Raw genomic sequence first — 144179 nt, 5'->3', positions numbered from 1 at the left:
GACCATGAACAATATCAGAAATGATGTTGTCTAGCTCGTGACTGAGGTCCAGCACAGGAAAAATCAGCAGCATGGGAGAAAAAAAGGCTGTGAGATGCTTCTAACATCTAATCCTCAAAAGGCAATCTAAAGTTCACTTTTACTCAGATTAGAAATCTATCTTTTATCTGTCAAATAGGGTCCATTGCTAGGTTCTTCAAGAATGATAGGGTCCATTTGAAGATAGATAATATTCAGTTAGCGTATTTAAGAGCGTCTCAACAAATAAGGCTGACTCAGATACAAGAGATATTGTTATAGCAAAGTTTAATAATGTATGTAGTATATCATAAAGGGTCTGAGAGTTGATAAAAATAAAAAGCTTCTCTTGTACTTGGATGTCAGCAGATGATTGCTGCATGTACTTGCACATGTACTCAAAGAAAACACGAAAGCCCCCTTGGGACAGAACATTAGATCATTCTGTCTGACACCATCAGATGCTGGGAATATTATAAAAATAATCAAAAAGGATATTTATGGCATTTCTTGATCACTATCCTGATCCACGGTACAGTGGAATAGCTTTTCTGTTTGTTGAATTTCCCCCATAAAGACAAATATATGCAAGAAGTAAATATAAAAAAAACATTTTGGTTGGCTTATTGCTACATTGTTTGAGTATGGAGTTGGTGAAAATGTCCCTTAATGCTTCCTTGTCCAGATCTCACTCTTCCATTCTTTGCCATATGTCCTGAGAGTTCATTAAAAAGTTGGATAGCCCTTACATGCTTGAAAAGGTACAACTCCTTTCCCAAAGTGGAAGTTCTTTGCAGTTAGCTTTAAACGTGAAATCTCTCTCAGTTGAAGTAAGAGTTTGTTCTACAGCTGATAACACTGACTGACTTCAGTTACTTATTTACAGATGTTTGTAGACATGATCTGATAACACGCTGTGACTCATTAGGTACTTATGGCAGAATAATCTTTGTGACAGCACAGAACAACCTCATCTATGGCTGGAGCTTAACTTTAAGACCGAGAATAGACATCTACTTTAAACTTAGTAGTTGTGCTTTTCAGAGAGAGAGGTAGCTTGCAGACTCCAGAGAAGCAAAGTCCTTCTGCGGCTCCATGCACTGATGGGAGTCCAGCAGGAGTTGTGCAGCCCATGGCTACCTCCTGTTCCTACTGATTGCATAGACAGAAAGCGTCAGGGAAGAGTACCCTTTGGTGGGAGCATGGAGGTTGTTGTATATCACTTCCTTATTAGCTTTGAACTGTTGATAATTGTCAAATTGAATCATAATCACTTACATGAAAATGAAAATGCAGTGATGGAAATTAATAACAGTGAGTTTTTTTGTATAACATAAAAATTTCAACATCAAAGCTGAAATTCAGTTTAGTTCCTCTGTGTATTTTGTTTCAAGAATAAATAGGAAACTGCTGTTTGTGAGAACTTGTGTGAATAAATGACACGTTGGCTTGCCTTTTAAAATAGCAGCAAAAAGGCAGTTATTAATTTGTAGTCAATAGCAATGTTTAAAATCCATCCTACAGGGAAACACACAAATTTGTCTAAGCCAGCAAGTAAGAGAAAAACTTCACAATACATAATCCAACACTACAAAGTAAGCTTTTAAGTTATGTATTTACAAATGTAATTTCAGTTAGTTTACAAACTAGTTATAGCTTTGAAATTATTTGCTGAAGAAATTTTGCCCAAAACATGAGCCAGCTTGTTCTGTTGGGTACACAAATGAGCAAGGAGGAGCAGGAGAGGGTGAACAAGCTGCTGGGCTGTTGTAAGTCAGTTATGAAAACACAGTCTGCAGGACATGGGAGCATATGTGGGTAGTGGTAGAAACAATAGATAATTGAATGAATTGTTGCAAAATATGAACTATTTTAAATACTGCTTTATGATTTTGTTTCTTATGTGTACCATGGGATAACTTGATCGTGATATAGTGGCTTTAAATAAGATCTGTTTTGATCCAGTCTTCCAGCAAGATAGCATACAACAATGAGAGGTCAAGACAACTTCAGAATATACTGCAATAATAAACACCTAAAGCACATGTATTTCCCTGAGAAACTCACTTCATAGACTCGTAGAATCATAGAATGGCTCAGGTTGGAAGGGATCACCAAATTCCAACCTCTCTGCTGAAGGCAGGGCTGCCAGCCACTAGGTCATACTCTAGATCAGGTTGCCCAGGGCCCTATCCAACCTGACTGCACACCTCCAAAAATGGGGCATTCACAACCTCTCTGGGCAACCTGTTCCAGCACTTCACTACTCAGTGAAAAACTTCCCCCTGACATCTAATCTAAATCTTCCCTTCTTTAGTTTAAAATCATTCCCCCTTGTCCTGTCACTATCTACCTATGTATAAAGTTGCTTTGTCTCCTGTTTATAATGTCCTTTTAAATATCAGAAGGCCACAAGGATGTCTCCCCACAGCATTCTCTTCTCCACACTGAACACATCCAGCTCCTTAAGCCTGTTTTCATAGAAGAGGTGCTCCAGCCCTTGAATCATCTTCATGGCCCTCCTCTGGACAAACAACTTGTTGTAAGATTTCTGTTTTTCACTGGACCTGTGTGCAGAAAACACAATAAAAGAGCTTTATAAGAGTGTTTGGAGAGAATGCTGTAAAATATTATTTATTATATTTTTATCATATATATTATATATATAAATATATACATATATTATAATATATATATATTTATTGTATATTTATTATGCCCTCGTTCAAGCAGAGTAATGCCATTTATCTTCACCTATCTGTGAACTTCTCTGAAACACCTATCTGTGAACATAGTTAGCTAATGGCTGTTCTGATAGGAAAAAAATCATGCAGTAAGAACTAGAGCATTAATTATTTGTTGCTTCCTATTTACCAGTCAGCTTTCTTCAGGTTTAAAACACAACCATGTTTTAGAAGAGGAGACAGTCTGTTGAGTCTGTGAACTTAAAAGTGCTGTAAAATCTGTCCATTGACATCTCTTACTTGCAATATTTGCTACCATCCATAGCTATCAGCAAAGCAGTCAAATGAATAAAACTGTAAAAAGCATAGTGTAGCTGCAAACAGCTCATATAGAGCAATAAGCTTTGAGTCTACCACAGTTCATATTCAGATGGTTAAATGCACCCTCAACAAGCTTGCTGATGATAAAAAGCTGGAAGGAGTGGCTGACGCATCAGGAGGTTGTGCTGCCATTCAGACTGCCATTCAGACTGGACAAGATGGAGAGTTTGTTAGCGAGGTTCAACAAAGGCAAGCTCAGAATGCTACACCTGGGGAGGAATAACTGCTTGCACCAATAGAGGTTAGGAGCTGATCTGCTGTAGAGGAGCTCTGTGGAGAAGGACCTGGATGTTTTGGCTGGCCATAAGCCAGCAGTGTGCCCTCATGGCCAAGGCCAATGATATTAAACAGACTGCAACCAGCAAGGCAAGAAAGGTCATTCTCCTCCTTGTTCTTCCCTGGTAAGGCCACAGCTGGAGTACTGTGTCCAGTTCTGGGCTCTTCAGTTCAAGAACGACAGGTAACTGCTAGAGAGAGTCCAGCAGAAGAAAACAAAGATGATCAGGAGCATGTCCCATATGAGGAAGGACTGAGAGATGTGGGGCTGTTCAGCCTGGAGGGGGCTGAGAGGGGATCTCATCACTGTTTATAAATATCTAATATGTGGGAATCAAGTGGATGGGGCCAGACTCTTCTCAGTGATGTGCACTGTGTGTGTTAGAACAAGGGGCAATGGGCACAAAGTGGAACACAGGAAGTTCCATCAGAACATGAGGAAAAACTTCTTTAGCACTGATTTACAGAGAATGGAACAAGTTGCCCAGAGAGGTTGTGGAGTTTTCTTCTCTGGAAATATTCCAAATCCAGTTAGACAGTGCAACCTACTGTAGGGAACCTGCTTTTGCAGAGGAGTTGAATGAGATGATCTACAGAGGTCCCTTCTAACCCCTAATATTCTATGATGCTGTGATTCTGTGTAGTGGTTTGACAAACTCTGTAATTGTGCAAGCTGAAAAGATTGAAGTCTTATCAACCATGGTACCTTGGGAAAAAGGGAAGATGAACAGGTGTTACCAAATGGAAGCAGAGCCAAGCAGTGGGCCCTTGGATGCTGTAGCCTAACTACACTGGTATTTCATGACGAACGTGCTCAAGGAGGTTTATGTTTTGTGACTAAATAAACGACTTTGCCTGACACTCTCATCTGATCTAAAGGATGAATTTCCTGTGGCAGGTTTCTGATAATTCACAGCATTTGTAGTAATCTTCTAATGATGTCTACCAAGCAAAGGACCCACAGAAGACTGCTGGTGAGAGTTAGGGTAGATAGGAAGATTTGTAATGTGCCTTAGATCTGGGCTTCAAATGATTTGAGGGCATTTACTTCAAAATCTGCACCAAAACCTGGTATAGTCAATGGAAGATTTGTATTGACTCCAGAGCTTTTTGGAGCAGGCTCCAAATGATTAATTCCTCATAAACAAAGGAAAAAGTAGATTCCAAAGAGTCAGGCCTGGAAGAACAACAGAATTTCGTCCTATAACTGTCATACACATTATAAACTGAGTTATGTGGTTATATAGCCCTTAATTATCTTGTAATCTTCAGTGCATACAAAAGCTGTGTGAATATTAATATTTACATACCATCTGGACATGTAGTATGATTGCCGTGTGCTATAGTTCTGTGAGTACTTGCCCTTCCAAGAAATGCCTGTTCAAGTGTTGAAGAAAAAACTTACATGAGAGAATAAAGTTTAGCCTTTAGCAGCAACTTCCAAGTGCATTGCTGAAATGCCAGAGTTGAGTATGATATAAACTGTGAAAATGCTGACTGGGAGGGAAGGAGGAAGACAAAATATGACATAGAAAATGAAGATGAGAGTGGAGAAGAGAGGGGTGAATATCTTGAGTTCAAATAGGTGCATCTGCAGCTCTCAACTGAATATTTTTAATAATCAGTCCAATTCTGTACTTTTAAAACAATGAGAGCATGGCCAGACAGAAGAAAGTTCAATAGATAGGTAATTTGACAAGAATAAGAGGGTATATATGTGTCTGCTCCCAACTTTGTTTGTATTATATGCTATACAATTGATGTAGCCTTAATTCAGCTTCTTTGTGCATTGATATCAGCTCTGTGACCTAGAAAAGGAAGCAAAGTTGCTCCCTTTCACTAACCGCTGATGAACAAGAGGTTGTTCATCAATCTCAGAAGCAATCTCATGTCTGCCTGGGAGACAAAGGCATTCAGCTGGGAGAGGCTCTGCCCCCCATTCTGCAAAGGTTGTAGAACCATAGACTACCCATGCAATATATATCAAGTACATCTTGTCTGTGTGTTTAAAGGACAGTTGTAGCTGTGTGCAGCAGAACAATAGGACTGAACTTAGCCTGAAGAATGCTCCTTTATAATTTGGATTATTGTGTGCAGCTCAAAGATAGGTAAGAGCAACTCTTCTCTGCTTTCAGCCTCTCATTGAAGAGGGGCTGTGTCACTTCAGAAAGAAGCTGAAGTAAAGTCCTTAAACTGCCACCATCTACCTGAATCTCCCAGAGATCATCGCTGTTTTTCCATTAAGAAGCAGGTGTCTTTCAATTGTGATGAGGAGGAAACATAACACCTTGTATAGGCATAGCATCTAGAGGAAGGAGCAAAGAAAGGAGCTGCATAGATGGCTCTGCAGCTAGGGCAGTAGGACATGAACTATGTAATATGGAAAGCCTTTTGTGGAAATCAGGGAGCATTTCATTTTAGGACAGAGTTTCTCTGTCTGCAGTATTTCAGCAATGTTAGAGTCCCACAGTCCTTCATGAGTAGCCTGCAAAGGACTTTCAGCTGAGGTTATTTCTGATGGAACCAACAAATCTTTACTTTCACAGTCTCTTCCAGTCTTCCTGGGAATGGAGCCAAGTACAGCTTCAACTGACCAGCCAGCTTGGAGCTGTCAGCCAGCTGAGGCTCAGCAGTGTGCTATACTATATATACATATACAACTTAACATATTTCCAAGAAATTAAAAATTTCTTGTTCTGAAAGTCCAAGGCTGACCTCTTTGCCTGAGTATCCTTTACATGGAATATTCAGAAATCCTGATGCAGAGACTTGGGCAGAACAAGCGTATATCTAAGGTGGAAAGAAATCCTCACATATTAAAAATATTTTTTTTTTGGCCTATCAGGATAAAAAAGTGCCGAATAACCAATCTTAAAAAGATAAAGTCCTTTTGTACTTCATACTTTCATACTACATTCCTCAGGATGGAGTACAAGTGAAGTAGAGCTAACATGGCATTTTTACATGCCATCCAGAGGAAGACAGTGACACCTGTCAAAGGTATTTCCTATCAGCTTTATGATGTACTGACTAATGCAAACTTATTCATGTGTTTTCTTGAGGTTTCTCTTCATAGTTATTCATGCTTCTGACCAATGGATCAGGACTATGTCTTATCATCAACTGTTTCCACCCTGGTGTTAACAAATATAATAGTTGAGACAGTCCAGGAATATCCTAAACAGAGGCAACTTTTCTATAGCAGCAGTCAATGGAAAATGCCTGGAAGCTGGAAAATTTTGCTTCCTACTTGTCCATCCAAAGGCAGTGAATATTGTAGTGACTAAAACTATTGGCTTAGATCTTCCAGCTTTTAAGTTAGACCTTCTCATCTGTGACACGTGAACTCATATGAGTACTTTGTCTCACAGCTAAACAGGACTCGGTCACTTTTGTTGCTTTTTGATTTGGAACTGAATTGGGCTTATTGTTTACACAGTTGTTATTTCATTGGTCCCAAGACCAACCCTTGGGGAGCACTGCTTGTGACCGGTCTCTACCCTGACACAGAACCACTGATCACAATCCTTTGGCTGCAACCAGCCAATCAGTTCTTAACTCATCAAACAGTCCATCTTTCAAATCCATACTTTTCAATTTAGAGAGAAGGATTGGTGAGGGACCATGTCAAAGGCCTTGCAGAAGTCCAGGTAGATGACATCTATTGCCCTTCCCCTGTTCACTGATGCCATCACTCCATCATAGAAGGCCACCAGATTGGTCAGACAAGATGTGCCCTTGCTGAAGCCATGTCTTGGATCACCTCTTTATCTCATATATGCCTTAATGTGGTAAAGAGGAGGATCTGCTCCATGATCTTCCCAGGGTCATCCTTTCTCCCCTTCTTTAAAATGGGAGTAATGTTTTCCTTCTTCCAGTCACTGTGGACTTCAATAGACAGCCATGATTTTTCAAATACGATGAAGAGTGGCTCGGCAACCATATCAGTCATCTTCTCAGAACCTGGGATGCATCTCATCTGGTCCCATTGACTTATATACTTTCAGTTTCATGAGGAGGTCTCAAACTTGTTCCACTGTTACAGTGGGATGGAATCTGCTCCTCTCACGCACACCTAGAGCTTCAGGGGTGAGAGGACTAGATTCTGTCCCACTGTAAATGAAGTTTTTGGCCCTAAAAATTTCCAGTTGCAAACTTGAATGTCTCCAATATCCATCCTCCTACATTTTTTGAGCAGTATGGAAACATCTGTAGTAAAACTATTCATTCACATTCACTGCTGTGCTAAGTCTCCTAAAGTCTTACTTGTTGTAGACAAAACTCCAAGGCAGAAGGGGATGGGGAGAAAAATCTCTGTAGACAAGAGACCTCAGCCTATAGGTGGTTGTGGGGTGATTTTTGAAATTTAGTGGAGGAATATCAGTATTCTGGTTCCAAAAACTGTACTGCTGTTTTCTGTCACTGGTCATGTGAGATTCATTTTTACTTTAGATGGTGGGCTGCCATTATTTTAATTGTAACAGTTCAGATGCTACACAGTTTTATTTTTAGCATATGTTCCCTGAAACATCAATCTGAATGAATTATTCTCCTTTAAAACATCATTTGACCTGGTACCGGATACTTCTTTTTATACTAGTTGTTTGGAAATGTTAACACTCAAATGATCACGACTATCCTTTGAAGCATACATTGAACTGGAGATTAATTGCTGAAATTAGCACCTTGGTTGTTATTGCTTTAGTCTGTCTGTTTGAGGTCTCTGCAGGACAGGAGTTGATGGTTTTACAGCTTTAAGGTTATCTTTGACATCAGAAGGGGCAAATCACTTCATTTTCTCCTCTTTCTTCCCAGCTGGGGCTTGGAAGATCGGGGATTCTCAATCTTGAGAATCTCAAGAATTTCCCTATTTGACAGTTCTGAGTATAGAAATTTTAATTCATACATCTGTATGAATTAAATACATAGGTATTTTGGGCTTAGATAGGAAATGAAACAGCAAAGTATACAAAACATCAGGTTTATAAGTTATTTGCCACACAGTAACACCAGTGAGTTTCTCTGGAAATCTGGTGAGCCTGAAAGCCTCTAAAAGATATGGACTAACATGAGGCACCGGCAAGGCTGCTATTTCAGACAACACCTTAAGCCCTGGAAATCAGACCTCTTTATGGAGTCTCAAGGCACCTACAGTAATCAGTCACTTTAAAAAAATCCTGACTCTTGTTTAGACAAGGCTTAAAGGATACTGCAGGGTTATTTTCTTTCTTGCTCCCTGCTCTCAGAATAGAATATGTTCCTGCGGTGCTTAATCGTATGGAAAAGCAAGGTGCTTGCTGGGTTGCAGACTGTTGTTCAGATAATTCATACAAACCTTCTCAGGAAGCCAAGAAGGAATTTTACCTCCTACAAATATTTTTCCCCTTCTGCTAAGAATATTTGTTAATCATGCCTATGTTTGCATGAGGAAAGACAAGATACACATGCCTTACTGTGAAATAGACATGAAGGAGCTTGGGTGTGATTTTTTTCCTGGACATGTAACACATTATTCCACAAATTGTGCCTATTGTCTTATGCTCTGAGATGATAGCAACCTGTGCACATCAGAAAGATTAATCAATAAACCTTTATTTGGAATACATCAGGGGACTTGTAGCAGTAGCTTTGTGAATGTATCAGATAAAAACAAATTTGCAGGAAGTTAAAGATATTTCCCCAGAATTACAGTGATGAAACCCTTCCAAGACATAAATGACTGCATTCTTTAGGATATGCCTATGCTCCTTGAAATAACATGAATATGTGTCTAATTTTTTTTTGTGAGTAAGCAGCATAATAAAGCCACCAGATATACTCCTGCAGTACTCTTAGAGTTTTTAACTTTCTGCTAAATCTTCTGGAGATTATTGGTATTGCCAACAACCACTTTAGTTTTTTCTATGATTGTGATGTATTGTGTCCTTAGCAACAGTAAAGGAAAAAAGATTCATGACTCACTTGTGAGCTGTTGTGAAGGTCTTTTTTAGAGGAAAAGACTTCCTACCATGCAATGACCCTGGGATTTTTGGAAGGCAGTTGTGCAGATCTGCTTAGCTTCTCCAATTCCTGGGCTTAATGTTTAGTGAACAGGGAAGAGCCTTTTGCACTCAGTGCCTCTTGTCACCATTGGAAACAAGATGTGAGCAGAGTCATTAACAGAAGCAAAACCTTCCTCCATATGTTGCATTGCTGTTTTTATATGTAGGTCATATAAGATACAGTGGTGGTTTGGTTTTGTTATACAAAAGTTTTGCACAAGACCTGGCTAGCAAAGACTGGACTGAAACCTCCTAAATCTTTATTATAGAAGTCAAAAAAAAAAAAAAAAAAAAAAAGAGTGAGGGGTGGGGGAGGAACGATTCTCAAGTTTCAGTCTTTCTGAGTTGTTCTTTGATACTTAATTGATTTTGGTGGGACTTGAACTAGGCAAATACTCAAAAATTTTGCTGAATAATGGTCTGAGGAATGTTAAACTACCAGCTGGTTCTGATTTGAATTATTGTCTTAATTAGTCATTCAATTAATTTTGGCATATCTAAAGTATGTTCTCTTTCCATGTAGCTTTCTTTTTATTCTGACCGGCCTCTGTTTCTCAGTCCTCCTCCTCAACTTAATGTTTTTAAAACGGTAGTATTAGCACATGAGTGTAGAATTCTCTGCCCTTGTCAAGACTGAGCCCTGTATAATTTTCCTCCCTTCCTGAATCACCTGTTAGAAGGATGAGAACATAAAAAATTATTTTAAAAATATTATCTCTGAGATGGAAAATGGCATCTTTGAGTGGGTAACCCATTCAAAAAATACATTCTGCTGGTAAATTTTTAAGCCTCTCGTTACATTTTAATCGTGACTTCGTGATATAGGTGTCAATACACTTTAAGTTTAATGTCATATATGGTTTAGAGCTAGATAAGTAGCTGACATTTCAATGGTCATGTGTAACTGTTCTGGAAGAATAAATCTCCAATATTTCATTCTGCCACTGCAAGATTACAATGTAACTTCTAAGTCCTCTTCCCCAAAGCTCTGCTTGTATCTATTATTCATAGGCCTGGCACAGGAAAGACACATTTTTTCATATGCAAGAGTCTGTCTTGTTCTCTTAATACCCTGGTGAAAATCCTGTGTGATTCTTTCTCAGTCAGATTTAATTTTTTGCATCTTGTGAGTTTTGTTATGTCCCTGAAAGGTTCAAAAGTCTATGGCCTAGAAGAGAGGTTCTGGAGTTAGATAAAGCTACTCGGAGGACAAAGTATAAGAGAGAAGAAGCCAGACTCTATTGTTTTACTGAACTGTTTGTGTCTTAAAATCATGGTATGCCATGGATCCGTGATTGTTAATAAGGTAACAGTGTCCATGTGTGAACTGCCTAGCACAAGTCGCAGAGTTTGCTTAATCACCTTTTGTCTTAAACATGCAGTTTATTTTTCAACTTATGTATATCCACCTGAAGGAGAACTTCAGTGAGAGAGAATTCACATACAAATATTCCTGCAGAAGTTGTTTGTGTGGGTAACTATAACTGCTGCTTTGACTAAATGTCCATAGTCAATTCTGAGGCTAGATTTTTGTACTATTACGCACATGTGAACATTAGGCTGAAGAGACCACTCATGAATTACCAATACTGTATGGCCTTTCCTATGGTGCCTGACTCTATAGACTGTTTTGAAGCTGCCTTTTTGGTTTCACTCAGTAAATCCGCCGTGTGAAAAATGTGGTTACAATTCATTATTAGGCTGACTTCAGACAAGTAAATGGAACTGCAGTATGAATAAATTTTACCCATTGTTTAGCTTTTGAAAACTTACTCCTCTTTTGACTGAACACAAAGTTAGCAAGATTGCAGCAGCTCCAGAAAGAGCTGAGCCTGAGATTCCTTATGTTGTCAAGTGCCATGGATCCTGCAGTTGGGAGACAGCTTAGTAATATATACGTTTTGCAGAAATCCATTTGTTAACTCGTTTATCATCAGTTGATCTCTACTCCAATTTAACTCATGAGTCTTAACTGAAATTCTCTCCTTATGTTGTCTTATCTCCATCAACTTTGTCCTTTTAGCCTATGTGGCCAAACTTAAACAGAGATGCTTGAAAGGAAAATAGTTTAGTTAGTAGTTTAAGTTAACATTCTGGTTGTGGAGGAAACTGTCATTTTATTTCTTACTTTTAATTTATAGCTATATTAAAACCTAGGTTTCACCAATAAACTCATCTGAGGTACATTTTCAAGCAGGTAAAAAAGAATGTGAGGCTTTGATGGCACACATGTCCTAGTAGTCAGGCAACAGATGGGAAGTTACTTTTTTTTTTCCTACCATAAAATTTCTAAGATGAGAGTTTTAAACAAAAGAAAACAAAAAAACAATATTCAAAGTGTTCATCTTTACAAATGAATTGAATTTCTACTGTGATCTGTGGTCCCAAAAGCCAAAAGAACAGTCAGAATATAAATCATTTTAAATCCACTTTTCCCTCCAGTCATACTGACAGCATAATTTCCACAAAGTCACCTCCAAATGCTCTATATAAATTAAAGCTGTGTTCACCAGATATGTAGGTACTGGGAGTTGGGAGTTGCCCTATGGAATTTCAAGCACATTACGGTCCCATTTTTACTGGTAACTTTATTGCTGTTATTTACTTAAACAACAACAACAATATGCTTTATCCTGGGATAAGATGATTTTTACTGATGTAGATGGTATCCACATTGAAAGACAAGAAGTTTAGTGAATTCAGGTCTTATTTCTTTTGTCTTTTTTACTCCAGTGGATTTTAATTGACCTAGGTCTGTACTGCTTGCTGATGGATTTTTAATGCAAAAAGTGTTTTTAGGAAGACATGGTATTTCTCTTTGGATTATTATTGATGCTTGATAGTTAACACTTCCTATGCCCCTGGCACAGCTCCATGCCATTCCCTAGGGCCCTGTAGCTGTCACAGAGATGGGCCAAGGTAAACTGTATGAGTTTCAGTAGGGCCAAGTGTTGGATCCTGCATTTTGGCTACAACAACACCAGGCAACCCTATGGGCTCAGGGAGGAGTGGCTGGAAAGCTGCCTGACGGAAAGGGACCTTGGTGTATTGATGGGCAGTCGGCTGAATATGAGCCATCAGTTTGCCCAGGTGGCCAAGAAGGCCAATGGCATCCTGGCTTGTAACAGGAATGGTGTGGTGAGCAGGACTAGGGAAGCCATCCTGCCCCTGTACTCAGCATTGGTGAGGCCTCACTTCAAGTACTGTGTTCAGTTTTGGACACCTCAGTACAGAAAGGACATTGAGGTGCCGGAGCAGGTCCAAAGAAGGGCAACAAGGCTTGTGAAGGCTTGGAGAATATGCCCTATGAGGAGAGACTGAAGAAACTGGGGCTGTTTAGTCTGGGGAAGAGGAGGCTGAGGGGCCACAAAGGTAATCAGGTGGCTGGAGCACCTCTCCTACGAAGTCAGGCTGAGGGATCTGGGCTTGTTCAGCCTGGAGAAAAGAAGGCTGCGGGGTGACCTCATTGCAGCCTTTCAGTAGCTAAAGGGAGCCTACAAACAGGTGGGGAATCAACTCTTTGAAAGGGTAGATAACAGCAAGACAAAGGGAAATGCTTTTAAGTTGAGGGAGGGAAGATTTAGGTTGGATGTCAGGGGGAAATTCTTTACAGAGAGAATGGTGAGGTGCTGGAACAGGCTGCCCAGAGAGGTTGTGGATGCCCCGTCCCTGGAGGTATTCAAGGCTAGATTGAATGGGGTCCTGGGCAGCCTGGTCTAGTATTAAATGGGGAGGTTGGTGAGCCTGCATGTGGGAAGGTATTGGAGATTCATGATCCTTGAGGTCCCTTCCAACCCTGGCCATTCTGTGATTCTGTGATTCTGTGAGGGGAGACCTTATTGTCCTCTTCAAATACCTGAAAGTTGATTGCATCAGGAGTGGGGTTGATCTCTTCTCGTTGGTGACAGGTGACAGGATGAGGGGAAATGGCCTCAAGTTGCATCAGGGTAAGTTTAGGTTGGATAACAGGAAAAACTTCTTTACAGAAAGGGTTGTTAAGCACTGGAATAGCTCCCCAGGGAGGTGGTTGAGTCACCATTCCTGGATGTGCTTAAAAACCATTTGGATGTGGTGGTCAGGGACATGATTTAGTGAAGGGTTATTAGGTAGTGTAGTATGACCAGGTTGTATTTGGACTTGATGATCTTTGAGGTCTTTTCCAACCTGAGCAATTCTGTGATTCTATGATTCTATGATTCCCTTCCAGTCTCTTCGCCGTCTTTGTAGCCCTCCTTTGGACACTCTCTAATAATTGTGTCCTTATATTGTGGCACCCAAACCTGTACTCAGTGCTGGAGATGAGGCTGCAAGCATAGAGGGGACAATATCTCCCCTCTCCTGGTGGCAGTGCTGGGCCTGAGGCACCTATGGCCGGCCTTGGCTAACAGCCAAAGGACTGGCTGAAGGAAATGACAGTGCCTTTACCTTGTCCTTTGTGCAAATGTAAAAGGTTGCCTCTGCATTTACTAAGAGAAAAATGAGGCCAAGTATTGTTTAAAATGGAGAAAGGTATTCAAAAAGTCAGAATCTTCAAATAATGAAACCTGAAGAGAAATGTGTGTCAAAAATGGTTACCTCTGTGCTTTCAGCTCTTCTAAGCTCTACGAAGTAGAATTTGCTTTTTATGGACACTGAGTTTAATGAAGGTTTCCCTTTAACAGGTGCTCTGAGTTAGGGATACCTTGGGAAGAACTATCATTAAAATCTCAGTATCACGCTGAAAAGACCCAGAAATAATTTCGTAACATCTGATAGCAGCTACCTGATCTCCTGTTAGGGAGATGACCTTATCAGTTGTCCTCACTGAGACAGTTTTTATCATTGCCATCTATAGCGTTTCTTGTCAAGACTGAATATTTTGCAGGCTGCATCAAACAGCAAGTAGTTTAAAAGCAAATACCTGATGTTGCATAAAAGGCACAATCTCTTTCAAGTCTCTGCAGTCTCTACTTGTACTCAAATAAATTTGACTGTTAGGCATATTGCTGCAAGTACATGGACATTTGTGGACAGGATGCTTAACAAAAATGTGTTTGTCAAGTAATTTTGTCTTCTCTTTTGTTTTAGTTACAAGAAAGCTGTTTTTTTGCTTTTTTTTTTTTTTTTTTTTTTTTTTTAATCCAAAAAACTGAACAAAACAACATGAAAAGTCACCCTTTGTAACATCTGCTTGTCTAGATATAAACATCTTGGTGAGTCAGGCTGCTTTTGCCCTGTCTGCTGAGCCTCTGCTGCCACCCACTGTGGGTTACGATAGACAAGCTCCCAGCACTGGAAGTCTTGCATCTGTTATCCAGGCAGATTTCAAAATGAATCACCAAATGATGTGATTTACTCAGTATGCACAATTTTGCAGAGGGAGAGTTTTTCTTCATACAATTAAATCTTCAAATCTTTTAAAGGACTTTTTGCATTCAGTGGGGCTGCTGGATAATGCTGCTTATATCCTCTACAAACAGAATATGAGACCTCCTCAACTAGTTCTGAGTGATGATTTCTGGAAATACCAACAAACTGAGGCCAGTTTTTTCTTACAGTAGTTTCTGAGATAGCATGGATGTATTCGAAAACATTATCCTGTGGTAAACTCCCATCAGTTGTCTCTGCTTCATAAAGAGCTGATGTGAGTCACCACTCTGCTGTGATATAACATCAAGCTTTTCACTTCAGAACGTCAAGTTTCATGGTAATTACTGAAAACCATTAATGTACGATAGTACTTGAGCAATTATGTTGGTGTTCAAATTAGTAACCCTGTACTTGATCCCAGCCTGTTCCTCAGAACTCACACCTCATTTGTCACTAGCAGGCTGCCTACTCCCTGCGCCCAACAGAGGCAGATGGCAGTTTTCACCCTGCCTGTGGTGAGGCTCTGTGGTGAGGCTCTGTGGCTGCTGAGGCCTTGACGGCTCCTGCACGGCTCTGTGGACACCGCACTTGTGATCAGGTCTCTTCAGAGTTATTCCCACGGCAGCTTTCCCAAGCAGTAAATTCCTCTGACATAAAACAGCGCTGTGCAAATTTTATTATCTTGTGTCACCAGTACATGCCAAAGCAGTGTTAGTGATGAATTGGTTAACAAAATCCTTCACTCCTCCTGTCCCATCTTCCACATAATGTTTGGGTATATGGGCTTTTTAAAGGCTCCGGTGATAACTTGCATGAGCGTAGACTTGCGCACAGCCTTAGATACGTGTGGGCAAAAGAAGGTCATTGATGTGCTGGGAAAATCTGCTCTCTCTTCACAGAGGACAGTCCAAAAATAGTATCCTAACTGGTCTGTATTAACTCTTTAATATCGTTATCTCTTCTGATGTGTACGTGCTCAGACTGCCTAGTTCAAGTAAGTAGATACCGCCTTTTCCCTTTGAAGATTTTGCAAGTGTGTGTTCTGTTGCCTCTTGAATTTAGCATGTTTAGTTGTGCACTGGAGTGCAACACTTGATAAAGAGCCATCACAGGTGTTACTGTCAGAAGATGGACAATGAAATATTCATACTTGGAATTCAAATATCTCCATCACAATAACTGGTCAGAGTCCACTAGTGTCCAGAAATAGCACACGAGTAGAGCCGAGCACCCCTTCCTAGGTTAAGGACCTGCACTTTTGAGCAATCACTCTTGCTTTCCTAATGGCTTGCACATCCGTAGCTGGGAGAGAGGAACACACAACTGCACACCAGTAAGGTCTGGCTGGGAGGTGACCATATTCAGCAAACATCCTGTTGAGGTTGGCACAGTTTCACTGCTTGACTGGAGTTCACCTTAGGCAAACGTGGCCCTGGTGTCAGAGAAAGGCTCTCTGCCAGACTGCACAGGGCAGGAGTGTCACATTACATGTGTTTCTTGGGACAAGGCACCAGCTTGTGCTTGGTTCCACCTCCACATAGCCTTGCTGGGCTGTTCTGCAAATGGTAAGTGGTGTCTCTGAGTGTTAGTCCTGGCCCATACAAATGAAATGGACCCAATCTATACCCAACAGCTGTGATACATGCAGTTGATAGCTCATGCTTCTGGAACTGTAGATGAGCCATATTTATGGCTAGACTGTTTCATTCTCAGAGTGAAATACTTTTCCATCAAAGACACCTTCAGCAGCACCTGCTTTCAACTGATACCATTTGAAGAAAGCAGAACTTTGTTATCCAGGCTGCATTGAGGATGCTTTGAGAAACGCCCAGTTCCTCTATGAGTTACATCATTTCAGATGTAATGTTGGATTTCTGACTGCTTCTCCTTCCCAATTGCTTCCATTTGGCATTAGAATGGTCTGCGAGGTCAGGGAGGGCAAAATTTCCTCATCATCTGTAGCTGAAGGAAGTAGCAAACCTGAAGTACTGTAAGCTAAAATTAATATAAAATATTATTTTTTAAAAAATGTAAATTGGAAAGATTACCATAATCCTAGTTCTATTTTATGATTTCATCCCATTTAGCATCTGCAGAACAAAACAGCCATAAGGATGTAATCATTTCTCAGATGGCAGCTAACAACAACTCTGTTAAACAATAGATACCTCTTGCAGCACAAGCCAGTATGGTGCATGCTGAACTGAGAGAATGAAGGTCACTTATGTAAAATATGCACTGTAATGCATACTTATTGATAAGTTGCAGAGAACCACACAGAGCAGTGAAAAGCTTTATGTGCTACTAGCATAAAACAGAGTTTTCAATCCAGTGACAGCATTAATTCTTTTGAAACCCCTCAGGGTCAATCCTGTAAATGTGCCCTCATATGCCCAGGATTCATGCATTTGTCTCTCCACCAGATTCTTCACCAAAAACAGTTTTATATTGTAAGATTGATAGCAGTGCATATATTTCCACGGGTGTAGAACTGAGTATAGGGACTTCAAAATGAACTTAGTAAAGTTTTGAGTGCGAATAGGTGCTGTTTATCTTGCTCCACAGCTGCTGCTCTGAATAGTTTTTCTTGTGTTCTTGTAAACAGGTGACCAGAAATCATCTAAAAATAAGAATTTTAAAGGAATGTGGGAAAGAAATTTGGGCAAAGCAGAAAATACATGGAACACAGATAAATTTATAAATGTTTTGAGGATCCAACATTAAAGAAGTATGGAGAGAGTTAAAATTGCCTCCTTAAAAATGATGCAGAGTGTAAAAGCAAATGCTTGTAGTTTACAAGTTCTAGATAGATAAAGGGGAGAAGAGAAGTGATTTATCTAGGATTGGCAATTAGCTCTGATCATTGAAAATGGGCTACTACTTATCATTTAAAAAGCTGGATGGACTTTTGGGTATGCTAACCTAGAGACTGGACTCCATATCAACAGTGAGTGTCACAGAGTTAACTAGATCGATCTATGCCTGTGACAGGAGGGCAGTAGGACCCTGGGCGCTCCTGACCCCACATAATGGGAAGGAAAAGGGAAAAGTGATAGGGAGATGGGAGCTGGGCTCAAGGAAAAAAAAAACAGAACAGCGGCAGTGATCCAAGGAGGAAAACTTACTTTACTATGATATCGGAATACAAGATAACACAATATAATACAATCTAATTGAAATTGAGACTAATAAATCAAATAAAATATGAGAGAGTGAGTTTCTGAGACCGAGTCAAACCTGAAAAGCTTGGTACTGCAAGGAAAGCACCCTCCAACACCCCCTGCAAGGCAGTAAGAGACCGCATAACCAGAAAGGGCCAGATTCCATGACTTCTGCAACATACAGGGGCAGGTACCTGGAATTGGAGTATTAACACTTTAAATCCCAGTGCTCTACATGATGTTATGATGTGGAATACAGAAAATCAAAAATCACAAAACCATGACAGTGAGTGACTGTTGATTTTCTTTCTAGTGTATGTGACATAGTCTTTCATTGCCTTTTAACCTTTGGTGCACTGGAACAGTGAACTCTGGATTAAAGTGTTTCTCAGACCTTAGTGAAGCAAACTTGTATTATGCCAGTTTGAGAGCATGCCAGACTGCACTGGATTGCAGGTCTAAAAGAAAGAGCTTAAGGACAGCTTGAGACAGCAGGAAATGGAAAGAGTTGCTGAATGCCAGGGGGTTCTGTGATATGCTGGTCTAATATACCTGGGGAGAACTTAGATCACAAACTCACAGAATTGCAAGGGTTAGAAGAGATCATTGAGTCTGTGGCCACCTGATGGAGATCCTTGTCTTTCTTGAACTGGGAAACCCAGAACTGTATACAGTATTCTCACTAGGGCAGAGTAGAGGGAGAAAATCACCTCCTTTGACTTGCTGGCCATGCTCTTTTTAATGCACTCCAGATATATCTCTGCTGTATGATGTACAAATACACGGATACAGGATTCTGAGCTCAGGCTTTTAAAAGAAAAATCTTTTTGTCTCACTGAGAAAGCACCCAAATTTTGTCCAAGAGCCTTTTCTGTCCTGGCTGGGAGTTTTAACATGTGAATATGCAGAATCATGTGCTGTCTTACTTGTGGATGGGCAGAGCTGGTTTTTTGGACAGGGATGAGCAGACAGTGAAGAGCAGGGGATGTGGGCTTTGATGTGATGGAAAAGAAGGGCACTAGAACTGTCCTCTGGGAATAAGATCATCACGAATCTGAGAAAGAGCTTTTCAGACAGTTGGGTTGTTGATGATAGTTAATAGGATAATAGTTGAGTGTGCTTTAGATTTCACCTCTTTCTATAGCTATCTGGTTTTAATGAAGGGAAAACCAACGGTGCATATTAATTGGGATTCCTTGTGTGCAGATCTGACTTTGAATTTGGAATTTCTCGGCATTTGGGTAATAGCTAGTTATTGGTATAGCAGGCATGTCATTCATTTATTTGTCTTTTTCTAATTTTAGAACATCTGTTCTAAAACGCTACTTAAAACACACATGTAACAAAAAGGACAACCAGAGAGCTGCCCAGAACTGTTTTACACCCAGTCCATCTTGAAGGTACCTCTGAGCCCCTAAACTCCAGAAACTCCACTTTGTTCAAGAGTCTTTTACTAGATAATGACTTATCAGATTTAATTTCATCTTGTAATGGAATTCTTGACCAGGAAATGGCATTTGCCTTTCATGTGGGAGCAACACACAGCTGTGGTCCTCTGTCAGCCCTTTGGTGCCTGCCTGCCCAGATGTTAAAGAGCTGCTTGCTGCAGTTGTATTGCACTCTTTTAGAGAAGTCTCTTTTCTTTAAAAGAGGGCATATTCCTGTCCTACAAAGAAATGGTGATACCTAGTTGTGCACAGTGCCTTCAAGGTGCCATGGAAATGGACCCTTGTGTTTGTTCATCCTGGGGGTAATTAACAAATCCTTTTTGACTTTTTAGCAGTGGTGCTTGGGCTCTCATTGCCTCCCACTTGATTACAGCAATTCTCAGCTGAGTACAGTATCAGATTGCAGCGGGGTTAGCATGTGGCAGCAAGAATGATGTTGGGGGCCCTGAAGAAGGGAGGACATTGCTCTAATTTTAAATCACTGATCTGGCAGCTTCATCTTGGATCAGCTTACCCAGTCTCAAAGGATATCAGTATGATCTATTTAACTGAAATTAACCTCTACTGATACGAGGCAATTACATTCCAAAATCAGTGGCGAATTTCTGCTAATCAGTCCCCATTTGACATTGTCCCTAGGTTTAAAATCATTACTTTCAAGTTGTGAGAACAGATTTTTAAAACCAGCTTTAGGGCTGTCCGAGTCGCAGCCAATTTGTATGCAGCTGTGTTTGATGGGTAGTTTTTAATTGAATATATTCTACAATGAAGTAGTTTTGCAGAACACTCTGAGCCTGGACTGTGACTGAGCTCACCTGATTCCTGAAAACTGTCCTCAGGAGTGGGGAACAAGGTAAGAAACTTCCTCATGTGACCTCTTCCTGCATGTGGCAAGATCACCCCAACTGCACTACCCTATGTAGTACTAACGCTAGAATGGCATTCAAAGTCCTGCTTTAAAAGAAGGCAGGAAGAGACTGGATGAGGCCAGGACTGGGAACACCTACTTCTGGAAAAGGGTTCTATCAGTCATCAAGTCAATTCATGTTTATGGGTCATGAAAGAGGACATGGAATTAGGAATTAGGAAGCCACCTCATCGAACAATGACGTATAGACACAGCAGAGGAAATTGTTATTGAATTTCAGCAGCAGATGCCAAGTCAGAGTATACCACTATCTGAATAGATGAAACCCATTGGTTATCTTAAAAGGATAGTAGATTGTATTAGACAAAAATATGAAAGAGGAGAATAAACAGGTCTGCTTCTCTCCTGACATCCTTATCCACCAGCTGCTGTAAAGAGAACTTCCTAAAAGAGTAACATTTGGACATGAGGAGGTCTGATCACCCTAGAATCCTGTGGGTTTGAAGAATCTGCCAGATCTTTATCACTCTGATAGTGATAGGGCAACAGTTTTAGACTAAGAGAGGAGAGATTTAGATTAGATTTTAGGAGGAAATTCTTCACTCAGAGGGTGGTGAGGCACTGGAACATGTTACCTTGGGAATGTGTGGATGCTCCATATTGGGTTCAAAGTCAGGTTGGATGTGGCATTGGGCAGCATGATCTATCTAGTGGAAGGCAACCCTTCCTAAGCCAAATCCTAAGGGGATTTGGAATCATATGTTCTTTAAGGCCCTTCCCAATCCAAGACATTCTATAATTCCATGATGCTATGTTCAGCTAGACCTACCTGTCTAGAAGTACCCAATTTAGTCATTCATCAAAATGAGTCATGACCAATATATTAGTGTCTGCAGGACCTCTTATATTATAGAAATGGTTCTTCCTGGCAAAACTTCTTTATTAATGATTACATTATTGCATTTTTTTTTTTTCCTTTTTAAATTATCCTGGGATGATATACAAACTTGTAGACATTCTTTAACTGGTCTTAGAGTCTATGAAAGATTTCTTATTGCATCCTATTTTCTTAGACCATCAGTGGTATTTGTTGAGAGCTTAGAGCAACAAACTCTACTGTACCTTCAAGTAATAACCCTACATGACTGTAAAGGAATATAAATGAGGGGAGAAGATAAAAATTGGCTATTTGAACTGGCAAAATGCAGATGACTTACTAAGCCAATTCCATCTCATCTCCATGCCCAACACCTTCACTGTCACCATCAGATCTCACTGGTACTATGATCACTGTTTGGTGGCCAGTACTTCACAGGATTCTTTGGGCTGCTTCAAAGCACTTGCTCTTTTTTTCTGAAGTTCACAGTGGAGTGATTCTACAATGCATAGCTGAATAATTCTGCTCCTATTTGTGTCATTTTTTGTCCAGAGCTCAAACTGTGTCCACAAGAAGCTCAGCATTTTGCACACTCCTGCCCATATATAGAGGAAAGCAGCTTACTGAAGTCAAGACCAGTGTTTTTCTATTGAAATAGAAATGATGTGGGAAAAGATCAGGCTTTGTTTATTCAGGGCAGAGAAAAGATCCTGTTATGGCTGAGACATAAGGCAGCAGGATATATACATCTAAATGTAATGCTACTAAGGTGCTTGTAGAAGCTCAGAGCTGCCAAGCATCCTGATTGCATTCTAGTGCCTAAACCAAACAGAGTGGAAAAGTGCCTCTGTGCTTTAGTGACCTTTCCTGGGGTCACATTCTAGTCCCATTCATTTTGGGATTGAATCCTTTTTTTTTTTTCCTTTCTCCCTTCAGCGAATGTTTAAATGTTAAAGTTCACCGTAAGTCTTGGATGAATTTCTATGCCCTTCCCAAAGTTCTTTGCAGAACTCCCACCTCTCTGTTCCCTGTCTGCTGACATTGACTTGTGACATATCTTAATTTGTATGAGGTCTCAAACAGTGCCTGCTTTGGGCGGCCTGCTGTGTTCATAAAAAAAAAAAAGGTCTCAATAGTCACGAGAGCCTGAATAAATATAGTGGAATTATTGCTCTTGTAGGATGGGACTCCTGTTTTCTCAGCCTAGTTTCCTTATTGACTCATTGGGTGACCTTGGAAAAAGTGTACTGGAACAGGGATTGACTTCATCAGGCTAGTGACTAACTCATCTCAGCCTTGTACTTGTAAAAGAAGGGCTTCTGTGTCAAAGAGATACAACTCCCCCCCCACCTCCCCGGTCCTATTCAGCTGTTTTCACTGCTCATTGGACTTTACTCTGAGTTTTCTTTGAAGGAAACAATGTCCTGTTTTATAGATGAGAGGAACAGAATTTTCAGAACAGAGTGATGTAAGAAAGACTGTTCCATCTGCCAAAGATTCAGTCCAACATTGATGGGAAGATTTAAATAAGCTCCTCCAAATATTACTGATTCATGTTGTGATATTATTTGAAACCAGAAATATCTGCATGTTCATCTTGGTGTATGTTCATAAAAGACTGTGCCGAAAGGCTCATATCTCTTGCCCTTGATTATAAAAGAAGTATCTAGTAGCTCTTTTCTGTGCTATATTTTGATAGTGAGCTTGGAGAGTGTTTGCATTGGAAAAATGCCCAGAGAACATTTTATTGGTCACATTCAATTTTAAATGGTTTATGTCTCCCAAAACCCTAGGTTTACAGTATTTAATATTACTAATGGGATGGTACGATCTCCAAGCATTTATCAGCATAGAGATATCAGAATGGAAATAGTAAAATGACACATTAATCTCTGAAATCTCAATATGTCCCCACAGAAACACCCACTGCCCATTATCCAGTTGTTATGAAAATTCCAAGTTCCTAGTAACAGACACATTGGAAGACAGGTAAAAGTGCTTTGGAAAGAATATTGCAGTTGGCTCAAGCCTTCGTTTTTTTGTCCATCTTCAGTCACGAGCAGTTTGATCTCACAGACAGCGCTGCTTCCCTCTCATGAAGATGGGTCATTGCCAGGCTATATTGAAATGGGGGAGACAAGAGGTAGATTGTATTCTTTTTTTTTTTTTTAAATTTTAATTTTTTTTTTTTCTATAAAGTACTCCTACACAGGGCATTTGGTCTGTAATGACAGCAGAGCTCCCACTGGTTTCAGCTGGCACTAGATGAAACTCTTGGAGACCTGACATTTATACATACTGCTCGATGCTTTAAGGGTGGGCAGAGGACAAAGTCACAGGCTGCCTGTTAGAAGGGCTGTAATTTTGCAGCTAACTCCATGTCTAGGTTTGGCTGTCCCCCTTCACCTCAGATTCTGACAATACCCATAGACTATTCTGTAAGGTATGGAAGTGAAAATGGAGAAACTGCACATTTAAAGTTCCTGGCTGACATCAGCAGCATTTTCACCAGTGCCTGTACGAGCTTAAATGCTCCTGCTTGCTCAAGCTGCTTCTCACAGGCTTTGCTGGGTAAAAAAGAAATAAATTGGTTAACTGTTACCTAATAAGAAAATCTGGAAAAGCTGAATAATACACGTTAATGTCTTTTTACATCTTACTACGAGTAAAGTCAGTTGGCCTCTGTAATAAGCAAATCCAAAGGGAATTTTCTCTTTCATAACTGGAAAAAAAAGATTTGCCTGGCACCAGATTTTTTGAGATATATTGGCTGATAATCTTTCCTTAGAAAGAGGGCCTCTCTGGTACATTTTTTGGCATTCTGGGGAAAAGGCAGTCCAATACGATTGATTAAGTTCAGCTTCTTTTGGCTTTGTTTATTCCTTCAAATTGCTGGCTAGTGAAAGAGAAGAAGCAACTGTTCCCAACTAGGTTCAACCCAGTGCCCTTGCTTGACCAGGAATTGTTCTGGAAAGGAGTACTGCAGCATGCAGGCATATGGCTCTTAGAGCAGCATCTCATCCACATGGCAGTATTTTTCAGGTTTTGTTAGTGAGAACAATGAAGCTGCTGCTTTATTACTTGTCTTCATACAAACGGTGATGATTTTACCTGTGGCATAGAGAATGAGGTAAAATAGGGATTCCCTCTTTTAATCTAAACATCCTCAGAAATAGAGAGCAAAGAGATCTGCACCCAGGTTTTGTCTGCTTTAATACGCAGCCCTGGTTTTTATGAGAAATGTACACATATACCTTCCCCAATGAACAAGGGATTTGATGTTAACTGGTACATATACAAGCTTACAGTTCTTTGGCATGTCTTTCTAATAGCACTACTGGCCCATCTCTTCCAAAATCAGATTCCACATGCAAAAGTGTGTTTAAGTCAAACTTTCTCTGTGAGACACTTATTTTAAGCTCCACAGAGGCTTTGCAGGTGTGTCAGAAATAACCATAGCTCACATAGCTGCAGGAAAAATAAAAAGCTCTGTTTATTCACTTAGTGATCTGGCTGCTTGTGTCATCCACAGTGTCAGACAGAAAGTCAACATCTCTGTTTAACGCATGTTTCCACTTTTCATGGACCTGATGTCCTTAAGTGTGACTGGTACCTGCTGTATATCTTAGAAAGAATCAGACATGTCCAAAAATCACAGCAGCAGTTTTACAAGAGTTTTACATTTGTACTGTGTCTGTGCATTAATGCATTAACTTTACCACTCAGGTTATTCCAGACAAGCGTGATTGAAGATAGTAGATTCTCTAGGTGCATTCTAGGATGGAAAAAAAATCCCTAGTATCAATTTTGTAGATTCTTGGATGTGACTTGCCCAGAGATTTTTTATTCAACGTGGATAAACGTGGTGTCTGGGTCATAACTTAACAACACATACTGCAGGGGAAATCATTAATGCCCACACGAGTTCTTTTGAAACCGTGGCCTAAGAATAAAAAGTCATCTGTGGTGATGCATGTGCACTTTGCAGGGATTAGTCCATTGGTATTCTTCTTCTTTTTTTTTTTTTTTTTCATAAAATACCAGCTTCATGAGTGTCTTAGCACTCGTGATGATTACTGTGTTTTGCATCTGTTAAAATTAATGACACAGGGAATTTCCAAAGCTCAAACACTTTCTTTATTTTCCAAATCTCAAAGCTAGAAGACTTCTGACAAAATTGAATTAGGAAAATTGAATTAGGTTGGGATAGCTAAATAAAAGATATCCCAAAATACTTTTGTGTGTGTCTGTGTGCATGGCTTTTTAAATTATTCATTTATTTTCTAAGAAATGAGATTAAAAGTCCTCCCACAGCCAAACTACGCGTCATAGATGACACACAGTAATAATTCAGAGCTAGATAAATAAGAGGCTTGATTCATACTCTTTTGGATGCACAAGAAGAGTCAATACCTTGTCTTCCCAATGATACAAATAGAGGGTTTTTCTTGTTTGTTAGTTTGTTTTTACACGGAGAATATGTTGCCTCTTCTTCTTTCAGTTGCATTCTGACCTCATGGCCTTGCCTAGAGCTGTCTCCAGTCATGTTCCAGGCTGCTCTCACCATCTTCGCAGTCAGATTGTTTTCCTGACCCGACTGCCTGACAAGCTAAGTGCTGAGTTTGATTGCAACAAAGCATGTACTTTATCAGAAGGCTGATCTAGGAATCATACTGAGGAAGCATGTGATTAGTGTTGCATTCCTGCTCTGTGTTAGCTGTGAGCAGATTGTGTGGAGAACAAATCCAGTCTGAAAGTGTTAAACATCATATGGCTCTGAAAGCAAAGGAATTTTGTTGTGTTGGCAACTGCAAGGTTGCATTAGGGCTGGTTTTTCTGGTAAGAAGAAAGTAACTTCCCCTCCACAGTACCCTACAGCAAACTCTTACTCCATCAGCTGACCATTTCTCTATGATGATAATGGCTAATATGGACTGAAGATCGCAGATTCTGCAGCTGCTGGGCTGCTTCCCAAATCAAATTCTTAGTCCAGAAAATTCCTTAGTCCTAGCCTAATCATAGAGAAGGTTAAAATTCAGGATTGTTCCAGTACTTAAGGGAAGGCAGAGTCCCAGTGAGCTGAGGCTGGACAGGTTCAAAGGAGCACCTTGCACACCTGCACAGAGGAAGTACTGTCAGCCACTGTAATTGCAGTAACATGATTCTCCCTGGTTAATACTGCCTCACAAAGACTCAGCCACAGCTGGATGAAAAGAAATCTTGGCTAAGGATAGCATTTCAAACTTTAGGAACAGCTGTTGAATAAAAGATATCCCAAAATACTTTGTTTTGCTCTAGTGAGTGCAGTGCATTGCTACAGTCATCAGAGGCAACTTCCTGATGTCCTCAACTCCCCCTCATCACTTTCTAGCTCACTTTCGGCTTTCAGCTTTCCTTTCCCTGTCCACATATCAACCTATGACAGCACAAGAAAAACTGCATGTTTGCATCTGGAAAATAGTGGAGCTGCAACAGGAAGTATCTGAAGGTAGAGCCTACTCATTTTGAAAGCAAATATACATTCATACTCCATCCTCTTCTTATATAGAAGTGCAAAGTATGATGTAAGGTGAATGAAGCTTATAAAAAAAAATTAATTGCTCACAGTACTGGCTCTTCTAAAATATAATTCCTAATTAAACAGAATCCTGAAAACTTTTTCTGTGGGGATACAGACTTAGCAAGGTGGATTTTCCACCTAGGTTCAGAAGTACATCCAATGTTACCAGCCACAAAGCTGAGTAAAAACAATTTTCTGGGCTATTTCCTAATGGTGGGAACAAGTTTGCCCTGTATGTGAGCACATTTGAAATGATGTGGGAGACTGTCACAGCGCTTTCATACGCATAAGGAAATGGCTTTTCTGCTTCTCTTGACTGAGGGAATACCTGAAGGATCTTAAGGCAGGAAGAGCAGAGTCTGTGTCTCAAATTCATGTTCCAGGTATTAAAAATGCTATCTTCTCATTGCAGTTTTACTCTGCTCTGGTTGTCAGGAGAACGCCAGTTCTAAAAAATGTCTTACAGAGCAGCTTGGGAAGACAACTAAGACCGAAACAGGACCCTAAAAGGAAATTAACCATGGTTTCTCCAGCCTTACAGGCTTTGCTTCAGAGAATTTTATCTGCATTTCCGAGCTTGTGGCACACATATTTTTAATGGTCTGGGTTGTATTATAGACTTATCTGAAATGCAGAGTGGCGTCTCTGACCGCTTAACGACAGGCAGACATGCCCTGTTCCAGAAGGCACTCAGTGCTGTGTTTGGAGGCGGCCTCTGTATCCCTGCAGGCTGCCTCGGTAGCAGGCTGCCATGTGGGCAGAACAGGTGGTTGTGGGTGGCCGTATCATTTACCCACTGCCATTGGGATGGTGTCAACACACCATACACCGAGCAGTTTTAGTAGCAGGTGTCTGCCCAAGACTATGATCCACACAGGCAAGCGAGTAGAACAGATAGCTGGTCGCAGCCAACATAGGCCAGAAGAAATTGTTACTCACACTAGTAGTACTGTGTTAGGTTTTGCCTTTCTTCTCTAATTTTGAATTCTGTATCATTCACTGAGAACAATGCACATAATGGCAGCAGCCAGCGATCATGAAATTTAAGGGAGGACTCTTAACATATTAACAAATATCTATACTCCCAAGAGGACATAAAAGGGATTTCAGGTCCCGACTAGACTGCTCGACAAACACCTTTAAAAAAAACCAGCAAAACAAAAACAGATGTTTTCCATATAGAATACTTTAAAGTTGGAAGGAAACAAATTAAGTACAACCTTCCTTTAGGATGGAGATCTGATCCGTGTATTTTTTCTATTACAAAAGCAAAGCAGGTAGGTGAGATGCATTCAAGCTTGTGAGCTGCTGTGGGCAGTCATAGAGGTAACCTAAGAAGACAATAGAAAGAGGCAGTGCTGCCTGGTAGCATGGCAGCTCCTTTGTGTGGGCATCAGCACTGTAACTCCAGGAGCACATGCACAGGTATTAGTGAGGCCAAATCTTCTGTTCATTTGATTTCTGAGAAGATTGGGGTTTAGTTAACACTGCCAACTTGTAGATTCATCCTTCCAACTCTAAGAGTGCTGAGGAGCTGAGGACACTCTGAAAGAGATTTGAATCCTGTAAATTTAACCTGTCTTGACAATTACTGAGGAAAGCTATTATTTTGCAATCAGCCTACATGTATTTACTATGAACACGACATGTTACAAGCAGAGGTTGTTGAGCGGCCTGCTTTTCCTCTGCAGAAAACCAATATCAGTATTTCTATATTGGGTCTGCCATGATGTGATTGTTTCATTAGAAACCATGTGACAAAGGAACAAACAGACTCTTTTAACATTTTAAAGAGGATTTAAAGGCTGTCTGTACCCAACCGTGGTATAACTTGAATTATCCTCAAGTCATACAACACATATTTGAGTTCAATTTATAATTTAATCAATTTCCATGATACCTCCAGGAAGAAGCACTTTGACAGGCGAATTCAGCTTTGCTTATTCTATTATTAAAAAGAGATCACAATTTTAAATTGCTTTTCTAATGACCTCCATTTTACAAGGGACCAAGGATCTTTAGCACATTTTTCAGTGATATCTGTCTTTTGACTACAGGTTTCTAGTAAATAGGCAATATCTCACAGAATCAAGCTCAGAATGAATCTTAGCAGAGAACACAGCATATTGGATCCAAATCTGTAATTTAAAAGGATTTTTGCTATTTTCAGAGAACAGAAGGTTGATCAGCACCTTCCAGTACTGAACATTAAAGAAGAGTCTGGACAATCCTGTCAGAAGTGTTTCATTATCACAGTCTTTCTCTAGCAGAGGTTAAGGATACTGAGTAAATTGCAGAACTGTCCCTGAGTGTGGATTTATTTCATAGAGTCTTAAAGGAGATTGGCTATGCTTATCAGCCTTGTTTACTACAAACATTCAGATGAACACTTATCTCAATTCAATTGTTCCTGAAGGTCAGCATACAGCAAGGAACAATACGTCTGTTAATGACATCTCTCAGATATGGTTTCTGCTGTTGACTTTTGTCTCATTTGCATACTGTGCTTTATGTTAATGATGAACCATGAGAGAAAATATTTTCATAAGCAGCAAGTGGCCTACCAGCCTCTCTCATTGCTGTGGGACTGCACAGCTGGTTGTTGGTGCAAAGATCTCCAAAGAGTTTAATGCTACCCATGAATAAATACTCCAGAAACCAAAACAGTGATATACAGGTGGCAAAATCACTTGTCATTCACCTGAGCTTCCATGGCTAGGTTAAAACATTTGAGCTTATTTACTTGTGGCAGGGGGTATGGCTGAGGCTCAGAAAGAAATGCAGAATGAACTCTGGCATTTCAGTGCTGCAGCAGATAATCATCTTTTCCTTCAAACTATAATGGCCTGTGAGCACCCTGCATGTAAGCCATGATGCAATGAAAAACTGTGCGAGCGCTCCTTCACTGAGACATAAAAAGTGTCTTCAAATATGGCACAGGCTTGGTGAGTACACTTGTGCGACTTGCCCCACTTGTTTGGACCAGCCCGTAAGTTCTGGCGCAGGTGAGAAGCAGCTATGCTGCTATCTTAATATTCATGACTTAATAACAGTAGTAATGCATATAATGACCAGAAACCTGTTGGTAATGCCATACTTTGCAAAGGTAGTGCTAAATTTGGAGGCTTTGGAAATACGTGAGAACTTTAGAAATTAAGCACTTCAGGCTCCAAATGCTGTTCTTGCTCTCCATTTACTGTAGGTATGGAGGGCCAGATTCAGAACTGATTTAGCTCTCCTGATTTTATAGATGTGACTGAGATAAACTTTGCCCTTATTACTTGTTTTTCTTTTCAAGCTGTGTTGAAATACTTTGGTCCTATGTGGCTTTTTATTACAAGGAAAACATATTTGCTGTGCACCTCTTTCTATCACCGTTTTGAAATACCAACCCCTTCTTTTCTCTCAGGCAGTCTCTGGACTGCCTGGAAGAGCGTAACAGCTCATTGACTTGCAATGTGATTAATCCTTGGATTAGCCAAAATATGATGCAAACAGATCCTGACCCAGTCCTGAATGTTGTTCTTGCCTGTGCATGCAGTGTTAGGTACCTTACAACTGTCTCAAATTGATCAGGACATCCGGATTTTGTAACCTCATTTTATAACTGTTCCTCTCTCTCTAATTCCATCCTGTGAAGTTCTGAGGATATGTAACAAGAAGCCACCCAGTTACTATTCCTTGCAGCTATCAGCCAGTGTCACCTGCTTCTTTGGCATCATCATGCAAGCATGCACTGTCACACTCCCCACTGGAATCTCAGCTCGCGGGTTGAGATTCACACCATCACTCAGCCTGACAAGAGTGTTGACTCCTGGAGCCCAGAGCTGTGTTTGGGAGCACATAAAAGCGCTGGAGTCCCCTACGTCTTGGCAGGACTTCAAGGACTATCCCAATGAAGAGATCTTGACAGCATAGTTGTAAACTCCACAGGCCCCAAGGGCTCAAACACCATGACATTAATGCTACGGACTGAATTGCCAAGATAGTATCGCTGTTTTGTAGACATCAGTCTCTGGGTAAGAAGCAGCATTTCTTACACCTGTTAATTGGCATTTGCAAAAAATTGGGATTGACTGCAGTGGGCAGCGTGGCTGAGAAAGACAGGGCATGCAGAGGCTTTATCCGGTGTTTTTTCTGTTCTCTCTTCAAAGAGACTTCAGCTGCATGGGTACCACAAATATTTGTGAAAGCCAGTATTAACATACTGCATTATTGACATTTCTGATATATTTAGGACTGCACTTCTACAGTTCTCTCAGTCTTTATTACAGCCTCAATCTGTGCAAAAACAAGCAAATAAATAAATAAATGAAAAAGAAAAAAAAAAATAAATAAATCCAGAGCTCCTGAATTGGAAACAGATTTAGGAAGCAGCTAGAACTACTGTGAAATTATGTGCAGGCTTTCAAATTAAGCATAACCTAGGTAAAATACTTTGCTGAACTTTATCTCCCGTGGTGACACTATCTCTAAGGTAATTTCTCCACAACATTTCACCAGATTGGTCTGATTGAGTTTGTAAGCCCAAGTTTCTTTGTGCCAGAAAGAAGTAAGTAAAGTATTAATGCTGAAGAGGTGAAGCTGGATGATTTTTGGCAGCAGTCCTTCCAGCACTTCAGGCAGTGTGAGGTAAGCAGTGCTGCCATTTCTTCCAAAACAGCCAGCACTGAAATTAATTTATGAAGTCAGGTGTTGACAGCAGATTTTAGAATCAGCCTGTTGAAGGGCAATTAACACCTTTGATAACTAACTTTTAAGTTAATTTGTTGGGAAAATCCCTGAAGAATTTCAGAAGACATCTTCACACTACGCATCTGTGATCTTTGGGATCTTTTCTAGAGAAATGTAAGGGTTGTATTTTAACATTAAAAAAAAAGTTGGATCATGGAGGATGTAGTTCTACAAATGATAAGGTCCTTTTAAAAGTAGAATAACAGGATACACAAAACCCCTCTAATGACTTCTAATTCTGCTTTTCCAGATAAAAGACCCGATTTTCTTTCTGAACAAATTCATTGTAATTTGGAACGATTTCATTTGTTCTGAAGAACTTTTAATTAAAATGCAGTCCATGTTGTTAACGAGAACCTCAACTTGAGAAGTCATCAAGCCTGAAACTATTATGTAAAGTTTCTAAAGCTCTCTCATCTAACAGTCTGCAGCAAGTCATCAACTTATTAGGAAAAAGTCTCTTCCGATGAATGTAAGAAAAATGAGAACAAAGGGTAACTTTATTTAAACAAATTAGAAGTCGCTGAAAACAGACATTCTAAAATATTCCGTGGTCTGCCGTCCCGTGGTAATGCTCCAGCCCTCTCCCGGCGGCAGCAGAACCCTCCCGAACCCGGCGGGACCGCGGCTCCCCCTGGCGACCCGCCGGCCCCACTGCTGGCTGCGCAGCCGGACGGGGCGGCGAGCTGGAGGTGCTGCTCGCCTGCCTGAGCTGTGCGGGCATTGCGGCCGTGTGGTGCTCCTGTTGTGAGCCTGGGTGGGCGAAAAGCTGCTTGCACGTCTCTTTCTGCTTCTTTGGAGTAATGATTTTTAGTTGTCAAACGCATTTCAAATTTCTTCGTTAAGTCCAGTACTTATCCTGTGTTATGTAAGTGGCTTGGAAAAACGTTGGCTGTGGTAGTGGCCAAATGTCTGCCATCAGAATTTGAAATGCAAAAACATTTACATGATGCTAGCCTACTATTTCAGCTGGTGCTATTTTAAACCTACAAATCCCCATTTATTGACGGAATATTCTTGTCACAAAGCACTGGTGTAGATTTTTACAAAGAGAGGAAATGCTGAGAGCCTCTGACCAAAGCTGTGCTCCGTGCAGCCCAAATGCTGAATGCTAGTTTGAGTTTATTAGGTGGCTGATATCTTTAGAAATAACTTCAGGTTTGTGTTCATCCAAACCTGGGTATGTTGAATACTGGAAATAATGGTCACAATCTGGATTTTTACTCCTGATGATATGTTAACATGGGGATTTTCAGCCTTTTCTGGTACATGGGTCCTTTTGATTGTGATGTAAACCCAGACCTGCAACAGACCTGCTTTGCTTAGTAGTCCTTCAGTGAAACACAAGTCTGAACCCTGCCCTGACAGTTGTTGAAATGATCATATTATATAGCCAGGCCTTATTGCTTATCCAAATCATAACCTCGGGAGGGTATGAGTTTTAATATCCTAGCAGTGCAGAGAGCCATTTTTATTTCTTCCAAACAGTTACAAGAGAGCTCTTATTTTCCATTTCTGCTGAAGCTTTATTAGCTCAAAGTGCCCTCTGCACAAGGCTGCAAGCAAGGACCTTGCTGTAGTTATTTGAATTCACCTCAGAGTTGAACATAAAATATTAGAAGGATTCCTTTAGCAGTGTTGAAATAGCATAAGTGGGCATATCTGATGCATGTGATATTCCCAGCAACTGACTGACGTGCCTTCAAAAGATCAAATTCAGCCTTCCTTGCATGGTATAAGATAAAAATCTGGCCTAGGATTTAACTGTACCTGGTAATTAAGTTTAAAGAACAATAATGCCCCACAAACCTCTCCAAAGCTACAGTAAGCATGCTGGAATCTTGGTTGCCATTTCTGCAAACTGTTTACAATTCACATACCTCTGCAAATCCAGTCCTGATCTCAAATTGCTGCTCATAAACAACATAGCAGGGATTTGATGTATGAGGGCATGTTCTGAATTCCCCTTTCCTAGCAGCAGCATAGCTAACTTTTAGCATTGAAAAAACCTCTTATATCTCCTTTTGTTGCAAACAGTAGTGCATTAACTACTTGAATACATCTTGTGGCCAATATTTATATTTTGGCAGAGGTGGCAAGAAGGTAGATATAACATGTTTTATTCTTCTACTGCTGGTTGCTTACAAATTAATATTTGTCACAATTGGAGGCAGGTCAGCCTTTGTTAACCACCCCAGAATTTTTGGGGGATGATCAGAGCCAAATGTTTTTATCATTTGAAATTTTGGTGGTAAACTTCAGGCTACAAAACAGATTCTTCAGGCTGTGCTCTTTATTAATCTTAGTATATCAGTATTTCTTAGTGAACCTCAGCAGTGAAGTGATATTAAAAATAAGATAAACCGATGCTACATGTGCTGTGTTGAGGTGGGGAATTTTAGCACTTGCTCAAATAAAGAATGAAAAAATTGTTTGTCTGATTTTACTTGACTTAAAGAAAATCAAGGGCTCCATCCCCCGATACTAGCAGTTTATTATGGCAGATGAGCATGGTCCCAAGCTTGTTGCTGTTCAGTAAAATGCTTCTTCCTGCATGGTTTAACTCCTATGTTACTCTGTGTGGAGTCAGGAGCTGCTCTCAGTGATCCTGATGGATCTCTTCCAACTTGGGTTGTCCTATGATTCTCTTTTAGGTAACTGAGGAACTCAAGAATTTGTAAAAGTGAAGGTTGAGCTGGTTCTAAAAGGCAGTGCCTTTGAAGAGAGTTTTTGGGGTAGGAGAAGTGGGATATATAAAAGTAAAAGGAGAATTGTGCAAGGTGAGATCTTCCTCCTTCTACCTTGCTCTCATTTCCTATGTTTAACTTGAAATATGACATATGAGGTCACTGAAATCAGGGGAAAAAGTGTTGCTCTGAGCCAGGTTTGTTCCTGACAATCACTGATTTGATGACAAGTTATTTCCAAGAGAAAAAGGCTGGGAGCCTTATAGGGATGAGATATTAGTTAGATCAAACACAGGAATACACATCTTAAACATAGCCTAGATTCAGATTGCCCTCCGCAATGTTCTTGGCCTGTAGGTCTCCCAAGACTGAGTTTTCTTTTGCCTGGGACAGCTATCATGGATTAGGGTAGATATAAAGTATGACAGAACAGAAAGCCCGGAGCAGCTCACTGCAAAATGGCCTGCATTTTCTGGATCACATGAATGATGCTATAAAGGCAGAACTTCTTCATCTTATTGTTTCTCGGGATCATTTAAACTTAGTTTAACTTTTAACTCATCAGATTTTTTAGTGTAATGAAGATGAGGTTTATACTTACATATGTACTTAGGAGGTGGGTAGCTACCCCTTTGTGGATTCTGGACATCTGACATTTGGGAATTATGTTAGCAGGACTCTGTCAGCAAAGGAGCCAAGGATCAAATCTTAATAATTCTCATAGGAAATGTTGATGGAATCTCTGTTAAAAAAATAGGCCAGATGGAAACATAGATGTGCATGCAGAGAAAGACTGAGCTGACTTTACAGGAACAAACTACCACAGAAATGTGCTGGAATTCTTTGAAGAGGTTCGTGTCTATGTAATCTTGTTAAATACCTGCTGATTTCCATAAAACTTTTCACAAGGTTTCTTACAGAAGTCTCCCATAAATCTCTAATCTGTGATAGAATAAAATTAAAGATTCTTCATGAATTAATACCTCACTACATGTAGAAATAAAGAGTAGGAATAAAAACCTTCTTTTTTTTTTCTTTCCAGTTTAGGGAAGTTACCACTGGAGTCCGCTGTGGATTTGTCCCACAGCCTGTGCTTTCTGACCTTATAAATTATATAGAAAAAGGGAATGAGAAGGAGATACGATAATAAATTGTGAAGGGATGCTAAAACAAGAAGCAGCTATGATAGACTATATTCTTTGCAGGAAGATCTCATGATGTTGGTAGGCTGGAGGATATAATGACTAATGAAATCCAATGCTGCCAAACATGCGAATGTGGGGGGAAAAATAAACAAAACAAGTACAATGATACAGACAGTGATGGAATCAATACCAGTTGTTATGTCTCAGGGAAGACATTTGTCAAATGCACACTGACAAATGTGAAAATTTCTGCTCACATTGCAGAGTCAGTTATGCACAGAATATTAAGAATTACAAGGAAAGAACACTATGTAAAACAGGAAATGCTATTATAAATATGACATAAATCTAAGCTTTACCCTGACCACTGTTCCCAATTTAGAATTTTGGTCACTGACAGGACATAGAAGAATGAAAATAAGATATTTCAAAGGGTAGAAAAGATGATGAAAGGTTTGCAAAAGGGTCTGCAGGAGGATGAATGCCACAAACAGGAATTCTGCTGCCTGCAAAAGACAGTATCTTAGAGAAGGAGATGAAGGAGATGACTGTAAAATCATAAGCAATACAGAGAATGTGCATAGGAAGATATAGTCTGAAAGTAATGTTCATCTTAAAGTTGAAAGAATGCAGTTCTTCACGCATTATGAGCTGTGGAAAACATGGGCACAGGTCTGTGAGTGTCAGAAAGTTTTCAAATATATGACTAAATACTTGAATAGAGGAAAATGAAATTTTTACCAAGAGCTGTTTGACACCAAGGTAACATCTCTGCCACAGGTGCTAGAGGCAAGCAAAGTACTCTGGGACGGCCTGTAACTCTTCAAGGGCTGTTGCTGGAGAGTGATACTGAGCTGAGCAGATCCATACTGACCCACTAGAGCTTGCTGACATTCCTATGGCTAAAAGAGGTAATAATGGGAACACAGAGGAGAGGTGAGCTCAGAGGATGGCCGATGCAAGACTCCAGTCACTTGCTGAAGTTGTCCTCTATAGCTTATGCTGGTCTGCTGTATCTTCACCAACATTTTTACCATGTAACAGAAGACAGAATCACTGCAAGATCGTAGTTATCAGAAAGAATACCTCTTTTGATGTTATCTCCTTGGTATAATCTTGTATTAAAGTGTCTGAATATCCATGACAATAGCCTTTTTTTCCACTAGATGTCTCACAAACCCAGTGTTTGTAATCATTCTGGTGAACTTGTACTTCTTTCAGATACGTAGGTTTATTAATTTTTTTTCTAAGATGAAGGATTTGGGTTAGTGACATCCAGTGATAGGACAAGAGGCAATGGGGCAGCACTGAATGCATGAGATAAAAGCTATTGCAATTTATAGTTATCACAGTGCTCTAGAATTCTCTTTATATGTACCCAGGCAGATAAATTTGGAGGCTCCTCTTCTAAATGTTCATAAGCTATATTTGCAGTTAAAAGGTTAGATTTTATTTAAATTTAGTTTTACAATAGTAATGCTTCACTAGAAGTTACTTATAAGTTTTAAAAAAATAAAACAACAAAAAAAAGGAAATGGCCATAAGAACATTTTGTCTGCCCTCTGTGCACCCATTCAGAAGGACCTCTAGAGTTGTTGAGTGGAGTTCGTGTTTGGTCAACATATTTTTATTTCATTCTGATGATTAACCAATATTACTATCTCAAAAGAAAGCTTTATTTTCTGAGTATCTTTGAGGGGTTTTTTGCTTGTTTTTGTTTTTTGGTGGTTTTTTGTTTGTTTGTTTGTTTTTTCATGGAAGAGATGCGAACGGACAGTTTTAGATCTAACGACTTTAGATTTTGCCTCAGTACAGCCAACAAGTGTGAATGATGAAGCCATGTCAAGCTGTCCAGAGAAACTACGGGGCTGACATGAGTTGTTCTCTTGCTTGTTCAGGGCTCTGTAATCCTTGCTGGTGCAGAGTAGCACACAACAAACATGAGATGTGTGGGTGCTTGACTTAGTCTCTATAAAATAAAATCAGCTGACTAGATAGAGCAAGGAATTAATGCCCTAGTTTCTAATTTTAAAGATAAAATAGTGCTCTTCACAGAGTAAAACCTTTTCTTAAATTATAAGGTAGAATATGGCAGTTCATGGTGCAGAAACTGGGAACACTGAGACTGTGTCCATTGGATGTAAGCACAGGATGAGAACTAGAAGCAGTAAGCCCTGGGTTTGGGTGCAGCATGTCAGGGATCATTCTGACAGATTTCTAAACCTAAATGAGAAAAGAAGAATTAAAATCACATTGGACCATATAAATGATCCACTCATTCTTCTGTATATAACTTATCTTCTGTTTGAGTTGTATCATAGTTTCTAGAAAGACACCCTATCTACATTAATAAGTGCAAAACACACTATGATTTTGTGTTCTTCTGATCATCAGTTATCTTCATTATTAAAATGCATTACCTTATCTATATTGAATTTGTCCAGTTTTCTGTAGACTCTAGACCTTATTATGTCTTCCTATCTTAGGTTGCAGACTACTAGAACCAATGTTAAGGCCCAGGAAATAGATTATTGCATTGGTCTACATGACCATCAGCTTTAAGAACCATAAGAGTATCTACATGATAGAAGTTTATAGAATGATGCAGAAAAAAAGGCCTGGAAACCAAATTCATACCAATAGGAAGAGATTTTATATGCAGTTTTGACTCTTGCTTCCTTTGAAATGGTTGAAGTGTCTGCTCAGCTTGAGCTTGAGAAAATAATATGAAAATAATTAAAGTATCATATTTTAAAAATACCGCTGGTGAGAGAGGAAATCTTTGTATTTTCACAGCCCCGCCAGGCAGGGCTTTTGGTGAAGTTCAAGTGAAGAGTGATAGTCATCTGCTCTAAACTAAGTTTATCTGAAATCATAGACTACTTTTTTTTAAAGGCTGATGGTGTCTACGTGAAACCAGATAATCCAAAATAATTGTCCATGAACTTTCATGCATTTCACAGCTTAAAAATAAGATAGACTAAAATTGCTTTTCCTCCTTGTTGTTGGTAAGATTTTCAGTGCTTCTCCTTTTCTTCAAGTCTGTAATAAATTTATCTCCTCTCTGGAGAATGAAAATCCTTTCATAATTTCAGCTTGTTCTCATCAGCCACTGTGAAAATTGGAGTTTTTTGACTTCATATTTCTGCTTCATACTTGCCACATCTCATGTCATGAGATGTCTCTCACATCATGTGTCATTCTAGCAGGCCTGGTGTGGAAAAGGCAATAGAGACTTGGCCAATAAAATGTGCACTGTTGGAAGATTCTGTTGTTCTTTCTACAACTGAGGAAGAGGATTGGATACTGACCTTCAAGTTAGAAAGGAACAGACAGAAGGAAATGTGGAAAACTGTAGGAAGAAAGGAGCTTGAGAAAGATACTTGATGTAGGAATAGAAAGAAGACATTCTTGAATTTGTGAATGTTTGGAATAGACCAGAACAGCAGGAATGCCACAGTACTCTAGGAAGGTGGAACATCTGAAAGGATTTTTGCAGTATGTCCCCCTGTGGCATACCATCTCTCCTAATCCATTTGAGAGCATCTTTGAACTACATAGGTCACTCTGAAAGTAATACCTCATTTATTTCCATGGAAACTACAACAGATACAAAAAGTGCAATCATACTGCTTGATTTCAGCTATAACCCTATTTTTCAATATAGTCACCACCATTAACTGTGCATTTTTCCCAGTGATGAACTAGAGCCAGAATGTTGTGCTTGCAAAAATCTTCATGGCTGTCGAGAATGTGACTTGTCTTTCATGTCTCTGTTGTCACTTCTGAGAAGCACTACCCACCACCTCACTGTGCTCACATCCACTGTTTGGCCTCCATAAATGTTCACAAGCATCAGTGACTGTCAGTGGATGCCATTTTTTCCACATGGAGAAATTCAGTGACACACCTTTGCTTCATATGCACTTCCATGTCAGATGCCATTCTGTCAGACTGCTCCTCTGCTGCCATTTGTCACATGGCAACAACATGGGACAGGGTATTGAAAGAAAAGTTCAACCTCTACTGGTAAACCACCAACATCATGATGGCTTCTGACATCAACGGCCAACATTGTAAAATAGAAAGCACTACTTTTGTTAGATGGGAAACTGAACGTGAATCAGCAGTGTGCTCTCAAAGCCCAGAAAGCCAACCATGTCCTGGACTGCATCAAAAGAAGCATGACCATCAGATCAAGGGAGGTGATCCCACCCCACTGCTCTGTTCTGTTGAGACCTTGCCTGGAGTAGTGCATCCAGATGTGGAGTCCTCAGTATGGGAGAGACATCAACCTGTTGGAGTGTGCTCAAAGAAGGGCCACAAAAATGTTCCAAGGGATGGAATACCTTCCCTATAAGAACAGGCTGAGAGAGATGGGGCTGTTCAGCTTGGAGAAGTTTCCAGGGAGATCTGAGAGTGGCCTACAGGGAGGCCTTAAGAAAGAAGGGGATTGATTCTTTATCAGGGCCTCTTTCAAACGAAAACAGGGAAGATTTAGATCGGACATAAGGAAAAAGTATTTTTCAATGAGGGTAGTGAAACCCTGGAACGGGTTGCCCAGAGTGATGGTGGACATCCTGTCCTTGGATACACTGACAGTTACATTGGGCCATGTGCTGAGTGATGTGATCTAGCTGTAGGTGTCCCTTTTCAATGCAGGAGAGTTTCACTACATTATATTTAAAGGTCCTTTTCAACAGAAACAATTGTGTTGGAATGTATGGAATATATGGAATAGTTACGAGTCTATGAATTCTGGAGCAGCCTTCATACTTTATTCTTGCCCCATTCAGTTATGTTGGAGGGCTTGCTCAGACATTTATTCTTTTGCTGGTTAATAATGTTCTCTTGCGTTTCAAATTAAATTTGCTCAGGCCTTGTTTGCCACAAGTTTTCTCTTATGTTACTGTTGTCTTTTATTAAAAAAAACTTTTTTACCTTCCTCATTTTTATGACAGTAAAATAATCATGTACAGAAGTCATTCTCTTTAATCATTTTCTTCTTCCTTGAATAATTTCCACTTAAATTTACTGAACTCATAAATGTCTGAAAATCAATATTGTTTATCTGTAAAACAAGCATCATACATTTGAGGTTGTATTGTTTCTTTCATTTAAGTGCCTGTAGATATACCAGTAGTGTCAGACAGAAAAATGAGCCTATCCATGTTTTTACAAGGTAGATTTTCAAGTTGAAATAGGTTAGGTTAACGACAGTATTTTTACCATTTTTATTTATTCTTCATTCTGCTTTCAATGCAAGTATTTTGTTTCTAATTTTCTACCATAACAGACTGTATTTGGATGTCTTGAACTTCTTTATTTGGAAAAAAAAGGCTGAATAAAGATACTATGTCAATTAGTACTTCATCTACTACTGCATTTTGCAATTCAGAAGAACCTGATCATTGAATCTTTTCTTTTTTCCCCACAGAGTTTATTTTACAGTTTGAAAACATTATTTTGTGCCAAGTATCTCATGAAATGTCACCAGAGTAAAACATGCTAAGGTAGCATAAAATATCCAGAATTAGAAGAGTTTTTCTGTTTCTTTGATGATTGTTTGCCATTTTGGATGAAAAAAAAAAAAAAAAAAGATGAACATTACTGGTTTAATAAGCACACTCAAGCCTGATGCAATATGCTGTGAAAGCAGAGGAAAGACTTCCATTATCTTTTATGAGCCTGATTTGTCGCCCTTCAAACATTAGCATATCCTCTAGCGCAGCAGTTGATAAACTGCTGCTGACTGAGGCCTCTGAAAATGGTTATGTCAGAGTTTTTACAACTTTGAACAGGATTCTATCAAGTTAATCATTGTCTACCAAGATCCTTTTACAAAGCTAAGCAAAAAAAACGTTTGTTCTATAGCATATTAGTTATGTTTTTTCCCTTGCTGGTAACTCTTTAACTGCGCTCTCCTTTTCCTATATATTATTTATCTTTATAATTATGTTCTTTCAGTATGCATAACCTTCTGGGATATAGTATGAAAGGCACCATAGGAAATAAAGTTTTATAGCATAAAGAATTGTTTCTAAATGTTGGACATATTGGCCATTGATTTCATTTTTATTGCACTCTGAAATCATAAGCCACTTCAACAGCAAATTCTCATATCCTTAACAGCAAATAAGCAAGGAAGAAATGAATAATACATTTTATTTATGTTGCTTCCCGCAAGCTCCATCAAAGCCCATTGGGTGAAGATTTAATTTTCATTGCTCTGTGTAGCTAGCAGTCACACATCCATAATCTACCACAAAGTAAATAAGATATTTGTACTGCTGCATTAAAAAAGGGAAAAGTGAAGAACTGTTCTCCCATTGAATAAGGCCCTTCTTTCTGTTTTTAATATCAGTTTTACTCTATTACGGCCAAGTATGATGTGCTATGCGTTGAAAAAGATATGGAAGAAATCAAACTCTATCTAGGTATCTAAGGAAGTGGTTTAGGATAGTAAGGCTGTTATTAATTTAGGTATACAATTTAACAATTTGAAAAGTAGGATTACATGATGTCTTTGCTAGTAACATGCAAGGAGTGTTAGAACACTCTTAGAACATGTGTTAGGACAGCCTCTCCTTTACTCATATCAATAATTGGAGCATATACCAAAAGAGCCTTAAGAATTCTGTTTGAGTATTTTGCCAGAACTCCCACAGTTGTCCCATGGATCTTAGTAAATTTGGGGTACTATCCTCCAACATACTCCCTTTCCAATTCAGCCTTCTTTTTCATAGCTCATGTCTTCCATTCTTGCTAGCAAAAGGACCCAGGGGTAGTTCAAGCTGCTTTTTTTTTTTTTCTTTCTCATTTTCTTTTTTTTTTTTTTTAATAAATATGGTCTCACCTAGCCTTCATTACCTTTGCTGAAAGGAGAATTTAAGGTTTTACTATCAAAATAGTTATATAGTCAGGTTTAAAGGAGTAGAAAGGGATAAAGAGATATGCATAGGATCATGATAATGGACTGAAGCATAATTTTTAGTGACTTTCCAGTTAGTAGAGAACTTGCACTCAGCTATAACCAGTGAAGAATACAAATTACTTGTATTAACAATTTGCAGTGCCTGTTTTGCTTTGAATCTAGAAACACTAATGATGAGATCTCAATGCAATACAGAACAGATTCAGAAATGGCCTTTGTGATGCATGGAACTGCTCCTCTGGCAAAGAAGTGGAAGAGGGGACATCCAGACAAGACCCGAAATACTGGACTCTACTGAGTAGTTTTGACCCTGTATGGTTTAGCTGCCTCTGAAAGGCCACTTCTCTAGAGCTCAGTTTTTGTCACCAGTTTTGTGGGTGTAACAGTCACACTCTTCCCCGTGAAATAGTTTCATCTCTTCTGACTGTGAGCTAGGAACTGGGGACTGTCAATACTGCAGTGCCACATGATAGTATATCCACCATATTTTAGTGATGTTGCAGGTAAAGACTGCAAATAAAGCAAACCAATGAAAACAGCTGAAGATATTCTCTGACAGCTTAACATCATAACTGATATGAGTAAGTTTTTTATTACAGCTAAATGAAAGAAAACAAAGGCAATTTTAAGAGCAATGTAAGGTGTATAACAAATATCTTCCTTTCAAAAGGATTGACTTGGTGTCTGTCATCTTCAGTGCTGACAAGAGAAAGCTGGATTCTCAGTACCTGTGGAGTTGCTCTCATTGGTGTTATCATGCAGAAGTCTTCTTTTAAGGTTGCCTGCCACATCCAGAGAAAAATAATACAGTAGATTCCTCCCAGTTCTACAAGCCTCTATCCTGAGGAGTCTTGTCCTACAGCGTCCCAGGATGCTATTTTCTGCTGCACTCAGTGGCGTCTAAAATAAAGACTGCCATTAAAATATAAGAATAGCTCAAACACTTCATTACTATTATTTCTGATAATTGTTATCACTTACTGTCAGCTGAATTTGTAAGCTTTCCTTTAGACTGTAGGTTAAGAACTTACTGCTTTTCAGTATAATCTACACTGCTGAGTTAATCTCAGGATTGCAGAACATGAGGCTCTCATTGTGGGACTGAAATTACACTCTCAGAGGACAAAGGAAGATCAGGTGAATTGGTGGAATTTTGAAGGGCAGGGAATTTCAGTGAGTTCTGTTTTGCTATTTTGCTAGTATAATTCCTTCATCTGTGTTCACTCCTTGCTAAGCTTAACCACTCTTCCAAGGGTTCCTTCTAGTTCACCCCAATCAGTACAAACATCTCACTCTCAGTTTGAAATAAATTCCAAGAACTTGCCTTATGACTTCAGCCTTTGTGCTCTCCTGCCTTTCTGTCCCTCAATGACTTCCAGAGCATATTGCTGCAGTCTTTTCCACATCTCTCCCAGGAGACTTATTTCTACACCCGTAGTCAAGTATTGAACTGCACTATAAATGCCTTCTCAGTAATGATGTGAAGTTCACAGAAAAGGAAACAAAACTCTTAATTCTCCTAGACCTTCTGCACTATTTCCTTGAAAGAGGGTTAACTTTCCATTTTCTACAGAGTTCTCTCACTCCCAGCCCTGAAACCTTTGGAGGTTTTGGAGGCCCAGTTCCCTAGCTAAAATATGTATTTCCCTTGAATATTGTACCAGAATTTAGGATACAGCTTTGCCAATCAGGCAGTAATATTGAACAACAATAGCACTACACACGATCAGAATCTTTTTCCAGACAGCAGCTCTCGGTGACACAATGCCCCCTCTCATCAGGCAATGCCTATCGACGTGCAGAACACAAAGTAAGGCTGTGTGCAGGAGCTGTTTAACAGAACAAAAGTATGAGCTTTACCAACTATAGGCGACAGTAGAAAGGGGTGTGGGGCATGGAAAGTCAGGCTGAGAACAGAACTTAGTTCTTAGATACAGAGACCAAATCTTTCAACAGCTGATCTCAGCATGCAGAGATCCATTCAGTGAGAGCAGTGGCCCCAAAAATGCATAGCAGGAAGTGTTCTGACATGAAAAGTATACACATCTATGCTATTTACCACATGATAAATTGGATACAGCACAGCTCTTAGTCCCTCTGCAGTGCAGTAGCCCTGTACCATAGGAGAAAGGAAATAGTGCCTGTACAGAGATGTCTGAGGAATCTGCAGCAGATTGATAGAATATGGAACTGTGTGGAATTGCCTTTCTCAGAAAGGATGATTAATCCAATGTACGTGCAGGGTTGTAATATAATGCACATATTTAATGCATGTGAGATTTTCACACTCATTCCACAGAAATAATTTCTGCTTCTGCACTAAGGCTATACAAATCATAGAATAGTTTGGGTTGGAAGATACCTTGCAGGTCATCTAGTTCCAACCCCTCTGCTGTGGGCTCGTTGCCACCACCCACCCCAATCAGGCTGCCCAGGGCCCCAGCCAACCCGGTCCTGGATGGGGACATCCAGCCAATGCCAGTACCTAGCAGCCCCTGAGTAAAAAATCTCCCCCTGGCATCTAATTTAAATGTTCCCTGTATCATGTGAGAAAGGAGGTGTATTTGGGAGTCTCGTTTTTTCTCTAATCCTGGGCAAGAACCTGTGGCTGAAGACATCAGAGTGATGTCTTTTATCAGAAATGTTCCTGAATTTCTCTTGCTATTTGATGATTCGCTTTCCATCTGAGAACCGTTCCAGTAGGTTATATCAGACTGCAACACAAGCACCCACAGAGACATTTGCTTGTGGGTGACAAAAGGGGTTGTGTGCAGACAAGTCCCAGCAGCAGGGCACTCATCAGCAATCCTGTTTTTGTGCAGTCATGCTACATCTTCTCTCAGCACTCAGCTGCAGCACTAGGGCTTTTCCAGGTGGAGTAAGAAAGTGCCACCTCTCCTGTGTGTCCAAAAGCCCACCATCCCTTCCTGTCTGTGAAAGAAACTTATGTCGACTGGGCTTTGCATGTACTTTTTTCTTTGTTTCTCACTGATACAGTGCAGCAACAGCTGCAGACTGCAACAAATTGAGCCTCCCAGCATCTGTGCACAGGACAGAACCCTTCGGCTGAGGTGCAAAGATGAAGCCCCAGGATCATGCCTCATCTTTAGAGAAGAAGCGGGGAGAGGAGAAAACAGATCCTGCCCCAAGAACTGAAGCTTCTTTTTACATCTTTGTGTCAGGAGTTTCACTACTTGTTAGCTTGGTGCATTTTAACGTCTGGAAATTCAGGCAATATAAGAAAGATGTACCAATGAAAACACTGATCAACATTTGGGTGAGTCAGCTGAAGCCTATACTACTGCTGCAGGAAAGTACTATCATCCTTACTTCATTTTTTTTAACTGTCATGGACTTTTTACATAATGAGAGTGTGTTTATTTGCTTGTTTTACCTTGGCTTGGAGGTAGAATAAAAATAGAAAATTTGAAGGAAAATATTAAACATCTGAAAAACAAGTATTTGTTCAGCAATAGCATTCCACATCTATTTTCTTTGTTCTTTAAACTATAAATATAATTATAGTATCTACAGCTTGCTGGCCCTTTGCACTCAATGAAAAGATTGAGGCTAGAATTCACTGTTTTTGCCTTTATCTCACCTACTCTATGTGGGAATTGAAGAATATAGAATATAAAATACACTGCAATAACAAAAGAAATGACAATCAATGGTATGAGACAGATGAAGTTTGTATAGCATGACTACCTCAGAGCAAGAAAGAAAAGAGTTCATTTCTGGCATATGAAGAGATAAAGCATAATCAGAGCAAGTGCTTAAATGCAACAGATAGACTGATCGTATTCCTCTCATTAATTCTTAATAAGACAACACACATTTTTTCCTAGTAACTGAAATTTAGTCACTACATTAATTGGTTTTCACTGATGAATTCAGAGTTTGATGGATTGAATTTCAGAGGATGGTGGAATCTTCACACCTGGCATCAATTTCTTGGTAAGCTGGGTGATGTTCACACCCTGAACCGAACCACACTGCTAGAGTAAATATGTTAAAGCAACGAATCTGAGGCTGCACCTTGTCTTTATCTACACTGATAGCATGTTTCCTGCTGGCTTTAATCTAAACTTGTGTTTGCCTTTTAGGTTGAAGAAATTACTGTTAACTTATCACTGTGTAGAATAAACGTTAGAAGGGGAAAAGAAATAACAAGGAGACAAATTTTAACATGAAATCTAATAATAACATATTATGGAAACTGTAAGAGATTTTGAACTGTAAAATATCCTTACAGTTCATTTTTAAGGGGATTTCTGCACAACTGAAGATCACGAAAAGACCTTTTCCCTCTGGGAGTCTCCCATTAAGGGAAACAAAGAGAAATTACTATCAGGATTTTTAATCTTTGAAGATTTTCAGGATCTGCAGCAATACCATCACATTTTGGGCTGATGCTGATATATTTGTCCTTTGTAAGATAGACTTTTCCCTCTAGTTGCTACCAATCCTTCTCCAGAAATTCTAATCAGGACGAAAGCATTTGATTTTAAATCGATGTTTCCTCATACAGTGATATTTAAATGGCAGCCCGAGTTAAAAGAGCAATTGCAAACTAAGCACTGACATTTTTAAATGGAGTATTTTGGTTAGTTTCAAAATGTTGTTTTGGAAAATTGAAATATTTTCCCCAAATTGAGGTTTTCCCAAGAGATGGAACTTTTTACATTAACAAATGCATAAACAACACATTAACAAACCTTTCTCCAATACCCATTCATCCACTTGACTTTTGAAAAAGAAGTTGAGGCAGGTCTCTGAAAGAAAATTGAATGGGTAGAAAGAATAAACTTTAGTGTATCTCTCCATCTGCACAATATTTCATATTGCACATTTTCTGCATTTTGCAAAGCTTTTAAGAGCAGGAACAGTAGAAGAGTATACATCTGTGCAGTGTTAAGGGTAAAGATGTCCTGATTTCTGCCACAGAGTAGCAGTGTTTATAAATAAATAAAATAAGAAGCGTTTAGCTCTGTTCACTTCAGCATTTAATGTATCAATGTACAGAGCTTTCATCTATGCCCTGCTGAGGTAACTTAGAACACTTTAGCCTACCATTCTTTTCCTCACGGTTAGCAAAAAAATCCTAGGAGCTTCTCCTTCCCTACAGCATGTTCCAAACTTCTGCAGTTGTAGCTTGGAACACTGATGTCTAATGGGTTTCATGCCTCTCTTCTTGGTCTTCTCATGACTGTCACTTCTCAGAGTGTGATTTTCTGCAGATTTTCTTGAAGTGAAAAGCATTCATGCTCCAAGTGAACTTAGTCTCCTTGTGTTGTGTCCAGAACTGATACTAGGCTCCTTAAGCTGCCCTGCAGCAACTGATGCTGTCTTTTTCTCATATCCTTTATTTTGTTTCTCCCTTACCCTACACATTTAAGCTTAGATCTCTAAAACATTTTATCATCCTGCTCTTTATCTCCTTCATCCCTAAACATCAATGGACTGATATGAAGTGCAGAATCCCTTTTTTCTGAAGGGTGGGTTTCTTACCTGGTATGCAGTAAGCCAAGCATATACACAGAGATGAGATACTGATTTTGCAAAGTTACATGAGTTTGGACACTGGGTGGTCTTCCACAAGGCTAGTTTACCCTAGGATTTTTGTGATGTCTTTCCATGCCTATTTTTTATTTCTTGACCACTACCCTGATATGGCATCTGGCCTACAATTGATTAAAGACACAGCTAATCTCCTAACCTGCAGACTAGCTAGACATGCTAATTAATCGCATGTTTTTTAAGGATGCTCTTATCTTCAAAGGCAAGTTTAATCATTGCACCGTGATTAAGAGTTCCTTGATTTTCTCTCTTAGCTATACGTTTGGCTGGAGGAGGATAGACTGGAAAGCAGCCCCACTGAAAGTGATGTGGGGGTCTTGTCTGACAGCAAGTTGAGCATGTGCCAAGCAGCCAGGGAGGCCAACTGTATCCTGCAGTGCATCCAGCATGGCATTACTAGCTACACTGCCTGCTCTGCTCTGCGCTGTGCGCCTCCAGCACTGGGTGCACATTTGGGCACCACATTATGAAAGGACATAAAACTATCAGAGTGTGTCCAAAGGAGGGCTCCAAAAATTTGAAGGGACTGGAGGGCAAGAGTTGTGAGAAGTAGCTGAGGGCCCTGGGTGTGTTGATCCCAGAGCTGAGGGGAGCCTGGTAGCAGCTGCAGCTCCTCAGAGGGAGCGGAGGGCAGCGCTGAGCTCTGCTCTGTGTGACAGCGACAAGGCCTGAGGAAACAGCATGGAGCTGTGCCAGGGGAGGGCCGGGGGTTGGAGAAAGGCTCTGCACCAGAGGGCGGTGGGCATGGAACAGCCTGCCCAGGGCAGCAGGCACGGCACTGAGCTGCTGGAGCTCAAGAAGTGTCTGTACAGCACTCTCAGACATAAGGTTTAAATTTTAGGATGGTCCTTTGTGGAGCCAAGTGTTGGAAACAATGGTCCTGATGGGCCCTTTCTAACTTGGAATATTCTATGATTTTATGATTCTATAATTCTATGGTTCCACTTAATCACCCTAGCTGTTTGGAGGGTGGTCATCCTGACTTATATCTAAGTACATATTTGCTATTTCTAAGAATATACATATAAAGATTTGTACGAAAGTTTTCTGGGCATCACTGTTCATTATATCTTAGAAGCCAGTATTAACTGTCTGATTTATAGGAGAACTTAAACTTCACCTGGGATCATGTATCTCTTTCCTTTAGGTGTTGTCTTGCAGGCTTTGCCCTGTTACAGCATGAAATCACAAGTCCAGACCTTATTTGTTTTTTTTATTAGTAGCAGCTGATGCTGGTAGTGAAGTAGAAAATAAGATTTTTTATCCTGGAGAACAGTGAGAAGCAGATGGAATTGACAGTTGCTGCAGATACTGTGCAATAATTTTTCTGGCAATGGGAGAAGGCTCAATTTTCAGGACTTTGCTGTCATCTTGCCCTGTGAGTGAAAGCAGAGTGCAGACACGTGCAGCTGGACATATGCCAGACAGATCACTTCAGCTCTCAGGGCTCCATTACACATGTTCAGCATGCCTGTGTAGACTCCCACTTCCTCCCCAGTGCATCACAGACCTACACGCCTGGGGAATTTCCATTGTGGTACCCATTGTCCTCCCTCTGAAAAAAGGGATAATCTCAAGAGTACAAGTTTGTGTGTGGCTGTTGTATTCAAATGATATTTATTGTGCATCTCCTGAGGAACTTGTCACTGACAGCATGCCAAAAAGGCTTTTCAAATACTGGTGGTGCAAAGTAAAGATCATTTCACTCTACGGAATTCTCTAGTACTTTACATGTTTAAGGAAGCTCTGTAGTATTTGTTTCTTTAAACAGTAGTTTAGAACAGGAAAGTCTCTAAACATCTTGAGGAAAGTCAATGGGCAGAAAAAAAAACAAAAAAAAAAAGAAGGGCATTTTTAAAATCTAGAAATATATATTTAAATATATATATAAAAATATAGAAATATATATTTTAAAAATATATATATATATTTAAAATATATATTTAAATAAGGGATACTCTGTTTTTATCTATTTTATGTTTCATTTGCAATCTGAGAAAGATAGTTGTCCAAGGTTACCAGGACAAGAAGCCTGAGACTGATCTTACAGCTAATATTAAAATAAATGTCTTTCTGGCTGTTTTATTTGATCAAATATAAGGAACTTGATATCTTGGTGTACTTTAAGGTATTTCCAGTGTTGAGACCTGCCAATTACACACCCCTCCAGATGGCACTACATATATGTTTTACAAAGCAGAAGATTAGTGAACATTAATAAGAAAGTGGTGTGTCCTGCCAAAAAAATATGTATATCAAAAACCATCATCAACAAAAACAAACAAACGAACATGCAAGCACAAAAAAAAGGAGAAAAGAAAACCAGTCTAAAAACATTGTTTTTAAGGGTGTTATTTATCTAATTGACATTGTGGTCTTTCAGCATATCCCATATTTCTACCAGATTAATTTCTTTACAATATATTTTTTTCTGATTCCAATGTAAAACACCATTAAACTCATTTTCATAGCAACAGGTGAGACTGTTGCAGCCCTTGCTGAGCTGTGAAGAGTTTCTTCTAACTCTCCTGTGTGACTGTTAGCAAAGAGAGGCAGGGAAGGTGGGGAAAAATGAAAGTTCAGACATAATAATACTGGTTTGGAAATCATATAAGAAATATCCCAAATAGTCATTTTGCTCTCCACTGATCTTTGTTTGTTGTTGGATTCCCTAGGACACACACACATATATATATCTATATATGTATTTTCTGCAATTGAAACTATAGCAAATGTTTTTCAGAATGAATTCCTTAATTTTTCATGTATTTGACAACTCCAGGAGCTGGAGCTTTACAGTGCATGTAAACAAGAGGGGTAGGCTGGCAAACACGAGAGTAGACTTCATTTGAAAAAAGCAAAAACTCTTTCATTCTCTCCAGGCCAGGCAAAGGCAGCATGAGGACTCTTGAGCCTTGGGTGAGCAGTTGATCTCTTGGTAGGATGCAGCTGTCTGGTGCTTCCTACCAAAAAAAAAAAAAAAAAGTAAAAAAAAAAAGTTAAATTGAGACTCCAGAAAATGGTACATTAAAAATACTGTTATTAGGTTGTGGCAAAAGAAATGTTAGAAAAGGCTCCCACAAATAATCTGTTGTCTCTCTACTGAGTTTTATTGTGTAGAGTAGCATTGAGCCTTCCACTGTATCAAAACTGCACTAATTTGGGTGGTTAATACTCCCTTTCTCTACCCCAAACAAATCGGTCTCTTTTTTCATCCAGATTGATTTTAGTTGAACATCAGGATGCTGATCTCCTTAGCAAGCTCAAAAAAAGTCACTGCTAACATAATGTTTCATAGAAAATGAGAGAACTACTAATTCACTGCTCTGCATACGTTCTTTTTGTTTGCTAAAATATATATAAATTGAACTCTTTAAGTAACTTTGAAATTCAGTCCTTATGGGTTAAATGTTTCCTTTAAGAATTGAGAGACCCAGAGACCTGTATCTTCTAAAAAGAACTGTAATTCTGAGCTGGTTCCTTTACCCTCATCTTAAATCAAATCATAAAGCACCTTCTTCTTTCTAGCAGTCTCCCTAGCCTTGATCAATGTCCTCTGACCTTAACTTCCTCTTCCTTTTCTCCTTATTCCTTTCCCTTTTTCCCCTTCCCTTCCCCTTTCCTTTTTTCTTTCCATTTCCTTTTCCTCTCTCTCTCTCTCCTTTTCCTTTTCCCTTCTTTATTACTTAGGATAAAAAAGAGATTCTCTCTTTTATAGACTGTGTAGAACTTTCTTGGACTTTTCTCTGAAAAGGATTTTCTGACTCCCTGTGTGATGAATGCTGTATGACCATAATATTATGGTATAAATGCGAGCACTACTTTCTTGCATGCAGCCTCCACTAATATTTATCTTCTTTTCTCCTTGTGATTCATGTTGGCTATGGAATTAGCTTGAGAATGAATTTACCATGTCAATTGTTAATTAAGTGTATTTGCATGCACTATTTAATTGACTAACTTGGTATGCTTGTTCAGTCACTAGAAGTTATCTGTTACAGATCTCCACCAACTGAATTTAAATCAATTTTTAAAAGCAGTAGTAACTGATGTATGTACACTTCCAGTGGATGAAGAATGTCTTTCAACTGAGATACCCTACAAGTGTGGCAAAATTAACATATCAAAATCTAATCAAACACTCTGGGCTGGACAACTTGCAACACTCTGGGCTGGAGGGCAGGAACAAGGGCAGCATCAGCTATACCTGCCAGCTGGTGCCAGACTGTGAGCCAGGGAGAAACTGTAGTCTTCCCATTTAGTTTATGTACACAGGTAGGAGCGAGTGGATGGTTTGTTTATCCCTTTGTTTATCAGAACTGCTTCTGAAAAGGCAAATGTTCCAGTTGCCTGCAGCTAACAAATTGCTAATCATTTATGTGTGCTTTCCTTTTCTATTCTAGTTATTTTCTGGGGTTCACTTCCTCACAGTTTTAAATCGGTTATTATTCTCCAGGGTTTTCCACAACAGACCCTAACTGACTCATCAGCTCCAGGAAAACAGTGCAGACTCACTAGGGCTCTCAAACCTCCACTAACCTGGACAAGAGGAACAGCTTCATTCTGGGTGAAAATCAGTGTGTAGATTTCAGCCTTACTTCCTGCTCCCCCTCCTGTGCCGTGTTCTGGAAAAACCTGTATCTGTATTTTTTCCATGTGCAATCTTTTTCCCTGTCTGTCTTCATCCCTCTGAGGTGGCTGGCTTGCTCAGGAATTAGAGGAAATCTTTTTTTCTCCACTCTCCTCCTGCTGCTTTTCTTGCATAAGTAGGACACAGCTTTTCATCTTATAGAATCATAGAATGGTTTGGGTTGCAAGGGACCTTTAAGATCATCTAGTTCCAACCCCTGCTTATAGGAAGGGACACCTCCCACTAGACAAGATTGCCCAAAGCCCCACCCAGCCCAGCTCCGAATGCTTATCGAAGGATGAAATTATTTTTATTTACTTGGATCTCTGAGTCGTGATGGTGAAAATTTAGTTATTAAGCAGCACATCACAACAGAAAATAAATAAATAGACCCAAACTATCTCCAGCTTTCATGGATCCCTACACCCTAGCGTGATCACTTCTGAGGCTCTGGCTGAAGCTAACTGAAAAGATCTGTTCACAGTTTAATTTCTAATTGCTCTGCATGACATATGAAGTATCTTGCGTACTTAGAACATGAGTAGAGAATTTAAATACTTATAACATGTCTGGGTAGCTTTTAGTGAGAAAGACAATCCATGAGCCCATACTGAACTGCATGATTACATTCTCTGATTCCCTTTTTTTTAATTTGAAATTATTCTTGTTCAACATAAGATGATCGGTCAAAGTTTTACCCCTAAAAAATTTTTGCTTTTTGTTTTCTAGCACTTAGAAACAATGGGTTTGCAAATAGCAAAAGAAGTGGTTACAGCTTGTGATTATAAACATATGCTGAGCATGTCTAGAAGGATTGCCACAGCCATAGTGACACCAAATCTATTGCACTTGAAGGTCAGAGTCCTGCCAATTGGGGACAGATATCAGTGCTGCTGTAACTGCTTTAAAGAACAGCTTACTATCATGTGATTGTGTTTGTGCGGATTTTGGGGTGTGGGTTCTTAGCACTGGCAGCAAGCAGTTCTGCAGGGTGGCTGTGAGTTGCAGCTTGGAGATAAGGGCAGTGCAATGCCAGAGCATCCTTGGGACATCAGAGGAGGCAGGGCACACAGACACCCTGCTGCGGCTTTTTGATTGTGTTGGACAGAGAAAATAGAAGTAAAGTGAGAAGACAAGTCTGCATCAAAATCATTATCAGTTTAATAACAAGTGGAAAGGTGGTAGTATTGGTTTTCAGTAGTAAATACTGATGTAACACCTCTCCAAATTAAGATAAAACCATGTTAGTCTCCCAGTTATGTATCACTTGTGCCACACCTGATAGATGGGGTTAAGCGAGATCTTGAATGGTCAGGATATGGAAGAGAGAGGCATATGCCTCTTGTTGTGCAGAGAGATTAGAACAGTGAGCCTGGCATAACTAGAATTTTATTGCATGTAAAAAGAACAATATTAGACAGATCTATGTTTCTCTCTCAGCAGAAAATAGCATTCCTTACTTACAGGAATAGAAATAAATCAAAGAAAAATGAATCTTCCCGGAAAGCTGCAGAGCAGTTCTTGAGGGTAGAGACCTGAATATACCAGCAAAACAGGGTTCAATACATTTTAAATTGGTTTCATCCAAGAACCAGTGTGATGTCTCACAGATGCAACACAATTGATACGGACCTCCATCTGTTATTTCTGCTAGTAAAGTGCATCTGGGAGCCTGTAAATATTTGACATGATTTTATAGAAATTTCTTTGCTTTGTACTTGTTTCTTCATTATATACACATTAACATAAGTCAAAGAGAGAACAAATATATATCTTCTCCCTGTAAAGTAAAAAAATAAAGTAACACGTAGCGTTAAATATCACAATAGAACACTTTTAGTAATAGAAAGACATGATCATCATTGCCTTTCACCTGGATCAGAAGAGAGAAGCCTTGAGAATCTTGTGGTAAGGCTTGGAAAACGCTAACAACATTCACATGAGAATATTATTACATGTATAGGCTATTCATTTCTATTCCCCACATTGTAGACCAAACCCCTGGCCACTAGAGAAGGCTGTTTCTTCTGAAGCTGTCACAGCATCAACTCTGGATCTGGCTTAACATACTACAAAAGATGGTATGGTTGATGTTACAGAGGGCACATATGGGTGCTGCAGAAGTAATGCTCTGTTTCATTATGATGGCCCACAACATCAGTGGCAAATTTTGATGGGATGGCAGTGGAGTCTGAACTTTCCTACCAATATCCCATCACATTTTGTTACTGTGTGACAGGTGGCAGCAGAGGGGCAGTCTTGACAGAATGGCATCTGACATGAAAGTGCATATGAAGCAAAGGTATGTCACCGAATTCCTCCATGTGGAAAAAATGGCACTCGCTGACATTCATCAACACTTGCCGAATGTTTACGGAGACCAGACAGTGGATGTGAGCACAGTGAGGTGATGGGTGGTGCTTTTCAGCAGTGGTGACAGAGACATGAAAGACAAACCACACTCTGGACAGCCATGCACAACTGTCACACCACAAAATGAGGAGCATCTTGATCAGCTTGTCCATGTGAATCAAAAGATTACTACGAGGGAACTATGTATGGAGCTGAATGACAACCTCAGTGCCTCAGAAACAATGGTGGCAAAGCTGGAATATCACAAAGTTTTTGCCAGGCAGTCCAGTGAGTTCTCACACAGGAACAGAAACAATGCAGTGTGCATGTTTGTCGGGACCTATTGACTCAGTGCAGGGCTGAAGGTGGCAATTTTCTGGATCGCATCATTAGCGGTGATGAGACATGATGTTATCATTATGAGCAGGAATCAAACTGACTGTTTATGAATGGCAACATGGGAATTCCCCATCAAAAGAAAAGTTCAAGACGCAATACTCAGCAGGTAGAGTGAAGTGAACTGTCTTTTAGGATAGGAGAGGGGTGATCCTTCTGGATGTCCTGAAATTTGGACAAAACATCAACATTTTGTGGCTGAGAATTTGCTCTATCAAGGAATGTTACTCGGCTCTGTGTATCCATTGTAGTTTCCATGAAAAAAAAACCCACAGTAGTCATAACTTTCAGTGTAACACTACACTTATATCCTTACTGGCTATCTGTCCATTCAGTAGCAGCAGTGTTGACCTCTTAAATGGTGGATGTAGGATCATGACAGTTGTGGTAACTGCTGCTATTGCAAGTCTAGATAAAGCCACAAGCTGATGAGTTATTTAGCAAAAAATCACTCAGTTATCTCCTCTTTATAACATCCTTGGATTTTCTGCACCCAGCAGCCATGAGATTTGACTCATTTATGTGCAAGGCCCTTTTGTAAAAAAATAGAAACAAATAAAAAATATAAAAAATAAAAAAGGATAAAAAGGCTAATGATGTCATTTAGTAACTACAATACTGGAAAACAGCCTGGTTCTTTGCACTCTGTAGTTATTTTTATGCTCTTTATCACTTCTCTGTCTTGAATCTGATTTTAAACTGAAAAATGGTAGTATAAATCCAGTATAGCTCCATTGATATAGTTAGACATGTACAGATTACTATGAGTACGAACTGCTATATTTTCATTTTTCAAGCAGTGTAAAGGTCAGTACTTACTTCCTTCTCCAAAGAAGGTAATTCATCTAATTTTTGATAGAACTAATCACTTACTAGAAAATAAATATGAAGTAGGTTGTTGTTAGATATAGTTAGGGCAACCATTTGTCTGGATTTTCTTCTGTCTGGAAATTTTGTCTGGGCAGAATTTAAGAACTTTTGCACATTTTCTAGGATTCCTGTGTCTGTGCTTTGGAAAGGAAAATCTGCTTAAAAATGCAATGGTACAAATTATTTATTTATATTATAAAGTTTTGTAAAACAAAATAATTTTAAAAAGATGTGACATTTTAAGGAAGTTTCTCATGAATGTAAAGTTCTCAGGCCTTAGCATATGAAATATTAAAAGGAAAAAAAAAGATATTTTTCCCCTTTAATCATTTATTTTTAGTGTTGCCACCGACTTAGTTAATCCTTAGCTTTACCATCCTTGTTGCATCTGTGCAGATGTTACTACTGTAGAAGAGAGCCTATTAATCTGTAGCACATGCTCCTGATGAATCACAGTCCCACAGAATCATAGGGGTTAAAAGGGACTTCTGGAGATGATCTGGTGCAGCTCCCCTGCTCAAGTAGGTTCCTTACAATGGGTTGCACAGGAAAGCCTCCAGGGAGGTTCTGAATGTCTCTGGAGAAGGAGACCCCACAACCTCTCTGGGCAGCCTGTTCCAGTGCTCTGTCACCCTCAAAGTAAATAGTTTTTTCTCCTCGTGTTCAGATAGAACTTCATATTTCTAGATTGTGCCCATTGCCCCTATTCTGTCTCTGGGCATCATTGAGAAGACCCTGTCCCCATCCACTTGACTCCTGCTCAAATAACCGAACAGAGCAGTCAGTAGGAAGCCCAGTCTTAAACAACTTCTCCCTCTCTTGTCTTCCTCAGCTCAAGCATAATTCATTGCTTTTGAAGTTTGTAGTAGAAAGTAAATCTGACGAGTTCTTCTTATAGTGTTCATGTGAGATTTCTGAACTCACTAAGACCAGCCGTGCTAATTGCTGTGTGAAAAGCAGTGTTGTTCAGAGACATTCATACTGTTAGGTAGCTGAATAGAAAGTTCTGTGCTTGTGCCAATCATAAAATGGGAAGTTTCTCAATTACAGCAGCTGCCCCTTCTGCCTTAGTTCAATGACAATGGAAACAGTGGTCGCAGCTTCTTGTAGCCTCACGCAGAGAATTGCTATAAATTATGACCTAAATCCTTACCATTGATATGACAAATGCAGTATCCTCTGAAGCCACTAGAAGTCTTTCCACAAACTGCGCTGGCTTTGAATCAAGCACAGTAAGGCTATTGCAATAGTAAGGTCTGCAGAAGTATGTGCTCTGAGTTACAGTGTGTCTTATTCATATCAGATCAGCAATAACAAACACCAGATCCAGAGAAAGGTAGAGCTCACATTTAAATTACATTCCATCCGCTTTCTCTGATGGATGAGAAAATGAGCAGGTTCAAGATGAGGAGCTGGAAGTGGGAGCTGCTGGCTTATCATGTCTCAGCTCACATTCTCACTCGGTGAGGAAGTCTCTTGCTGTGCTCTGTGGCGTTGTGATCTGTTTTTGTACAGGATAGGGAGAGAGAGTAGTTTGGTGCTGAGAGGTGACTGCATGTTCTTCTGAAATTTCATGTGTAGCTTTTGGTTCAAAACCACTCCTTCACAGTGACTTTACACCTGCCCTCAGTGTGCCTTGTTTCTCAGAACACAAGCTAAGGGCAGGATCGTCACTGTGGAAACCAGAGTGGTAAGTTTTGTGGAAAATAAGCTCAAGATGCCTAAGTGGGCTGTAGCACACCACCCCACACCATGATTTGAACACTGAGTGGAAATGCATGCCCCAGAACCAATCCTTAGCATTACAAATATGTGCTGGAAGCATCTGGCCTTGTATTTCAAAGATTGAGTCTAAGGAAACTGAGATGCAAAAACAGGCCAGAGGGCAGGACAGCTGACCAACACTTAGGCAGCTTTAAATGCACTAGACTGAACACTGCACATGACATCAGTACAGCTGTCCTGTACATTGATCAACATCAAACTTATTAAGCTGACAGAATGGTACCCTGTTCTTATGGAAATACATCATAGACTGGCAATATTTTCCATGTAGAGTTTTGCAGCAAATTAAAAAAGTTTAAGCTTGAAACATGAATCCACTGAATAGACATTATAAATAAAAGTGAAAATGGATGAGGCACTTACCTTGTCCATATAATCTGCTACTAAAATATTCACTTGTGGTCTTGTGGGAAATAAAAAGTCTCCCAGCTTTGATGTATTAACAGCATCATCAATTCGTGCACCAGTGATGGCCTGCAAACCATCATGTTTAATAACCAAAGATGAACTTGTCACTCAAGAATTTGATGAAATTAGTTTTACCTTGTGTAGATGAAACAAAAGAAAGCTGTTATACTCTGTAAAATATCTTGTAGCCCAAATAGTAAGAATAATTTTAAGATTTTGTGATAAACTCAGCCTATCATTAACTCACTAGTATCACATTTATACGTGAGAGAAAGGGTGGAGGTTGGGAGAATTCTCATGGCAAGAAGATAAAATTATTTCAAGTTAGGTTTATGAAATAAATAATGCAATTTTCTTGTGTTTTCTTGTCCAAATAATAATAAAAATAAATAAATTAAAGATTTCTTATTTTCTTCACCATGCAGTCCTATCTTGATTCTGTCAGTATCTTAATAGCCTATTGATTGGATTTTGCTACTTGCTATGTTTAAAGAACTATTATTACTCTGTTAGGGCGATCACAAAAAAACCTACTTTTAAAGATATTTTTAAAGTTTTATGAGTTTTCAGAAGCTCCACAGAATCTTATCATACTCAAAGATAGCTGGAACTACCTCTACATGGTTCTCTTTGTGTTTCTGAGACACTGAGTTATTTTGTGGCAAATGAACTTTTCAGTGATCTTTGGAAAAAGAGGAGAAGCATTGAGACATCACTGAGGAGAATTACTTGGAGATCTCTTATCTTCTATGTTACTGAAACTTGCAAGACCATGTGATGCCTAGAAGTTTTTTAATGTTCAGTCTCGGGTAAAGTGGAATGTGCTAGTGTTGCATATGAGGTGATATTGTGTTCCGAAACCAAGACTTCAAGAGCATGACTGGGCTCCCACAGTGAATGCAGTGCTCATTCTGCAGCTTTTCTGTGGATCATCTGACTTAGAAAGAAAATTCATCTTCTTCAAAGTTTCTCTATTTCCTCCAGCACTTATAGCTCCTGATGGAAGAAGCAAAAGAGACTGAGTGAGTAAGCTAGAAGAACTTGTGGTCTTCCTCTTCTTGACTGGCCTTAACAGAAGTGTCATTCCTTCTGCAGATCCATCCTTTATGTCTCTTTTCTGCACGTCGAAGAGGTGGACATGAAGTGGAAAATCGGGTAATTGCCTGGGGCGTGGTGTTACTGAACAGGTCCCACAGATGAGCAAGAGAAATGAGGCTTCTTCCTTTGAAGAGAAAGCACAATGCAAAAGGGTTCAAGGGTTGAGATAAGGACATTCGCCAATTACCATTGTGGACAAAACAGGCTCAGCATAGAGAGATTAATGTAATTTACTGCAGTGACAACTAAAAGCAAACTAAAAATGCCTTGCCCCTATCCACCCTCATCTACCTCATCCCTCTGAGAAGCACAAGGGGATGGGGCTGTGATCAGTCCGTAATGCTTCATCTCTGTGGCTCCCCATGGTCACTCTGCCCCTGTTGCACACAGATCACTCCCATAGAATACTGTCCTTCCCCATCTGATTCTCATGGGCTTTCCACATGTGGCAGCTCTCAAAGCACTGCCCCAGCACAGCTCCATACCAAAGGGACCACCCTTCAGGCATGCTCCAGCTCCAGCACTGCTGCTGGTCAGCAGCAGCTCCCCCAGCCTCCTTGCCCCACTGCAGGCTGCTCCGCGTGGGCTGCAGCTCCTACCCAGGACTGCTCCTGCGGGGGCTCTCCATGGCTGTAGCCTCTTTCAGATCTCATCCACTGCTACACCATGGGCTCCTCCATTGGCTGTGTGTAGAGATCCGCTGCTTGTGGTGTCCATGGGCTGCAGGGAGACAGGCTGCTCCACCTTGGTCCTCTCCTAGGCTGCAGGGAACTTCTGCTCCACACCTCTTGCCCTCCTTCTGCACTGACCTTGGTGCCTGAAGGGCTGGCTGATTCTCACACTTCGCCACTCCTTTCTCCCAGCTGCTGTTGCACAGCAGTTTTTCTGCTCTCCCAAAGCACATCCAGTGTGGCTCATGGCTCAGCTCTGGCAGCAGTGAGTCAGAGCAAGCTGACTCTGCTCTGACATGAGGCTGACTGCAGCCTCCTGCTACAAAACTTTGCCACATCAACCAAATAAAGCTGTTATTTGCATCACAGAAATGACATCAGTGTAAAGGTGAAGTGATAAATTGAGAGCGGTATTCTCTCCTTTAATCTTCATTTTTCCCTAATAGAGGTTAATGAAAGTCACAATACTTCTGCAAACGAAATAGAAGTAGACGGTAGCACACTTTTCTCTAGCATGTGGGCACTCCTTCCTGCAGAACAGGAATTAAAGCAAATTTGAAAAAGCTACAATTTGTGGCACTTTTTATGACTTGTTTCTGCAGAACCCATCCCCTCAACTCATTATTAACTGCAAAACAGCCAGCAAGTCCATTGACAGATTTTGATGTAAAATCTGGATAGGTGATCTGTCTTTGATGTCTGGCTTTGTGATCTGTCTCTTCTTTCCTCACTCTGAAATCCTTATCAGGAAATTAGAAGGAATACCCCCAGGAAATTATGTCATAAGCAGGAAAGCAGGAGCTGAGTCTGTGAGACTTACACATGAGAGGAAGAGAAGAGCATATATGTACATTAAATATACATAAAATAGAAAAACAATGAATGTAACTCTTTGAAGTCTTATTTTTTTGAGAGCAGTGTGAAGAAATGGGAAAATAAATATAAAGATGATACTCTGAACTCTCCAAAGTGCTGTGAATCATTCTTTTTTTTTTTTTCCAGTATCATCATCATCATAAAGTGGGAAGAGAGAAAAGCCAACACTGGGCAATGCATCATTCTCCCAACATCTCCCAGTCTTGCAAATACCGAATATGTAATGCTAGTGCCAGCAAGCTTTGTGTCTAAAGCTATGCTTAGGTTTGTAAAATAGCTCATTTGTTCTTTTCATTACATTTATCATAGGTCTCAAGTCTGGCAAGAATTCACTTACTAACAAGAAGAATGTGCTTTGTTAAATCACAAGGAACATAACTTGTAAATAATTGACCTGAGAAGAGTTGGTGAGAGAGATGTATAACATTACACTTAGATCCTTTGGTGATAATTTTTTTAATTTGGATCTTTGTGCTTCTGTTGTTTCTTTGAGAGCTGAATAAATGTCAATATAAAGAGCTTTCCGAACTCAAGACAATGCATTCTCCATCTTACCTAAACAAAACAATAGAAGACAAAAAGAGAAGGAAAGCAAAGTTATTAAAACTGCAAAACCTATAAATCTTTAAACAACTGTAATAGAAAGAATAAGCCAACAACTTTATCATAAACCACAAGCATAAGGTTTGGCTTTTTCAAGCTATTGCTTGTGTTGCTAGCCCTATTGCAATGTGGCTCCCTGTGTTTACAGTTCTGCCTATCCTGAGATTAAGCTTACTCAGGCTGGGAAATCTTTGGAACACATCTTTGGGAATTTTTAGCATAGTGCCATCATAGCCCATGGCTGATGTGATGTAAAATTATTTGCTATACAAATAATTTATATAATATTATTTATGAACATAAATATTAAATGAACTTTTGGGATAGAAAAAATAAATGAGCTTTTGGGATAAAATTTTAGCATTTGAACACATAGACTACAACATCCACTTTGGAGTGCTGGCACAAAAGAGTGATTGTACTCATTGTTCATAACACATTTAGTTTAAATTATGAATGAATTACTAAAGTGGGTCCACAAGTGAAAGGAAGAAGCACTAAATGTTTATCCTGTACAATGCTATTGTTTTAAAAGTATAATGAATACTAATTAATAATTTGAAAAATCGTGCTGATTCTTGACAAAGTGTTATCCTATGACTAATACTCAGGGAAAGAGCCTTGGAGGCTCAATTCAGACCCAGATCTAAAATAAGTAGATGGTGTCAGAAGTTAAGAACCTAATAGGATAAACTCAGCCCTTCAACATTTCAAGTTAGCTGGAATTTACTTTCTTCTCTATGTGATTCCTACTAGTATCCTGAAAAGAAACCCGACTAATTCTGCAGGAAAACAAGCCTTTCCACAACCCTTACTCCTTAAGTTTGTTGGGAAGCTTGAGCTGTTCAACAGGGCCTCTTTTCCATCTAAAAAAAAAAAAAAAAAAAGCAGAATATTGGAGATCCTCTTTGTTTGTGGTGTGGACTTCTCTTGTACCCTGGGCAACAAAATGCTCTTAAATACCGTCTACCATCTTCTGTGCAAAAAATAGGCCTATACAAAACAGTCTATTTGTTAAGCCAGAGGGAAACTGTATGCAGAAAACAACATATTGTATTATGCACTCTATGCACATCTGTGGCATTATGTAAGAGATAAATGAAATAATAAGCATAAACAGCTACTGTATTGCAAGATAAGTAATTACTTATTTGTTTTGTTTTGTTTTGTTTTGTTTTTTACCAGTTAGGCAAGCATTTATTATAATGATTAGTAGAAGCAAGTAATACAAACATTCATGAAGCATTACTGTTTTCTAATTGAACTATAATAACATACAAACCACTGTGATTTGTTGTTTTTGCTATAAACTAAATGTGACTTGTCAAAATAAAGCTTGCTTGTTTTAAGTGATGTTTACATTTATTAGATTTGTATCTGAAAACTGGTAAGCTAATGGTTCTTCTATTTCCATGTATTTATCAAGTTGCTATATTCAACAAATAGATCCCCAGATCTATATAATACTATATGTCAGCACATGCATATGATGATATAACACATATTTAATATTTCATGTTAGAGTTATTATGACGGTGTAATATGTAAATTACCTTAGCACACCTTAAAAGCTCAAAGAGGGAAAATTTGCATTTGAAATTTCTATGCAAATGCCATTAATAAGTTCTGCTTGGATTCTGGTACCCTCAGAGATTTTTACTGGAGAGGTTCCAACACAACTTTCTTCAAATCTAATCAGGATGGAGTAAAAGTAAATATATATAGAGAGAGAGAGAGAGAGAGAATGAGAGAGGGAGAGATAAGCTGCAGGTAGAACTATGAGATAATTGACTAGGTTACCTATAAGCAGAAACTGCAACAATGACACCCAGAATAGCTTGTTTTAGGTTATCCTTCGACATTTCCTATCATTTTTAAAGTCCAAGAATCACAGAATCACAGAATCACTAAGGTTGGAAAAGACCTATAAGATCATCCAGTCCAACCATCCACCTGTCACCAATGGTTCTCATTAAACTATGAGACTATGAATAGATGCTGAATGTTTCCTGCAGTCTCTGAGAGCTTTATGCACTTCTTTTATGCACTGCCTGCTCCAGGTACTGGACAGACCAGTCAAAGGTGAAGCGTTACTGGACCTAATGCTTACCGATGTGGAGGAGACCATGAAAGAGCTCAAGATCAGAGGCAGTTTGGGCTGAGTGACCATGTCCTAGCTGAGTTCATGGTCTCAAAGAATATGGGCCTGGCAAAGAGCAGAGGCAGGATCCTTAACTTCAGGAGAGCAAACTTCAGGTTGTTTAGGAAATTAATGGATGAGATCCACTCAGAAATGATCCTTAGGGACACAGGAGCAGAACAGAGCTGGCAGCTCTTCAAGAATACATTTCTGAGAGTCTCCTTTACTTGATTTCTTATGGTTTGGATTAGAGCTCTCCATCCAAACCATAAGAAATCAAGTAAAGGAGACAAGAAACTAGCATGACTGAGCAAGGATCTGCTGATCAAAAGAAGGGAAAGATGAAATTATACAATTGTACAAACAGCTCAGGAGGTAGAAGCAGGAACAAGCAGCCTTGGAAGAATACAGGGATGCTGTCTGGATATTGAGAAATGTGATCACTAAAGACGAAGTGCAAATGGAACTGAACTTAGTGAAAGGTGTGAAAAATAAAAAGAAGGTACACTGATCAGACAGGCAAAGGAGAGTATACTTCCTTTGATAAATGAGAAGGGAGAACTGCCTTCAACAGTCATGGAGATGGCTGAGGCACTCAACAAGTTCTTTACCTCAGACTTCACCAGCAGTCAGGTTTTCCATGCCTCTCACATCTCTGAATTTCTAGGCTGGAGTTAAGGGAGGCCTATCCATCTCATTATAAAAACAGAACAAATCAGAGTCTAATTTATGAGACAGAATGTGTGCGAGTCCAAGGGGCTTGACTACATGTATCTCAGAGTCCTGAAGGAAGGGCGACTGATGTCATCTACCTGGGCTCCTGCAATGCCTTTATCTCTAAGTTGGAGAGGTATAGATTTTGAGTCTGGACTATTGGGTGAGTAAAGAATTGGTTTGATGATCACAGCTGTAGGGTTGTAGTCAATGACTCCGTGTTCAGATGCAGGCCAGTGATGAGTGGTGTCCCTCAGGGTTCCAGCTTCAGACTGGTGCTTTTCAACATCTTGGTCAATGACACAGATGTTGGAATTGAGTGTACCCGTACAAGTTTGTGGACAGTGCTGAGCTGAGTGGGTGTAGTTGACATAAAAGAAGGAAGAGATGCTATCCAGAGGGAGCTGGACAGACTTGGAAAGTGGGCCCACATGTGAGGTTCAAGAAGACCAAGTAGAAGGTGTTCCACTTCAGATGAGGTGATCTAGATATGTGTACAAACTGAGAGAACTCACTGAGAGCAGCCCTGCAGAAAAGGACTCGGGGATCCTGGTAGATGAAAAACTTAACATGAACCAGCAGTGTGCACTTGCAGCTCAGAAGGCTAACTGCATCTCGGATTGCATCAGCAGAGGTGGCAGTAGGGAGAAGGAGGTGATCATCCCCATTTGCTCTGCCCTTCTGAGGTCCCATGTGGGACCTGCATCCCAGTCTGGAGCCCTCAGCGCAGGAAAGACATGGAGTGGTTGGAGTGGGTCTAGAGTAGGTCACAAAGATGATCAAAATGCTGGAGCACCTCTCCTATGAAGAAAAGTTGAAGGAGCTGGGCTTGTTTACAATGGAGAAGAGAAGGCTCTGCAGAGACTTCATTGTGGCCTTCCAATTCTTGAGGAGAGCTTATAAGACTTTTTGTATGATCTGATAGTGGTAAGGGGGAATGGCTTTAAAGTAAAAGAAGGGAAATTTAGGATAGATGTTAGGAAGAAACTTATTCCTCAGAGGATGAAGAGGCATTGGAACATGTTGCCCAAAGAAATTGTGGATGCCCCATCTCTGGAGACCTTTAAGGCCATGTAGAATGGCATCCTGGGCAGCCTGATATGGTGGGTGGCAACTCTTCCTGGTCGGATGGGTTGGAACCAGGCGATCTTTAACTAAACCAGTCTGTGATTCTATGATTCTGTGAAATCCATGAAAAATACTTAACGAAAATCAATGATGTCTTATGGTTGAATAGACACAATGTCGCATTTTCAGAGTTCATCTTTTCAAAAACTGTAGATTACGAAGAAAAAAAAAAAAAGAATAACAAAAATTTTGAGACTTCATTTGAAGAGAGAAAAATCCATACTTCACAATTATGAAAATGTGCACATACATTATTCTTAAGTTCCTTAACTGAGTCACAGTATCATCATGAAAACATCTAAAAAGGAGTAAAACCTTCTATACCTTCATAGATGCTCCCATTTCTTTATTTTTAGTCCAGAAGACTTCACTGATTTTCTTTTAATCTTATTCTGGACCAAATATTTCCACATATGGAGCTTCCCTGGAAAATGCTATAAATTCACACACTCCTTTTATTGCAAATATCTTTCAAATGAAGACAAGGCCTAGAACAAAGACACGTTTTTTTTCCCCCATGAATCACAATGGAAAAGCCTGCTAACCTCACTTAACTGCCCACAGAGAATGAATTCCATACTTGAACTAAAGAGCCTTTGGGTTGACATCCTGTTTTATCTTTCCTTAACATAAAATTGCTTTCTCAAGGATTTACTGTTAAATCAGATGTTGAAAATAATTGCAGGGTTTTTCTTTATTTATTTTTATTTATGTTATGAATGGATAATTGTGTAGGTCACTGCTAAAAATGTTGTTGTCCTAAGGCTTGATGTGTCAACAGGGAAGTTCACAAAAATAGTGAAATCATGTTACAGGGACCTTCAAAAAATGAAAGGGAAATTATGACCATATTTGAACATTTTCCTTTATGTCCTGGACATATTGCTGATAGAATGAATCTGAGTGTGCAGAAGCATGAGTGTTCCTTCTGCCGTCCCAGGCTCCTTAGAACATCATTCCTTGCATTCCTGTTCCTTTAGGCACAGAGATGGGCCACGTGCTGACTCTTAGAGAAGAGATATGAGAGAAAAACTCTGTGTTCTGTATTGTATCTCTTCGCTTCCTACAGTAAGAAAATATGTGGAGTGAAGCCAGATTCTCTTTCACAGCTCCTGTATGGGAGGATGGATGGAATATCTGATCTGAATACAAGTTTGATGTACCCAAGTTAGTGTCCTGGCTTAGAGTCTTCCCTGGTGGAGGATATTCAGCAGGCAACGAACTGTTCCTATGCCCATCATCAAAAATAAAGGAGAGAGATTAAGGAAGAAGGAATGTAGACATAGTAATGTTTTTGATGCCAAATAATCGCTTGAGCAGTACATACATTACAGACTTCACTTCTGCCTACCCCTTGCCATGACCTCTTTGCCATTTTAACCTATGAGTTAGCAATCACATGAAGCTTTTGTGCAGATGTGGAGTTCTGAGTTCATTTTCTATCGTGTGAAGTGCAAACCAAGTGGGAATTCCTGCCATTGGGTCCTGCACTTTTATACATGCTGTGATTCCTCCAGCTCTGCAGAGGCAGGTTGCTGATAAGAGCATGTGGCATCTCAAATATGCAAGCAGAGATATTCTTCATCTTCAGTCTCTACAATCTTGTGCACTCTCCCTATGGGGATCTTTCCAAAACTTCTGTCAAAGTTGTTCTGACAACTTTGATTTCCCCCTCAAACAACTTCTTGAAGCTCTCATGGAGTTTTTAAAGTATATGTGCTCCAACTCCCTTTCTCTGATGTTTTGTCCAAAAGGGCTTCATCACTGTTTCCTTATCTTTTCTCATACCCTGAAAGGTTACAGCTTCCCTTCTTTTCCCGTCTCATCATTATTCCTGCAGAGAGACAGCTTTTCTTCCAACCTCTTACATTTTCCCTCTCCCTCCTCCCACCCTATGTCATAAAATTAGAGCCTGGAACTCACTAAACAAAGTGTTAGTGTTATGAATTGAATAATGTTCAGAAAGAGACTGAATGAATATGTACAATTTATATGGACACCCAAACCAGTCAGAGTTACCAAAGTGAAGAGCAAAACAAATAACTCAAGTTCATTTCAAAAACAAAGCCTACACAAACCCTCAAGACGTGACAACTCTGATGTTTCAGGGTTTAAACTAACGAAGATTAGAATGAGACCTAAAGCAGAGGGCAGATAATCCTACATCTGTCTAAGGCAAAGTTTCTTGCAACTTCCTCTATTTGTCAAGCGTCCAAAAAAGATTTATTGGAATAAATGGGTTTGAGTTTTTGTCCCCTGAACAGTATTGCTCCAAAGGGATGCTCTGGCTGCTTCCTGCTCAGTTTCTTCTGTTTTTTTCCCCCTGGATCTTCAAACTCCATGACTTCCCCTTGCCTTCCTCACTTCATCCCCCCTAATCTCCATCGAGTGTCTATATTAGTCTGAGTGGCTGGGATAGGTCTCAGCCTCCATCTGGGGGGATTAAACTTCATTTATCTTCTTACCTCAACAACAACTTCCTCACCGAATCCTCTCCTTATCTTGCTCCAGTACTCGGCTACCCCTTCAACCCCATCCCTCGCAGGGAATCCGGGAAGAAACCCTAAGCGTTAACGGACCTCCGGAGCGACAGCAGCCAAGCCGGGGTCTCGGAGGAGGGCAGAGGGCCGAGGACATCCCAGGCTCAGGGGCGGGGTTCCGCGTGTCCCCGCGGGGCGCCGGGCGAGGGACGGCACCGCGGCGTCGCGGGGCTCGGGAACTCGGAGCTCTCGGGGCCGCGGACCGACGTCGTCCCGCGGGGAGGTGCGAGCCGAGCCCCGCGCCGCCGCCCACCCCGGGGGCGGCTGTAATCCTATCAAAGGGCCGGCCCCGGCCTCCTCCTCCCCCGCTTCCCTTCCCGGCCCTGCTCCCCGACGAGGGTAGAAGCCCCTCCACTGCGCGCCGCGCCCTCCCGGCTCTGCTACCCGTCCGGCTGCCGCGCAGAGGGGACGCCGGCCTCGGCCCCCGGCCCGGGCGGCGGGGTAACGCGGAGCACATGGAGGTGCCGGGCCGCTGTCGCCTTGCCTCGTTGCTGCTGCTGCTGGCTTCGTGCATCGGCTGCACGGCCGCGCCGCGGAGGAGCATCCCCCGGCGGCAAGGTAGGGATCCCCGCCGGGGATGCAGCGGGTGCTCGCGGAGGGAGAAAGCCTGCTCCGAGGGCTCCGAGGGCTCCGAGAGCTCCGGCTTGAGCGCTCGGCGAAGTTTCGGGTCCCTTTATAACTGGCGTTCCGTGGAGCAGCCTTCCCTCGGGCCGGGCGGGAGCCTCCAGACCGGAGACTCCGAGCACTGGGAGAAGCCAGAGTGCTGCTCCGAGCCTCGTCCTGCTCCCCGACCTGTCCTCCCCATCGGGGAAGCGGCGGGATCACCGTGAAACCCCTGCTCTCTATTATTTTCCGTACGATAAGTCAGTTTACTGACCGAGACCCGGCTGAAGCCATGAGCTAAACGCTGCTCGTGTGAGCCGGAGCCCTCAACCTGCGTGCAGAGGTGAGAGGCGGTAGCCCAGTACTGCCCTGCTGGCTGCGGGGCTGTGCTCTGGCTATGGCAGGGACTGTGGTAGAGAAAGTGTGTGTGTGACAAAGACGCGAGAGAAAATAGCTGGGGAAGCAATAATTTCGTCAGAAAGCTGTATTCTGTACCTTATCGTGTATCGAGTGTGTCATTGGGTTCTTCATGATGCTGCCTCTCTGGCTGAGGGGTAATTGCTACCCACCCAGGGAGTTCCCACTCGTGTCAAAAGGGTTTTGCACTTCAGCCAAAGTAGTCCTTAGTGTTCAAAAGCTCGAGGCCTGGGCTCTGAGCCGCGTTTGTAGCCCCTGCAGTCTGCAGCCTGGGAAACAGTGAGGGGAGATGTAAACACTGAGATGGGACACGGACTGTGTGAAGTCAGATATGCTGCATACTCAGAAAATGCTGGTGCTCCAAAAGGTCTCAAAGTTGGAGATTATAGTGCAGTCTTTGGGGTCAGTGATGATTCTTATCACTGATTTTACCAAGATCAGATCAGCAGGAAATTTAAAAAGTTTAGTAAATTTTGCCTCAGCTGACAAAATCACAGAATCAGACCCATTTTGCATTCTGTCTTGCTGTTTTTTTGTTTGTTTCTTTCTTTCTTTCTTTTCAGAATCAGTGCTGTGCATTCTCTTGCTCTTGTGGAATAAAAACAACAAACACAACAATATGCCAGTGCAGCTGGAAACTTAATACTTAAATACAGCCTGATCTTAAAGCTCTTAATGTACAGATGGCTAATTTTGCTGGTCTGACCTTGTCTCTTAGGGATCTAGTCCCATGATCCTTGGTTGTCATAATAGCCACCATTAAGTACTTGAGAAAATTAGGTGGAAGGTAGTTGTCAATGAGACGATTAGCAGCTTGTATTAAAGTACTGTGTTTGTGAAGCTGGGCATGGAAACGTGTAAACTGTATTTAAATACTTTTAAATAATTTAAAAATTGTTTTTGTGCTAACAAATTGTGTGTCCAGTTTGCACAGTTGAATAGTACTAGTGGAAACGTAGTCCTATACATTGAACTGTTTTAGAGCTTGGAAACAAATTGCTTATGGTTTTGTGGAGGAGATTAATTTAACACACTAACATTGTGTGTACCTTACTTTTGTTAGCTCTGTGTATGTTACTTCATGTGTACTGATTGATTCAATCATTTATTTTCTTTTTCCATACAAGAAATAACCAGTTTTATCTGGAAACAGTTTTTTCAGAATTGGTGTAAACATCTGAATATCCTCTTGTAGCAAGATTTGAAGAGGAAAGCCTTCCAGAGTGCAGCAGTACCCCATCTGCATCCTCCCACGGGCTATTGGACGTACAGGGTTCCTTGAGCCCTGCAGCTGGGTTGCATTATTACTGACGCACTGAGCACATGTGTACCAAGGTATCAAGGTATCTCACATCTCTGTCTTGTTCCTGCTGCTGATCGTACGCTGGATGGCTAAGAGCAAGACGGAGCTGTGATTTATTTGCACATCCCCAAGCAGTGGAAGAAGAGGAGATAAGATAAAAAGTTCTTTAGGTTTGGCGTGTTTCTTATTCAGCTTTCAATTTGCCTATTTAATAGTGGTGGAAGTGGGTCTTGTACAGGAGCAGTATCTGAAGTGGAAGCTAGAAGTCTCATTGAGAGATGCAATAAAACTGGTTCGTCTTCAGTAACAAGCTGGCCAGCAGTTCTCTAGTGTCAGAAGAGATAATCAGATACACTTCTATTTTTCCACATTTTTCATTCAGGGCTCACCTTACAAAGGCCAATCTTGCAGAAAGCAGTAGAGTCAGAAATGTATTAGTGAAGTTAAAAATAAAATACATAGGAAAATTGCCACAAATGCAGTTTGTTAAACTTCAGGAAAAAAGCTGTTGTGCTCAAATTCATAACATCCTGGTGACTGTTAAACTCATTTGAGCGTTTATTTACAGTTACAAGATTCATTCACTGCAGACAAGGAAATGGGATGCCAGACACTTTGGGAAGGGCTTAAAACAAATCCTAAGACACCGTGTGATGAATAGCGTAGTTGGGAGCAGATTAGGTGGGGATTCTCTAAATCTTGTTCTCCTTGAAGCTGGCACTTGTGCTGTTTTGTTTTTCTGTTTGTTTGTTTTTGTTTGTTTTCTTTTGCCTTCTGCAGAAGTTTTTTTACTTCTTCTGCTTCAAGAATCAGTCAACTTGGACTGGAAGGACTGGAAAGGGTAAAGCTGGTCTGCAGTGTGTAACACTGCTATTGGTATAAACATATCATTGAATTTTAATAGTTCTGATTTTAGGGAATTATAGTGGAAAAAAACTGGCAACTGATTTCCCATGGATATTCATGGCATGAACTTGTTGCACTATGCCATGTTTTTTTTTTTTTTCTGGTATCACAGTGTAAAATTCCAAAGCCCCATAAAATATTTAACTTGAGTTGTACTGCATGGAGAAAATCAGATATTATTTTTTGATGCTTTGGGATTTATTATTATCATTACATTTATTGATGACTATAAACAAAGAACTGGGCTAAAAATTTCCTATCTTGTGTCAATTTCCCATAATGGTAGATGTCACTGATTAGCTCTGCAAATGCAGAAAAAGCAGGCGTGTTAAAGTCTGAAGGAGACTGTACAAGATTGTGATATTCCATATCAGGGTCAGATTTTCAAAAGAGCCTTAGCTTCCAGGTCAGCACTACAGTAAATGACTTTTTTTCCAAAGGACTTGGACTTGCAGTAGTAGAATTCTTTAGACAAGCTGGCTACAATAAAAGCTGCTGGATGTGGAACACTTTTGAAAACGTAGATGTATTTAGATATCAAAATAGGTCAAGGTACCTTGACAATCCAGTCTACACACGTGGAAAATGCAGCTACCTTTGGGAAAAATTTCTGTTTTGTTGTTTTAATTATTACAAGTTTTGGAGCAACATTAGAATGAATTTTAAGTCACTGTCTTAAGAAATCTTGCTTGTAAAGTGTACAAGGATAAGGTTGAACTGGTGCTGAATAGAAAACCTATTCGAGAAGAGAAATAAGTGTAAAGCAGGTTGATGCCTGTTGCAAGGGCTGCATTGCTGGTAGAGATGGTTCGTATCTGTGAGCTAAAACTAATGAAGAAGTTGTGAACAATATATCTGGGACGAGATTAATATCAGTCTTTTATTGTTTCTGACACAGGTCAAAGCATGTGTTATTTGAATATACTGTTCAATGTCTTGAACATCAATAAATTTAAAGACGGAGTAATTATGTATGGATCTGTTGGTTGTTTACTGTGTTTGGGTGCAAGTTGTGTCACAGCTCTGTAGGACATTTTTATGCTGATTGGATTTGTGTTGTAGTGCTGGGGCTCGTATTCTGGTAATGGTTCCTGCCTTTGATCAGTATCACTGACACCTTGTGTACATGTGTTTCTTTGGGAGCTACCAGCATTCCCTTAATACCCTCTGGAGAAGAAAATATAATTTTGGCAGGGAATGCACAGAATTATTTCACTTCAGATGTTTCTTGATATCTCACTATTAGTAGCTCATTTTGAAGTACGTCGTGAAGTCCTCAGTACAGGAGACATGGACCTGCTGGAATGTGTCCAGAGGAGGGCCACAAAAATGATCCAAGGGATGGAACACCTACCCTAGGAGGACAGCCTGAGAGAAGTGGGGCTGTTTAGCCTGGAGAAGAGAAGGCTCTAGGAAGACATGAGAGTGGCCTTTCAGTACCTAAAGGGCTTGCAGAAAGAAGGAAGGAGACAGACTGGCAGAATGTATTGTGATAGGACAATGGGAAGTGGTTCCGAACTAAAAGAAGGGAGATTTAAATCATATATAAGTAAAAAGGTTTTGCAGTAAGGGTAATGAAGCACAGGAACTGGTTGCCCAGAGAAGTGGTGGATGCCCTGTCCCTGAACCTGGATGTCAGGTGTATGGGGCTCTGAGCACCCTGATCTAGCTGTAGGTGTCCCTGTTCATTTCAGGGGAGTTGGACTAAAATACCTTCAGGTGTCTTTTCCAACTCAAACAATTCTATGATTTCATGATTTTATTCATCACACAGTGTTTTCTGTTCTGTCTATCCTGAAGTCACTGTCTTCATCTGTAAAAGGAAACTTTTCAGTAAATGAGTGCTTCCAAAACTGCTGTACCACCTTCCACCAGTGTTGAGAAAGGCAAAATTAGACAAAAGAGTGCTAACAATGGGTGAAATTATAGCTGTATCAGAGGTTTGTTTTCCCAGCGATGCTTTGTAGAAGAGTAGTGATGTTGGAGTTAAGGCATGAGGACGAGCCTTGGGAAATCATCCTCTCCTGAGGCTGTCAGAGACTTGCTTTGAGGGTTTGCCAGTCACTCTCAGCAGGCTTCCCATTTTAAAAAACGGAGGGGACTTTTATTCTTCTCCAATCATACCGCATAAGATTGTAAGAGGACTAAGAGGACTTCTGGCTACTCAGTATAGCTGAACCCCCTTTTTAGTCAAGGCTGGTAGGCATTACCTTATTAATAATATGTGTGTGAGCGACTCCTTGTCTTCTAGAGTGCCTTGCAGAAAAAAAGCTCTTTTTTTCTGGAAGATTCTTAAGATTAAATGTAATGGCAAGAATTCTGAATACTGGTCATCTCAGAGATTCTGAGGAGCAGAAGAACATCCTGTTTTAATACAGAAGATTTCAGTGTAGGAGATCTCTTCAGTGCTCCACAAACTAATCAGACAGACCAGATTAATCTGGTTAATAATTTGTTTATTTCATGCACTAATAAATGTACAGTTTCAATGCATATTTGTAGTGAATGTGCAGCAATGATCTGTGACCACGTAATAAAAGACTTTCTAAACAACAGGCATGCAGGAGACTAAGCTGACTGTGTGATCCTGAATCAAATTTCCTATTTCATTTATTTTTTTCCATGCAAACAAATGACTTATCTGGGAGAAAGCAAACAAATAAACAAAAAACAAAACCTGTTCTTCACAATTAATTTCATCTGAAAGGAAATACTTATGGCTAAGAACATGGAAGGGTTGATTTCTTTTTATTTTTAATTTTCAACAATACTTGCACATAAACCCAAATTAATTCTTTTGTATAAAACAAAGCCTTCATGACTCCAGCTGCAAACATCCAGGCCACAAGAGAAGAAGATGAAGGCTATTTTTTCAGACTTTTCAGAGCTTCTGAGCTGAAGCACAGCAGAATTCATCTTTGAGAGTAACTACTTCAGAAGAGTATAAGCCTCTGAAGATTGAAGGCTTAGGGGGAAAGCTACCTCAAACCAGTTACCTAACTCAAACCAACTAATGATGCAGTGATCCATAAAACCCTGCAGGTGAGAAATGTGTACTCAGGTTCACACCAGCTCTTCTACTGAGCACTTTGTAATCAGATGTAGGAGCAGGGACTGCCCATGAGGAATGTTCTTGAAGATTTTGGCTTCAAATTAAAGAGAAATCTGTGCAATATTGTCCCAGGGAACATTTTATCCAAAAGGAAGAATACAGATATTAGGCTGTGGTAGAAGACATTTCTTCTGTTAGTGTCTTGATGGACATTTCATTGCATAGTCAAAAGATATGGGCTTTGTTTCCTTAAAAAGATCTTTCATTCGAGCATTGCCAAAAGTTATCCTAAATAATGTTTGGACCTAGAAGAGAAGAACCATGTCAAGTTGTTACTGTATTCTGGCTTTATGTGATCCACATACCAAGTGTTTCCAGGCTAACTTTCAATTTACCTCGTTGTTAATACACTCTTTTTAAGTAGTGCTGGTAAAAATCATATTACAAGCAATAGTTCTGAAATGGACACTGAATGATTCTGAGTTTCCCAGTGTGTGCAGATGATAGTCAGGCTGGTGTAGCTGACAGAGAGACATCTCCAGGATGGAAGGATCCCAAGCTTAATTGTCCTTCACACTTCTTTTGATTTTTAAAATCATTTAAAATTATTGACACCTACAAAAGTGATAGTTCAGTCAAATATCAACATCTGTGCACACTTGGAACTTGCAGTTCAAAATGAATATGTTGTGGATGTTGAACATGCTGCTTCCAAATACCGAAATTATTCAAATTCTTCTAACATGTCAGAAGAATTGTTGTGCATATAAGGTTGTAACCGAAGCAAGTTTTGAGTTGCTGAGCTCAAAAATCTTTTGAAAAAGCCATAAGAGCAAATACTAGAGAATTTCATGCAAGTTAAATTCTTACATACATGAGAAATTTCAACTAGAAGATCATTTTAGGAAAAAAAATACGAACAAAACTTATCAACCTGCAAGACTGAAAACAAGTGTCTAGAAGTAAAACATTCATGATTTACAGATAGCAGAAGCAAATATTTGTTTCTTGGAAATGTTAGCTTAGTTTTGTATTCTACTTTCTAGATAATCACAAAAGGGAAGGCAATATATTTTCTGAAAATAACCAAGCACTTTATGGCAATAACTATAGAGGTGGTGGTATTGCAGCTGGTATTCCATCCATGCACAGAGACCAGTGTCCTTCTGGCATCTTTAGCTCATGTTTCCATTCCTGCATGAACTGTTTTTGTGCAGATTGCAGCTCTTTTAATCTCAATCAGTTAGCACTGGCAGCACTACAATGCGGTGAAGTCAAGAGCTGCAACTATTTCATTATACTAGTGGACATTTTTTGGTAGCATAAGATGAGAAAGTTTTAGTCATTTACCTCTGTGGGCTAGTAAGTCATAATGATCACAGAAAAGATGAAGGACAGAACATTCAAAATGCTACAGGAAGAAAGGCACTCTTGGGCAAAGAACTCAGCGACACCTAAAATAACAGAAAAGTGCAATGAAAGAGCCATTTAACCAACTGACACCAAGAGAAGGGATTGGCTTCTGAGGTAAGGCAGCTTACCCTGGTAAGGGTTGGGACCAAAGGTCCAGGTTATGGATACGAGCTGTGAAAGCCACTAGTGTAGCACCCTGTACTAATAGGACAGGACTTTAGAAGATTTGGGAGTATTAGATATTAGCTGTGTGGACATTCTCATTCACAGAATAACAGAATCACAGAATCGCAGGGGTTGGAAGGGACCTCAAGAGATCATTGGGCTGAACCCCTCTGCTAGAGCAGGTACCCTACAATAGGTCAAACAGGAAGGCATCCAGACATGTCTCGAATATCTCCATAGAAGGAGACTCTGCAACCTCTCTGTGCAGCCTGCTCCAGTGCTCTGTCACCCTTACCATAAAGAAGTTCTTCTGCATGTTAGCATGGAACTTCCTATTTCGAGTTTTAGTCCATTACTCCTTGCCCTGTCGCTACACACCACCAAGAAGAGCCTGGTCTCATCCACTTGCCTTCCACTTCTCTTCTGATATTTATAAACATCAATCAGATCCCCTCTCCATCTTCTTTTCCCCAGACTGAACAGATCAATGTTGCTCAGCCTTTCCTCATAAGGGAGATGTTCCAGGCCCTTTATCATCTTCACGGCCCTCTGCTGGACTCTCTCCAGCAGTTCCCTGTTGTTCTTGTAATGGGGAGCCCAGAACTGGATACAGTACTCAGATGTGGCCTCACCAGTGCAGAGTAGAAGGGGAGGATCACCTCCCTTGACCTGCTGGCCACACTTTTTATATCCCCAGGATACCATTCACCTTCTTTGCCAGTAGGGCACACTGCTGGCCCATTGCCAACCAGTTGTCCATCAGAACACCCAGGTCCTTCTCCATAGTGGTTCTCTCCAACAGGTCATCCTCCAACCTGTACTGATGCATGCAGTAATATTTATCCCACAGTCATTTACTCTTCCCATATAGAGTTGGTGTCTCCTTACACTGGGATAAATTTCCATGTCTCAGTGTCTCTTGAAGCAAAGGTTTGTCTCTGACAGTCACCCTTGCTGCTTTCACATCCCAATTCTTATATACTAGCTCTTCTAATATACAGGTGATATACAGCTGTGTCCTATACTGTATCAGTACAGAGATTCAGGTTTAAAAATACATTTCTGTTTCTGTCACTTAAAACATGCAAGTAATTTCCTTTGTGGTTTTTTTTTTTGTTGTTGTTGTTGTTATTGTTTTTGTTTTTATTGATGTTAATAGTTTATGGAGAGACTTGATGTCTGCAGAAGATAGCGAAATTGACCTGATTCTTACAGAGAAACTGATCTGGAGAAGAAATGTCTGCTTCTTGGGAAGATGCCAGATTTTCTCCCTGACCTGGCTTCCAGTAGTCTGCAATAAAATGACATTTGCAATTGAGCTGATTTCTTAAGTCAGTTCTGCACCTTGAGCCATCTGCAGCAAGCCATGCACAAGCACTGGGGAAAGCAGTGAGTAGTGGTGTGGGTGACTCCCTGATATGGGACACGGAAGCCTCAACTTCAACATGAGTTGCTATCTAGGGGCCTCTGCACTTTGTTGGGAACTCAGATAGAGGACTTTGTGAAGAGAGCAGGCTTGGACTCTTACTGCTTGCTGCTCTTACAGTGAGAATGCATAGGGAGACCTTGGACATATCAAGCACAACTACATGCCTACAGTGTGAGGCCCAAACTGGCCTCTGGTGGTTCTGCCGATGAGAGAGATGGTTTTGAGGAGGATTCAGTGTATTAATATGTTTTTGCACAGCTGGGGTCAATATCAGGGATTTTCGTTTTATAGTGAGACCCTCTTTGGGGTTTGAGGATTGCTAGGATTACATGGGATCCGCCTAAGTAAGGCAAAATATCACTGTCAGTCATTTCACTGTCCTCATTTGTAGAGCTTTAAACTAGAAACGTCAGGGAAAGAAAGGTGTATCCCAGAGCCAAGTGAGTTAACAAGGGTTAGGTTGGCATGTAAGTAAATATGGGATCCTGAAACCAGAGAACAGGGTGGGAATGGATGTTACATTTTAGGAAGCCTAACTTTCCAGCTTGGAAATGATTCCATGTGGTACAGCCCTGGAGAGGACATAAGTCCAGGGGAAATGGTTTTCAAGCTGAAGAATGATCCATCTTGTCATGCAGAAAGTCTGGCAGAAGCACCAAGATTCCTGCATGGGTACACAGGGAACTCCTGATGAAGTTCATACATAAAAAGAAAGCATACAAAAGGAGGAAGCAGAGGCAGGCATCCCAGAAAGAATACAAACAGTGTCTGAGCATGTAACGTTGTGGTTAGAAAAACCAAAGCCCACTTGAATTGAATCTGGTGAGGTACATAAAGGGCAACAAGAAGGGTTCCTGCAGTTGCTTTAGCAGAAAAAAGGAAGAGTAGGAAAAAAGTGGATGGAAGGAGACCCAGAGACAAAGAGCGTGCAAAGTGCCTTCTTCATCTCATTTTCATTGGCAAGACCAACTGTTTAATGTCCACATTAATGACCTAGATAGTGGGACAGAGTGCAACCTCCACAAATTTGCTGAAGGCACAAAACTTGGAGGAGTTGTCTGATATATCAGAGGGTTGTGGCTGCCATTCAGAACAGACATAAACAGGCTTGATGTATGCTCTGACAGAAACCTCATGGAGTTCACTGAAGGGAAATGCGAAGTCCTGCACCTGGGGAGGAACAACCTCATGCAGCAGTATATACTGGCGCCCAGCTGGCTGGTGGATGTGCCCTGTCCCCATCCTGCATATTTGTTGCTTGTCACATGATCATCTTTGTCTTCTTTATAATTTAATTTTTGTGTATGTGCATACAAATGCATCTATGAGATTTAAGTGTTTCTATCTGACGTATGTTCATTTTCCATAAGCTCTCCTTGAATTTTGTTTCTGGGAGCAAGTGAACTATTTATTCAAGAGTTTGGCTTTGTAGTTGGTTTTAAAAAAATGGAAAGAGAAATTTGTCCTAGATAAAGAGATTAAGAGGCATCAATGAGAACATTTTTCAAGTTGCATGAACATTTTACCATGATTCCCATTGGAGATAGTAAGTTTTGGATAGCAAACTCCTGAAAAATATTCCTTGATATTCATTGATGAGAAAAGCAAATTTTGGCATTTTCATAGACTACATATAACATAGCTACATTTTTTATAATTGATATAGTCTTTGTTATGCAATTGTTCTATGCATTTTATCCATGTTATAACTACTCAGAAAATGTAGAAGGCTGACTTTATCCTCACATCATTTCATTTCAGAACGGTATTACCCTTCTTAGTACAGTTTATTTTCACTGGAAATACCTAAGAGTCAGCTAAGGGCTTTAAGCTGTGTGATCAGCTTTGTTCATGTTCTCTGATTTCTGCTTTCAATAGTTTTTGGAGGACCATGTGTCTCAGTGCAGAACTGTTCATGAAAATGAAGAAAGTGTCTTCAGTATTATGTATAATCAGATTGAATACTGTCAGTGTGGGTGATTTCTGTGCTACCAAGCATCGTGATGTATACTGTGGGAGACTTTCAATATAATATAAAACCAAAGAATAACAGTAGGAGAGGCAGCCTGGTCAATTTAGGTACATAATGCATTCATTAACGTTAGTATGAAGTAGTTTTGTTGGGTCTGGAACAGGCTGCCCATGCGGTGGAGTCACCATCCCTGGAGGTGTTCATGAAACATGTAAGTGTGGTACTTGGGGAAGTGGGTTAGTGGGCAATATAGGTGGTAAGTGGACAGTAGGAATAGATGATTTGGAGATTTTTTCCAACCCTCATGATTCTATAATTCCATGATTCTGTGATCCTAAGCAAATTCCTAAATTTTCTGTGTGTTTAGTCAGTAGTAGCCACCAATGGAGGGGTTTCCAGTGCCTGTAACTTGTACTTTTTATGTCTTGAAGCAGAACATCTTAGAAAGGGTCCCTTTCCCACCTGCTTTCTCCTCCCATGTCCTGTCCATGCCATCCTGCCACTTGTCCAGTTTCACCTCTGGAGCTCATCCTATGTTTATGCTCCTTTATACCTCAGATACTTTGCCAACAAGAGAACAAAGAACAGCCTTTATTCAAGCAAGTAGCTTGAATTTTCTTAGATGACATCTGAGACAGCACAGAAGGGGAGGGAGCTGCCCTGGAGGTGGTAGGGCAGAAGGAGGCAGCCAGCTGTTGCTTTGTCTCTGTGGTAGAATGCGGCTACACCTCTCGATGACAATTTTTCTTGGCTGTGGAGTTTCCTTTGGTTTGCCCCATACAGGCAGCACATCTGAAGATTGCCCTGTCTGTATCTTTTTGTGAAGGCAGGACAGAAACTGAACCTCTGCTCAGAGATAGTGCTCATCCTACTTCTGATAGGAAGGAAGGAATTCCCCCAAAGCAGTTCTGGTGCATAACTACCCGAGGGTAGATTCTTTTCTTATTTCTAGTTCTTATTTAAAAAGCCAGCTTCTGCTTCTCCTTCTCCCATTTGGAAGTGACTGTACCATGCAGAGCCACTGGCAGCAGAACCCAGCTGGAGGAATGCAAGCAGCGGGGCTCTCCCATTTCAGCCCTCCCCTTCCTGCAGTGCCACCACAGGAAAAGTCACGGTGAAGCTGTCAATGACCTTGTGCCTGCTTGTTTTCAGTGGGATTCCCTGCATTGTGTTATAGCTTAAGTTTCTAGCTTTGTCTCCTTCATTGCTTTTCCCAGGACTATGAATACTCCAATGACTATCACCTCTAGTGTACTTTGGACAGATAACAGATGATACCGGCTGCAGCAGAAAAACATCACATGGGTCTAAGCCTGCTATTATGTGGTGTCACTGTTTTCTATTGGTTTTGTTACAGTATTTCAAAAGGATGAATCAAAAATGTGTTCATCGCTGCAACACATGAACTCACCACGCTGCCTCTGCAGGGCAGTTGTGGCCACAGTCTTGACAGTGGTGCTGGTTGTGTTGATGTGCAGTTGACCCAGTGAATCTACTTGTGCTGGGACCCAGTGGGTCAGCAGCAGTGTAAGGAAATGCACCATGTTCCGATCCGGGATGTGCCAGGGTTGTGGCTGGGAGAGGAACCAGCAGCACTCTGCTCTGACCTATGCCCCATGCAGCGTCCATCTCCTGTGCTTCTCTTTAGTAGGTGACTTGGGCAGAGCAGTGACTACCAAAATTTCTCAGTTTTTTGAAGTTTTCTATGTTGGTGCTGCTACTAAGTGCACCACAAGCAGGATCAAGAAAGACTGCCTGAGAGTTCCTTGTTTCAGTTGTCATCTTCTATAATTATTGCGGTTGGGAGATTCTTGTTTTCTTTTGTACCCAGCGGTGGGAAACAGAAAATGCTTCAAAGAGATAGAAAGATGGCATGTTTTTTTCATTTATGATTTCCTGATGTTTTTTGGTTCATCATGCTGTCTTCATGCTGCTGTACTATTTACATAACCCAGTCCAATCTATAAAAAGGAGATAAATGAAAAAAGGCCCTTTTGATGCTTATTGTTTTACACATGGGAATTTCACCATTATTTCAGTGAAAGAGTTTATTTTGACAGTAGGAGTAGGTATAATTTTTTTCTCAAAAATGTTTGCGTGATAAAATATCATTTTAATAAAATTCCTTTTTTTTTTTTTTTGGACAAATTGATGAAGTAAATTAAATAACATTTGGCTCAAAAGAAGTTCAAAGTAATTTTTCTTTCTAGAGAAGATTTGTTCTGAAAACTTTATTGCAGAATTCATTGGAATTGTCTTGCATGATTTTTTATTTCTGTTCCCTTATCACATGATGTTAGAGACAGACAGCATTTCAATGGCAAATTTCTCATTTCATACATAAAAAGGAGACACATCAACAGAGAAAATAAAATCCTTCAGTTAGTAGTTCTTAGTACTTACCCACAAAGATTTAAAAATAAAATAATGAAGATTCCAGCTCATTTTGTTGATCTCAATAGTTTATAATTTTCAGAAGAACAAACTAATAAAGATGAAATGATCTGGTTTTGCTCTAAAGTGAGTTATCAAAGTATTGCATGTGGATTGTATCTTTTTATTGTTTGTACCTTATTGATGTTGCGAGGATCTGTGACTAACTGCATGACTTGAAACAGCATAAATGACTAAAATGGAAAGAGAAAATCAAATATAATATATAACTAAAATGCTAAGCAGAAGTATTCTAACCTTGATCTTTCCAGATATTCCATGCATGAATATTTTAAAAAATACTGTTATCAATCAGTCTAAATTTTCAGTCTCATTCAGAATGAAAATAAAGTTTGAAATTTCCATTAAAACGCAACAAAGTTTATTCAACTTACCTGAAACACCTTGGTTTTGAAGGTTATTTTTTCCATATATATATTTTTTTCAGTAACTGTTCATCCCTCTGGTAAGATTTGGGGGTCACCTCAGGGCTGAGAGGAACTTGTCTGTGTTCACACTAGCAATTTTCCCACAGTAGCTGGAGGATGTCTGCACAAGAGTTGTCTCATTGGGCTGGGACGTTGTGTGGAGTAATTTAAAGTCTTCCCATTGTCTATCCAAACTGATTTTGTTTAAAATCACAGTGGTAGTGAAATCTCTACGGGCAGACTCAGTGATAAGCAGGAGCATCTCAAGACACTGGTACATTGCTGCTTGGCACAGATTTGGAGAGCATTCTGAGCAGGCACTTCACTGGTGATCACACAGTGATGGTGTAGAGGAATTTGATGTCTGGGCAGAGGCTGTTGTGTGGCATTTATCTTCAAAGGGAGAGGAAAGTGGTGCTGGGCACATCATTATCTCACATCTTTGTGCTGACCTGCAGGCAGCACCATCTGAAGCCCACCAAAATCCCAGTTCTTACTCAGGACAGGTGAGAGAGAGCAGGAGCACCTAAATTTTCAGAAATCTGCCAACTCTGCAACATGCTGCATGCACTGTACAATACCCATTGTCAAGAAGCTCTGGCTGGGAGATTGCTGCCTTAGTTCACAAGATGAGTGCTTCTGAGCAAATGTCTGTATCTCATCAGCCAGGAAAGGTATCCTGCTGCTGCTGCTTTCTCTGGGACATTTTAGGATTTTTTATTTTTTGGCGTGCTCTGCTCCACATTTGCGGCATCCTTATGATTTGCTCTGCCCACCCTGAACTGAGATGTCCCTGGCCTGATGAGAAATAGGAGAGTTTCTTCTCAAAGCTGCTCTTACTGATCATATGCTTTTATTTATTTTTCTTTAAAGCTAATTATCTTCAGTTAATTGATAAAGATTTTTGACAGTTCCACCAAAGAAACTGTATATATTTGAAAACTGGGAGCTTTCTGAGGAATGCCTTGGTCCCCTGTGTAGCAGAGTGAGGTTTGTGTTGCACGAGATATGCTCTGGCTGCAGAGCAGACGACCATCTCTGCCTGCCCCCTTCTCAGGCAGCAAATACAGGCATTTATGTGTTACTAGAGAAATGGATCTCAGGGTTTTCTGATCTTCAGGGTTTTCTCTTTAAAGCATCCAAATTTGCCAGTGTACTGAAAGGCCAAAGCATGCAATGGAAAGGGAAGGATATGGAGAGGTCCTGTGAGATCAGCATAGCCATATGACAATATTGAGAGGTTCAAGAGGAGTGAACCAACCACTGTAGCTTAGGTACTGGGAGGAACTGAGAAGTTCTTTGTGCTTTCCTTATCAGGTTAAACTTAGCATCTTGCTTAAGCAATTGGCTTTCCCATCTATAGCTGATGACTGAGGGACTGAGGCTGGTAGTCATCAGGAGACTTCCTAGTGGCCCATAAGGTTTCTCAGCCTGTGCTAAAGCAGCAAAGGGCTGAGGATGGGGCATGGTTTAGTTTTGGTTCAGTTTTTCCCATACCAGAACATGTGGGAACGTGAGGCCTGATGGACGAGGTGTTCTGAGCTCCTTAGCACAAACGTGGGATGTCCTCCCTCCTCTTCAGTCCTCTCATTTTTTGCTGCCTTGGGGCAAGGGAAGAGGGTACACCCTGTCAGAAGGCTTCTAGTACTTAAGGGGAGCTTATAAACAGGAGGGAGACTGACTTTTTATACAGACACATAGAGACTGGACAAGGGGCCATGTTTTTAAACTAAAAGAAGGGAGATCGATGTTAGATGTTACAAGGAGCTTCTTTACTCAGAGGGCAGTGAGGTGCTGGCACTGCTGCTCAGAAAGCTGCGGTGCCCCACGCCTGGAAGTGCTCCAGGCCGGGTTGGATGGGGCTCTGGGCAGCCTGAGCTGGTAGGGGCAGCCAGCCCACGGCACAGGGATGGAACTGGGTGACTCTAATATCCTTTCCAATCCAAACCATTCTGAGATTCTGTGATTCCGTGATTATGTGACATACAAGTAGCAGTTCGTGTCTAGCAGTTTTTAAAGAAGGCAGCACATGACTCTTTATGAATAGTTGATGCCAGATGATCATTCTTTTGCCCTATTCTTACATAATGTCTTTTTGTTTTCAGCAGATAGACTGGGACCTCCTCTAGACATACTGCTGGATTCGCTGAACTGCACGGCTTTCAGTGTGCAATGGAGGATGCCAAAGCAGCACGCAAGCACCATCACAGGATATACAGTAAGTGATCCCTTATGCTGTTAGCAGAGAGCAGCCTCAAAACTGTGCACATGCACAGCAGAGCAAAGCGGGACAGCCTGCTCTCCAAAAATAATGCTGTTGCCAGGAAGGTGTTCAGAGAACAGGTGACTTGAACTGATGGAACTGTAACTTTAAGAAACAGGCAGCTTGCATATTAAAAGAGAGCTATGATGGGAATTTGGATTGGATGCCAGTGGCTTATACTGGGTATAGATTGCTTTTCTTTGGTGGTTTCCATGCAAGCATCTCGATGCTCTCTGCAGCTGATAAAGCAATGAAGTACAGCAGAGCAGGTTGATACTACACTGTGCAAATGAAAGGAGGTGTGTGGTGATTTCAGGACTGTTTGGATCCATAGGACTGTACCTCCAGCCTGAGGAATACTTTAGCAGCACTCACTATTCCAGACGCTGTCTCTTTGCCTCTTTACCTCTTTACCATTATCTCTCATATAAGCTGTTGGTTTTCCTGTTTCAGCTGGCAGTTCTGGAACCTTCAGACCCTCCCTCAGTTCCCCTCTGCACACTGAGCATAACAGAGTGGGTAGCCTAAACTGGGCACTATTTGAGCATGCAAACAGAAAACAATGGGCACAAATTGCCATTCATTTTCTCAACAAAAGGGATGTTCATTGGATTTTCCTTCAATTGCTATTCCAGGGCAATGAAACTCAGTAGCCAAACAGATGTTAATCAGAGAGGAATTAGCATAAAAAAAATAGGAACTTTTTTCTTTTTGTTAGTGTTGTCAGTGAAAAGATTCTGATTTTTCAGTAAAAGTGAACAGAACACAGTACTCAGTTTTATACAAAGCATACATGACTACCCTTAGTATTAACATACAATACAAGAGTAAGACAATTTCTAGAAACTGTTATTTTTGGTACGTATCCTCTCCATCCCACGGTCACATAGATGACACTAATCCAATCCAACTGCAGAGCTGTTCTTATAGTTAGGAAGATGCTCATAATGCAGCACACAGAACTGTGCAAGTCACAGGAGAGGTGAGTGTAGGAATATTGCTAATAGTCCAGGTGTCAACTCCAAAAAAGGGAAATTGACTACTTGCAAATTCTGCCAGTTTAAGTGATGGTTCTCTAAGTCGCAATATTTTTCAAAGCAGTAACAGAACTCCATGGTCACAAATTGTATTTTTCACAACTCATTTAGTAGATGAAATATTTACGTCTCAGTTTATTTTTAACTCTTGAGCTCATGAATGATCTAATAATTACAGCAATGACGAACCTAGTATTAATTGTGCTGTATGCAAACCCTCTTCACTTTATGTTAGCATTTGACCCTCTGGCATTTCGGTGTTTGTTTGCATACAAAATCAAATTCTTTCTGGTTCATTAGCCTCTGTATGCAGCAACAGACATGAAGGAAGACATTTATGACAGAGCAATTTTGATAGTGGCATAATCACATAACATCTTCTTTATATGAAGTACAACACCAAACTTATGCAGATCAGTCCCACAAATCTACAGCTGTCCAAATTGATTGTGGCCAAATCATGCACACATATCAGTTCAAGAGTGCACTGAAAGCTGGGCCATATTTCACATAAGATTAGCATAAACACTGTAAGATGGTGGCCTTTGGTCATGCTGACAATTTCTACCAAATATTAAGGTAATATTAAGGGATGATAGCTTTTTGTGGGTTTCGGAAATGTAGGGAATCACAGACTTAACTGCTGTTCAGAAAGTGATAACAATGCAGTTGTTTTTAAGTCACTGTACAGCACTGCACTATTGTATTAAACACTTTAATTAAACACTTTAACTGTATCTTCTTTGTAAGGTCTTCTACTCAGAGGTTGAAGGTGACAAAGCAGTTAAGCAGCTCTCACACGACGTTCCCCTGAGCCTGGATATGCTGAGCATGGTGAGTGTTCATCAGCAGTCGGAACAGAAGTGTGGAACGTGCAAGTGGGAACTTGCAGCTCCCTGTTTGCTGTGAATTACATGGAGGATCGGAGCCCCAGATCTGCTCTGCGCATTGAGCAAAAAAGAAATCACAAAGCTTTTCAGTAACCCACCCAGAGGACCAGTACAATTTTCTCCTCATTGTCGGGCTAACATACTACATAAAATTTTGGAAGTTGTTGGTGTCTTACTAGTACTGACCTCTGGTGTCTACTGAAAGAGAACTTTTAAGTTCAAATGTGCGCTTTCATGCAGGAAAGGGGATTTGTGCAGCTTGAATATCAGTGTGTGTATATTGCAATGTCTGGCACAGACGAGTGAGTGCCCAAGTTAAAGGGGACAAGTAGTTTTCAATGTTTTTTTTTCATCTCTTTGTGAGACTGTTGCCTCCCAAAGGATGGAATTTAAAGATTAATCATGATGTTTTGTTGCATTTGTGCAAGTCCCCATATAAGATTCTTTAGCTTCCATTTCTTCGGTTCTTACAAGCACTTCTTTTCCTCATTGCTTCCTATTTTTCCACTTTCCCTTAGTTCTGTTTTTCCTTTTATCTGCCCTCTACATTCTTTTTTTCTCTCCTCTTTCTCTGTCCAATCTCACCTTCAATTTCCACTCACAAAGGAATGCTGTCCATCCTCTTCTGCTGCAATTAGTGCTGAGATGAAGGCGATCCCTCTGTGCTTCTGGATGGTTTTAATGCTGTCTGCTTTTAAACACGCTAGCATCCCCTCAGTGGGGGGAACCTGCTCTTTGAGTTCAGCAAGGCAGAGTCAGTGATTTTCCAGTCTTGGCTCAGGCAGAGGGTGGAGTAGCATCTTGGGGCAGATGCAGTGAGGGAACACTTCACAATGCACCCTGTAAAGAACAGAATCTGTCCCTGAGACAGCAACACTACCAGCACAGGAATCAAAACTTTATGTGTGCACATAGAGCATTGCAGGATCTTGATTTTGTGGTCCTTATTTACAATTTGACCTTTTCTTCCTCTCTCCCACACAATTTTCTTTCTTCTTTATTTTCTCACCTCTCTTTCCTTAGCCTCCCCATCTGCTGTTCCATGATATGCATTCACTGCTTCTCTCTGGCCCATGTTGGGCAGTGCTCAGCAGTCTTCCCTGTAGGAAGCATAGGGGAGAGAATTGCTCAGATTTCCAGCAGTCACTCAGTTTTGGCTCTGACTCCTGTAGGTTTCTTGGATCATGGCAAACAAAAGTATCTCGTGGCCATGAAATGTTATTTATTGATTAACGCATTATTTTCTCCCTTCTCATCTTTATCTCTGTATTTCTCACTTAGTTTTTTCAATCCATCAAATAGCATTCTTGCTGGTAGTGCCAATAAAGATCAAACAACACATTTTTATTGTCTTTATCCTGACAACGGTAATTCTTACTCCCTGGGAAAAGAGTCTGTACTCACACAAGTAAATAATAGATTCAAATAATACCTTATGATGCAGCACTGACCTTCTTTTTGTTTGCTGACCCATTACTTATGTGCATTTACCATCTCTTTTTGGTGTGTTACTTCATTAACAAATCCTATTTTGATTTTTTCTAGGGTCAACTTGAAGGACAAGCAATTTTTGTAAGTATTGCTTCACCTGAGGCTCAGTCACAGCTGTGATTTAAAATAAGACTGAACTTTTCTGATATGAGCTTTCCATAGATTCAGCCTCAAAAATATTTCCCCGTTCATCTCAAACATTGGTTCTAGTTAGCACTTAGACAGGATCTTTTGTATTCAAAAAGGTAGTGACTAGAGCTCAAAATCCAGGGGTAAATGTGTGTATGGGCATAGCAGTTCCATTTTTAATGATGGATAAATCTTCATTCAGATTTTCGAAGTGTTTGTTGATATTTTGCTTGTTTAAGAAAACATCAGCTATATTCAGGTGGTGAAGATTTAGAAGAGACCAGAACAGCAAAGCTGGCAGACACACAGCAATGGGAAGGACAGCAGTCCAACAGTGGGAGAGGAGGAGGAGATGGGGAGGACAGAAGTGTGATATCCAGGAGGAGGACTGGGAGACCAACAGCTCTTATAAAATAGGTCTGAAATGAGTTTGCAGCTGGTGAGCTATTCACATTAATTATTTCCAGCCCTGTCCATTCTGCTTCCTATGAGCAGTAAACAGACTGGTCTTATTGTGAAGAAGGAAGCTAGCAGGAGGTGCTTGGCTTTGTGTAGGATAAAGGCAGGGATTTCAGTTAAACACTGAAATATCAACAAACTCCTGCATTTTTTTTTTCTTCTGAGATTTGTTCAAAAATGAAGAAATCCAGTGAAGTCAGTGGGTCTGGCACAGGTTTCACTGTCTCAACTAAGAGAGGCTGGGCTGAGAGGAGGTTGTCCAGATGAGACCTCGGGACACGCCTGAGACAGGGCTGTCTGGTTCAATCCCGAGTTTGGATTACAGCATTTTGGAGTTGAAGTTCCAGGCTGGGCCCTTGTTTTCTGCTTGATAAAAATAACACTTGTGAGGGGTACATGTGGAGAATGTGACTGACTGGGATTAATCAGCTCCCAGCTGTCATTAATCCCCAGGAAGTGGTGTTCTTGCTGAAATACTTTCTGTTATATTCATACCAAACGCAACAGAAATCTGCAAGAGCTTTGTGGTTAAGTCTGCATAATTTGTGTTTCCATCACTAAGCCTCCTCTGCTGGTGTGGATACAATTCTGCTGCCTTCTCAGAAACTTCTCTGGACCCCATGAGTCTGTCGTAGAGAGATTGGCTCTTCCTGTGTGTGTGTGCGTGTGCCTATGCACAAGCAAAGCGGATAGTGTCTTGTATCTGCACTGCATCATCCTATCATATAGAATGCATCCATGAGAGCAGTCTGTAGAAGTGCTGGAGCAGTACGATTTACTAAAGCTTTGTTCTGCTGGGCCAGTGTATTCGTGAAGCTGTGCACGCACACAGATACATGTTTGTATTTGTAAAAGCAAGGACAATTAGTGCGCTAACTGGGGAGGTTTTTAGGTCGTAGGAGAACAGTTTTCCCTACAAGATAGCCAAGCACACAGGTACAAAATGGAGAGTGAGCAGCTGAGAGTGGGGTTGGTAGGTGGATCTAATGGCATCACAACTAGCTCTGCTTCTTCAGCAGTACTGTAGTCCACGTGTGTTTTGTTTCTTATTTGTTGGTTCATTTTTTTTCAAGTTAAAACCAAACAAAATGGAAAATAGACTTTATCTGGAAAATAATTTATAATCCAGGTTTCTGTGAAGGAACTTCGAGTGCACCTCACAAAAGGGTTCAGTGCATTTGGCAGGAGCACAAGGCAGGGAGGGACACAATCCCTGCCTGCACCTGATTCCTGTACTGCAGAAAAGGCATCGCATTGCTTCACACTGCTGAAGAATATGAGATTGTAATGAAAATGCCAGATGTCATTCCGCAGGGTTTTAGTATGAGTGTCATGTAGGACAAGAAAGTGCAATCAGTGTTAGTAAAGCTTCATCAGGAATGTAGTGTTCAGTTTTGTGTGTCATGTTTCAAAATGCAGGAGATACTCAAGACAGTGAAAGGGTAAGATACAATGATTGTGAGCTTTTAATACAGAACCAAAATTCCCTGTCTGTGAGGCTGCTGTCTCCTCTGAGATGCAACAAACTTTATTTTAACACCCTTCCCCTAAATAAAAGCAGAAGAGAGCAGTTTGCTGTCATTTTGAGAATAAATATGTTGAACTTAAATACCTCAGTTGAACTTTGATTTTGACTGGCCTTGTAGTCAATGAGGCTAGTTCTGTTTAGTTTATTGCAGATTTGACTTGTGAAGCAATAGTTAAGGGGCAAATATATGTGAATATCTCACTATTTTCTGAGGACAAGTTCTTGAATAGCGTGAAAGCAATCAGAGAATCAGACATATGGTGGAGGATATTTTATTATAAGGTGCTTTCAGGAACAAGTGCACACAATTTAAGTACAGACGGACAGTTTATATGAGAAGGTGGGTAGAGTGGCAGGAGCATCAATATTGCTAGTGGGCGGAGGTGATGGGTTTTCAGCAGCCATTGTTTCAGGTCATATTTGGAACGATTGCAGTCACTTCAGATAAATAGATAAATATTTTCATTTGAATGTTCTCACTAATTCTCCCTGGGAAGTTACTTTTTCAGAATTGTTGTCATCTCTCTCAGATGAATCCAAATCATTCAAGCAGATCGAGGGTGAAGGTGGAAAAACAGGATAATGGCTGGGCGGTCTTTGTTAATAGGAAATCAGTGATGGAGCTCCAAAACCATGGCTAGTGAAATGACAGATGGCAGGGTGTTGTTAAATGATGTTCTAGTAATGAAATATGTTCCCCAAAGAACAGAAAGGGAAAGTTTGTCCAAAAGGCCGTCGTGAGGACATTTAGCACATAATAAAATTTTAGGATTGTTTACTATTTTGCTGCAACTGGAAGTGCAGATTTAAAGTCTGTTCGAGCTTGAAGTGAAAGGAGATCTCTACACTTCCACGTGCTCTGTGAATAATGTTTTTAATATCAGAGAATGAAAAACAAAAATATTCTCTGTACAACAATTCTCTGTAAATGCATTTTTTTTTACAGCAAAGCAATCTGAGGCATATAAACTGTTTACTTGAGTGTGCTGTCAAAATTAATAAATCTAGGATTTTCATCTACAGATAGGCTACATGTAAAGAACTCTGCATTTTTATGTAAGTATTTTTAAGCATATATATTTTTTTATAACATTAGCTACTTTCTGGAAGATTTTAACAGGCTCCTTTGGAAAATATTTTGCAGAAGTCCCTTCCACAAGTAGCTGTTTGTGGGTTATCTTTCTGTCTTTATGGCAAAAGAACAAAAAAGGGAAGCGGTCAAGGCTGGTAGCATGAAGTGGACTGCCAGCTAGGAGTATCATGAGAGGCAGTGAGACTGGGCTCTGCTCTATGAGAAATTCAAGATTGTCAGTTCACACGGTTTTAAACTGCTTTATTTTCAGAAGTTCCTATGGTCTCGATTTAAAAAATAAAAATTTTAAAAATGAAAAATGCACCACACTGATAAGTAATCGGCTCAAGGGAGAGAATAGTACGTGACTTCAACTTGACCAGCAAAAGCATGACAGGGGACACAAACAGCCCTGAGAGTTATGCTGAGAAGTAGGTCCAGATCTGCCCAATGGATTCCCCAGGGGTGGAACTGCAGCTTGAGAGGAAGCACATGGTGACCTTCGTGTTTTTTTTCAGAGCAGGGCTGGAAGGCAGCAGTCCTCCCAGAAGGCTGCATGGAAAACATCATGTCAGATCCCACTGACTCTTGCAATTGTTTTTGTCTTGTTTTCTCTTGACTCTGATAGGAAGTTGTTATTGGAGATTTGAAACCTGGCACCCCACATCGCGTTAGTGTTGGAGCCTATGGCTGGGCAGGGAAGGGACGACCCAGTATGCCCAGAGATGTCACAACCTTATCCCAAGGTAACTCTGCTTTCTATTGTGAAGTTGTCAGGGCAGGATCAGCTTGGCAGGTAAATGCAATGTGTGAAATTCTCAATTTGCCCAGAGCAGTGAGTGAACAGGGGGCAGGATGAGCAGCAAAGTGATCAGAAGCAAGTCCCTGTCAGCAGAGGTATTTAAGAGACATGTTGAAATCGCCACTGAGAGACACAGCTTGATGGTAGTTCAGGTTGGTGATTGGACATGGTGATCTTGAAGGAGTTCTCCAACCTAGATAATTCATAGCCATCTGATGTTATGGATCTTTAATTAATTCCTGCTAGACCATTTGAGGTAAGGTTTCTTCTTACATTAGCCCTAGCACATCTGTCACGCAGCAGGCCACTTGCACCAAAGTCCCTGTTACACGCAGCATTGCAATACTTTACTATTGATTTTCCACAAATGTAGAGTTTTAGAGGGCAACAAAGGAGGGAAGAAGCATATAGATTTGATTCTTAAGTCTGTGAATTCGGGTCGCTGTGCATATAAATCAGTTCACTTCTCTAATGCTGTTCTGCATTTCTTCTGACACAGATAACTGCATGCCCCCTGCACCACCCTATCAGCCCCAGATTGTTGTTGTTTCTGATTCAGAAGTTGCATTATCCTGGAAACCTGGGGCCAATGAAGGAAGCTCTCCCATACAGTACTACATGGTGGAGTTTATCAGGCAAGTTTTGTCAGTAGAAACTGAATTTCAGTGGTGGTGTGCTATAGTTTTGTCTTTTTTTTTCTTCTAAACTGCGCTATCAAACTGACTACAGATTCTTCTTGTTATTTATTTATTACTGTATATAGTATGCTAGGTTTCACTCTCAATATGTGTTGAATTACCATGAAAATTTAAAGGCAATCTAGAAATAATCAAAATTGATATAAAATCACCAGTAAGTCCTATCTTCTGATGAAAGAAAAAAACATCTAGTTTAATACATTTCCTCTAATAAAAGCCTGGGTAAATTAAGTTTTAAGCTTCTCCTGTCATCAACTTGTGTTGAATCATGCTGAGAGAAGAGTTTGTGGCAGAATGGTCTGCCTGAGCAAATGTGCCTTTGGCCACTATAGGAAAAAATCCAGGGGCTGAAGACTTATTTTTTGGTCTGTTTTAACTGACAGCAGTGTGTAGAGTCTTGAGTTGCAGGACTTTTGATTTGTTGTTTTATGCCTGCATTGATCAAGTGTCCATGAAGTATTGACTTTTCTTTAATTTGTGGGTGTTTTGTGCTGTTTTGGTTTGCTCTTGCTTTTATGTTGAACTCTTTAAATTTTGTAGTAATTGTTCTAAACTGTGAAAAGCTGCTAGGCAAGTTGCTTTACGCATGTAAAAGGTCAGGAGCAGGTGATTGTATATGCACGCACAAATAGGTATGCATACCTGGCTGATCACATACTTGTGGAATCTAATATTTGTATTCAAATCTTATTTATTTTCATGTGCTTGTCCCTCTGTTTATCCCTTCTGTGACTGCAAAATTCAGCTTTTGGAAGTTTAACTCTTCGAGCAAACATGTGATGACAGGCTTTATTTGAGGTTCCTGCATAAGAAGAGAGAATTGTTTCTTTATCTGTATTTAGCTGTAAAGGTCAAAAAGTAATTCTTCAAAAAAAGACGCTCATTTTCAGAAAGATTTTTTGTTGTAAAAACCAACAGGAAAAGCCACTGGTTTTCAGTGCTTTAAGTGTGATTACAATCTAGAAGATACTGATACAATGCAAAAAATTCCCAAGTTGAAAACTCACTAGTGAACTTATGTTGGACTTTGTATTAGAATCAAAATGCTTCATAGTCATTGGGAAACCACCCAGTATTCATTGCGGGGGGATGCAGGGCATGAAGGCTGAAGATGCGCTATGGTCATCATGTAACCTCTGCTGTGGAATTACCATGTTATTTTTCCAATATCTATTTTTCAAACATAATTGTTTTCTAGCCATTTCTCTCTCCTCTTCATCTCTTAATGATCATCTATTCATTGGATAGGAAAGGGATTTTGTTGGGTTCTGACTGCAAGTACGTCAGTCGCCTGTGTTCTTTACCAGAAAGCGGAGTCTACGCATCGTCGTAGAAGCAGGGGCCCACTAATGGATAAAGTGGGCATCATTGTTTCCATCTCATGTGTTGAAAGCACACCTTTAAATGTTTTTGTTCAGATGGAGAGCAGAAAATTGCTTCACTGTTTAAGTCAAGACATATGAGGTACTGAAATTTCAGTGTTTTGTTGTTTTTAGACTTTGGGAAAGAATTTGCTAACAGCACAGTGTTTTGATTATACTCTTTAGTTTGAGTTTTAAAGTGTTCTTGTTAAATGTGGGATTATGCTCTCTTAGACTTGGAAGCTTGAGTATGTATTTGGAGAAAGTTCAAAGCGCTGTAAGCCCTAATGCAGTTAGAAGTAAAGATTTAACTTAAAGCTTCATTGTATTTTGCTCCATGTAGTTTTAACTAGTATGAAGAGCATTAACATGAGTTAAAGCTGTAGAAATCAAACCAATGAAAAACCAGAACAAAACAGTGCAAACAAATTTACAAGTTTTCTGCTGCTAAAGAAATACAGTTCAGATATTACACTGAGGTTTTTTTTTGCAAAATTAATAACTTAATGCAAATCTGTAATTTTTTGTGGGTGCAGCAAAGCCTCTAGAAACTATGACATGGTTTGCATCATTTCAAGCCCCTCAGGACCAACTTCTATTACTTTGACCACATAGGAGCCATGCTGAGAGACTGAGATGAAGGAAATGTCTTTTTATTTGCTCAATTGTGATACTGGGTGTTGAAAACTCACAGACTTTTAATACATTAAATGCTTGCACCTACCAGAATGTCATCAGAACCAGGGATAACTTTGCCTAGGGATACTTTCCAGGAATAATGTCTCCTTCTGCCTAAGGTCTCAATTTGAGCCTTTTTTTTTTGGCACTTGCATGGTTTCCCTGGGGACGTTTTAGTTTGCTTTAGGCAGCAGAAGGCCATGGATGATTTCAGATGTGTGATGGGCAGGGATAAGTCAAGCTCTGCTCTGCTCTTGACTATAGGAGAATCCCAAGGAGACCATGCTCTCAGCTTGGTTAAGTACTTAAGATCAGGAATGTGAATATAGGCCTTACTCTTATCAACACAGTTCACAGGGAATGCATAAAAGAATATGTTGAAATTGAGACAACTTGTGGGATTGTTGGAAGATTTCAGGCTCAATGTAAATTTTCTATTGGCTTATGCTAAAAATATTTTATTTTAAAGAAAATTCTTGTGAAAGTCTATGTAGCTACATCCTGGGCTTTAATGCATTTTGTGTTTCTATTCATAAGATATTGAAAAGAGCTTTCTCAAAAATGTCAGATATTTTCACCTGAATACCCAGATGTCTAATTATCCCTGAATCCATTCTGCTCTGAACTGTCTGTCCTTGCTGCTGCAATATATTGGGTTGTCATATTTGAATATCTCATGCTGAAGCTTGTTAGAAGCATCTAAGGCAAAGCTTGGCTCTTTCCCACTAGAAATAATTTGAATATACAAGTTTTTTCATCCTATAGTTAGAAAAGTGCTGAACACAGGAATGTTATACTTTTGTGTACAACAGAAATTATAATTTTTGAGTAACTCAGCTGTAAACTTCCACACCACAAATGTTGGAGGTGTTCAATTATTGCTTTCGCTTGCAAAGAACCCAAAACAGTAGTTCTGATGGGGAGGGTCCTCCGAAAGCCCTGCAAAAAAACAAAACAAAACAAAACAAAAAAACAAAAACAAACAAAAAAAAACTTATTTTTTACAGTTTTTCTGGTTAATTCATGAAACAGGTATTTCTGGTTTTACTCTTACCTCACAGTCTGAAAGGGCGAAATACCTGAAGAGATAATTAATGAAGAGAAAGAAATAGTAGAAGTAGAAATGTTTAATGATGTCAGCATAACATTTTACAGAAGAATAAGGCTAGAATATTGTCTATTTATTTTATTCTTTTCCTTCTTTTCCATATTGACCTGGTATATTGGTTAGAGTGTTCTATAGAAGGTGTCACAACAAAGGTAAATAAATACTAAAAATAATATCATGTGGTGCATTATTTTCTGCACTGAATATTCTCCATACTAAATAAGAATGTAATGTATAGGTATATCTTAAAAAACATTCTGTAGGCCAAACATGGTAATTGTCATGAATTAAACATGGCACAAATAAGCAATCAAAAACCTTGTAAAATTAATTTAATTTAAATTGATTAAACATTTCACTCTTGATTAATTTTCAGTTGATCTTTAAGAGAAAGCTCAAATGAGTGTAACATTTCTGTTCTCCACATCAGAAATATTTCCTTTCTGTGCTGAACAAATCCCCAAACAATACAGAGCAAAAATCCAAATGTTTTTGGGCATAGCTGGGACAGAGTTCTGCAGTCAGTTTATATCTGTTCAGTCCTAATGACTTTACCAATAAATCTATCATTTTAAAAACACTCCAACTCTGTCATTGACCAGATTCTTACTGCATCATATTTTGGTATGGAGATGCACAGCTGTGCTTCCAGAGCAGAAAATGCCTTGTGCACAGAGACACCCCCAGAGCAGCCCTGCAAGGTCCTGGCTGAAGACAAACCTCTGCTGATCCAGGGGAGAGATCTCTGTGAAAAGATGAGGAAAGAGGCATCAAGATGAGCCCTTCTAGTGTAAAAGTTGACTTGAAGTGAAATTCAGCAAAATGTTCCAAGCTTAGAAAACACAGGAGTTGGCTGCCCTGAACGTATGAGTTCACTGTGTTCCTCTCTCCATCTGTTTGCCATTTTATCGTCTTGTACAGATTTGTTCACACAGGGAATGTTCTGGAGAAATAGCAAAGTTCAAGCGATAAATCTCTTCTTTTTCCTCTCCTTCAGCTGCAGATACACATTTGCAGACATTTCCTCTGTTATTCATTTCTGTAGAAGGAAGTCTTAGGAGAGACAGTGAAGTTGAAGACTAGCATGCAGTTTGTGAAGTTGTGACATTTTCTCCTATATCTCTGTAGGGAGTTGTATCTCCTTTGGGCTCTTCCCGTTTGGGCACAGATGCTGGCAGGATGCATTACAAAGCGGCTTGAAGGCCATTTTTTAATGAGCAGGAATTCTTTCTGTTGCAATTAGAGCCAAAAAAAGATGTGTGTAGGAAAACTGGGAACATGCTGCAAAGTGAGCATGTGGACAGAAGCGATATTAACAGCTTTCATTTGGAAAAGACTTTAAAAGTTTTCATTTTGGCCTGGGCATCAAAAGCTCAAAAAAGGGAAACAGTGACAGAGAGGCCAACGTCCTCCTGTCTACCAGGAAATGGTGATGGAGGGTGACTGAGGATGCTCTGTTTAGCCATCATTGCATCTTGCACATTAATCTTATTTTAGGTTTATTTTTAGTGAGACAGTAAAATATTTGCATCCCATGTGCCACTGTGTGGGAGTCAGGCAGCTGGGAGCTACAGCTTTATCATTACACTTGCCCTGCTGGCTCAGAGTGAAGCCTCAGTGATCAATAATCTCGTATTGACAAAATAAAACATACATTAATTTTGGCACTTCCTTCCAGCTGCAAATAAACAAATACAAAATGCCTGCCTTATGTTAAAATATTCACTGGAAGGCTGTTGGAAACATTTGCAGCAAGTCCTATGTAAACATCAGTAGATTCAGGGAGCGCTTGGAGGTTATTTCCTGTAATAAATACCACAAGGACATCTTAGAAACAGGCCCTGGAGTAATTTTCTCAGAAAGGTCATTTCTTTCCCTATTTTACTTTCATAGGCTTTAATTTAAATATTTTGGGTGTCCTGGATTTAATGTTTATGTTTTGATTTTGTTTACATTCATTTACCTTCTCATTCTATTTTCTCCTCGACAAGACTTCCATTTAATGAAAGCAAAAAATGATGTGAAAGCTTTAGAATGTTCTCTCAAGGTGTTTGAAGCAAGCCTTCTCTTTCGCATATCCCTTAAGCATTTCTACTTTTCCTACTTCAGTGCTGAGACCAAACCGCCAAGTGGATGTACTGATTTCACCTGGATTATAACGCGTACAGAACAGACATTTGTTGGCCACTGGTTTCCAGTATGAGTCAAGACCTATCTAGGCATGGCCCAAAGGCTAAGAAAATATTTTTTGCAAAGGCCTGGTTCTCTGCATTATTATTCAGTTCTTTTGTCATTTCCAGGAAGAAGACTTTGGATCCAGATTTTCCAATGTGGGGAAGATTAACCTCACTTCCTGGGAAATTGAAAGTTAGATTCTATTTCTGCTAATGCTTTTGTATGTTTGAAAGGTGGTCTCAGAAGCATTAGAGCACAGCTCTTACAAATGAATCAGATGTTTTCCTCTATAGCAAAGAATTGCATTATGCTGCTGAAGAGGAGATGGGGACCTGCTGGTGATGTACCTTCTTTTGAAAACCCTGAGCTCCAAATCCACGAAAACAGACAAACAGACGCTGATTTTCAAATTATCCAATAAACCACCTCCTTGCTTTATAAGCAAAATCAGAATATTATTTTTGTATCACTGCGTACTGCAGTCTTTCCATGTCACAGGCTAAGTAATGATTGCACAGTCTGGCCTCTTAAGAATTAAGGATTTCAGTTATGGTTTTGCAGGCTTGTATCTCATTTATTTTATGTATTTCCCTGTAAAGTTTAAAGGCAGTTAATTTATACAGTCAGCCTTACCTACTTACAATCTTGTTCTTTTTAACCCTGAAGGCCAGATCTTGACAGCAACTGGACGGTAATAAGAGAGCAGATCCAGATGGAATCTATGGTGCTCAAGGGACTTCTCCCAAATACCAAGTATCAGTTCGCAGTGCGAGCAGCAAACTCCTACGGATCCAGCCCTGCCAGCATGCCGAGCGATGTGGTCCGAACGTTCAGTGAGTAGAGCCTCCATTTTGTCATTAATATTGTATTCTGGGGGCAGGCTGTGGTGGGCAGCTGGAGGAGGAGTCCCTCTCCAAGCCAGGGTTCACAGGCACCCTGATTCAACACATTCCTGTTCATGGTTCTTGCAGCATCCTGTGAAGGCTGAGTTTCGAATGAAAGTTAAAGCTCCAGCTAGAAGCACTTTCACACCATTTCTCTGTTCCAGAGATCACTGTCAGATATTTTTGGATTGCTGCTTACTGACTTTTGTGCCAGCTCCATGCATAACTGATAAGTGAATATCGTGGGGAGAAATGAGAGAGACAAATCTGTTTCATCTTTTTTTTTTTTTTTTTTTTTTTGGTTTGTTCTAAGAACTATGTTCATTGCATATGTAATTTAAAAAATCAAAGCAAATCTTTACTGTTTCCTGAATAGTAAGGCTCTTCAAGTACTAATCACAACCATAAAAATAATTATATATACAGATAAGCATCCTATTTTCATCAGAAGCAATGTGTGAAAATACTGAGTATAAACGCACACAAAAGTTACACATATTTGTGCATCAATGCAGGCCATGCACATTGAAATAAAGGATAGATCCTGTGTGGTCCATCTCCTGATGGCCTTCTTCAGAGTATAATCCTCTGCCAGTGCCCATGTCTGTGTGGGCTGACTCAGAGATGCTGTTGCTCCTGACCTCCCACAGCTCCAGTGCAGTCTGTGAGCATACTGAATGGGCAAATCCCAGCTGTGACAAAGCAGACTCCATACAGGAGGCAGAGCTGATGATGGTGGAGAACATAACCTAACTAGACTATACCCTTAATGTGCCAAAATCCTTCTTGCATTCAGTGGTTTTAAGTACTTTAAAACCCAGTTCTGAAGGCATTCACAGGGGATAGAGCACCATGAAAAAAAATAAAATACCTGCACGAAGTTTTAGTAGATTATTGAACTATAAAATTGAGCTACAAGACTGATCTTTGTCATCCCTCACATACAGACTCAGCAGCAATCATCTTTAATTAACAGGTAAAATACTAGCAGCTGATATTCAGGTAGGATGTTGAGCTCTGTAAGCACAATCAGCATGTTGTAGAAACTGCATCTTCAATGATCAATTTAACCCAATGAGGATTTATTTTTTTTTATTGCTTCCTTATCTTGAAAGCTCTTGTCTTCTCTGATCCCCTAAGGCGATTTTCATCCTTTTTTTGCCCCTGCTATACTTTGAATCTCTTGAACAATTTGCAGGATGTTTGTTGTGGCAGCTGAACTCTTAACTTCTGAAGAAAACATTCATAAAAATCATGAAGGTGTAATGTGCTGTGAGATTTCTTGGCCTTGGATCCTCAAGGTTCAGCTTCTTGTGCCTCAGCCACACTTACATGCTCCTCAGTATCCTATTTATCTCTGCATTCTGTAGTCAGTGGACAATGCAAATCCGGTTACTTCGCCCATCTGGTGTTGGTTTCCAGGACTGACTTTACAGATAGGCTTCCAGACCCACCTGAAAGACCATGCTCTCTTTTTCTGGGTAACAGTCTTCACAACAACCAGCTTTTTCAGAGAGAGTGGTGATGTTCAAAGGTGACAAAAGAATATGTGCTTTAGAAATAAATTCTGTGGCTTTCAGGAAGTAGGAGTGTGACTGAGAATGAAACCCTCATTTGGCTTTTAGTAACGATGTCTGTGTCAAACTGGTGTGATGCTAACCAGATACATGAGAACCTTACATATTACTAGGAAAGCTAAGCTTCTGCACTGAAAATTCCTACTTTACATTATGTAACTTCAGCTACTAAATTACCTTCCCCCTTCCAGTAGCCAGAAAGACAATAGTTACCTTTGGCCTACCTAATCATTCAATTCAGTTGTTCAGGTATAGGCATTCAGTGTATCTGAGGTCCTCTGGATTACACCAGCTTGTTATTTACTGTCTTTGCAGGGCAGGTGCCTCCCATACCTCTCCCAGACACATGCAGTCCTCTGGGGGTGCCTTTAGGACCGTAATGCATCTCAGATGGCACCAGATGCCTTAATCTCTCACAGTGCAAGCAGACAGCTCTTAGTCACTGATTGTTGCTGGAAGGGTGTCAGACAGACAGCATGTCTGAAACTGGAGCATCTTTGCTTTTCAGAGTACCCATCTCAGAAATTATTACCTTCATTATAATTGTTCTCCCACATAAGCAGTGAAGCATGCCCCAGGTATGTGGTGCTATTTTCTGACAGCCTGGGTATTATTGCTTAGAAATATGTGAATTATCTTAGCTGGCAGAAGTCCATACAGTGTCTGAGTGCTTTGCTCATGTAAGTGTTGGTGCTCAGATCCGTAGTGTGTATAAATTTTAATAATGGGAGCTTTGTGCTTGCATAACCTAGATTTTTATGCTTGTTTTAAAATAATAACATTCTGATAGTTACTTTAAGTGAAAGGTGAATTCCCAGCATTACTGCAAAATGCAGCTCCCATAGTCCGTGTTGCATTGTTTAGCGACTATTATAGTTCTTCCAAATGGGCTGAGACAACAAGTCCCACAGACACAGAGTCCACACTACCAGGGCATTTTTTTTGCTGGGGCTTATCTAATTCGCACATGGAGTTCTCTTATTTTTGCTAGAAAAGTGGCTGGATTTGCAGTACTCCTCACTCAGTTCAGCATAAGAAATGGTTGGCTTTGTTTGCTAAAATGCTCCTGTGAAGGAATGCTGACTGTATCACCTAGTGTGACAGACCTCCCAAGGTCCTTGCAAGTACAGCACGTGGCCTTGATTATCAGCTGTTGCCCACTTATCTAGTAAAAAATTGCATGTTTGTTTTATATGACATTGATCCATTTCCAGGGAGGAAAGAGAGGGCAGGTTTCCCCAAAGGTTCTCATGTATTTGTAATTTGCTTTAGGTTTTTGTTTGTTTGTGTGTTTGTTTGTTTGTTGTTTGTTTATTTAATAGAAGGAAATGATGTAATAAATCGATTTATTATTTTTTTCCTCTCTAAATTGCAGTCACAGTTTGCAGGTGTTTCACTTATATGGTTGTTGGGATTTTTGGTCTGTCAAATCTTTCACAATGTCATGAACAATTTGCTTGAAAACAAAACTTTTCACGTATCAAGTTTAGTAACAACAAAAGCAATGAACTGTCCCAAAGAATCAAACAAACAAAGTGTCCTCACCTGCATCACTTAAATACCCTTAATCTCCTGGGGAAACAGATGGTGTTTGCACTGTGCCTGGAAGGTCACCAACCTTGGGCTTTGCCAGACTGACAGAGGAAGTGCCTTATGTTAAAAATACTCTCCTGCTCGTCTCCATGGCAAACATGACAGAAGTGGCTGCTTAATCCGGGTACATCCTTTCCACTAGGCCTGGCCATCAGCACCTAGCTTCTCACAAATGGGGGCATCTGCATGCTCTGACTCGTGCTGAAAAAGGCATTGGCACAAGTGTTTATTTTGCACAGAGAGTGAATGTGCCTGCTGAGGCTTGGGGCAGGAAAGGATCAATCCCTCGGACCCAGACATTGATGGAAGTGATGGTGATGTATCTAGGAGGTAGTGGATGGAGAATGTTTTCTATAGAACTGCTTCTTACAGGTCTCTTCAGTCTTTACAAAGGCCCTTTGTATTTGTTGTCCCTGTTATACAAACAGCAACAAAATGCAAGAGACCCACCAAACAATACAGAATCATAGAATCACCAGGTTTGGAAGGGACCTCATGAAGCTCCAACCCCCCTGCCACATGCAGGGCCACCAACCTCCACATTTAATACTACACCAGGCTGCCCAGGGCCCCATCCAATCTGGCCTTAAACACCTGTAGGGACGGGGCATCCACAGCCTCTCTGGGCAGCCTGTTCCAGCACCTCACCGCTCTCTCTGTAAAGAACTTCCTCCTCACATCCAACCTAAATCTTCCCTCCCTCAACTTAAAACCATTTCCCCTTGTCCTGCTGTCACTCACCCTTTCAAAGAGTTGATTCCCCTCCTGTTTGTAGGCTCCCTTTAGGTACTGAAAGGCTGCAATGAGGTCACCCCGCAGCCTTCTTTTCTCCAGGCTGAGCAAGCCCAGCTCCCTCAGCCTGTCTTCATAGGGGAAGAGATCAGCCCCCTGCTCATTTTTGTGACATCTACCTCCATTGCCATGTTACTTAAACAGTTGTTCTGGGCATTAATTAACCTCTAATCTGTAGAGATTCAGAATACCCAGATACTGTTACTACATTTTCCCAAACACATTTCTGACAGTGGCCAACACCAGCCCATGGTACAGAATGATTTATGCAAATTCCAGGTATTTTTGAAGGTCAGGACAAGATCTAGATGCGAAATACTCCGTGCTTCACTCTGAGTCACTGGCAGGAATAAAACTCAGATAAAAATGCCCTAATGTATTCTGGACTGAGACCTGTGAGATCACCTGTGTGAAGATCAGTCTGTTACACTTCCATGCAGCCTGCCCTCTTTGGCCAACCTCCTGCCTCTTCTGATTGGTGTAATGGTGTAATGGTCCTCATTACCTAATAGGTAAAACAGAAGTTTATGTGGATTTCTGTTTGTTTTAAAAAATGTATCTTTGATATAGCTTAATCCTGATTAATTGGAAAGAGGCTGTCTTAAGTTCAAGACCCTCACATGTTTTCTAATTAATTATAAAACAGGATTATAAAACCTAGTAGAGAGTGTTAAACAGGCTTCATCTTGTGCACTGACACACTGATGTAAAGTAATACAGTGCATATCTGGAGTTGTTTCTTTTTGGTACTTGCAGTGGATCATTTTGCTTTATTATCCCTGGTTTGCCACCCATTATGAGGTGAGCTCTCCACCAATTCTATGCACTGCTCTTAAAATATGGGCTAACACAGGGAATTCTCTACAGCAAGTCCTGTTGGATTCTCTGCTTTCTGTTTGCTTTGTAGTTTTGTTGCATTGTGTCATGTGTGAGTTCATGTCACGCCCACCTAATACCAAATGTAAGGCAGAGCAAAGCCACCAAGAAACCAGTGGATGTTTGATAGTGTCTGATCATTTAGGTGAATATTCATCACCTGTATGCATTCAGACTTAGAAGCAAACTTCTTTGTCTTCTCTGTGTTGCCAAAACTACTCACACGCTGGCAGGTGGAGTAACGTAGTATGTGTCATCTGAAGCTTAGATGGATCTGCAAGAGTGAGAAAGAGAATTTTAGGCCTGTGGACATCAGGACACCTTCTGAACTTAGACTTCTGCAAATCACTTGGTGATGCCAAACTTATGTTTTGAAGGCCTTTGAAGAAGGGCCTCAGAGCAATCCTTTCTGTCAGCCACAATAAGCCATACCTTCTTTGCTCTCCCCAGAGAGTGAATGTTGTATCAGTTCAAATAGCTTAAAAGAAATCATTGTCTGGTTTAAAATAGTGTGTACATGTTGTATTCCACATTCCTCTGCTGGAAAAGCATGGAGCATCTAGTTTTGCCAGATGAAAGAGGCACCCTTTCTGCTTGGAGAACCATGTTTAAGTTACCAAGTCTCATTGTGCTCTGATGGCTATTAATGTCATTTAGTGATAACTCCACTCAAGAAGTTAAACTTGTGTGAAACAGTGTGGCATTAAAATCTTGTATTATGCCTGTGAGCAAGTCTACATATTGGAATGTAAAGCTAGGACCAAATGTTTTCCAACAAATGAATATAAAGATACATAATTCTCTGTATCACTTCATCTTTACCATTCCTACTGAAATCCTTACTGAATGCATTAAGCCTACAGAAAGCTTGCTTGGGATGAGAGAAAATGTGGCAGAATTTAGACTATAGCAGGCATTTTTTTTTATAGTTTATATCCTCTAAATTATAAAACTGAGTTTGTGTATTGCAGTCTGAATACAGATTAGAGTTTTTGTGACACATGACTGATCAGTAATGTATGATTTTTCCTTTTTGTTCCCTAAGTTTTATGACTTCTGTTACTCTTAGATAATTTACGGTTTCATCTATTAGAAGAACTAAATTTGCTCTGAAATACAAACACTATGAACAATGTAATTCTAACAGTAAGAAGTAATATTACTGACTTGACTTGAAAGGAAGAGCATTCAGTGAGCTGCAACTTGGTGCATCGGCTGACATCTGAGTTACTGCTGGGCTCTGCTTCATTAGTACAATTTCCAGTAAACCACAGGTCGCTTTTATAAGATTTCTGTTTGGGCACACTGAAATTCTTTTGTAGAAATATGTGTCATAGAAAATTGCTTTTGCCAAAGAATAAGAATCTATAATGGATGGATGGAAGAGGAGTAGCCTGCCTTCCTTCCTGGAGTAAAATTGGAGGTGGCAATTAATCTTAGTAACTAGTGAGGTGAGTACTGGGAATATGAGCTTGTGGCCACATTTTGCTAATACCTTTTTTTTTTTCCATAATGAATGTAGGATTGGGACCTGTTTGTAAACGTGCAGCCTATTTCTCCAGTTGTTATCCTCTGCCTGTGAAGTTACTGTCACTAGCAAAAATAATCTGTATTTTGTACAATTTGTCTCATCTCATCACCAGCCACAAAGCTATCAGTTCTCTGCTTACATGCATTAGTAAACTCAATGCTGAATAATTCAATTTACAGTTAAATTATACAGTTAAATTGTATTATTTACTTATGATTAAGTATAAAAGTTTGACTGGAGAGCTTATACATATTTTATTCTGGTCTGTTTTGGTTGGAAATGTGTGTGCCATATTACCTCTACTCATTTGCTTCTGCTTTTTCTGTGTGTCAGTGTGCCATGTGAACTCCATTGATAAGCAGCTCCCCAGGAGCATACAGTGGGGTGGCCAGCAAGCCAGCCAGGGCATGTGCTTTTATCTGGTGCACTCATGCTTGATTTCATAGTTTTCCATTAAGCCTGCTGGGCCTTGTTATCTTTCACCTTAGCATCAGGTTGTTCAGAGGTAGCAGTGAAGCTCTCACTGCCATTAAGTGGCATCTCTGGGCTGCCAGGTCTCCTTCCTGCAGACTGCTGGCCCCACAGGACTTTGTGTCTTTGTCTGTTGTGGTGAGAATGACTTGCTAACCTGCAGGAAAGTACAGGAAAGTTGAGGCTGCCAAAATAAACAACCACATATGGACAGCCCTTTCAGAGGCTCTGCAAAGCCAGGATTACCTGTGCTGTTCTTAAGTGACTGCAGCATATTTTGTGAGAAGCTGATGTATAATGTCCGTTGTTTCACTGCTTACTGTATGTTTTATATTCTTAACCTTATATTCTTAACCCTGAGCTCTTCTGGATATTTGGTTGACAGTGAGGTGAACAAGTGATGGAGTACTTATCAAAAGGAAGGATTTTATCTAAACCAATATGGCTATTAAAATGTGGTCCATGCTGAAAAATGGTCAGAGCCATTCAACTGGAGGAATGATAGATAGAAGTCTGTTTACAGTGGGAATATGGAGCTTTTCCTGCTTTGTTAAGGAAACCCAGACGATGAAGGTCTTAACTTGTTTTGTTTTAAATTGGGTGTGTATCACTTGTGCAGCCTGTCCCATCTTCAGGCTGACACGTGCGTTGCCTGTACAGAACGAACATCTGTGATCTGCTTCTTATTTCACTGTTCTAAGTCAGGGAAGATAAGATCTGAGCTGCTTTATGTAAAGAGAAAAAAACATATGAACTGAGTATGCCAGTTGTGTTTTTTCAGGTTCTGAAGAGTTAGGAAGTGGAAGTTACGGACATCGTTATATCACAGAAACGGTCACTGGTGATGATGATGGATTTGATGTGGATGACTCAGACTATGACATTTACATAGAAGAGGTAAATATCAAGATTCCACTTCGACATTTCTGTTTTCTTTTAAGTCTTAACGTTTTGAAGTGTCTGATCTTATCAGATAGATATTATATGCTCAGATAAAATAATATAATTTCTTCTTTTTCTTCAGTGAGAATGGATTTATTACTTCAGATCTGTGTCTTGGAAAGTGTTCATGTCATTCCAATGTCCAAATTAAGTTTTACTAATTTGCGTTTACTTCTTTCCCTTTAGCTCAGACCACTTCCTGCTATCAAAGGAGGCAACAGAAAATTTCTGGTTGAAACTAAGGTCACACCAGGGTCTAGCTCCAGGCTGCTGTCACGGGTCCTTACAACCACTTCTGAGCCCACCACTTCCACTCCCACCACCACACGACCTTCCACCACGGCCAGGGTGACAACAGCCAGGGCCACAAGAAGGGGCAGCATGTCCTCTGCCCCACGCCTCTTTGATCTTTCCTGTGATGAGACCATCTGTGCTGCAGACAGCTTTTGTGTCAACGACTATGACCGAGGAGGTTCACGTTGCCACTGCAACTTAGGGAAAGGAGGGGAGATGTGCACAGAAGGTACGTTTCTATGTGCAGAGCTCCTTGTCCACCAGTATGTAGGGCTGTGCTTCAGTAGTAGCTTCCCAACAGGTGTCCCCCCAAGGCTGGCCAGCCAAATGTCTGAGGCTTCTGTGCAGTGGCACGTGCAGCAGGGCCTGGCTGTGGCCCAGGTTTTTAGACCAGATGGAGGTTGATTTCTAGTTTTGTTTGTCTGAGACAAGGAGCAGCTGTGTGGTAAAACAACAAAAGTACATTTTTTGAATTATCAGGTTGGGATTAATGAGTCCCTGAGGATGAGCAGAAACTTCCATGTTTCTGTTCAGACATCAGTCGCTTTGCTTTTTCTCTTTCCTTAACTATGTTTGAAGAAATCAGTCTTTAATAAAGCTGGGAAAGACAAATGCAGACACCTGTCTGTATAACTGTGTGGGGCATTAATCCTACCTCCTGCATTTGGGAGTGAGAGGCACCCAGGCCTGGCAGTGTCCAGCTGTCATTTGGGGCATTCATACCCCTTTGACTCTTGCTCTGCTGAGGCCAAACCACTTCTTTCTGCCAGCCCTGACAGGAGCTGATCATGCAGTGAGTCACTTCTGTTTTTTTCCCCTCTTGAATTATTTGTCTGTTGCTTTGATGATCAAGGGTCCAGACAAATGCCAGAAACTGTGCAAAGTGAGAGGTGAGGCTATGCACAGGGAGGAAGGAAGAGACACATACCTGTGTGGTACTCCTAGGTCTGCCGAGACCCAAAGCTGGCTGGGTTGACCCTCAGTGAGGAAGGTCTGCTTCTTCTCTGCTACACAGCACCCCTAGCATTGATTCCCAGTCAAGTGTCAAACTCGACAGCAGGTTTTTGAAATTGCAATAGACAGTTGCAATCAGTGGTAACTAACAAAAAAAAAAAAAAAACAAGGAGACTGCCATGACAGAGAGATGCTGTCCCTTCTAATGGGACAATGGGACAGTGTCACGACTTACGTCTTATTGCCCACAATGTATGTGAGAAGTGCTGAAGATCTGTCCTGTTACTGATGATAGTGCTGTTCCACGTGCTAAGAAGGAGCACCAGGGACATGTATTTTTTTCTGCAGACCCATTTTGAATATTCCTGATGCACTGCACTCAGCAACATTGGCACTGGGTATTTTAATTTCTCCTCCCAGTGGTAGAGTAGACAGAGCTCATTCTGAAACCACTCCATTGTGACTCAGCTACACAGAACAGCTGCAGATGTGATTTTTGGCCTTGATCTAGTATGAAAAGTCAAGGATGTGTTTGAACTGTATACAGCTTGTAGTGTTAGTCTGTTAATGTGATTCCAAAACCACCATTTTTCACAAGGGATTTTTCTGTTCCTTTATACTGGTAAGCAGTAGCATCATCTATCAATATTGCTTTGTACTGAGTTTCTTCAAAGCAGACAGTATTGTTAAATAGTATATTAGTCTGAATGAAAACAGACTTTTCTCTACAGTCAGCAGCTGAGTGACTCTTTGGTCCAATCAGTGCTGTTTGTGATCAGGGCATGAGTTAATTCTGACTACGATGGTTGATTCAGGATTGTAGCACCAGTTCTGTCCACCTCAGACTCAGATGTATTTTATTTGTTTGCCTTAACAACAAAGAAGCTGTGAGAGCTGTATCCAGCTCCAAGTATACAAGAAAAATCCACTCAGTATTCAAACAGCAAAATGGCATAAGACTCTTCATTCTTCCTATCTTATTATACTTATATCTACGGCAAAAATCCAGGCCTGAACCTGCATCTGTCCTCAGTGTTTCTTGGGAAAATGAGCTGAAAAGTATCTTGCTCTTTTCCAAGTTCACGAGCTTCTTGAGAGTAGGAATTGTGAGAGGTGGTGGAAGGACGAGACAGTAGGTTAATCAGTTGATCACTGCTGCTGACTAATGGCTGCCTCTGGAGGAGCTCTACCTTGCGTTTTCACCTAATGTTAGTAGTAAATAGTACTAAATATGTGTATCAATTTTTATATTGGTAGAAAATTGCTAAATCACATGCTTTTGTCATTGCTTTTCAGATATTACTATTCAGTATCCTCAGTTCTATGGCTACTCATATATTACCTTTGAACCGCTGAAGAACTCCTATCAGACATTTCAAATTACCCTTGAATTCAGGGTAAGTTTAAGCAATTCTAAGTTATTTTAGGTGCTTTGGATTTTATTCACTTATTCTGATATTCATAGATTCATAGCATCAGAGAATGGTTCAAATTTGAGGATACCTTAAGGATCCTTGAGCTCCAATCCCATATTGTCATATTGTGGACAGCAGGATACTAACTTTGCTTCAGTACAGTTTACAATGCAACTGTGTTGAGATCCCTAAAGATCTGTCTTCATGTTCAAGGAATGCAAACTACTTGGGTAATCTAGATACAGTGTTCGTGTCCATTATTGTCCAAATTAGGACAGAGCTGACAGAGCTGCCTGAAGAGAAGGCAGCATGTGTAGATGAGCTCTCATTTACATCCTGTGCAAGGCAGTCTGGCTACCATCTCAGCCCAGACACAAGCCTGTTGTGGAGCGGTAGCGACCTGTTTCCTCATGTGGTGATCTAACACTCTTCTGGCAATTTGTCAACTCAAATTGTGGGATGGCTGTGAAAAGCCACTGCATCTACTGCTATGCACATATGGATAAATCTTGCCTGCCCAGGTTATTTGGCTTGAAAAGCAACAGATTCTTTAAAGGTGTGAAGTCGGGTGTGTGTATTCATGTGTGGCAAGTCTCATGACTCTACACTTAATAGGCTTGCTAGGATGTCCTTGCTAGAGTCTGAACTCAGAGGTCTTGTATGGGACATGACTGACAGCTTCTAATCCTTTCTAGCTGTTGGTAGATCTGATAGTGTCATTCTGTTTATGGAAGAGATATTCTTAAACCATTTAAGCATTAAGACAACGTGTCCTAGGCTCTTCTTAGTCAGGATTCATAATAGATTGACCATGTTTTTACAATTTAACTCCTCTTCTGGAGAAAATTCCCCCAGTACTACTTACATTTATCTGTCATTTTGAGGCTTAGTCATTGATTTTTCATGTTGATGCTGTCATTGCAGGCTGAATCAGAAGACGGTTTGCTACTCTACTGTGGAGAAAATGAACACGGCCGTGGTGATTTTATGTCACTGGCAATCATCCGACGGAGTGTCCAGTTCAGGTAAAAGATTGATTTCCTGTTTACTCTAATTTTCCATCTTTACTCTAAATCTGATGTAAAGAGAAGAGGACACTGCTACCTCCTGGGACACTTTAGGTGATAAATAACTGTCCTGATTTTCTGTCCTATGCAGTGCACAAAATGGATAGTATTGCTTCACTGTGCAGTTCCTACATATTTTCTTCTATAATCCTTATTCAGTATGTGCATATATGCCCTGTTGAACTAATTGTACTTAGAGCTTGGTGTAAAAGTAGAATGATCAGTTTTCTTAGGGGCAGTGCATACTAGTGTTTTTGCTTCACAGCAAAAGGAGTTGCAGATCATATAGCATAGTAAAGAATATCAGGCCAGCAAGGGGTCTGGAGATTTCATCCATATTCCTTGTTTGGATGGAAGATGCAGTTTTTTTATATGATGAGGGAGAGCGTTTTTTGCATTGCCGTTAATATGAAGTGTGAGAAGGAGTCTCTCAAGGGTCTCCTCATTTGGAAGACTGACTCCTTAGAAAGTGAGGAAAACCAAAGTGGGGCTTGTTAAAGCTCTGTTCCTGTTCACCTTCTGCACTGAACAGCAATCAGAGAAAACAGCATGTGTTGTGCATGGTCAGCTCCACAGAGACTCTGCTGGAGGTCTTCTTGGTCAGTCTGCGCTGGAAGACTTGAGTTTTGTACAGAGCCCCAGAGTTACTAAAACAGTGCTACCTTTTGCCAGGCAGCTAGCTAAATTCCCAAGATAAATTACTGTGATACCAGGAACTCTGGTTGTAATACCATGCATCTTGAAAAAACTTCAGCTGTGAAAAAGCTTTGCACTTGATATAGCTGGAAACTGCAAAGCTTTCTCCATGAGGGATAATACAATTTAAACCTGGAACAGATCATACTTAGACCTCCTGTCTGATTTTCCTGTTGCCTGTTAATATATGCTGAGAAATGGATATGTCCCCAGAAGAGAAGGGAATATTAAGAAGTGTAAAAATGTTCAGTATTTGCTTGGTGAGAAATTGTCACCCTGCCCTCTCTGTCTATAACTACTAGGTATAACTGTGGCACTGGAGTTGCAGTCATAACAAGTGAAAACAAAATCAAACTGGGGAACTGGCACAGCATCACACTCTTCAGAGATGGGCTGAATGGCTGGCTGAGGATGGATAATGATGCTCCAGTCACAGGAAAGTCTCAGGTAGGTAATCTTGCAGCTTGACCTAGGGCTCTCTCAATATTGCAATGACTTTTTTTCTTGCCGGTAGAAATCTGATCAGATTTGAAAGGTCCACTTTCCATCATCAGTGTTGGAGCATTTTGTGTGAATCAGGATCAATGCACAAATTACCTTTCTACATGAGTAGTCGAGAATTCATGTAGATAGATATCCCAGTGCTGAATCCCATCCAGGTTATCCTGCCATGCTCCCTCCTTGCCCTGCACCCTACTCCTGCACTTCTTTTATCTTTCTTAACAATCTGCTCTGAGAAATTTGCCAAGTTTTAAAGCTGCTGGCTCTGTTAGTTTCTTTTTCAAGTCTCTGCATTTCCACTTTCTCAACCAGAACAGATTGCTCATATGTGTGTTTGTGTATAGTTATGTACAATATACATATGGCCACACAAGATTTGTATAGTAGAGTATAAATAAATGTGTACTATTAAGCACTATAATGGAGATAGGCATTCTGCCCTGTCTAACAGTAATACCAATCTCATATGAACAGTCTCATATGAAACCACCAGGATAAAATATAATGCAGGAAATTGTCTTGATTTTCTCATCTCTTACCAAATCAGAAAAGAGAAATAAAATAAAGACACAGGGGGAAAAAAAAAAAAAAAAGACAATTGCAAATTGGTTTGAATGTCTTTCCTCTTCCTTTTGATAACAACTATTAGCTTGCCATCCCTGGCACTGAAAAAGGGACTTCTAGAATATTATTGCTTTGCACTTCCATGTGCACACTCTGAAAGAAAGAAAATCTCAAGAACTAGAGTGATAGGAAGGGTGAAGCTTGTCAGCATAAATGCTGTGTGCTTGTAGCCTAATGCAAGAACTTCTGTTTCACATAGAGTACTCATCAGCTGAAAATGACAGAGGAGAAGGATTTTAGTGTCTGTCATGTATCACTATGTGTTATCAGTGCTGCAAGGCAATGTAAAAGGTAAATGTGATTCAGAGTGAATTAGGAGATGTGTCCAATAGAGGGTAATGCTGTTGCATAGAATTTTGGTGAGATTGCATATGATTACCTGTACATAAGACAAGTTGATGGGGCAGAGATGCAAAGAAGGAGAATTGTGGTTCACAGTCTATCACCAGAAGAATTTGATAGTGGACTGACACTTTTCTAACTGCATATACACCAGAAAAATAGTCAATTGCTCCAGGTGCAGCTCTCCACCAGAACTTGCAGCTCTGACAATGTTGTTGTTCCATTGATTCTTCCTCAGCCCTTCCAAGTTAAAATTACCTGGTCTGGTGTCAACAAATGACAGTCATATCTGATCCATTCTTTGGAGAGATTCGAGAGTACCCGTAAGAGGTGGAACATGACAGACCTGTGCAGGAAAACATCAAGGGCTGTTGGAGCTGGCAATCAGTAGAGGAGAGCAGGAGGATTGTGTGCCCACAGCCCTGCGAAATGTCAGCCTATGAAACCCTGTGGATAGATGAGCCCTCTGTAACCACAGGCTCCGCATGAATTATTTCACTGCTGAAATCCAGATCCGTTTGATGTGTTTCTGCAGTGTACTGTGCAGCAGACGCTCACAGACTCAATAACCTTGGCTAAATTAACCTGGCAAAATGTAGCCCGTGGGAACAGGATTTATTGTCATAAATACCATGGAGGCAGGGCAAGACTGAAAAGTCCAGAAAGTGTCTGGGCTAGTGACCAGCTCTCAGGACACACTAGGTAAATCTAGCCATGAATTGAAGCAGGAATTTTAAATGTTTTATTCTAGAGGTCACAGATGGTTTGAAACAGCTTTTGAGTAGGAGACAAAAGAAATATTTTGATCAATTTATGAAAAGAATTATCACTCAGTTGCCTACATTATGGAGGGGTTTAAATTAATGATCAAAAAAGTTCAGTTTAGGCTTTTTTTTGTTCCTTCCTATGCGTTGTAGTAGTGCGAGGAAATTTGTATGTGTAGGTTTCCATGGCTAGGTTGAGATCAAGTAGTAAAAGATCAGGAGTAAATTTAGTGCTCATAAGGTGGGCAGAATCCCCCTGAAGTTGTAGTGGCATCAGAGTATGTTTTGTCTTGGTTTTTGCTGTTATCTTTTTTCATTTGATTGTTATTCAACTCTCAGCATTTGCTGAGTTCTGTCCAAATGGCAGCACCATATTGGTCTATGTCCCCCAAGGCTGAGTTGAGAAGACAAGCAACGTTGGCAAAAGCAAAGGAAGAAATTGCAGCAAAAGACAGATATTCAGAAAGCTCTGTTAGAACACAGTGATTTTCAAACTTTCTATTTTGCTTTAATAGCTCATGTTATCATAACGGATGTAGGTGCAAAAAGTAGCATATTTTAAATGTTATTCAATTATAGATGGAGCAGGGGAATAAGCAATGAAAAGGACATCAACGAGCAGCCTGTATATCCACTGGAGCAAATCTTCATTGATTATGTACAGTGTGGCTTAATTAGTTATCCTGTATTATGTCTGTTCTACATTATGTTGTGTTATGTTTCCCTTTAGGGCCAATATAGTAAAATTACCTTCCGGACTCCCTTCTATGTTGGCGGTGCCCCCAGCGTGTATTGGTTGGTCAGAGCTGCAGGCACCAACCGTGGATTTCAGGGCTGTGTTCAGTTTCTCAGCATTAATGGGAAAATGATTGATATGAGACCCTGGCCTTTAGGGAAAGCGCTCAGTGGTGCTGATGTAGGTAAGTGTAACAGTGTGCAGTCTTCAATCAGTGCTAAACCACACACCAGTTTTTTGGTTTTTTTTTAGCCTGAAGAAAAACTGAGCATTTGTATAGGTTTGAGAGTGGGAAGTTCTGATTCTAGTTTTTGGCATGATATTTCTCTGTGCTTTTATGCATTGCTGTAGCTCGGTCTGTTGTAGGAGGCTTTTACCAAACTGTCCGTGTAAATATCAATCAAATATACCCCAAATCCTTATAGATGTAGTTGTCCAACACAATGGTAAAACCAACTCCCACAAGCAAGCAGGAAACTCATTGTTTTTGATGTAGTTATTTCTGCAGTAGTGTTTTTGCCAGCATCTTCTAGGCTACCTTTCCATGCCACTGACTGACATAGTCATCAGCAGAAATCAATAGAATGCATGCTGTGTTTGTGCAAAGCACTATGGACACAACAAAATGTGTTTTGCCTGCAGGCATAATTTCACTTCTCCAAAGCAACACAGTAATCTTTCAGATACAAGCAGTGCTTTGGCCATTAAAAGGACTTTTCCCGTGAAAACCCATTATTGTTGAGGCAAATAGACTTTCCTGTTGACCATCCATTGTTTTCAGTTCCAGGATCACACTATTAAAAAATACATAAACATCAATTCTTTCAATAGCTCTGGAGGTGGTGTATAACATCATGTCCCCTTCAGAGAAGAAAAGATGGAGAAGTAGGGAAGTTAATTTACAAGTCCTGTCTTCTATATATATTTAGTAATCCCTACTTCATCCATATAATGGACAATCAGAAAACAATAAAATCCTTGCTTTAATGGCATCCCAGTATAAATAGTTGAAGGGTAACCCCCAGGTCACAAAGCAAGTGATGAAGGCAGGAAATAGATCCCATATCATTGAATGCTCTCTGCCATGCTTCATCCACAAAGTCATCTTTCTTCTCTTCTATTGCTTTACATTTGGCTTCTCAAGAAGGAAGTGATTAATGAGAAACTTCCCAACAATCACCCTGTATTCTCTAGATAACATGAGTGAACTTCTGTGCTACACAGGAGGAGAATAGTGCAGCCCAAGAAATAGACAGTAAAAGAATAAGGTTTTGGAAGCAGACAGTAATTTCATGATAGAGTGAGAATCTATGAAATTTATATAGATAGATGAAAGCTCTGCTGAAATTCTCCAAGTCCTGATTTCTATTGCCTCTTGTGATGCAGCTGGCTTCATTCCCATCTAGGAATGCTTCATGTGCTACTGTATTAACAATCAACATCACTGAAAATAAGTGCTGGGATCTGCCATGTGTGACTCAAAGCTGAGCGATAGAGCCCTACTGTCCTTACATGGCTGCACACTCTTATTTGATACTGCGCCAGGAGAGATTTGCAAGCAATATATGATGCATTAATCTTAAAATAAATAAATTTCAAGTGAACTCTATTGAGGCTTAGGGATGGCTTTTGCTAGCCTGTCTTTTGTTTCTTTGTCTTTAGAACAGTGTATAAATCATGAATGCTGTGATTTACAGACCACAGCAGTAAGGGCAGGCAGGAGAGGGGCCACCCAGCCCCTGTACAGAACAAACTGCCAGCACATGATGCTGTGAGCACAGCCTGGCAGTACATACCATGACTGCTGCAGCTCAAACTGGCTCTCAAACCAGAGAGCCTACAGCTTGTCTGACCATTGCTGCTGCCTTCCTTCTTTTCTGGTACTTAAAAATTCCACTTAACTTCAGTCTTTTTGAAAATACTGCCAGCATTGTTAGTATAGCAGATAAAGACGAGCATTGCTTGAGTTTCCTAGTTATGCCTCAGTACATGAGAGTTCTCTCAGACCAGAGAGCTCTTGTAGGCTTTGAGAACTTCCTCATAGACCTGGAGAGAACCTTCAGGAAAGGTGCAGGTCATCATTACAAAACATTCTCTGTTGTGTAATGATATTGAACATAGGATTTGTATATAAAATAATTTATTTAAATTCTGTAACAGTGACCTTTTAAATTACAGAATCACAGAATGGCCAGGGTTGGAAGTGACCTCAAGGATCACAAATCTCCAACCCCCCTGCCACATGCAGAGCCACCAACCTCCCCATTTAACACTAGACCAGGCTGCCCAGGACCCCATCCAATCTGGCCTTGAACACCTGTAGGGACGGGGCATCCACAACCTCTCTGGGCAGCCTGTTCCAGCACCTCACCGCTCTCTCTGTAAAGAACTTCCCCCTGACATCCAACCTAAATCTTCCCTCCCTCAACTTAAAACCATTTCCCCTTGTCCTGCTGTTATCTATCCTTTCAAAGAGTTGATTCCCCTCCTGTTTGTAAGCTCCCTTTAGTTACTGAAAGGCTGCACCCTGCAGCCTTCTTTTCTCCAGGCTGAACAAGCCCAGCTCCCTCATCTTGTCTTCGTAGGGGAGGTGCTCCAGTCCCCTGATCATCTTTGTGGCCCTCCTCTGGACCCTCTCCAACACGTCTCTGTCTTTCTTGTACTGGGGGCTCCAGATCTGGACACATTACTGCAGATGAGGCCTTTCAAGAGCAGAGTAGAGAGGGACAATCACCTCCCTGTCCCTGCTGGCCACCCCTCTTCTGATGGAGCCCAGGATACCATTTGCTTTCTGAGCTGAATTCCATTGGAATACAGTTAAGTGAAAAGCACTGACAAGATTTCCATTTTCCTCCTGCCTCATTTCTGTGTGTTCATTGTAACAGAGCTCAGAAATGATGGCTAAATGAGCATCCCAGAGCTGGGTGTGGGGCAGCCATTTCAGAAGGTAATTGTCTCGTTCCACACAGAAGGAGAATTTGTTCCCTTCCAGTGTGCTTTAGTTATGCTCCTTGGTTGAACCCTGAGGCCCTATCTAGTGAGGGCTGCACGCAGGCCTCAGTGCAATGCGACATGGGCCATAAAGGCCCACATTGTCAGCATTGCCTGAGCACACCTGTGTCATCTCAGGGGTAATATCCCAGCAAGCCTTAAGGTCTGTGTGCTGTTCAAAGTTTGCCATAAATGCTTTACACCTTGACATGCTCATGCTTATCTACTACACACGTATTATATGGACTTTCTTAATGTATAAGATCAATTTGTTACTGCTAGAGGGAAATATGTGTGCAGAAACTAAAATAAAGGAAAAAATAACATCAGCCCACACTTCATTAGATGTACACGTGACCACTGAATAACCCAGCTTCACATATAGCTCTTTTAGAGGAAAAAAGCAAATTATTGTTCTGGAGCATAACTCCAGCAAAAAGAACCTATGTATTTCAAGTGATGAGCTGATAGAGCAGAAACAGTTATTAAAAAGCCCATATGCTGATGACACGGATTCCTTTTAGGACAGACAAGAGGGCTGACAACCTCATTTTAGTTTATAAGATTAACTGATGATGATTAACACCTCCCAGGCTTACCAAGGTACAAACTTACAGTGAACAAAGAAGCACTTACAGTAATTGAAATAAAACAAATCACAGTGCTTCTAAACAATCTATACAGTTTTCATTTAACACTTAAGAGAAAACAAAGATAGGACTGAGGGTGGAAGAAAAGTATTCTGGGGAATGATTGAAGGCTTGACTGTCATGATTTGCTAATGAGGGCTTATTTCTGCTAATTTTAAAATTGTATATAATCTGTATATAGTTTTACAAGTGGGTAAGAATCTGGAATGGAGAGCAAATTGTATTGGTTAGTTGCAATGACCAACAACTAAATAAATCTTCTTTGACAAACTTCTCTGATAAATCATTACTGTGGTGCTGTATTTAGGTGAGTGCAGCAGTGGAATCTGTGATGAGGCATCCTGCATCAACAGCGGTACCTGCACTGCAAGCAAAGCAGACTCATACATTTGCCTTTGCCCTCTTGGATTTAAAGGTCACCACTGTGAAGAAGGTGAGAGGGTACTGGGTTGCCTGCATTTCTTTTTATTTAGTGTTCAGAGTGTTTTCCAAATAGTAACATCCAAGGATGTCTTATGTTATTAACTGATAGAAGACAAGTACTCACTATTATTTCATCTTATTAAAGTCACACATTGAAATCCTGCCCCGCACTCAGTCTAGGGCTACATCCAATCTCTATTTAATCAGAGATTCTTAAACTTGGCCACTTATTTAAATTAACTATTTAAATTAACTACAGTTAAGCTTCTCAGTTTCACTTTTCAGCTCCACAGCTGCACAATCACCCTAAAGAAATCTACAGTTTTGTTTTAACCAGCATCAGTTTTAATTTAAATATAAAGGTCCAAATATCAATTTGATGTTGAAATTGCAGAGATTAAAATAACTAGTTACCAAATTGATGTTTGGAATATCGTTTTTCATTATGCCACCCATTGCTTATTTGAAAAACACTGCAGTAAATGTCTACAGAGATGTATTAATTACAGTAAAGCACAAAATTTTCTAATACATATAGCATCCTTGGAAGAAGGAGAAATAAAAGAGTTAAGTGATGCTGGCTATGATAAAAAATATTTCTGATTTTGATGATGAAATTCCTTAGCTGTTTCCTTTTATGCTAGCTTTAAGCACAAAATAAAGGGAACTGATACTGGTTGGTAGGTTAGTCACTCCCTTAAATTTGAGCCTCAAATGACTTACTTGTGTATTCTGGATTTCCAGCACTCACCTTGGCCATACCTCAGTTCAACGAATCCTTAAGATCGTTTGCTAGCACACCCTGGCCCTTGGAACCACAGAATTATCTTTCCTTCATGGAGTTTGAGATGACATTTCGTCCAGATTTAGAGACCGGTGTCCTTTTGTACAGCTATGACACAAACAGCAAGGACTTCCTCTCTATCAATATGGTGGCTGGTTACGTGGAGTTCAGATTTGATTGCGGCTCAGGAACGGCTGTCATCAGGTACAACCTCATTTTTTATTTCCCTTCTAGCAATGCCACAGATCATTCCCAGGAGAGGAGTGAGTTGAAAAGAGGAATATCGTACAATGAAGTATGGAAGCCCATCTATTTGTAGTGCTTGCTTCTTCTAAGAAGGCATAGAAGCACTACCAAGTACTTAAAGGGAAAACATCTTTCTTTGTTTCAAAGCCTTCTCACTGTTTCCACATCATGTCACTGTCTTACTGTAGATGTTATTTTTCTTTCCGTATGTTACTGCAGAAATTCATTCTTACCTCCACACATTGTGCCACTGGTAATTAGGAGGTTGATAAATGTTTATACGTATTTTTAGACACAGAATTGTACTGCAGCAGTCTTGTGATCGTTGTCCTCCCTAGTCTCCTGCCTGATTCCAGGCAGTAAGTACAGTAAGTACTGGGATGGAGGTATCACAACAAGATACAGCTCCAGGTCCCCTCTTTTGCGTAGTGTTGTTTCTTGGGGGATCTAAGAGTAATACCCAAATTACCTAGCAGTCTTAAAGATTATTCTCTATTTACGTGAGTCACCCAGGCTCCCAGACAAAGACTGTCTGAGGATGATTCATCCCATCCTAAAATAAAAGCGTAGGACAGGAGCAATGAGATGCCTCAAAAAGGGCTTTTCTCTGTGTGTAAATGAGTGCCCAGTCCTTGAATGGTTGTTCCCAGTGTTTGTAGAAAAGGCTGTGAGCTGAACAGAGGCACCCAGTACCTTGGCTGCAGTCCCAGAGGCTACCAGTTTGACCAGACTGACCTAATATATAGAAATAATCTTTGTAAAGCTTATGAAAAACATACACAGTGCCTGCAAGTCTTGTATATCATGTCTTTCTTGTGGACACCAGGAATTATGGCTGTACTGCAATTAAGAGAAATATGCTGATTTTCCACTGAATGAAGACTAATACATACAAATTCACTCAGATTATAAACTGAAAGATGAAATATCATTAGGACTAATGCAAAATAATGCATAATACCAAGAATTCACGGCTGTGGAGATGCAGTTAGTCTTGTCAGATAGAGGAGGATTTTAGACTTATCATAGGTAGTCCTGTGCAACCAACAGGTAGCTGCTTGGAGACAAATACAAAAATGCAATTAGAATGCAAAGAGTTCTTAGGGATGAAATAAAGAACAATGCATCTGCAAAAATTCATGATGCACACTGTCTTGAAAACTTCCTGCAGCTGTAGTCAATTTCAGAAGAAATCAGCGGAATTAAAAGAAGAGGAATAGTGTTGATATCCAAGGAAGGGAAAGTAACAATTTCCACAAGTGGAAGATCCTTTCAAAGAGACTGATAGAAGTACAATTAAGATTTTGAAACTGTGAATGGAACATGGAGATGAACAAAAAATGATTATTCTGCATTTTTTTATTTATGCGGGAATTAGAAGAATCCCAGTGAAACTGCAAAACAAATAATAACAAGCATAGAAGACTTTTTTTTTCCCAGACAGCACATAAATGAGTTGTGGAAACTAATCGTCACTGCATGTTTCAGATGCCAAAACTATAAATAGGTTCAGAAAAAAAAACTTAGACAAATCCAAAGAAAGATTCATTGAGGGAGATCAAACACAACTGTACGGATGCAGCCTTCAACTCAGGAAATTGCTAAATAACATGTTGCCAGAAGTTGGAGGATACATCAAGGAAAGTATCATTCCAAACTTGCCCTGTTCTTTTATCTGGCCAAACTGTCAGAAATATCTTATGTGAAAGACCTTTGCTCGAACCCGAAGTGACTCTTACAATAGCCTTCAATTTCTTTCTGATTACATCTAATTCCTCCTACTGGTAACCACAGTACTTTAAAGTAGATATCATTTTCCCGCCCAAGAATACTGTAGTGCTGCAGAACATCTTGGATTAAAGTTCAGCCAAGATGTATGGGGCTTGTAAAATGTGCTGAGGGCCACAAGCTTGTGCCTAAGGTTGGAAACTGCCCCTTTCTATTGGAAAGCACAAGAGAGAGCAGCACAACAATTAACACTGAGTTGAGTGAAGTAGGAATGAGTCTGGTGTGACTGATGGGTAATGGGGGGAGATTTTTGAGGCTGCCAACATGGAAGGTTGCCAGAATTGCTCCACACCTTAGAGAAGCTGTTAAATTATACTTAGTTACACTTGTTTTCAATGCATGTTGTGTTAATTACATGGTCAGGCAAAGAAAGGACAAGTTTAAGGTTGACTGTGCATCATCAGTTCAACAAATTTATGTTTAAGGAAGCATAGCTCTGGTGCACAGAGCAATTCTTTTTAACCTTTAGATGTGATTCAAAACCCATGGATCCTAGTTCCTCTTATATGCAACTGATTACCATCTTCACATGGCATTAACTTCATTTCTGGTGCTGTGACTTCTTGCTCCCTCCCTTCCTCTGCCCAAGTACACAAGCTTCAGGTGGGGTAGTTAATTTTCAGCTCAGGCACTGACCACTTAACTCCAGGTATTACAGTGAACTTGCCCTGGCTGACGCACATCAGGTTGCTGTTATCTGGGTATAATTAACCTGTACTCTGCTGCCTACTCCAGTCATGTCTTCATGGACTGAGACAGTGCTCAGCCCTGTCTCCATTTTACATCCTCTTGGTAACATGGGCAACTTGCACCCTGTCATCAGTTATATCAGTTCTTAAATGAAATATGCATGCCTGTTTATGCAATACCAGCTTAAAAGTCTGCTTCACTCTTCACCATAATACTTCTCACCTATCTTTTGTCCTAACTTTTATGGGGATACAGTTCTGGTCATCCTATCTCTTCCACATGACCAGGCTGTTAAATATTAGAATATGACTGGAACACAGATACAGTGTATTTGTAATTAAGGATGTGGAAAACTTATTTCAGTGAGTCAGATGCAGCAGTAGGCTTGGGTTTTGTCACCAATGAGCTAAGTTGGAAGAAGCATAGTGTGTACAAGGTGCTCAGGAAGAAGAAGGGCTGCTGAGTGGACAAGTGAAGGCAAAACCAAGAAGTTATTTACCAGTATGTAAGAACTTGCTGTATCCCATGACCACGTATTGCAGGATCAAGAATTTTATTATATGGAGTATTTTCTAAGGTCCAGTTTGCCCTGGAAAAAGTAATCATTGGCCCATCAGCACACAGAGAATCAGAAGTTCCAGTACTGGAAGGAAGCACTACCAAATTCATAGCTTTCAAAAACCCCGTGAATCCAAGAAATATGAGGGCAGCTCCAAAAATGATGCCTCCTATTTTATGATGTTGGTTCACAATATCAGAGCCGGATCTTGGTGGTACGGCAGTAGAGGCTGAACCTTCCCAATATCCTGTTTCATGTTGTTGCTGTGTGACAGATGGCAGCAGAAAGGCAGTCTGACAAAATGGCATCTGACATGGGAGCATGTATGAAGCAAAGGTGTGTCACTGGATGGCACACATTGACGCTTGCTGTATATTTCTGGGGATCAAACAGTGGCTTCGAGTACAGTGAGGTGATGCGTGGTGCATTTCAGCAGTGGGACAGTGATGCGAAAGGCAAGCCGTGTTCTAGACAACCATTTACAATTTTACAAGCACGTCATGTACGCTCTTATTCATTGCTGGTGAAAATACATAGGTAATGATGGTGATTATGTGTTAAAATAGCATTTTGTAGCTGTGAATTTTCTCTATCAAATAGTGTTGTTGTGTTCTTTGTTTTGGAGTCACGAGTGTAGCTTGGGAATCTCAGGTGACAACACTGCAAGGCTCACTCATCCCTAATTGTAATTGAATCTAGCAAAGCAGATGGATTAGCATGACCCTAAAATTATCAGTAGAGGAGATAAAATATATGTAGTGGCACTTACTAGTGTAGTGGCACTTACCAAACCCATTGGTTTCTTATTAAATATTTATATACTAAGGTGATGAAATGCTGTTACCTATTAATTTACCCCAAGTAATTAAACACTAAATGTTACCACACAAAAAAAGAGGAAAAGGCAAATAGCATTGTTCAGTGATATGTGTTTTTTCAGGTTCTCTGAAACAACTGTCAAAGTAATTGTTAGTATCTTCCAAATAGAGGCAGATACAAACTTTGAAGAAATGTGAAGGAGCAACATAAATACAATGAAAATATTTCAAATTATTCAGAAATAAAAAAGGAAAGGAGCTTGTATTTGCACATTTTGAAATCAATGCATCTTTTTTAAATCAGCATTTAAATCAATCTGAAAACATAAGACATTATTTTAACTGAAGCAATTTCATATTTATTTATACTTTCTCATAAAGAAAAAGCTAGAAAGTGCTGAAGTATCCCAAATAACACCGTTTCTAATATTTTCAGCTTGACTGGTGTATCAAACCCAGGTTTTGTCACTCCTGGGTGAATGGCTGCAAATTATCATTTAGACATGAAATGTTTTAACTATTATACTAAATGGCAAATTTTGTAGAACTTGTGAAGGGGAAAACATTTTTGACCATTAAATACTCTGCTATTCAAATTAGAATTGAACCAATCAATATTCTAAGAACAGTCTTCAAAGACTTGCTTTGAGACTGGTGAATGCTTTACACAACTGGGGATTATTGTTCCTGCCAGGATTTCATCACATCATTAGGATCATATTTTAGTTACTTCCCCTTAATGGACAGGCTTCTTGTGTGTGTATGTGGATGTCACTGGAACAAGATGCATAAATAGAGCTGATAAGCCAGTACAAAGCACTTCTGTTTTAAAAAAGAAGGGAGGATGTGGGGCTAAAATGAACATTAAATGGGAAATTTTATCTCCAGGCTTATGTCATCATGAAATAAGAATGTATAACTGAGCCAAAAAATTTCCTTTACACTTTACAAATGACTGAGCATAAAAAGTAATTCGGAGCTGGATGAAGTGAATTCTGATTATTTAGATGTTTCTTTTATAAACAAGAGTAAAGAGATAGTTGTTTGTGGTAGGAACACAATCTTATTTTCTTTAGTGGTAAGGCTCAGACATTGTGTTTCTTCCTTGTAGCTAAAGGGAAACTTGATGGATTATTATTTTTTTAAGAAAATAATCCCAAGGGAGATTGACTTTTAACATAGCAGTTATTTGAAAATATCAGAAGGACAAAAGTATAAAACACTTAACTCTTTCTTCCTTTTAAAATAGGAGTGAAGAACCTGTCAGTCTGGGTCAGTGGCATGAGCTGCGAGTATCTCGCACTGCGAAGAATGGTATCCTGCAAGTGGACAAACAAAAGCCAGTAGAAGGCATGGCAGAGGTGAGCGTATGATCTAAGAGTCATTAATATATATGTGAGTATATATATGAATACAGCTGTTGGTTTATAGAATAATCACATGATAAGCCAACAGGCTGCTGTCAAAGCTCTTAAAAGCTGACAAAAGTACACTTTAGGGACACATTTCCTTATGTAACATTGTCTTCCCTCTAAGTACAAGAATTCTATAAAGGCAGATGAAACCACGGCCTTGTCTGCTAACACCGTGCAGCTGGACTCACATTTCTGGGAGTACATTCAAGTTCTTTAAGTTCTTTTCTTGGTACTTAATTGTTCTGGCTGAGTCTGTTGCACCATGAAACTGTACACCATGAGATGCAGTACCTGGAGAAGGGTGAAATGAAAAATCTGTGCACAAAGTCCTGTTTTTAACTCTCTGAATATTGTGTTGGATAGGTAAGTAAAAAGAAAATTGTTTCTTTGTCTTATCCTTGCAAAAGCAACTTTGATGGCAGAGTAAGGCATGCCCCACTCACAGAGGTGACAATTCACGTTTTATTCTTCCATCACTGAAAAATCATAGTGAGTTTTAATAAGGTGAAATCATGCTTGCAAGAAGCCAAGGAGGGTATTTCACTTGAATGTACATACAGATGTACTTCTTTATCCCAACTACCTGAAACTAGAGCTGTCTTTTATTATAAAATGTCTTTTATACTTTCCTGATGAAAAGTCTGGCCATAAAACCTGATTCTAAATTCTATTAGCAGAAGAATCTACTTTCTTTCCTTCCTTCTTTCTTTCTTTCTTTCTTTCTTTCTTTCTTTCTTTCTTTCTTTCTTTCTTTCTTTCTTTCTTTCTTTCTTTCTTTCTTTCTTTCTTTCTTTCTTTCTTTCTTTCTTTCTTTCCTTCTTTCTTTCCTTCTTTCTTTCTTCCTTCCTTCCTTCCTTCCTTCCTTCCTTCCTTCCTTCCTTCCTTCCTTCCTTCCTTCCTTCCTTCCTTTCTTTCTTTCTTTCTTTCTTTCTTTCTTTCTTTCTTTCTTTCTTTCTTTCTTTCTTTCTTTCTTTCTTTCTTTCTTTCTTTCTTTCCTTCTTTCCTTCTTTCCTTCTTTCCTTCTTTCCTTCTTTCCTTCTTTCTTTCTTCCTTCCTTCCTTCCTTCCTTCCTTCCTTCCTTCCTTCCTTCCTTCCTTCCTTCCTTCCTTCCTTCCTTCTTTCTTTCTTTCTTTCTTTCTTTCCTTCTTTCCTTCTTTCTTTCCTTCTTCCTTCCTTCCTTCCTTCCTTCCTTCCTTCCTTCCTTCCTTCCTTCCTTCCTTCCTTCCTTCCTTCCTTCCTTCCTTCCTTCCTTTCTTTCTTTCTTTCTTTCTTTCTTTCTTTCTTTCTTTCTTTCTTTCTTTCTTTCTTTCTTTCTTTCTTTCTTTCTTTCTTTCTTTCTTTCTTTCTTTTTTCCCTTCTTCCTTCCTTCCTTCCTTCCTTCCTTCCTTCCTTCCTTCCTTCCTTCCTTCCTTCCTTCCTTCCTTCCTTCCTTCCTTCCTTCCTTCCTTCCTTCCTTTGTTATGCAAATGAGGAAACCACTTAAAGGAAAGAGTTTTCTTGAAATGTGTAAATCAGTTGAAATTCCAGTTGTCTCTTAAGAAGCTGCTTGAGTAGGAAAATGTTCAAGCACAGCTGAGATTCCTTTAGAACATGGGTCAAGGTGAACATTCATTTTTTCCTGTAAGTGCTGCAGTGTAGCTGCAGAAAGAGGTTGGCTGGGAGCTGCATTTGCATATGCACATGGCATTGCATAGTTGTCCTGTCTTTACCTGGTAAATGATTCACACTAAGAAACTGATAATCCATCAGGTATCCTGAGCAAATACTTTTAGTAACTAATTCAAACCCACTTTTCTTTCATTTTGCTATGGACTTACTTCCCAGTTGTTGGAAAAGTTGATTGAGTCTCTGTTGCACAGACCTTGCCTTGATTTTAGCTTCACAAGCCTCATTTGGGTTCTATGTATCTCAACCCATTGCGGATAGTTATATGTGCAGTCAGCAGTCAGAATGTGAGCTGAATAAGTAAATAAGGAGAAAAGAAACTTGGTATTGCTTCAAAGCTCTTTTGACTCTTCCTACAGTTTTCTCATTTTGAAATGTGGGAGGTTTTTCAGCTAGCTCAATGAGGATAAAGTGTGGGCATTAAGGAGTGTCCTGTGGTAGCTTTCTTGACGGAATTGCATGAAGATACGAAGTTAATAGAAGTAATGTGACATTAAATAAGCTATAACATCTAATGTAAGCCAAACCAAAGAAACAAGCATTGTTCCAGCTACTCTGATAAAATGCTATTCCTGTGTTTCTTGCAGGGGGCTTTCACACAGATTAAATGCAGCTCCGAGATATTTCTTGGTGGAGTCCCCAGTTATGATACGGTGAAGAAGAACTCTGGGATCCTTAGACCCTTCACTGGGAGCATTCAAAAGGTATTTGCCAGAGTACCCTGCTAAAGTCATTTATTTCCATCTCGCCATGTTTCACATCCAGTGGACTCTTTAGGTGTAAACTTGACCTTATAGTACTGACAGCATCCAAAATAATCACCTCTGGAGCGCAACATGAAATGATTAAATGCATATTTCACAATGGAAATTCTTTCTAACTTGAACAACTGGTGTTTTCCTAGTAAGTTTTGCACTAAAGAGAGAGCAAAAGCCATGCAAGAGAAAGTAGAGATAGATGCATAATCCTCTTTCTAGATTAGAGTCCTGGAAGTGCTCTTTAACATTACGTACATATGTAAATAAATAGAAGAAAGATCTTCAGATACTTCAAGGAATGCACACTGAGATGCTGAACACATGGTAGAACCAGTACAATAATGTGCAAATAGATGCAAATTTAAGTGGCTTCCAGATCAGCTAGAATAATGTTATACCACCCAACAGTTGCTCTCCCCTCTTCTTTCCCTTCATACGCTTTTATATGGGGTGTATGAATCACAGAATTGCAGGGATCAGAAGGGACCTCTGGAGATAATTGAGTCCAACTCCCATGGGGAATATCTTTTTCATTATTGGCAAACTCTGTGCATGACATTCTACATTTGCATAGGTGTAATCCTCTTCTGGAAAAGAGATACATATTAATAAAACATTCTGAATAAGTACTTAAACGGGATTTCAAGTTGAATTAATATGTGACCTAGCTTAAAAATACATAAAATAAATTAGATAATGCCCAAAAATTGGCCTTGAATTCTCAGAATTTAAAATGAGTAAATATTTGCATCAACTTTAATTAACAAATATAAAGCCCTGATAATGCATGTCATAATAATTAATCAAGGACAGAAAGATAATTTCAATGGTTAATGGTTTCATCCAACGATCAAGATCTACCATTTTTCAGTATCTGTGTCAGTTATTTAGTGGAAAACATGAAATACAAGAGAACTGAAGGAATCAGTAATAGTGGTGAGAACAGGTCAGTCACACCAAGATGTTTGGAAAAGTGAATTGTCAAACATTGTGTGATTTGAACAACCAGGTAGGGAACAAAGAACATAGGTCACACTTGCATGGTGGGGGACTGTACCCTAGAGTACAGAGGCACTGATGTTTTAGAAATGTTATTTTTCTGGTGTAGGTAAGACCATAGATTGGAAGTCAGGGAAGAATACTGTCAGCTTCTCAGGCACTGGAGACTAGCTGTGTTCACACATAGCAGAATTTTGAAGAATGGAATAGAAATAAAGCTGCAAACATCCCTAAGCACTAGAAATAGGTCAGGTACAGGAAGGCCTAAGATTTCAGTCTACTTAGGGGCCTCAGCTAAGGCTGAGGAATTGACTTTGTTGTGATTTGCTAATTTCTGTACGAGTATGAGATTTCTTTCAAATGATGCAGGAAAAGGCACAGTGTGAAACAAGGACTGAAAACTGAAGACAATCTAAATGCAGATTAGCAGATAAACATGCACATTTTAGGAGTGGGAGCGTGTTAAATGCTGGCACAATGTAGCTGGAAGTTAAAGAAGCTGGAAGGGTAATGGGCTCTACGCTGGTTGATATTCATGACAGGACTACTGTTGAAGTTGTTTAGCGCTGTCTCAGAGGATAAGGTCTTCATGCAATTCCTCCTCCCCAAATAAACCTCCTAAGATATATTGTCTGAGTTAATTGTGATTTGAGTTAACAGTTAAAATTCTCACTTCTGATCTTGTTTGTAGAAATAGACTTCATATCTTGATGTAGCTGAGATCAGGAGCTGAATGCACAGATGTAATCTGTGGTGTCAGCTGAAATTATATAAATGTCAGTTTTATTGGAGAACATATGTTACTGACACAATCCCAGCATTTAACAATTCTTCTTGGTTTGTACACAGACTGTTTTGTTAAGTCATTGTGTTTTTCATCTGTTCTTAACTCAAGCTTCTTTCCAGCAAGATTTGCTAGAAAGCAGTAAAAAACATGAAAAACAAACTTCTACTTAGTGTTCCTGTTGTCAACACTAGTCTTTTGGGGGATTCCTGATCTCAGAGACACTTTTCCTCAGCAGTGCTCATCTGATTTTCCAGTCATAGTTCATGGCTCAGTATTCGGAGAACAGATCAGTAAATCTCACACTGCTTCTCTCCATATAGGGGTTGCCTAGTTCTCTGCCACGTAACACAAAAAAAAATTTATCTTCAACAGGTCAAAGTGAGCAACAGAATTTGTTGGACCAGTTCCTGGAAAACACTTTGATCCCAAGGAACAGATTGTTGGCCATATTTCAAGGATTACCTTTCTCTGAAGTCTTATAGAGAAGTCTTCTGATTAGCACTGCAACATGAAAAGCCTTTAAGACTTTAATAAGCATTTTTTTCTTCCTCTATTTCTTTCTTTTTAACCTCTAGATTATCTTGAATGACCGAACAATTGATGTGAAACAGGATTTCACTTTTGGAGTCAACCTAGTAAATGCTGCCCACCCCTGTGTGGGCTCTCCATGTGCAAATGGAGGCAGCTGTGTTCCCAAGAAGGACAGCTATGAATGTGACTGTCCCCTGGGATTTGATGGACAGCATTGCCAGAAAGGTAATGATGGCTGCATCTCAGTCTAGAATTGTTTGCAAAAATAGGGAGAGATTTAACACCTACAATTGTTGCACACATTTCTTGAAATAGAAATCCTGGAGGACAGGGCCCCCTTTGCATTCATGCACGTTCTGTGTACCCAGGGAAGAATTCATTTTGTTATTTGGGAACATCATAATTGTTATCCCAGCAAGGAGCAATAATTCATAGACAGCAGCCCGCTATCAGATTGCTTGCAGTGCTCAGCATTGAACACTTCATATACCTCCCACCTCCCTGGTTACACAGACCATATAAAGGGGCAATTCCTGCCAACGTCCTTCAGCCAGGGATTATTTTACATTCTGAAGCACGAGGATGAATAACCCTTGTAATTTAATCCTCCCTGGTACTAACAACAAACTCTGCTCTCATATACAGAAAAGACTAATCCTTTTATAGACATTACTTCTCAGCAGTTTCAACATCTGCACAAATCCTGCCTTCGTATAGCAGTGGAGACCACCAAGGAGGAAAGCCTGCCTAGGCACATGTAGTTTTTCTTTCCTTAGAGCTGCTGCAATATTTCACTTCTCAGACTCAGGAAAACGTCCACATTGCATGAAAAACCTTGAATAAAGGAATACGTGTGATTCCACTAGGTGGAGGTATTTCCCTTCCATCAGGCTTGGTCTTGAAAAATCCCTAAGGAAATACTTTTCCTGTATAACAGCAAACTAGAAAGAGCTGAGTGACATTATTTTCTTCACCCGCTCTTTCATTTATCACAGGCATAAACATCAAAGTAAAAAATAGCTGCTTTGGTTAAATCCTGATGAATAGCTTGACCTTTTCTTCCACAGAAAGACAATGTTTTAGAACAAAAACATTTATTAAAAAACAATGCAAGAAACCCCTTCGCTTACGTTATTGCGGTCTAGCTAATAGCAGGAGCAGCGTCATTTATCCCAGCTTCTCAGTGGGGAGGAGGAAGAATTGTGATTTTGCCGAGTGCTGGCATCAAGATGGTATCTGCAGCAATCCCGGGTCTCCAGAGTGAGCTAAGGCAAGAGAATGGCTTGCAGCTGGGGGATGTGGGATGTGACTGCCTGTTATGGATGTGCAGAGAGTGCAGAAAGCCCTCTTCCTGCACCTCTATCCAGAGCAACCCTTATGAACTCAGTGTAAATTTCTCAGAATTACCATTTCTAGTATCTTGTCAGTAGGCTGTAGACAAAGCTAAAGCAGCATGCATGTGCATGGACACCACTACTTCAGCACAGGGCTTTGGTTAGTGCACTCAGCCCCTGCAAGAAAGGCTGGCAATGCAGACTCTATCCTGCCTGCTGTAACCCAGGCACTGAAAAAACAAAGTGCTTGTGTGGTACTGTGCCTCCTTCTCCAAAGTTATATACATACTTCAAAAAACTCAAATGATTTTGATATGAAATACGAGTTAGATGCTGTAGTGGATCATTGACTGAGAATTCGATAGAGCATTACTGGGATATTATTGTGATTTATATTTTCTGTCCAAGCTGTGATAAATCTTAAAGATATTTGTACTTGTAAGATGGAAGAGAACAGTGAATTGTCACTATGCCCAGTGTAGAGCTGATCCGTGCATAAGCCATGGTGAGTTGCTAATACTTGAAAACAGCAGAGAAATTTGGTGCTTGTCCTATCTAACTGCATCTTTATATGTTTTGGGATGGCAAATATGTATAGTTCAGGTAAAATATTCATGTGTGCTGCCTTCATAGATGATTATACTTGCATATGTAAAAGGGAAGTGGGGATTGTGTATGTGCATGAAAGGTGGGCATGAAAGTAGATGGCCATTGAATGGGAGAAAATTATGCCATAGAAAAATAAAACCAGAATGTTCTTGTTTTGTTTTTTTGCTGACTCACTGCAGAGTGTGGAAATTACTGCCTCAACAGTAAGTACTGCAAATGATATGAAAACTGCTCTGTCATTATGTGCCTGTGTCTGCTTTAGCAAGCTGAATGCTGGATTCCCATTAAGTCTGGCAATTTTCTGTCAATAAGCCAAAACATTTTCTAGCATTATACTGTACTTCCTTCAGCCTTGTCCTGCTGACATTTGAAACTGCATCCAGAGCACCTGCCGACCACAGTGTGGTGGCTGCAGAGCTGTTCCATGCATTTGCAAAGCAGCAGAGGCAGGTACTTCACAGTGCTAGGTGCTTCCTCATGCTGTGCTGTAGTTGTTCAGACTTCACTCCTGCTTGAGAGCTTCAGTGCCAACCAACAGCACAGTGATGAGCAGGGAGTGAAGGTGTTTGTGATGACATCTTGCTCATCCTATTCTCTTCCATTTGCAAAGATCTTGCATGTATCGAAGTACTGCTTAACTTCACATGGTTTTCTGCAGTTACATACTGTGCAACAGGTTAAGAGCATACTGAAGAGCAAGGAGAGATAAACATCCACGAGGCTTTACTCTGTAGATGAAATCAGAGTGAGATCGAGAACAAGGGCTGTGCATGGCACTAGACCCTTCCCCTGCTGAAGGCAGAAGCAGCAAGGTGGTAGGATCAGCACAGCACATGGTAGAGGGAGAAGGGTCCTGAAACTCTTTGCACACTTCCAGCATGGTCAGAGGCTGCCCAATGCAGAAAGCAGCAGACCCAGTGGGCAGCATCTGACTCTGCATAATACATTTCTCACAGTCTTCCAACAGCTCTGGCAAGCTGCAGGGTGTAGTGGTTTCTTTAGACACATTAGGCAGCTTTCGTGATTTCGCTATGGATGGAAACAGACATTTGTCACTACCTAAAATTCTCACCCTTTGCACCAAGAGCTCAATTTTGTATTGCTGTTGTTGGCTGCCAGACTACAGCTGTTGCTTTGTATCTGTGTCTCAGTGAGCTCTTAAAGCCCAGCTAGACTCAGTATTGTACAAAGAGAGTGTGCACCCATGCTCTGAAAAGTGTGCAATTTATATGGATGGGATTAGGAATGGATTGAGGGGATTAGTTCTCAAGAGGAAAATAGGATGAAGTTAGCTATTTCATTGATTTTACGAAATTGGTTTACATTTATGCAACAGGCAGTGATGAGAGCTCAGCAGCTAGCTATAGGCTGCTCACTCAAAATAAAGTCTGCTCAAGGCAGTGCTCACCTTGCCACCCACTCTGTGTCATGGATGTTTAAGGATTTGCATCATAAATCAAAGTTTTCCCAATGGGAAGCTCCATTTCCAGCGCTGGTTATGGTGTGTGCTGACCTTGCAGCAAGGACTGGGACTGCACAACACAGCTGTGCTAGGGGCTGTCCTTGGTGAGGTGTTGTGGAAGCATCAGTGAGCAACACATACTCACCCTCCTGGATGGCACTGCCGTGCATGCTGATTGCATTGGTTGAGAGGCTTTGTACATTCTGTCAACAGCCTTTGGAATAGTGTCGTTTGCTTTCCGGAGGCATAAAATGATGAAAGGCAGCTTGGATGTCCTCCCAGAGCTATCCTTTTTCTGTGGTGCTGTTAGAGGTGCTAGGGCCACCAGTGAGAATCAAGGAATGTCGTAACAGGGAGTGAAAAAAAACTACATTTTCCCAGTACTTCATCTTTTCCTGCAGTGATGTTTATGGTGGAGTAATACATCAGGCCCTTGGCATGAAGTCAGTAGTTTGACCTGCCTCAGCTACTACCCTTGCATTTACATAGAAACTAGCAGTGCCTTTTTGGAAGCCAGTATGAACAAGTTCAACTGGGTTCTGGGCCACCTGTTAGTGTGAGAGTAAGTCAACAAAACAGTCTCTTGTTCCTTCCTTTTGTCTGCTAACATGCATCATATTTTTAATACTTTTCAGCCATTACAGAAGCAATTGAAATCCCACAATTCATTGGTCGTAGTTACCTCATATATGATAATCCAGACATCCTGAAAAGGTAATGTATCTCCTGTGACCATAAGTGATAATACTGGTTGTTTACTATTATAATATTGGAATACTCATGTGGGAGGTTGTTATTTATCTAAGCATTTTAAGCTACATTTCTCAATTTCTAAATTTTTGGAAAAAATATATTTTCTATTAATATGCTTATGAATCAAATTGCTATAACAGCTAAGCATGCTAATTATCTTGCAAACTTCAAAGAAGTGATATTTATGGCAAATGTCTTACATGGAGAAGGGCTGGTTTTACTTTCCAAAAACAGAGAGCAGACATATAATAAAGATCCCGCATCCACAGACTAAGGATTTAAATTCTTACTCTAGATCAAATTTAGATCCTTAAACTTCCTCTTTTTTTTCTTTTTTTTTTTTCTTTTTTTTTTCTTTTTTTTTTTTTTCCTGTTCTCTACCCTAAAAGATGCTCAGGCTGCAGAATTTATTCCAGCAAATACTTGCCTGTATTTGAGCCATTGGCTGGGGGAAGGCTTCCCAAATATTCTCACTTGCAGCTCAGTACCTCTCACCTACCAGTGCAGTAAACTTATTAGACCTTCTCAAAGTCTGCTTGTTAGAGTGCATCTCACATGAGATGGGGACAGAAAGTATTTTCTCTTCTTTGTGTAGTATAAGCCAGTGTTTGGGATTCTGGAGAGCCGAGCTCAACTCCTTCACCCCAAAATGTTGGAAACAGGCCTGTGTGAACCATGGTGTCTCATAAATCACTACGTGGGCAAGTTACTAAACAGAAATGAGAAAGATCAGTAAAGAAGGAATACTGTATTGTCTTTTAGGTCTGTTTGAAAGAGGACTGTACTAGTTCAATGTTTACTATTATTTTCTTATTTTACATTAAACAGGGTATCAGGATCAAGAACAAATGTTTTCATGAGATTTAAAACCACCATGAAGGAAGGTCTTTTGATGTGGAGGGGAGACAGTCCTATGCGACCTAATAGTGATTTCGTTTCTCTTGGCCTTCAAGAAGGAGCATTAATATTCAGGTAAACTATCACTTCCTTTTTTTTTTTTTGGCAGACAACGCACTTCATGCACAAAGGAATCTCCACTGCAAGGAACAGTGCACTTGTCCTTTGATACATTGTGGGACAATTCAGACTTCAAGGTTTGTTCAAAGATAGATCCAGTTCTCGTCTAGGCCAACTTCACAACAGTCATTCTTCCTCTTTTCCTACCCATTCTTAGAGCATCACATTTTAAGTGTGATTTTGTTGAAAGTCATCCTGTGTGGTAAGAGTAATGTAACTCCCCCCTCATGTCTATTGAAGTATTTGCTATTTCAATTAAGTAGAAAGGAGTAGGGCTTGCAAACAAAACAGGTCAAAGAAACAAACCCTTGCTAGTGCCTGTGCTCACAGTTGGCTCAGTCTTCATCAGACGCTTTGTAACTGCCACTACCAACAAAACCACTTGTTTAAGAGCTGAGTAATATTATCATCAAAAAAAATGAAACCAGGGAGAACTGGGAAATGACTGAAGATGTCTGCTGGCTCTTCAGAATTACTTTCTCCCCTGCAGTCACTTAGGCAGACTCAGTGCAAGTTTGTGCATGGTGCTTTTTGTGACTCCTGCTTTTGAAAGCTGTATCTTTCCACATGACCCACTTTAAGGTTGTGTAAGACAAATACTGAAACAGAAAACTACAAATTCCATTGTTATTATGGATTATTATGAATGACTGTTGATTAAATGACATTTAACCTAATTTGGAACTACCTTTTACGTGACTTCCCTGATTGTTTTTCACAATCACAGATACACAAACAAAGATGCGTATTTCTATTTAAATTAATTTATTTAAGGATATTATCTTGTGGTTTCCTATGATTAACGATTTAATAACTCTTAGCTACCTCATTGTTTAATAAATTAGGAATTGGATCTGCAGAAGTGGTGCATTTTATGTCTTTGGGAGAGCCTGTCTTTCCAAGATGCTGGTTAGTAAGTGGCCAATCTGTTATGCCTGTTTTCTCAGCACAGCGTAAAGAAACACAAAGGTTTTAGACTGAAGATATTGTTATGTTTTCTTTTGTTTTGTTTTACTGAGACAACGGTACTTACACATTTAGGAACGATTAAAATTAAGATTCTGGATTGAAATTCATGCAAATCATCACTGCATAATTAAAGTGAGCAGTGGAGATGACGAGAGGACAAATGTATAAAAAATGTATCATCTTTCACAGCAAGTAAGCCTCATGCTACTCTTGAAAAGAGCAGCTTTTGACAGATTAGGTCAGAAGAAAATCCTAGGCTTCATTTGGTCAGAGAGCACAATGTTAGGTATCTGTGTTCTCGTTTGAAATTCAAACAACCTTTTTTTTTTCCCACCCAAAAGGAGTGGGTTTCCTGTTCAGTGCAGTAAACTCTCTCTGTTCATCTGTGTTTCTGTAGGTTATATCTCTGTTTCAGAGAATCCCTGTTCATTAGGGATAAATCTTGTTTTGTAACTTAAGAGTATAACACTGAAATATAAAGCTGAGCTTAGCAACAGCTGTATCTTCCTGCAGCGCTCCTCCTCTGCCTGCAGGATGAGAGGAGATGCTTGAGACACACTCAAGACTTTGTGAGTAGTCAAATTTAGGTTGACTGCTTTGCTCTGGGCAGTGCTAGACATAATATTCTTTTCTCAAGTGCTTAACTCTTGCCTTGAACTTCATTCCAGGATCAATCTTATCTGAATATTTAATGATGTTGGCTTTACCTCCCTATCTCAGTACAGGCAGAAGGCCATCAATCAGCAGCTGGGGGTCAGACTGTTCAGGCAGCAGAACACCCAGTAGCTCAGTGCTGCATCATCACCTCCATTCATGAACATAGGCCTAGGTGTTTGGAGCTCAGAAATTCACATGCTTTAAGTGTGAATATAATGGGAATGTCTGCTGAATAATTTCACTAGCAGCAAATGCAAAGAAATACTCAGAGCTGCAAGTGAAACAGAGAAGTTCATTATTACCTCTGCCTTTACATCATTAGGCTTCACCCTTTCTAGCATGACAGGTCTCAACCTTCCCTTCAATTCAGATGATTTATGAGCCTGCTATAGGCTGCATGTTTTATTTGCCCCTGTAATAGTTTATCAGCCATGTGTGCATCCTCCCATTCATCTCTGCTCTTAGGCCAAAGTAGATCACTGACAATTGCAGCCTCCTGGTGCTCAGAGGAGCTGCCTTGCAGAAGCCCTCTCCTTGCTGCATGGGCTGGTGGTGTTGGTATCCTCTCTCGTCTGAGACAGGTTAGGAGCAAATTTTTTATATTAGTCTATGATCTTGACTTTGCAAAAAAAGTACATCACTCCTGGCGTTTGAAGGAAGCTACTGGCCCACTCCAAAATCTAAGGAAGGAGGCTCTGGGAGCTGAGCAGATGCATGAGGCACAGAGCATGGGTGTTCAGTCATCATGGCAGGAAGCCAGTCCTTGTGAAGGAAGCAGTAACATTTTACATTTTGCTTTTTTTCATTTCAGCTACAACTTAGGCAGTGGCGTTGCTTCCATAGTGGTGAATGGCTCCTTCAGCGATGGCCGATGGCACCGGGTCAAGGCTGTTAGGTGAGTGGCTGCGTGCCGCCACAGAGGCCCTGGGGGGCCTCCTGTTATGGAGCTGCCATCTGTGTGTGAGCCACTGCACCCTGTGCTCTCTCATCACTTCCTAGCTAAGTTGTGAGCCGTTTGGCTGTAGCAGAAGGGCATACATGGAGATCTTTGTGTGAGAGGTGGCAGTGCCAGCTCCGAGATCAGCACAGCCTCAGGCAGTCTGCTCCCCGGTGGTGGTGACAGGCTCTCTCTTCAGTTCATGCCATATGTGTTAGTTGCATCTCTCTTTCATGTCTGCATTTTGAAATTCCCTAGTGAGCACTTTGTGGGCTGGCACAATGTCTGGAGCATGGACCATGTATGCCTACTTTTTCTATCTGAGGGAGGCGCAGACATCTCACAGTGTATATATAACTCATATTTATAGCTCATTACCTCATGGGAAGCCATCAGGCCCAGCAGGGAAAGCACACATCTCTCGCCTTATGAGATGTTGGCTCCATGGAAGTCACAGGCTGATGTTAGTACATCGTGTTACCAAAGTGAGGAGCAAGGCCTGTCAGGTGGCTCCTCTGTCAGTGAGGTTACTGACCATCTGTAAGATGGAAGCAGCCTAAGAGCTCAAGCAAGAAAGAATTCTTTTGAGTATGTAATGGGCCTTCTAAGAATATCTTAGGTTATCATTTTCCCCTCTTCTTATCTAAGCTTCTACAGTTTGGTTTTATATATCTGATTTTAAAATGCCTGTCAGCATGTGCCCATCCTCCCCTTCTCCTGAGCTGTGCAATTAACTTCTCCAATCTTTTTTTTCCCCCAGAAATGTGTCCCCATAATTGCATGTCCATTGAAAACATAATCCCGAAGCCCAGTACTGCCTGTGGGGCACCTAGAATCCACCCCCTTGTGGATAGATGTTGAGTTCAGATGCTGAGTTGTTCTGGCCCCCTGGATGTGAGAGATGCTGCCGCTCCCCCTGCCTGGTTGTAAGCAGGATACATGAGCTGCTTTGCTTTTCATTTCAGAGATGGGCAGTCTGGCAAGGTAACTGTGGACGATTATGGAGCCAGGACTGGTAAATCACCTGGAAAAATGAGGCAACTAAACATCAATGGAGATCTCTATGTAGGTGAGTGATCATCATTTGTGTTTAGCACACAGCTGTGTTTTTCTGCTTGTGAGGACAGCTGTAAGTCAGTGCATCCTAGCTCCATCTTCCTTAAGGTAAAGACTCCATGCCTTGGCCTTTGGTCCTTTACAGTCTGGCTTCTGGGGGGAGGCCTCACCAGGGGATACTGCTGTAGGAGAGGGGATAAGCACCAAAGGTGGCACTGCAGTACACCAGCAGATAATTAAGGGAAAAACACTGCGTTACTGGGAGCCTGGGCACCAAGTGTACTCAGAGCTTACTAGTGCTACAGTTTCTGCAATAATCAGAATCCTTGTTCACTCTCTTATGTTTATCCCCTTTGAGTGTCCAAAGCTAGTTTTAAAAACAGAATACATACATTAAAATTCACCTCTTTCCTGCAGGAGGCATGAAAGAAATAGCCCTGCACACCAACAGGCAGTACCTGCGGGGTCTTGTGGGCTGCATCTCACACCTCACACTGTCAACTGACTACCATATCTCTCTGGTGGAGGATGCAGCTGATGGGAAGAACATCAACACCTGTGGGACTAAGTGACAAGAGAAGAGCCCGGGTGGTGAGGACCCGTCCTGTGCTTGTGTATGCAGCTGAAAGCCCTGCAGCCCTCCACAGCAGGACCACAGTTGCCATCCGGGATGATGACAGAGCCAAAGGGGATACCCTAAAAAATATTTTCCCTCTCCTTTCCTCAGCTGACCAGACCAAACTGAGTATTTTGTATAGGAGCCATCCCTTTTCCCCCTGCGTGTTAGTGAGTGCTAAAGATCATGTGTTGGTGCAAAGAACTGCAAAGAACTGTGTGATGTTGTAAGTAGCTCAGTAGCTGTGTTGTGGTCCATAGGTGTCTTTTTTATGTCAAAAAGAGCAGTCGTTAAACACCTGCATTCATTCCATCTTGCAGTGGTACAACAACTATGTTGTGCAACAAAAACACAAGCAGAAATGTATCTATGCATTCAAATGTATGTCTCTGAATAAGTAGTTCTTATTGCTCTCTGATTTAGCTAAATTATGTTTCATCCTGTGTAAATAATACCTGCAGTAGTTGGTTAAAAATATTGTTGTTTGTTGAGGAGAAAGTTCTTAAAGTCTACTTTTTTACTACAAGCAACAAAAATCAATGGACCAATTTTGTAGAAATAATTTTATACTTTGATATTTTTTATAGCAGCAGCAGACCTGCTTATGTGGTACAACTTTTAACATTTAACTGTACTATACAATTAGCTCTTTGCACACTTTCCAAAAAACAGCAAAGTGACCTGTGGTTTCAGTTGGATCGATATTATGCAGTTTTTGTTGGGGATATTTGTGAATTATAATCAGCTTTAAATCTTTTTTTGTTTTGTTTTGTTTTGTAAATTTTGACAGCTTAAAATTGTACATTATGAAGTTTTCCTGGCTAAACAGATTAAAAGTTTAGGAGAAAAAAGATCAAACTCTTTCTGCTGTTGCGTTTTGAGGCACAATTTTTGATCCTAAAAAATGACAGAAAGGAATGTGCAAGAGACCTCAGTAGGTCACAATCCTCTTAAAATAAAATCATTTCTAGGCACTGGACCAACACTTGTGCAACCTTGATTGCCAAACTGTAATTTAAGCAGGCAAACTGAGTGCTGTCGAGACAGTAAGGAAACAATCCAAGATTTCATAGTTTAGAAATTTTGGGTTCTCTTAACTCTTTAGCTGAAGAAGAGCCCCAAGATGTCAGGGGCAGAGGTACGAGAGATGCACAAAGTTCCCTGCTGGCTCCTCTTAGTTGTACTGTGTTGAAATGATGCAATGTGGCAAAGGCAACGGACAGCCAGGCCGTTCGGCTGCTTTTTACTGTGCCCAAGATACTCCTTGTACATGTTCCTGAGACTTGTTCCATATAAACCTGTCCTTGAGCAGCTGAGCTGCAGAATGGAGGGAACAAATAGTAGTTGGTTCTAGATCTGAGTGTGTGGAATAGCTGCCAAGGAGACCTCAGTCATTCTGCATGCTGAAACGGAGACTCTGCTTGCTAAAACATATAACTCACACTTAGCATGTTCACCTGTGTTCCCCTGTTCGAAACACACTGCAGAAAAACTGCAGAGGAAATAGGAGGATGGCAGAGGGGCACATATAGCTTTCCGCCCCGGAAAAACAAAGGTTTTCACGTTTGAGGATCCCCACAGGGAGACAGAAACCTGCATATGGTCAGCAAGAATCAGGATAATGCATGAACTAAGTGTCACAGAAGTGTACGATAGGACATGTCTTTAAACTGAAAGTAAGAGGAATTTGATGCAATAGGATGTAAAAGAGAAAACTGCGAAGAATTTAAAATGGAGTGAAAATGAAAATCTGTGGAGACTGCAGACTTGCCAGCCAGTGGAGAGGAAAGAGCTGTGTTTTATGTGCGTGGGGGTTTTCCCAAGCAGCAGCGACCTGACCTTCCTGGCAAAGGGCAGCAACATCTGGCCATGCCCCTTGTCCTGGAGAATGATGTGTAACAGCATCACTCTCTGCCACATGTGCACCTCCATCCCTTTTCACTTTTGCTATAGGAGAGCAGCTCCAAGGCAGACATGTGAGGTGCCATTTTAAGATAATTTGTTGCAGGGTTTAGAATGCTAGGTGCAAGGCAGCACTTCTCCAGAACAAAAGCTGCTCTTTGAAAAGTGAGAAGGGGGGAGCGGGTAGAAAATACCTCTGCTGGTGTTGTGGGGAAGGAAAAGCAGCAAACTACAACTCTCTAAATGCCTCTTCCCAACTGCATGTATCACTGCATGGGAATTTGGCACTAGCAGCAGCACCCCACCACAGCACAGAACAAAGCATGAGCAATGCAGCTGTGCAGCATTACGGGGAGTGTGGGAGGGTGCAGATAGCACAGATGCTGTGATGTTTGGTTCCTCTAAAGAAAAAAAATCCTTTCTGAGTTCTCTTACAGAGTATCTGAAAAGCTTCCAGATGGGGAGCATCCTTGGACACACATTTGCAGTCTCCTTGGTGAAGTTTGGCAATTCTCCCAGGCTGGATTTGAGAGCAGGAGCTTCTGCTCAGTGGGACCATGGGAACATCTGACCTGGCATGGGGACTCAGGCACCTGGGGCATGGACTCCATGGCATGGACTCAGTGGGCCTGGGCCACACTGAGTGAAGAGAAATTGTTATAGGCTGCATAAACAAAGGTTGCTCCAAAAGTAACGCCTTCTATTTATTTCTGTGGAAACTACAACTGATAGATGTGCACAATAAGAATATTTGATAGAGCAGATTCTCAGCTACAAAGCACTATTTTGCAACTATTTTGCAGTCACCGTCATTAGCTATGCACTTTTGCTAGTGATGAACAAGAACCTGAATGTCACACATAAAAATCTGTACTGGCTGAGTTGATCCAAGGTTGACACACCTTTGTGTCATCCACACTTCCATGTCAGATGCCATTCTATTTGCCCCTCTGATGCCATCACACGGCAACAACATGTAATGAAATACTGGTGGGAAAGTTTAGCCTCTGCTGCCATACCACTGATATCCACTTCTGACATCGTGGGCCAATATTATTAAACAGGAGGCGTTACTTTCAGAGCAGCCCTCATAAAATATATAGTTTATGTATACAAGAAATGAAACATTGAATCTTTCATGTCTTTTATTAAAGCAAACAAAACAAAAAAAAAAGAAAGAGCAACAAAAACACTGAACTAGTGGGATATGCGGCCCTGTTTTTGCAAAGCTAATGCATCAAGTCCTGGTTCCCCAGCAGTGCCTGCAGATCTTAGTGAGCTCTCAGAGTATTCATCAGATATTTTTGATGAAATTTTACTAAGCATAATCCTTGAAAACAGTTGGTCACAAATGTATATACTGCCAAAAAGTGATGATGTGAATAAGGTGTGATTGTGAAGGGAGGGATGTTCTTCTCTGGCAAGATGAGGCTGATGAAAGAGTCCTGGTCAGACTTTTGAGTTGAGTGTCTGATCACAACTCTATGCACTCCATTTGAAGATTTCCAGGTAATGTATTTATGTTGAATGAAAATGGAGCTGCAAGTAGACCAAAAAATGAGGATTTTTTTCCAGCAATCTTGAAGCCTGTTCTCAAATTCCTTTATCAAAACAGGAAGCATGGCAGCATATTCTCTGCTGATTACAGGACTGTGTTCAGCCAATGAACCAAAAAGCACACGACTCTTTGCTGCAAGTTGGGCTGCATAAGGCCCATGGGCAGTGGATTGGACTTGTCTGAACTGGGGAAATGTGGACAGTGCATGGCAGTGTACTTCGTTCTATTTTCCCAGGATCTGGCCCAGACGTGCTGCTCACTCACTGAGGCCATTTGTTAACCACATTACATATCATCCAGTATGTATCAGAGGCTTGGCATAACCCTGGCACTGCAGCAGGATCAACCATTGACAGTCCTGACTCATATATATATATGTGCTATGGAGGAAAGAAACTGCCCACCCTGTGGTCACCATTCTCTAGTACTGACTTTCTGACAAGCCAAAACCCAGGCTTCTGAATCTGGGGCAATTTCACAAGCTTTTTCACATGCACTGTAACTCCCTAAGTCTGTGGGACTGGTGTGCAGCTATTTGGTGGGTTTTGCCACTGTTCTGCATTGCATTTCAAGTCCTCCTGCAGGGACCTGCTGGGCTGGCCGGGAAACAGGTGTCCATGGTGCTTCACATTGTTTGCAGCAGGTAAACAGGAAGCATGCAGTTAAATAAGAAAATTACAGAAAAAAGATTAAAATTGCTATAAAGAGGTCATTGAAATGCAGCTAGCATTACTGGGTCTTTCTCCTCTCTTTGAAGTGAAATCCTCTTCCTAAACCTAAGCTCAGGTCTTGGTTTCCTTCTTAGTTTTCCATGTTCATCCTGAAAGACACTCTTGCTGCCAGCATTGGGTGGGATGAGGCAGGCTCTGTGCTGAGCTGTGGAATCCAGGGGACAGACAGGAAAAAATAGATGGTGTTGTCAGGGGAGAAGGATGCCAAGTGGGGCAGAGGAGCTGCCTGCCTGCCTAATGCCATGCCAAAGGCAGAGGGCCTGGTTTAGACTCAGCTCAGGCCAACTCTGCAAGGACCAGCTGCTGGGGTACTGGCAGGTAGGTCTGCTCGGGTCATCCAAGGGCAAAATAAGGAAAAATTTAAAAGAAAAAAAATGAAGCAAAAAGCGATGGCAGAGGAAACTGAAGCCAGACCTAGTGGTGATCCCTACTGTAGGCAAAGCCTTATGTTGACTACAGTGTGTCTTTGGCAGCCAAAAGTAAGGGACCAGTGACTCTTCTTTATCCCAGTTCCTAAACTTGGCTCTGGGGATACAGGAGGTGATCAGGAGAAGGCTGCTGGAGGTGGTTGTCCTGGGACCCGGTGCCTTATCTTGCCAGAAGTACCTGCTGAATCACCATTTTCATCACACAGCTTCTGCTTTTGGGAGAACACTTTAAAGCAGGGGCTGAAACACTGCTGAATTCTACTCACAGAGAGCAGCAATCCCATCTCAGCAGTGACTCACTTCTGGATTTAGAAGTTTACTGTGGAGGGGGCGGCTCTCCCACCTGCTCTGTTTTTTCCATGGTGTGATACAAAGTAGGTCTTCGTCCCCACAGTGGGGCAGAGACTTCTATACCTGGGCTCAACAAGTGCCAGCAGCACTAGGGCCTGCTGCATTCTGCAGCCTCACCAGGCTGCGGGCACCAAAGGCCCTCAGCAGTGTTCCTGCACAGCCTGGTGAGGACTCTGTGTAGACTGTGTTGTTAGGAGCTGGGCCTGGACGGGATCTGCCTGCAAAATAATAAAAATATCACCTCTTCAGTCCCTTTTTTGCCCCTTCTGTTCTGCCAGCTCCAAATTGCCTGCCATGGAGACTGCCAGGCAGCACTGTGGGCTGAGTGTCCCCATTTCTCTTGAATTCTCCCTCACTGTCAGAGCATTATTCTTTGTTTATTGTGTGCAGGACAAAGACGACGTTGTTCCTCTCCTCCCTCTTCTTTTTTAAGCTTCCCTCAGTCTTCCTCTCTAAGGGAACACCAATGCTGTTCTCCCTGCACCAGCCCCACCGGTTGCATTTTCCAGCACCACATGTGACGGCGAGACGCCAGGAGTGGGAGTGGGGACGTCGGGAAGGTCACCGTGGGGCAGACAGCCACAAAAACTGTGACTGGGTGGAAGAAAAGGGACAACAGAACTTAAGGCTGGCTCACAACTCAGCGGCTTTCCACCCTTTTTTTTTTTTTTTTTCAGATTCGCAAGTAGTTTCCAGTGGCAACAGCAGCAGCTTTTGTGATAACTTTTCGTGGCCGTTAGATTTTCCCTCACTTTTCCCACCTTCCGAAAATGCGGTGATAAAATTTAACCTTTTCTTCACCATTCATTTTGCTTCCATTTTTTTTTACCTCGATACATCTTTTGATTTTGGCATCAACAAAGCAGAATT

General features: G+C 40.5%; 1 protein-coding gene, 1 long non-coding RNA gene and 1 pseudogene across 4 annotated transcripts; 1 reads left to right on the top strand and 2 right to left on the bottom strand.

Annotated features, from left to right (window-relative positions):
- Positions 1-56267: 56267 nt before the first annotated feature.
- Positions 56268-68189, bottom strand: LOC149913122 (uncharacterized). The gene is made up of 3 exons (XR_016462249.1): positions 67880-68189; positions 59882-60768; positions 56268-59406 (listed from the first exon to the last, which is right to left on the bottom strand). It is a non-coding gene; the product is annotated as an uncharacterized LOC149913122 (long non-coding RNA).
- Positions 68190-68204: 15 nt separating this feature from the next.
- Positions 68205-139331, top strand: EGFLAM (EGF like, fibronectin type III and laminin G domains). 3 transcript variants are annotated; one of them, XM_090132385.1, is made up of 24 exons: positions 68205-68512; positions 84184-84293; positions 86126-86209; positions 87811-87837; positions 91573-91690; positions 92246-92381; positions 98433-98599; positions 106272-106387; positions 106619-106955; positions 108977-109077; positions 110020-110120; positions 111161-111305; positions 113820-114009; positions 117774-117899; positions 118634-118877; positions 124024-124135; positions 126442-126558; positions 128974-129154; positions 131052-131075; positions 132970-133048; positions 133916-134059; positions 136542-136625; positions 137633-137736; positions 138141-139331. In XM_090132385.1, the coding sequence occupies exons 1-24, from the start codon at positions 68410-68412 to the stop codon at positions 138293-138295; spliced, it is 3105 nt and encodes a 1034-aa protein (XP_089988511.1). In that variant the 5' UTR covers positions 68205-68409; the 3' UTR covers positions 138296-139331. The 3 variants fall into 3 exon arrangements, with proteins under 3 accessions (XP_089988511.1, XP_031450393.1, XP_089988513.1); XM_031594533.2 differs by having other exon boundaries at positions 84181-84293; positions 138141-139330; XM_090132387.1 differs by lacking the exon at positions 131052-131075 and having other exon boundaries at positions 84181-84293; positions 138141-139330.
- LOC149913121 (uncharacterized) lies at positions 75615-76750 on the bottom strand (annotated as a pseudogene).
- Positions 139332-144179: the final 4848 nt, after the last annotated feature.

This window comes from Phasianus colchicus, chromosome Z, assembly GCF_987193195.1.
Source record: "Phasianus colchicus chromosome Z, bPhaCol1.hap1.1, whole genome shotgun sequence".
NCBI lineage: Eukaryota > Metazoa > Chordata > Aves > Galliformes > Phasianidae > Phasianus > Phasianus colchicus.
Note: the sequence above shows the minus strand (reverse complement) of the source record. Positions and strands in the feature narration are given on the sequence as shown.

Excerpts from the sequence above, each read along its gene's own strand:
- EGFLAM (XM_031594533.2), top strand. The coding sequence starts at position 68,410 with ATGGAGGTGCCGGGCCGCTGTCGCCTTGCCTCGTTGCTGCTGCTGCTG. Across the intron at positions 106,956-108,976 it reads AGGGGAGATGTGCACAGAAG|ATATTACTATTCAGTATCCT; the intron begins GTACGTTTCTAT and ends ATTGCTTTTCAG. Across the intron at positions 131,076-132,969 it reads TGGAAATTACTGCCTCAACA|CCATTACAGAAGCAATTGAA; the intron begins GTAAGTACTGCA and ends AATACTTTTCAG.